This window comes from Sus scrofa, chromosome 18, assembly GCF_054392235.1.
Source record: "Sus scrofa isolate SSC_HxYL_T2T_F1_AM1 chromosome 18, Sscrofa_HxYL_maternal_Yorkshire_Landrace_v2.0, whole genome shotgun sequence".
Classification (NCBI taxonomy): Eukaryota; Metazoa; Chordata; class Mammalia; order Artiodactyla; family Suidae; genus Sus; species Sus scrofa.
In genome coordinates this window covers 9,288,675-9,431,428 of record NC_139400.1, presented here as the reverse complement: position 1 = coordinate 9,431,428, position 142,754 = coordinate 9,288,675, and the positions used below count along the sequence as shown (strand labels likewise).

Genomic DNA, 142,754 nt, shown 5'->3' with positions numbered 1-142,754 from the left:
TCCGGAGCCCTGAGGAGATGAGCCGGAGGGGCCCACGTTCCTTTGTGGTCAGGCAGGGCCCCCGCCCTCAGGCTTCTTGCCCTGCGCCCGCAGTAGGTGGGGTTCTGCTTCCCTTCCTGGGCTTGGAGTGGCTTCCCTCTTCGGTCCTTGCCTGTCGCCAATCATCACCATCACCAGCCACGATGTTAAGAGATGCAGATCTGCTCTCAAGCTTGAAAAGAACCTGGCGAGAACTCCAGTGTCACATCCTCATCTGAAAGAGCTGTGGCAGCATTGCAGTGTTTTCCGTTTGGCTCACATGTGACTTGTCTTCTTAAAAAATATGCACAGGAGTTCCCGTCGTGGCTCAGTGGTTCACGGATCTGACTAGGAACCTTGAGGTTGCGGGTTCGATCCCTGGCCTCGCTCCGTGGGTGAAGGATCTGGCGTGACCGTGAGCTGTGGAGTAGGTTGCAGACTCAGCTCGGATCCCGCATGGCTGTGGCTGTGGCGTAGGCTGGTGGCTACAGCTCTAATTGGACCCCTAGCCTGGGAACCTGCATATGCCGCGGGAGCGGCCCTAGAAAAGGCAAAAAGACAAAAAAAAGCACAACCTAAAAGGTGAGAGTTAAGTTTTATTTGGGTCAAAATGAGGACGGGAGCCTAGGAGGCATCACTCAGAGAGCTTCTGAAAAAGTCCAGTCCACGGCCATACCACCCTAAATGCACCCGATTGTATCTGAAAAACTGCTCCAGCGAGGTGGGGGGTGGTCAGCCTCTATGTGATTTTGATGAAGGGGGGTTACGTGCAACCAAGCTCGCATTTTACAGGAGGTCACTGCTAGTCGTGAGGAGCAGACATCACTGTGAAGGATTTTGGTGCTTTTCTAGATACAAAGAGGTGCAAGAATTGCCCTCGTAGGAGTTTCCCACAGCGGAAACGAATCCGAGTAGGAACCATGGGGTTGGGGGTTCGATCCCTGGCCTTGCTCCGTGGGTGAAGGATCCGGCGTTGCCATGAGCTGTCATGTAGGTCGCAGATGCGGCTCGGATCCCCCGTTGCTGTGGCTGTGGCTATGGTGTAGGCCAGCAGCTACAGCTCTGATTCGACCCCTAGCCTGGGAGCCTCCTTATGCCACAGGTGCAGCCGCAAAAAGACAAAAAAAAAAAAAAAAAAAAAAAGAATTGTGCTCATAAAATGTTCTCCTGAAAATATCTAACGACCTGAAGACCTGCTCTGCCCGTCTTCCCAGAGCACAGAGTGCTTCACTCCTGGTCTCCACCCTGAGCTCCTTTCAGGGGTGCTGTGGGCTGGCAGCTGCGGGCTCACGACTCAGTCGCGTACAGGCAGATCGCACGTGTCCATCTGCAGTTAGTTCACAGACAGGACTTTTTGATGGGCTGAGCCTGTTATTCGTGTGGTCTTTGACAATCAGACAACCCCCCAAATGTCAAATCTCTAAATGGCAGGTGAAGATGTGTCACACGGGGGACGTCTCAGGAGATGTGCGACTTTGTGGGAAAGGTTAGGCTTCATAGGAAAATAATAAGTTCCCAAAGGCCAAATATAGTTTTCAGAAGATGCCAGTTACTACTTGAAAATATCAAACCGATATTTCAGAAATAACTCGAGATGGAGCCAGGACCGATTATTTCCTGGCCAAGAAGGTGACCCTGGAAGCTTTTATGGGCAGAGATGCAGGGCATCTTTTATGCCACGGACCTTAGCGCTTGCATCTGGTCTAATGTGGGTGTCGTCCTGCCTCATTACAGAGAAAGCCGACATCCTCATCAGTACAGGATGGGCGCTAGAAAGCTGTCTGCTCACCAGTCTTCGGATTCTTTTTTTTTTTTTTTTTTTTTGGCTTTTTGCTATTTCTAGGGCCGCTCCCGCGGCATATGGAGGTTCCCAGGCTAGGGGTAGAATCGGAGCTGCAGCCACCTGCCTACGCCAGATCCACAGCAACGCAGGATCTGAGCCGCGTCTGCAACCTACACCACAGCTCACGGCAACGCCGGATCGTTAACCCACTGAGCGAGGGCAGGGCCCGAACCCGCACCCTCATGGTTCCTAATCGGATTCGTTAACCACTGAGCCACAACGGGAACTCCTGTGCATATTGGTGGGTGGTGAGGTCATGGACGCCACTGGGTGTCCGTGGCATCAAGCTTCCGGTTCCAACTGGTCTGGGGTCTCCATGCGGGTGGGCAGCACAGAGTTGACTTCATCCACGGGACGGTGAGGGCTTCCGCACCTGCCAAACAGTTCCAAGGACGTGGCTCAGAATATCACATATAGTCTTTGAAGACCTGAAGGTCCCTGACTTGATTGAATGACTAACTTATTTTTACTGGTTTCCCTTTTCTCCCTTCTCTGATGAAATTTGTTCTTTGACTAAAGTTTTTCTGTAGATTTAAAAAAAAAAATAGGTGGAGGACATGAGTGTGGGGGGGTCCACTCTGGAAGACCTCCTGGGGTCCCGCTCAGTTTTGCTTCCCCTGTGGCACGAGGCCACCTAAAGAGTGAGAGCCCTGCAGGCATTAGCTTTGTCTGTTGGACAGTCTTTGCTCTGGGGGCCCAGGGGGCCATCGGTCTGCTGTCCCTGCACTGTCCTTTCAGGACCCCCTCTGCTAGGGCCTCCTGCTGACCCCCCACCCACCCACTGTCCCCCTCTTTTCCCCAGTAGCCATGCCTGGGGAAGGAGCTCGGGGACAAGCTGGCCTCAGAGCTGGGTGCAGTGAGTTTCTGTGCTTCGTGGGGACTTGGGGATTTTGGGTGGCATCAAGGGCTGTGGCTTCAGTGATGGAATCCGCGTGGAGAGGGTGGACAGAGGTCAGCAGCCAGGGCAACGCTATGGCCCGGCCCTGGCCCGGCCTCCCTGGCCCTCCCCAGGTCCCTGCAGGGCCCACCGGCCATCAACCCTGCTTGCTTCCTAAGTCTTTTTCCAACAAACCTGCCAAGCATCTTGGGAGTGGAAGGTGGACAGTGTGTGCACAAGGCCCAGGTCGCAAAGGCCACGCAGCTGTCAGGTCTGAGTGTGGACGCGCGAGCCTGGACCCACGTGTGCGGGAGGGTGGCCGCAAGGGGTGGGGAGGCAGGCGGGACCGGCCACTTCCCGGGCACTGTCCAGGGCTGGATGTGGTTCCCAGTGGGACAGCGGGACCCAGATGTGATTTGAGTTGTGTTTGGGGGGGTCACATCCATGCTGGTGGGGAAGGGCTGACAAGAGGGAGAGCTGGGATGGGCGGGGGCTGGTGGCTCACGGGCAGGGGGAAGAGAGGTGCCACCAGGATAAGTCCGCGAGGTCTGGCATGGGCGGGGGGCCGTGCCGTTTGGCGTGATGGGGGCAGGTCGGGGACTTGAAGCCCCTCTGAGGCGGCCAAATGCAGACTTTGGTCAGCCCAGCACGTCTGGGTCCTGCGAGTCTGGCAGAGAGGGTAAGCGTTGGGACTCAACACAGAGGTGGAATTTCAAGCCACGGGTTCCCAGGAAGTCACGTTGGGGGGTGCGGTGGGGCGGTGGGTGGTGCAGGGTGAGAGTAGCCGAGGGGCCGAGGACACAAGGAGAAGCCGGGGCTGGATTCTCAGCTGCTTAGAACCTGGTTTCCGTTCACGCCGGGAAAAGGATGCTCCTGGCTCCATCCTGCACTTCCTGAGTCGGCAAAGGCTAAAACCGGAGAAGCATCCCTCATGGTGTCAGCTCCCTCCAGAGCCTCCGGGCAGCTGCTCCTTCCTGGGAGCAGACGGAGGCTGCCCAGGACCTGTGCTGTAGGGGACACTGGATGAGGCTTTTGACAAACCCTCATGATTTTCCTGGCCCCAGCCCCTGGCCACCCCTGCCACCCTCTCTGCCTCTGTGAGTTTGATGATTCCATCTCCTGTCGGTGGAATCCTGTTCTATTTCCTCTGTGATGGGCTTATTTCACTCAGCGTGACATCCTCCAGGGTCATCATGTTGTTACAGGTGGCACCATCTCCCTCTATTTTTACGGCTGAATGATCATCTGTTGTCTGTATATCCCACACTCTCTTTCTCTTTCTTTCTTTCTCTCTTTTTTTTTTTGTCTTTTGTCTTTTGTCTTTTTTTTGTTGTTGTTGTTGCTATTTCTTGAGCCGCTCCCGCGGCATATGGAGGTTCCCAGGCTAGGGGTTGAATCGGAGCTGCAGCCACCGGCCTATGCCAGAGCCACAGCAACGTGGGATCCGAGCCGCGTCTGCAACCTACACCACAGCTCACGGAAACGCTGGATCGTTAACCCACTGAGCAAGGGCAGGGACCGAACCCGCAACCTCATGGTTCCTAGTCGGATTCATTAACCACTGCGCCACGATGGGAACTCCTCTTTCTCTCTTTTTTGCTTTTTAGGGCCGCACCCTCGGCATATGGGGGTTCCCAGGCTAGGGTTCCAATTGGAGCTGTAGCCGCCCAGCCTACATCAGAGCCACAGCAACACGGGACCCAAGCCATGTCTGCGACCCACACCACAGCTCACGGCAATGCCGGATCCTCGATCCACTGATCGAGGCCAGGGATCGAACCCGCATCCTCATGGATCCTAGCTGGGTTTGTTAACCACTGAGCCACAACGGGGACTCCTGTCCAACACTTTCTTTATCCATTCGTCTGTGGACAGACACTCGGTTGTTTGTGTAGCTTGGCTGTCGTGGACACGGGGTTGTAGATACTTCTTGGGATCCTGATTTCGGTTCTTACGGATGCACAGCCAGAACTGGGGTTGTGCTCAGATGTGCAATTGCTGGATCACGTGGTGTTTACATTTTTAATTTATTGACTCTGTTTCCATGGCAGCTGTTCCCATGCACAGGCCCACCCGCAGCAGGGGCGTTCCCGTTTCTCCACTTTCTCGCCCAAACTTGTTATCTTTTGTTTTTTGATAATAGTTATGCTACAGGGATGAGGTGTATCTCCCTGTAGTTTTGTTTGCATTTTGATTTGTGTTTGATAATCAACGATGTTCAATATCTTTTCACGTACCCATCAGTCATTTGTATGTCTGTTCATGTTCTTTGCCCATTTAAAAATCAGGTGTTTAGGAGTTCCCGTCGTGGCGCAGTGGTTAACGAATCCGACTAGGAACCATGAGGTTGCGGGTTCGGTCCCTGCCCTTGCTCAGTGGGTTAACGATCCGGCGTTGCCGTGAGCTGTGGTGTAGGTTGCAGACGCGGCTCGGATCCCGCGTTGCTGTGGCTCTGGCGTAGGCCGGTGGCTACAGCTCCGATTCGACCCCTAGCCTGGGAACCTCCATATGCCGCGGGAGCGGCCCAAGAAATAGCAACAACAACAACAACAACAACAAAAAAGACAAAAGACAAAAAAAAAAAAATCAGGTGTTTAGAGGTTTTGTGGCTTTTGAAGAGTAGGGGTTTGTATACTTTGGGGGAATTAATCCCTTATCAGATACGTGGTTTGCAAACATTTTCGCTCATCCCATAGGTTCCCTTTTCATTCTAGTGACTGTTTCCTTTGAGGTGCAGAAGAATTTTAACTTGATACAGTCCCACTGGTTTATTTTTATTTTTTATTTATTTTTTATTTTTTGTCTTTTTGCTATTTCTTTGGGCTGCTCACATGGTATATGGAGGTTCCCAGGCTAGGGGTCCAATCAGAGCTGTAGCCACCAGCCTACGCCACGGCCACAGCAACTCGGGATCCGAGCCGCGTCTGCAACCTACACCACAGCTCACGGCAACGCCGGACCGTTAACCCACTGAGCAAGGCCAGGGATCGAACCCACAACCTCATGGTTCCCAGTCGGATTCGTTAACCACTGCGCCACGACGGGAACTCCTCCACTGGTTTATTTTTTGCTTTGGTTGCCTGTGCTTTGGTTGGCGTCATGGCCGAGAAATCACTGCTAAGACCAATGTCAAGAAGCGTTTCCCCACTGGAATTGTACAGTTTCAGGTCTTAGGTTTACGTCTTGAATCCATTTTGAGTTGACTTTGGCGTGTGGTGTAAGGTAGGGTCCAATTTCCTTCCTCTGCTTGTGGATATCTCATTTTCCCAAAGCATTTTATTAGAGAGACTCTCATTTCCCCGTGGTGTATGCTTGGCACTCCTGCCAGGAACCAGTTGGCTCTGTGTGTGTGTGTGTGTGTGTGTGTGTGTGTGTGTGTGTGTGTGTGTGGTTTATTTCTGGGCTTGCTATACTGTTCCATTGGCCTATATATGCATCTTTACACCTGCATCGAATGCATTTTACGAGGCCGGCGTTACCCTCAGGCTGCAGCCAAAGATGTTACGAGAAAAAAACGACAGAAAAATCTCCCTGGGGAACATGGGTACAAAAGTGTTCAGCAAAGAGCAAACCCAATTCAGGAGCACGTCAAACGGATCACACGCTCTGACTGAGTTGATTGCATCAACAGAATGACGTACAGGAATTACAGGATCGTCTCAATAGAGGTAAAAATCATTTGCCCAAACCGAACACTCTTTCACGATAAAAATGATCAACAAACTACCTACAGAAGGAATGTACTTTACCCTAAAAAAGGTATAACAAGCCAATAGCTAACATCATACTTCACGGTGAAAAATCAAAGCTTTGCCTCTCAGATCAAGAAACGAAACGAGTGTTCCCTTGCCAGAGCAATCAGGCAAGAAAGAAAGAGCGAGCTTCCAGATCGGAAAGGAAAAATAAAATTATATCTGTGTGTAGATGACATGAAGCTATATGCAGAAAACCCCAAAGACACGGCAAAGAACTGTTAGAAATAATAAATACAGCAAAGTTGCAGGGTACAAATGTAAGTTGCACTTCTACACGCTGGCATAAAGCATCTGAAAAGAGAGTTAATAACATATCATTTACAATAGCAATTTTTTTTGTCTTTTCTAGGGCCACACCCATGGCATATGGAGGTTCCCAGGCTAGGGGTCCAATCGGAGCTGTAGCCACCAGCCTATGCCAGAGCCACAGCAATGCGGGATCCGAGCTGAGTCTGCAACCTACACCACAGCTCACGGCAACGCCGGATTCTTAACCCACGGAGCGAGGCCAGGGATCGAACCCACAATCTCACCGTTCCTAGTAGGATTCGTTAACCACTGAGCCATGATGGGAACTCCCCTACAATAGCAATTAAAAATTTTTTTTTTATTTTTGTCTTTTTCTAGGGCTGCACCCACAGCATATGGAGGTTCCCAGGCTGGGGTCCAATCGGAGCTATTGCCACCAGCCTACGCCAGAGCCACAGCAACACCAGATCCCAGCCGCGTCTGCGACCTACACCACAGCTCATGACAACGCCAGATCCTCCACCCACTGAGCGAGGCCAGGGATCAAACCCGCAACCTCATGGTCCCTAGTCGGATTCGTCAACCACTGAGCCACGGCGGGAACTCAAGCGATTATTTTTATTATAAAAATAATAAAATACTTAGGGAGTTCCCTTGTGGCACAGCAGGTGAAGGATCCAGCATGGTCAGTACAGCGGCTCAGGTCGCTGCTGTGGCATGAGTTTGTTCCCTGGCCCGGGAACTTCCATATGCCATGGGCATGCCTCCTCACAGAAATCCTTAGGAATGAACCAAGGAGGCGAAAGACGGGTCCACTGAAAACTACAAAACAGGAATGAGAGAGGAGGCTTACATCCGTGGAAAAATAACCCATGTTCATGGATTGGAGGCTGTAACACTGTTAAAATGTCCACTCTACCCAAAGCGATCTACAGATTCCATATTTATCCCCTTCAAAACCCCAGTGGTGTTTTTATAGAAATTGAAAAAACTCCTAGCATTAACAGGGAACCACACATGACCCAGAAGAGCCGAAGCAATTTTGAGAGAGAGGAGCAATGCTGGAGGCGCTGCACTTGCTGATGGCAAATACATTGCGGAGCCACGTTGGTGGACAAGAGCCGAATCAAATGAGTTTTCAACTGCACGGGAGGGGCCCTCGGAAGGAAGTGCGGTGCCCCGGCATGCGACTCCCTGGTGGGCCATCAGACAGCCACCATCTTCCTCGAGGCCCCAGACCTTCCTACTGCTTGACGTGGGAACTGCTAATCTTCTGGATTTCCAAGAGTTTACATGCTCGAGAGCTGTTATAACTTCTGCAAGGGCTGATGCCTGGAGGACACGCTGGCTTTCCGCCTGTCACTGTGGCTGGGATGGCACCAGCGTTGCTTTTCTGAGGAGACACTGTCCAACCTGAAGGCTCTTTGAGAGGCCAGCCCCTCCCTTCACAGGGGCACCTGGCAACAGTGTCTTCCCAGCCACCCCACCCCTCTTTCCAAGGGGGGGGGTCCCAGGAACACAAATGTGCTGCTACTCCAGCTACCCATTGAGGACGACTGCCACGCTGGCATGTTTCTGGGCATCCGTGACAGGTGAACTCCCCGATGTGGCCGGCTCGGCCCCTTCCTGCCGCTCCTTTTGCAAACGCGCCTACCGCTGAGACTCAGGGAGGCAGCGGGAGCTGATTGCAGGGACAGGTACACGAGCTGGGCCTCCTGCCCTGGGTTCCCGCGTGGGCTGCTCTTCTCGTAGAAAGGGCTGTGACGTCCTGTACGATGAACCGCAGCAGAGCGTTAGCCACGGCAGCAGCCTGGCAAAGCTGTCTGCGCTAAGCCGACTCTCCTTCTAAACTCTTCCCATGTTCTTCCTTAGGCCTCTTGCAGCAGCTGAAGGATCTTGGGGATGGTTTTTGGTTTTCTCTGAAGTGCTTCTGTTGTCCCAAATGGCTGGCCCAGAATTTCCGATATTCCCCTCTGCTGAGGGAAGAATTGCCTTTTGATGGATTATAGAAGGCTTCCATCTTAGAAAATTCAGCAGCCCATTCATCCCAAATTCCGGCTCTGCAGGAACCAACAAGGCCAGAGAGGCACCGTAATGGGCTGACACAAGGCCTTTGGCGCCAGCTCCCTGGGGCTGAGAGCTGTGGACCGACAGCCAGGCTGGGGCACCCAGGTGTCCTGACTTCCAGCTTTGTGTCCTTGCTGCTGTGGCTCCTGGCGGGGGCAGCCCCGGCTTTGGGCAGCCCTCTGCCAGGTTTCTATCAGGACCCTGGGTGGTGGCATACCTCCGGCCCAGGACTAAAGCATAAGGAGACACGGTCATACCGAGATCCGAGATCTGTCAGCAACAAAAAGAGGAACCAGTAGAAACATCACCCATTTGTCACCCTAACTTCCCATATGCCAGGAATTCTCAAGGGTCATTGGTCAACTCTTTCCTAACTTTGGTGAGAAGCTTGGGAGCTCAGCTGGAGGGAGGGAGCCCCTGGAGGGGGGGGGGCGTGTCCACAGCTCCTGAGGGACCAGGATGACCTAGTGTGACAGGGGACCTGGGCTGGATGAGTCTGGCCGTGGTGGTATTTGCCAAGCCCCAGAGGAAGCAGTGGGGAGGGGGTGCTTCACAAGAGCCCCCAGTTTCCAGATGATTCCAAGACCTTGGAAAGGGCAGAACCTCCTGTGGGACTGGCCTAGCCAGGGCCTCTGGGCTGCCCCCTGCCCCCCCACCCCGAAGGGGTGCCGTGGGGGTGGTTCGTGCACACGGGGCAATCTCCATCCAGTCTCTGGTGCTGGACTCTCCTTGGCTGCAAGTAACAGAACAATTTTCCATAGTTTATTTATTTATTTTTTTAATTTTTTTGTCTTTTTGCCATTTCTTGGGCTGCTCCCGCGGCACATGGAGGTTCCCAGGCTAGGGGTCGAATCGGAGCTGTAGCCGCCAGCCTACACCACGGCCACAGCCGTGCGGGATCTGAGCCGCATCTGCACCCTACACCACAGCTCACAGCAATGCTGGATCCTTAAACCACAGAGCAAGGCCAGGGATCGAACCCACAACCTCATGGTTCTTAGTCGGATTCGTTAACCCCGAGCCACGACGGGAACTCCTCCATAGTTTAGAAAAGAGGGTGTAGTCGTCTCACATAAACAGTGGTCCCGGAGAGACGGCTGCTGACACTGAAATCATGCCATTGAGAGTTAACACCTAGGAAGAGCCCTGTGCACAGCGGGCTGCAGAGTGGAGGGTGGTATTTCCTGGTTGACCTGCGTTCTGCGGCTGTGCCCGGATGATTCACGTGTGTCTCATCTGTTTTGCCTTGATGCCAGCAGCCAGTAGCCCGCCCTCCAGGTGATACACCTGCAAAGAGGCGTGGCCGCTTTCCTGGAAATGCCAAACCAGCTTGGGCCTGGGGGCAACTTGCTCCCGTGCCCTGGGCCGCGCAGCCCTCCCTTGCTGGGGAGCGACCCCCGGTTCAGAAAGAACCGCTGCCCTGCAGAAACAAGATATCACCACCACTGCACGAAATGTGTGCCACCTCTGTACCCAGAGAAGCCAGATCTGTGAGGAAGGCACTGTGTTTTATAATTAATTAAATCAGCACGATCAAAACACCATCTATAAGCCTTAGAAAGGCCTTAGCACGCGAATCTGAAAATCGACACCACAGAATCCTAGGAATGTACTCAATATTTGAACAGAATAGAAATTAGTTACTTCTAATTCCTGCTTTCCTGAGATGCGAAGAGGGGGTGGAAGGAAGTGACAGTCGATGGGGGGGGGGTGTCGGGCAGACCCCTCCTTCCCCAGACCAGGAGCAGAGTAACTCGGATTCCTTTCTCTGGATTTGTTGGCCTCGAGACACCCTCTTGGCTGCAAGTCTGTGTGTTCAAGGTGAGAGGTGGGGGAGGAAGAGCCTGCAGGTGATTCTAGGGGGCCAGCGTGCAGGGCCCCCTCCAAGAAGATATGCAGACGGCCAAGAGGCGTATGAAAAAATGCTCACCATCACTCATAAGTAGAGAAATGCAAATCAAAACTGCTATGAGGTATCACCTCACACCTGTCCAGATGGCCGTGGTTAACAAGTCAACAAAAAGCAAATGCTGGAAAGGGTGTGGAGAAAAGGGAACCCTCCTCCACTGTTGGTGGGAATGCAAGTTGGTACAACCACTATGGGAAAGAGTATGGCGGCACCTCAGAAAACTGAATCTAGAACGACCATAGGATCCATCAATCCCGCTCCTGGGCATCCGGACAAAACTTTCCTTGAAAAAGACACATGCACCCGTATGTTCACTGCAGCTCTAATCACAACAGCCAAGACACAGAAACAACTTGTCCATCCCCAGATGAATGGGGAGTTCCCGTCGCGGCTCAGGGGTTAACGAATATGACTAGGAACCATGAGGTTGCGGGTTTGATCCCTGGCCTTGCTCCGTGGGTTAAGGATCCGGTGTTGCTGTGAGCTGTGGTGTAGGTTGCAGACGTGGCTCGGATCTGGTGCTGCTGTGGCTGTGGTGTAGGCCAGCGGCTATGGCTCTGATGAGACCCCTAGCCTGGGGACCTCCATATGCCTCAAGTGCATCCCTGGAAAAGACAAAAAAGACAACAAACAAACAAAAAACCAAACAGATGAATGGATTAAGAAGGTATGGTATATATACACAGTGGAATACTACTCAGCCATGAAAAGAACAAACAATGCCATTTGCAGTAACATGGATGCAACTAGAGACTCTCATACTAAGTGAAGTAAGTCATAAAGAGAAAGACAAATACCATATGATTTCATTTATATCTGGAGTCTAATAGATGGCACAAATGAACCTTTCTACAGAAAAGAAACAAAACTCACGGACTTGAAGAACAGACTTGTGGTTGCCAAGGGGAGTGGGATGAACTGGGAGTTTGGGGTTAATAGATGGAAACTGTAGCCTTTGGAGTGGATGAGCCATGAGATCCTGCTGTGTAGCACTGGACACTACATCCAGTCATTTGTGATGAAACATGATGGAAGATGATGGGAGAAAAAGAATATATGTGTGTGTGTGTGTGTGTGTGTGTGTGTGTGTGTGTGTGTGTGTGTGTGTGTGAGCGACTGGGTCACTTTGCTGTGCAGTAGAAATTGACAGAATACTAAACCAACTATAATGGAAAAAATAAAAATCATTAAAAAAATAAAAAATAAATTAATTTGGTTAGGCTTTTTTGGTTTTTGTTTTGTTTTGTTTTTTGTTTTTTTTGGCTGCCCTGCAGCATATTTCCGGAATCCCTGGGCCAGGGATCAGATCTAAGCTGTAGTTTCAACCTAAGCAGCAGCTGCAGCAATGCTGGATCCTTAACCCACTGTGCTGGTCCCGGGATCGAACCTGTGTCCCAGGGCTCCCAATACACCACAACTCCCGTTGTACCACAGCAGAACTCCTGTGGCTTTTTTCAATGGGCAGAACTTTAAAATGTTTCTTTGAGCTTCGGAAGAGCTTTCTGAACTAATGATAGAAAAAAATTCACTTAAATATCCTCGTAATGTTTCTGGTTTCGATTTTAATATATTATTAAGTTGTTAATCCATCTGAGTTTCATATTAACCCATAAGGTGAAGGACTAGCCTGTGTTTATTGTTTGCTTTTTTGGTTTAAAATGAACTGTTTCTTTTTTTTTTTTTTTCTGGAAAGGACCCCGAGGAAGCCCTGGTCTGGTGACACATCATTAGCCCCTGAGATGCTGGTGGGACCTTCTGTGGCTGCTGAGGAGCTGGGTGGGCCTGTGGCCTCTTGGGGCAGCACGGGTTCCCTCCTCACGCGGGGGGATGAGGGGTGGGACCCTGGCCAGCGCACGGCCACCCTGGATCTCCAGTCCCAGAGGCGCCCCCAATCCCTGGGGACAGCAAACGTGCGTTCTCACCAGCGGGGCGGCGGGGTTGCCGAGGCAGAAATGCTGTGGTCAGACTCTGCGGCTGGAAAATAGCTGCTTCCTTTGACCCTGGCACCAACCAGATCCGTGGGCTGTGTCAGAACAGAACCACCTTCGTGGAAAGATCTCATCGGAATGAAACCCAAAACATTTTTCTGAGGAAGAACCCTGAGATGTCTGGCCTGGTTGTTTCTCAGCCCACCCTGGTTGCTATGGCAACAGGTACCTGCGTGAGCAGCTGGCAGGAGCCAAGAGACCCGCGGGAGAGTGAGTCTCTGGACTTTAAATTGGGTTTTGGAGTTCCCGTCGTGGCGCAGTGGTTCATGAATCCAACTAGGTACCATGAGGTTGCAGGTTCGATCCCTGGCCTTGCTCTGTGGGTGAAGGATCCGGCCTTGCTGTGAGCTGTGGTGTAGGTCGCAGATGCAGCTTGGATCCCACGTTGCTGTGGCTGTGGCGTGGGCTGGTGGCTAGAGCTCCGATTCGACCCCTAGCCTGGGAACCTCCATATGCCTCCGGAGCAGCCCTAGAAAAGGCAAAAAAAAAAAAAAAAAAAAAAAAAAAAAATTGGGTTTTGTTTTTTTCTCAGAGAAATAAATACTTTCAAGTGTATTTCCAGGAAAATAAACCCAAGGCCTGTAGTCTTGGGCTAATTAAGCGTGGGCTGCCCACGTCGGCCAGACTTGCCAAACTGTGGGTCAGTTCATTGCTGATCCTCCAGGGGCCTGAGTCCTGCAGCCACTCGGCCAGCCCTCCTGTGCCTCCCTGTGCCTGTCCCATTGTTAGAGAAACTGTAACGAAATCCTCCCAGAGGCCTGTATGTCCTTTTTTTTTCCCTTTTTTTGCTTTTTAGGACTGCACTTGGGCAGATGGAGGTTCTCAGGCTAAGGGTCGAATCGGAGCTGCAGCTGTGGACCCTCGCCACAGCTCACGGCAACGCCAGATCCTTTTTTTTTTCCCCATTTCTTGGACCGCTCCCGCGGCATATGGAGGTTCCCAGGCTAGGGGTCTAATCAAAGCTGTAGCCGCCGGCCTACACCACAGCCACAGCAATGCCAGATCCAAGCCGCATCTGCAACCTACACCACAGCTCATGGCAATGCCAGATCCTTGACCCACTGAGCAAGGCCAGGGATCAAATCTGCAGCCTCATGGTTCTTAGTCGGATGCGTTAACCACTGCAGCCACAATGAGAACTCCCAACGCCAGATCCTTAATCCACTGATGAGGCTAGGGATTGAACCTGCATCCTCCTGGGTACTACACTGAGCTACAACGGGAATTCCTGTTCTTTCTTAAGGGCACAAGTGCATGTTAATTTATCTGTGATCGCTATTTCCGGCAGGTTGTCTTCTGTCTGCCTTGAGAAAGGACAGGTAATTTATGCAAGTTCCCAGGTGCCTGGTACTGGGCCGGCTGGCCTCTCCTACAGCCTTGATCTGCCTAAGTGGAGGCCGTCCTTTTATCTCAGGCACGGCTGCCCAGCCCCAGTCAGCTGTGCAGGGACCAATCCCGGGGCCCCGAGGGCACCCGGGCACCTGTCTCCTTCCATTCACGCTGTGTGCAGTCAGGCAGTGCCTGTGCGTGCTGAGACGCGACACGTTTGTAAGAAACTGTCTTAAGATTCACCTGGATCTTTATTCCCTGGAAAGGTCTAGTGAGTCAGTCTCTAGAAATTCTGTTAGTACGTTAAGTTTTCTACCTCTGAGCAGAAAGGAAAGCTAGAGGGGCAACGTCTAAGCATTGGAAATCGAGGGGCAGGAGACCCTTGCCCGCCTGTGTCTTTGTGTCCTGGAATACCCATCCCCTGAGTTTACAAGTCCCCTCGAGGTGGGCAGAGGGGGGTCCGATCCCTCTGCCTTGAGCTGGATCCCCACGTAATTCTGTGGGCAGCACCCCATCAGCAGGTGACATGGACCACACTGACAGGGACCTGCCTTTGGCAGTGATCTCTCAGTTCTTTTTTTTTTTTTTTTTTTTAATTTTCCCACTGTACAGCAAGGGGGTCAGGTTATCCTTACATGTATACATTACAATTACATTTTTTCCCCCACCCTTTCTTCTGTTGCAACATGAGTATCTAGACATTGTTCTCAGTGCTATTCAGCGGGATCTCCTTGTAAATCTATTCTAGGTTGTGTCTGATAAGCCCAAGCTCCCGATCCCTCCCACTCCCTCCCCCTCCCATCAGGCAACCACAAGTCTCTTCTCCAAGTCCATGATTTTCTTTTCTGAGGAGATGTTCATTTGTGCTGGATATTAGATTCCAGTTAGAAGTGATATCATATGGTATTTGTCTTTATCTTTCTGGCTCATTTCACTCAGGATGAGATTCTCTAGTTCCATCCATGTTGCTGCAAATGGCATTATGTCATCCTTTTTATGGCTGAGTAGTATTCCATTGTGTATATATACCACATCTTCCGAATCCAATCATCTGTCGATGGACATTTGGGTTGTTTCCATGTCCTGGCTATTGTGAATAGTGCTGCTATGAACATGCGGGTGCATGTGTCTCTTTTAAGTAGAGCTTTGTCCGGATAGATGCCCAAGAGTGGGATTGCAGGGTCATATGGAAGTTCTATGTATAGATTTCTAAGGTATCTCCAAACTGTTCTCCATAGTGGCTGTACCAGTTTACATTCCCACCAAAAGTGCAGGAGGGTTCCCTTTTCTCCACAGCCCCTCCAGCACTTGTTATTTGTGGATTTATTAATGATGGCCATTCTGACTGGTGTGAGGTGGTATCTCATGGTAGTTTTGATTTGCATTTCTCTTATAATCAGCAATGTTGAGCATTTTTTCATGTGTTTGTTGGCCATCTGTGTATCTTCTTTGGAGAAATGTCTATTCAGGTCTTTTGCCCATTTTTCCATTGATTGATTGGTTTTTTTGCTGTTGGGTTGTATAAGTTGCTTATATATTCTAGAGATTAAGCCCTTGTCGGTTGCATCATTTGAAACTATTTTCTCCCATTCTGTAAGTTGTCTTTTTGTTTTCTTTTTGGTTTCCTTTGCTGTGCAAAAGCTTTTCAGTTTGATGAGGTCCCATGGGTTTATTTTTGCTCTAATTTCTATTGTTTTGGGAGACTGACCTGAGAAAATATTCATGATGTTGATGTCAGAGAGTGTTTTGCCTATGTTTTCTTCTAGGAGTTTGATGGTGTCCTGTCGTATGTTTAAGTCTTTCAGCCATTTTGAGTTTATTTTTGTGCATGGTGTGAGGGTGTGTTCTAGTTTCATTGCTTTGCATGCAGCTGTCCAGGTTTCCCAGCAATGCTTGCTGAATAGACTTTCTTTTTCCCATTTTATGTTCTTGCCTCCCTTGTCAAAGATTAATTGACCATAGGTGTCAGGGTTTATTTCCAGATTCTCTATTCTGTTCCATTGGTCTGTCTGTCTGTTTTGATACCAGTACCACACTGTTTTGATGACTGTGGCTTTGTAGTATTTCTTGAAGTCTGGGAGAGTTATGCCTCCTGCTTGGTTTGTGTATCTCAGGATTGCTTTGGCGATTCTGGGTCTTTTGTTGTTCCATATAAATGTTTGGATTGTTTGTTCTAGTTCTGTGAAAAATGTCATGGGTAATTTGATAGGGATTGCATTGAATCTGTAGATTGCTTTGGGTAGTATGGCCATTTTCACAATATTGATTTTTCCAATCCAGTGATCTCTCAGTTCTGATGTCTCAGTTCTCAGGTCACCATTTGTCTCCAGAGACTTCGAGTCCAGCGGAAAAGAAGGGACAAGAGCATTGGCAATGAAACTCACTGCCAAGTACCAAGGCGGAGACCAGAGACGGTCAAGAGGAGGAAGGGAAGCCGGGCACAGGGCCTCAGCACCCTGGGGGCATGGTGGCAGGCTTCCCAGGAGGCTGACTCTTGACATAAAGTGTACCTTGTGGTTGCCCACCCGGATCAGGGGGAGACGGCGTGAATGCGGGGGGCTGGCGTGGTGGGAACAGGTGACGTGTGACGATTTGCGAAGGCTCGTGCGGGGAGCTCTGGGGTGTGACGGCGAGAGGCCTCTCGGGGACGCGAAGGCTCTGGAACATGCTCGGGTGGGCACCGAGTAAACCGAATTGCAACTCAGGAAGGTCGCGCTGGGTGATTTGGGAAGAATCCGAGGGCAGACGATTCACTAAGAGACCAACTCAGGAACTCCTGGTTAAATCCACAAAATGGGATTGTGACCAAGGGACGGGGGCGGAGGGGTGGCACAAGGGGCCCCAGAGTGGAAGATGGCGGGTGGAGCTGTGAGGACCGCAGGCTCTGGGGCTTCTGGCTTGAAGGTGCAGGAGGAAAGCAGCTTGGGGAGGAAGATGTTGGCCTAATCTTTTCATGAAGCTGAAGCTTCGGTCACTGATTTTTCTAATTTTCTCTTTTTTCGATCTGTATTTTAAGTTGTAAAAATTCCTCCAAGGACTGCTGCAGTTGCATTCTACAACTTTTTTTTTTTTTTTTTTTGTCTTTTTGCCATTTCTTGGGTCACTCCCATGGCATATGGAGATTCCCAGGCTAGGGGTCTCATCAGAGCTGTAGCCACTGGCCTACACCACAGCCATAGCAACGCAGGATCCGAGCCACGTCTGCAACCCACACCACAGCTCACGGCAATGCTGGATCCTTAACCCACGGAGCGAGGCCAGGGATCGAACCCGCAACCTCATGGTTCCTAGTCGGATTCGTTAACCACTGTGCCACAATGGGAACTCCTGGTTAATATTTTGTTCAAATTTTCTGCTCCTTAGTGGTTTTCTCATAGGCTTATTCTTTCCATGACAGAGGAGCGTGTTAGACTCTCCAGCTATGGCAGTATGCGTGTTGACTTCTTCTCTTAGTGGTGTCCCTTGCTTCCTGGTTCTAGGGGCGGGCAAACGTAGGACTGTTACGTCTTTCTGATAAATCAACCATTTATCATCATGAAGAGACGGAGAACGTGGGTTTGGGAAGGGGTAGAGGAGACAGTATCAGATGTGCAGTTTGGACCTCGGGAGGAGATGGCAAGCTGTAAGTGCCGACACACCGGTCGTCTTTATAAGTGGCCCCCCCATGTTAGATGAGCTTGCTGTTTCCTTCCCCTAGTGCATTTGATCAAAAAGCGGCTGTCCTAAATCTCATGCCTAAAGAGCCTTGTTGGTTGATTTTTTTTTTTTTTTTTTTTGTCTTTTGGCCTTTTCTAGGGCCGCTCCTGCAGCATATGGAGGTTCCCAGGCTAGGGGTCCAATTGGAGCTGCAGCCACCGGCCTATGGCGGAGCCACAGCAACGTGGGATCCAAACCGTGTCTGCAACCTCCACCACAGCTCACGACAACACCGGATCCTTAACCTACGGAGTGAGGCCATGGATCGAACCTGCAACCTCATGGTTCTTAGTCGGATTCGTTCACCGCTGCGCCATGACGGGAACTCCGCCTGGTTGGTTGATTAACCGGACCACATAATTTGTGTTGCCCTATTAATGGTTTCTTCGCAGAGATACTTCCTGCAGGGACGTGTGGCGGTGGGAGCTGCAGGCTGACCATCAGGAGAGCCACCTCCGGATGGCCTCTCTGATGGCACTGCTGTTTCTCCGTCCAAGGATTTGGGCCTCAGTCCCGTGCCCAGTGGTTTCTGGCTGACTTGGGGATGTGACAGTGATATTGTGTTATAATACAATGATGTGATAAAACCACTAACGTTTACAGTGTCATACCATGTAGTATAGCTGTAACCTCACCTCGTTAGCACAGAATCGTGCCGTTTTTATAGGCAACTACGGCATCCAGGTTTTTATTTTACTTATGGGGGGACTGTGACATTTTTCTCATTCTTTCTGTCTTTTATGATTTTTGTACCCTGATTATCTGTTTCTGCTGGTCAATTTTCTAAAAGTTGGTATTTTTCTTCCATAAGAAGAAATCAGCCTTGCCTGATTTCTTATGTAGCCAAGGGCCTTGCCGACACTCGTGTAGCAATTGCTGGGGCCTCGGGCTGCTTCTGGGGCATCCACAGTTGACCCATTCTGTCCCCGCGGACGTTGTGAGACTGGGAATGGGCTTGGGGTTTATGCCTGCTGGTCCGCACCCGGGCCGGGTACAGGGCCATCCTTGTCCCAAGTGGGAGCACTGTCTTCCGGGAAGTCAGCCCCTGGCTGGTCGGCACGAGGAAGTGGGCTCGGGCACCTGTGATATCTCGGCTCTTCTGAGGGCCATGGGCCAGAATGGGGCTGGGGGTGAACACAGACCCCCCCTTACTGCCTGGACACTTGCCCCATCCAGAGGGGTGAGGGCGGAGGCTTGGGTGAACCCAGCTCATCAGGAATTTGCTTGGACAAACTGACAGTCAGATGCCACGGGGATGTCATTATCTTATCTGTATATTTTGCCAACGAGCATCCTTCCAACTTGCTCTTAAAACATTATTTTCCTCAGAGATGCTTTCCTGGCCCCAGGTGGGCAGACAGAGGCATGTCGAGGTCACCTTCCCTCTCAGGCCCTCTGGCTCCTGGGGGACCTTGCTTGGGGTCATCCTGTGCTTCCATGGGAAAAAGGTGCCTCCAGACCTGGGGCTGAGCAGGTGCCATGGGGACCTTGCTTCCTTCCTGGTGGCCTCCAGAGAGTTCTCCTTGCTCCCACCCACGGTGGTGCTTTCAGGAGCAGTGGCGGGCACGGCACCCCTCCCTGCCATCACACGGACCCAGGTCCGAGGGTCCCAGGCAGCCTCGTGTGGTCACCTGCAGGACAGCCCGGGGCTCGGCCTTCCTCTCGTTGCGTCTGGTGGATAAGCCGCCCACTTGTCTCCATGGGGACTTCACGAGCGTGTGGACAGGGCCGGTCAGGAAATTCGCCCGAAATCAGAGGAGGGTGTCGTCCTGACCCCCGACACTGGCAGTTCTCGAGCAGCCGAGACATTTCAGAGGCTGCTCACATCACCTGCTTTCGGACCTGCCCAGAGGCGCCCTGCATGGACTCCTAAGGAGCCGAAGCCCCCCCGCTTGCCCTTCTCTCTCCCTCTGCGGGGTGTCGACCCTGGGTAGACAGGGGGAGCCAGTGCATTTATTTTCGGCTCTGCCAACAACGCACCCAGAGCACAGCAAGGCAGCTTGCAGTTACCTGTGGCTGGCGGGCTGCTGAGGCCCTCCCAGGCTCATGCCCACCCTCTGCTGCCACTGCAGGGCCACCATCAGTGTGGGATCTGCTGGCGGGTTGTGAGCCAAGGCCCAGGTGTGGCGTGGGGTGGGGCCACGTGGGGTGGTTTTCGGTGATGTCCTCTGTAATCTGCTTTGACCCCTGCCTGTGGCTGCAGGTGTACAGGCCAGCTGGGGACGCCCTGGGCAGAGGCAGCCCCAGGATGCACGTTTCTATTGCCCGGCTGGTGGACATGGAGGGGAACCCACTGTGGTTCTCGAGCCCGGAGCCTGGATGCAGCCTCATGGTGTTTCGTAACAGCAGCCTGTCTGGCCTATGGGTGCAGCTGCCGTGCCCACCACCCACCCTCACACCTGGGACCAGGCTGCCCTGTGTCAGGGGGCAGAGCCCTCCCCACCTGCAACCTTGAAGCCCCCTCACTGCCTCTGCCCTGGACTCTGCCCTTGCTGTTCGTGACGTCGGCCTGGCCATCTGACCTTAACCTCACTTACTGGCCCCGGTGGGTACCTGTCAGTGCCAGACCCCTCCCCTCACAGCCCTGCATGTCCCAGCAGTGCCCCAAAGGGGATTCCGTGGTTGGATTCACCTAAGAACCATTTTGACGTTGCTCGTGGCCCTCTTGTTTATCTGGGTTGGACAAGAATGCAGGGTACGGAGGGCGTTCACTCGCAGCCCAGCCTGAGCTGGGTCTGTCCTGGTGGCACCTGCTGCGGTGCCTCCCAGCAGCCCTCAGAGACCGTGCCTGCCAGTGGCGTTGGCTCAGATTCTCTGGATGCTTTGTCTTTGTTCTGGCCAGGATCAGGTTGACTAGATTTCATGCTTCAGTTTCTTTCTTTTCTTTTTTTTTTTGTCTTTTTGCCATTTCTTGAGTCACTCCCATGCCATATGGAGGTTCCCAGGCTAGGGGTCGAATCGGAGCTTTAGCCACCGGCCTATGCCAGAGCCACAGCAACGCAGGATCCAAGCTGCATCTGCAACCTACACCACAGCTCACGGCAACGCCGGATCCTTCACCCACTGAGCAAGGCCAGGGATCGAACCCGCAACCTCACGGTTCCTAGTCGGATTCGTTAACCACTGTGCCATGACGGGAACTCCCTCAATTTCTTTCTTTCTTGGTTTCAGAGGTCAGAGGAAAGAGCACTTGGAATTGCTCTGGTTGGAGGTTCTGCAAGGTCACGCAACCTGCTACGGGGTCCTTCCCCGCCTTCCTGTGCACGTGCAGGTGGAGACGCAGTTACGTCGAGACAGCCAAGTGGATGGCAGGGGACAGCTTTTGCTGAGGGGAAGCGCAGGCCCGGAAGGCCGTTAGCTCTTGACAGAAATCCCGTGAGTCAGACTCATGGTTTAAAAAGCAGTGACTCTGTTTTATTCTAGAAGCATCTGAACAAAAGGCAAAGGCTTTTGAGGTCTGCGGTGCTGCTCAGGGGTGTGGGCTCAGGCAGGCACAGCGGCATCATGTCCACGGCATCCGGGCTCCCCTGTCACCCTGATGTAACCTCCTTGCTAAACTGTCCAAGGAAGTGCATGGCTTCTCTTCTCTCTGGGCCCCTCTCAGCCTGGCCCTCCTCTCAGCCCACCAGCTCCAGATGCCTGTCCACCCCTCCTCCGACTTGCACCGCCATCTGTCACCTCCTGAAACACCTCCTCGGCCAAAGCTTCCCCCAGCTCCAAGGTCTGGCCTGACCTTGCATCTCTCATCTCTCGCAGGGTGGAGGCCAGGCCCCCATAAACCATGCTGACCACATCTTTGCTGCACTTAAACTTACTTCTAGGAGTTCCCGTCGTGGCGCAGTGGTGAACGAATCCGACTAGGAACCATGAGGTTGCGGGTTCGGTCCCTGCCTTTGCTCCATGGGTTAACGATCCGGCGTTGCTGTGAGCTGTGGTGTAGGCCGCAGATGTGGTTCGGATCTGGCGTTGCTGTGGCTGTGGTGTAGGCCGGCGGCTACAGCTCCTATTTGACCCCTAGTCTGGGAATCTCCATATGCCATGGGAGCGACTCAAGAAATGGCAAAAAGAAAAAAAAAAAAACACCCAAAACAAAAAACTTACTTCTAGGTCACCCTCTCTGTAGGTGCATGCACCCCACAGCCCTCATTCAAGGCCTGGCTCCCTTCTTCCCCTCCGGACCTGTGGGCATTCTCTTCTGCAAAGCCTTGCGTGGTCTTACACATAGACGGACAGACGGACAGATGGAGGGCTGGACAGGGAGGCACAAGGCAGACCAGGGGCAGATCCGTGAGCCATAGCGAAGTTCCTATGTCACGGGCGAAGTAGGACCTCAAGGCCTCTTGTAATTTCTGTGCAGCATGGGTGACTCGGGAGGTTGCTGACTCGTGGCCTCCCTTGCCCTTCGTCCCTGAGCTGCGCAGGACGTGCTGTCTCCTGTGCTGCTCTGTTGGGGCCCCATCGCCCCAAGAGGAAACCCTCTCGTCCACCTATGTCTTCAGCTTCTCAGTCTGACGAGGAGGGGCTCTCCTCGGGGGAAGCAGGGAGGGAGACCAGGAAGCCAGACAGGACCCTTTGCAGAGGCGCCGAGGGTGTGTGGGGGGTTCGTGCATCCACGGGTGTGTTTTGTGTTGAACCTGGGGCTGAACTCAGAGCCCAGAACACGTACTCCTTGGGCTTTCGCTGCAGGCGGACAGGTCTGGGAGAAGACGGGGAACTCACGCCCGAGAAGGTCTGCGGAATGATGGGCTTCTAGTGTATCCTGTGTCTTCAGATCCAAAAGGCTGCAAAGACTTAGGGTTTGAACATCCCAATGTTGCGTATTCTTGACTCGTAATAGCGTACTTAGTAAAACCACGAAAGCTTGTGTTTTTCAGGCACGTTGAGTTTATGCGCTGCTTCTTCTTCTTCTTCTTCTTCTTTTTTTTTTTTTTTTTTTTTTTTTTGGTCTTTCTGGGGCCGCTCCCGCGGCATATGGAGGTTCCCAGGCTAGGGGTCGAATCGGAGCTGTTGCCACAGCAACGCAGGATCCGAGCCTCGTCTGCAACCTACACCACAGCTCCCGGCATCACCAGATCCTTAACCCACAGAGCGAGGCCAGGGCTCGGACCCGCAACCTCGTGGTTCTTAGATTCATTAATCACTGAGCCACGACGGGAACTCCTATGTGCTGCTGCTTATGCTGCATCACCTACAGCATTCAGCACCCAAGGATTTATAAAACCCTCAATCTCCAAAAGACAGACTGGTGCCACCTGGTCTCATTATTTTGTAATTCTATTCTAATTTAGGTCCCCCTATGCTTTCTTCAGTGTCAGGGGTTGAATATGAATAGCTGTAACAAGGATCCCAGTGACAGCTCTGGGGACAGTGACACCCTGAGGCCTGCTGCCCGGGGGCTGGGTCCCAGACGCCTCTGGGCAGGAGGAGGTGGGACCGTTGTCAGGAGCGGGGACCACCTACTGCCTCCACCTGCCCCACTTTGCTCATTAAGCCTTTAGAGAAGATAAAGGAAGTGACAGGCCCATTTCTTTCCACCTTCCAAAGAATACGCCTCTGCATAAAAGATGCCCTAAATCCTTTGTGACGGCCACAGGCTAAGTGGGGCCTCTCCGAGGGCCTGGTGTGTGGCAGATGACAATGACATAAACTGCCTCCGGCCTCAGCCTCTGGTGAGTCTCGTCCCCATTTCCTAAGAATAAAGAAGCTAATCTGTAAACTTTCAGCAGGACTTGCATTCTGGTGGGGTAGCTTCCTGGGGGAGCAGGGCGTTAGGCTGAGATCTGAATCAGAATGAAAGAAAAAGCTCTCCTTAAAGGAGAGACTAAAGACAGGAGGCGGACTGGATGCAGCGAGGCGGAACCCCCGCCGTGCTCGTCCACGGCAGCCTCACCAAGGGGGCTCTGCGGCCCCTCTGCCAGGGCCAGATGTCCAGGCCCGGAACCCATTGCCCCTTCTGGGACCTTGTTCAGTGGGAACTCTTGAGCAGACCCATGTACCCCAACATTCCCTGATGGGGGTGGATGGAATACACCACGGATGTTGCTGCCGCCGAGTGTCACGCAGCTGTTAAATACAGAGCCACCTGTGTGCACACAGGCCAGAGCCACACAATCCGTCTGAACTGCAGAAGCAAAGCTGGAGCAACCTCTATGCAATACGATCTCCTTTCCAGGAAGAAGAAAGGGCGGGAGGGAGGGGGGAGAGAGGTTTGCGTAGACGTATAGGAAAATACTCAGAACCACATCATTCACTCATATTTACTTCAGGGGCAGTGAGAGGCAGATGGAGAATGGAATTCAGAGGTTTTGCACTTTCTAGATAATAGCTGCCTATCATATCTGAGGTTTGATAACTCCTCTGTGTAATTTCTGTAACTTGAAAACCTAAAGAAAAGCATCACTTAAAAACTGCCATTCTTGGAGTTCCCGTCATGGCGCAGTGGTTCACGAATCCAACTAGGAACCATGAGGTTGCGGGTTCAGTCCCTGACCTTGCTCTGTGGGTTAAGGATCCGGCATTGCTGGGAGCTGTGGTGTAGGTTGCAGATGCGGCTCGGATCCCGCGTAGCTGCGGTTCTGGTGTAGGCCAGCAGCTACAGATCCGATTTGACCCCTAGCCTGGGAACTTCCATATGCCACAGGAGCGGCCCAAGATAATGGCAAAAAGACAAAAACAAAAAAACAAACAAAACAAAACAAAACTGCCATTCTTTTTTTTTTTTTTCTCTTTTCTTTGTCTTTTTAGAGCTGTACCCGCGGCATATGGAAGTTCCCAGGCTAGGGGTCCAACTGGAGCTGCATCTGCGACCTACACCACAGCTCATGGCAACGCCGGATCCTTAACCCACTGATCGAGGCCGGGGATCACACCCGTGTCCTCACGGATCCTGGTCGGGTACATCACCCACTGCACCACCATGGGAACTCCAACAACTGCCATTCTTATTAAGAAAGCAAGCTCCTGCTACTTCCATCTGCAGAGAGGCAGCCTCTTGTCAATGCACACGGCGTCCCCTTCCCTGGAACATGATCTGTCGTAAGCAAGTCCGCACAAAGCCCTTTTCACCAGCAGACACCTGACAACCTGCCATCGCCTGGGGCCTGGGCTGCGCTCTTAGAACGCGCAGCATGTGTGTTCATCTGGCTCATTTTAACTCAGCCTCTCAAGACTCTGCCTTTTACAGTGCGCAGTATTCGTCTCGGAGCAGTTTCGCTGAGCCTGGAGTTGGACAGAAACAGATTCTGTCAGTGGCCAAATGAGGGTGGGGGTTGGTTCCCAGAATGCACACACACACGCGCATGTGTGCAAGGATGCATGTGCGCACATGTGCAAGGATGCACGTGCTTTGCTCTGGCTCTAGTTAGCAGGTTCTCGGGGTCTAAGGAGCTGGGGGGTGGGTGGGTCAGGAGCTGCAGCCCTACCCTGCCCTGGGGGCTGCTGGGAGCTGTGCCCTCGGGAAGGTGGCTTCTTCCAGAGGCCATGAGCTGCCACGCGCCCCCCTCCCCACCCCATCCTCCATCCAAGCTCCACTTTAGAAACAGGAGGACTTCCTCTGAATAGTCTCAGTGTGAGATCCTGGGGCCTCAGGATTTGCTGTTCAGAGTCACCCAGTGAACAGACATGAAATGCGTTTTATTCAAGGTCACGCAGGGTGGCTTGGGGACATTCCACACACGTTTACAGCATTTTAAAATGACATGTGTTGACTCTTTGGTCACCAGCTCCTCTTCTCAGACTGAGCGAAATTCCCTCTCCCCTCTGCTCTTGATCAGGCAAGTTCAGGCCTTGGTGCCCGCTGGCTGATGGACCTCTCGGGTGCACATCTGACACCTGAGCCCCCATGGCCCCAGGAAGCCGGGGGCTGGCTCTCCAGCTGGTCTCTGGACATGGCTGCGCTTTGGCCAGGCTCCTTTCACAGGGGTGCGGACGCCCACACCGAAAGGATGCTGCAGGGTGGCAAGCCTCGCAGCCTCTCGCTGGCCATCCAGCCTGCTTCCTCATCCTGGCCCTACCTCCATGCCCCACTCCCTGGTGCCAGCTGTCCCCGTCACTGGCACTGCCGCCCAGGTCTCTGATGACTCAGGACGAAGGCTCTGTGGCCTCATTGTTCAGGAGGGCCCAGTATCATCAAGGCTTGGAGAACTGGTGCAGCAGCAGAGAGGAGAGCTGGACGGTGGCTGAGCAGGACCGGGGCAGGTGGGGCACAGGGGGGGTGCTGGGGGGGCGAGGTCCACCTGGGCTTGCAGGAGAATTCCATGGCAGCTCTCAGTGGGCATGGACGTGTCCTGCACACAGGAGAGCGGCCCCTTTGGACCTGGGGGTGGGGGCCCGTTATGCAGGTCATGCAGAGGGAGGGGCAACCACATCACTCAGGGTTAGCACCCCAGTTCGGGCCTGTACCTTCTGAGAACAAGCACTGAGATTAGGAAATGCCCCATTTTCTCCTGCAGTTCCTGGACCCCAGTCCTGGGCTTTGGTCTTTCCTATCCTCTGTGAAAACAGGCCCATCCACACAACCAAACATTAGGAACAAAAGGGCCTAAATGCTGGAGTTTGACAATCATTAGCTTTGAATCCCAGGTGGTTACAAGGTCCCGCGGTTCCATGGCTGGGATGAGCCCAGACCAGCTCGGGGGTGGGGGTGGGGGTCAGCGCTGATTTGTCCTGGGCACTCCTGGCAAGGGGCTCAGGCTGCTGCTGCGAGGGGGGCCCCGCTAGATGACCGAGGTCTCCGTCTGCAGGAAGGATGGGGCGCGGGAGCCGCGGGGGACCTGCAGGGCGCCCTCCGAGCCGTTCCTTGAGATGGATGAACTGTGCAGCCTGTAGTCCCGGCCGGAGGGTCGGCTGGGGCACAGGCCTCGCCACCTCCTCCTCAGCTCGCTCTGCACCTGGGCCGATGGGAAATGCAAGGTGCCACGGGGGTCAGGGGCACGCTGGCAGCCAGGACCCCAGAGTCCCCCTGCAGCAGACTCGGTGAATGGCCTGCTTCCCCCCACCCTTCGCTGAGTGTGACATCCCAGCCCTGCTCATCAGATGGGCAGTAGGACAGGAGGGAAAGACCAGGGGACCAGAGAAAAGTGTTCAGACCACAGAACCCAAGGTCTGAGCTGCTGGTTTTTTAAGATCTGCAAAGGACAGCGGCTGATACTCCCGATCCCAAGAGGACTGATTCGAATTTTCAGAGAAGCCGAGCCCTGGTTCTGCTTCCTCCTGCCTGGTGAGGGAGTTTCAGGGAGTCCGGAGGAGGAGGAGCCCCTCAGCCCAATAGAGGACAGGGCAAGGGGCAGTGCTGGGATGGTCAGTGCTGAGAGGAGAGAAAGCTGGACACAGCAGGGGCGGGACAGCATCGGAGTGGCCTCGCGGCAGGGCAGTCAGCCCTCCCGGAGGGGCTGTGCAGTAGGAGGCCAGGGGTCGCCCCGGCTGCCTCGCGGCCGCCCTTGGCCCAGAAGAGGGGTTCTGGGCCCCGAGAGTCTCCAGGCGGACCGCTCCCCTAGCTGAATAACCTCTGCACAGATGGGCCGCTCAGGGACAAGAGCGGATGAAAGAGCAGAGCCTGCCTTTCTCCCAGGCGTGAGGTTCCTATGACCCCTACGGCTGATGCTTGGGGGGGTGGGTGGGGGGCTCCCGGCTGGGAGCCTGGCGAAAAGAGAGTAAAGTCCAACTTGGGAAAAACCTTCCCACTGAGGGCGGGGAGAGGAATCTACGGAGCTCGCGCGCTGTAGGAAAAGAAAGGCCTGCGAGGCTGCTTGGCACCTGCCTGAGCAGCTGAAAAAACAGCCACTGCCTGTTAGATGAGGGCCTGGGGGGCGTGGCGGAAGCAGGGGGCGTGGCAGGAGCAGGGGCATGGCAGGGGCGGGGCCTGGCGAAGCAGGGGCGGGGCGTGCGCGCAGGGCAGCGTTGGACAGCGGCGGGCAGGGTGGACGCAGGTGGGCTGGCCAGGGGGTTCCCAGGGGGCACCCTGGGCCGGAGCCAGGCTGGTCAGATGAGGTGGCTGGGATGCGCGGCAAACTGAGCACCGCGAGGGCCCCGGGAGGGCTGCGGGCGCTGGGCGGTGGCACTGACCCCTCAGGAGGGGTGGGGGGCGTTTTAGGGACTCCATCCCAAGCCAGAATCCAGGCTTCCCCAAAGCACTTACTTCACTGTTCAGAAAGCAGTAGAGAACAGCCACCACCAGGCCCTGCAAGCGAGAAGGGTGGTCAGAGGCCAGTCGTCCGCCTGGGGGACACACAGCCCCTTCCCGCCTCACCTGAAAGGATCCGATGCACAATTCGAAAAGTATCTGGTATTTGGAGGAGATTTTGATGGGAAACACGGCAAACACCATATAGTGGACTCCAAACAGCGGGATGAGCAGCAGGGTGGACTTGGTGAGCCTCCTGCATCCAAAACACAAAGGGCCCTGAGCTCCCGCGGTGCCTGGACGTGTCCTCCCTGGCCAGCCCAGAGCCCCTGTGTAAACCACCCCAGTCCATTATGGGCAGAATGTGCAAATGCGGTGACAAGCACCTCATCAAGCAGCACAGCTCCTAGAGGACATCTCCAGGAGTTGGCCAAAGCTGCCTTTGGTCCGAGGGGGTCTTACGGTTTCATTTTAATAGTGGAGACCCGGAGTGCCCATCGTGGCTCAGTGGTTAACGAATCCGACTAGGAACCATGAGGTGGCGGGTTCGATCCCTGGCCTTGCTCAGTGGGTGAAGGATCTGGTGTTGCCGTGAGCTGTGGTGTAGGTTGCAGATGCAGCTTGGATCCCACGCTGCTGTGACTCTGGTGTAGGCTGGTGGCTACAGCTCGGATTCGACCCGTAGCCTGGGAACCTCCATATGCCACGGGAGCGGCCCAAGAAATGGCAAAAAGACAAAAGACAAAAAAAAAAAAAAAAAAAAAAAAAAAGCGGGGGTTGGGGGGAGACCCAACCCCAGCCTTTGAAGGATGGGGAAAGTTGTACTTTCAGATCCAAAGAGCAGATGCTGCAGGGGTTGTCCCCTGGGCACAAGCAGGCAAGAGTGTTCCTACAGAGGGCTGTTTACAGGTCCCAGCAGGGGACCGGCTGTGGATCCCACAAAGTCTGAGGACTTGGGAACCTGGACTGGATCTAACGTCTCTTTCAAAGCGCTCTTACCCTACTCCGTCAAAAAGCAGATTTTCTTCTCGGTGCACTGGTGTTGAAAACAAAGCAGCAGAACTCAGTTGTACCCTCCTGGAAGCCTCACTCCTACGCCTGTGCCCCTCTTGCTCCCCAAGGAGTTACAGGTCAAGTTTCTCTAAGTCAGGCCTTCTCAGGCCCCAGCTGCACCAGAGCTACCTGGCAGGCATGTTAAAACACAGATGCTTCTGACTCTGAAAGTCTGGGCTGTGGCCTGAGAATTTGCTTTTCTATCAGGTTCCTAGAGAAGTGTGGCTGCTGCCTGGAACCCCACTTGAGAACCACTGCCTGAGCCAGGGACTGTCAGGGCTGCACAGAAAAATCACCTAGGGGGCTTTTTAACCTCTTTGAGTCCAGGCTGCTCCTCATCCAATTAGTTGGGTCTCTGCAGGTGGCCCAGCATCTTCCCAGGTGATTCAATGTGGCTGTATTTTTTTTTTTTGGGGGGGGGCGGGGGTCTTTTTTGCCTTTTCTAGGCCCGCTTCTCCCGGCTTATGGAGGTTCCCAGGCTAGGGGTCAAATCGGAGCTGTAGCCACCGCTTACGCCAGTGCCACAGCAACACGGGATCCTTAACCCACTGAGCAAGGCCAGGGATCGAACCCACAACCTCATGGTTCCCAGTCGGATTTGTTAACCACTGAGCCACGACAGGAACTCCCAATGTGGCCATATTTGATGCTGCAACCCCAGCATGGTCTGAGGAGCAGGAGTATTGAGGTCACCTGGGGAACAGTCAGGAAGGCAGGGGCTCGCCACGCCAGGTGATGCGTGGGCACACTGAAGCCTCCTAAATGGAAAACCGGCAGACACTCCAACAACCAGGCTCGTCCAGGATGCTGAGTTGAGGGAACTGAGTGCAAAGGGGCTCCTTGCTCTCCCCCACCTTCTCTGGCTCTGGGAGACATAGTTACCACTTTCTTTCCGTGTTTTTGAGGCACCTACCTCAAACCCAGCCCTCAGAGCCTCGGATATAAGTTCCAGAAGTGTGTTCATGTCTCTGTTTCCCTCAAACACACACAAACAAAACAAACTGCCTGTACCACGACCTGTGGCATGACAACCAGAAGAAAGTGTCCTGTGCTTCAGGCCACCTGCCCAACCTCTGAGACCAGCTCTTCTGCAGGAAAGGCTGTCACTGACTACGGAGCTGCCGTCATCTGCAGACCTGAATATTCGACTTTGTTTTTTTATTTCTTTATTTTTGTCTTTTTGCCTTTTCTAGGGCTGCTTCTCATGGCACATGGAGGTTCCCAGGCTAGGGGTCTCATCGGAGCTGTAGCTGCCGGCCTACACCACAGCCACAGCCACGCGAGATCCGAGCCGCGTCTGCAACCTACACCACAGCTCCCGGCAATGCCGGATCCTTCACCCACGGAGCGAGGCCAGGGATTGAACCCGCCACCTCGTGGTTCCTAGTCGGATTCATGAACCACTGTGCCACGACGGGAACTCCCTGAACGTTTGACTTTATAACATGCATGGTGCCCATGGCTGCCTTGGTTCAGTGTCAGCCGTGAATGAAGGCTGGGAGTCTGCAGGGACCTGCCCTTTGGTTAAATGCTAGTGAAAACCTGCTGGATTCCCATCAGTGATCCATCTGGAATCTGCTAGGGTACTAGGCTCTAGAAAAGGTTTTAGAGGCTGGACCCCTGGGGCCCTCTGCAGGGAGATCTGTCACTACTGTTCCGAGACAGAAAAGATGTCAGCATGTACCAGGCGAGCATCACAGATGTGCTCAGCCTTTCTGGTTATCCTGGAAAAGGAGAAGGTATATATATATATATATATATATATATATTTTTTTTTTTTGCTTTTTCTAGGGCCGCTCCCGCAGCATATGGAGGTTCCCAGGCTAGGGGTCCAATCGGAGCTGTAGCCACCGGCCTACGCCAGAGCCACAGCAACGCAGGATCTGAGCCTTGCCTGTGATGTACACCACAGCTCACGGCAACACCGGATCCTTCGCCCACGGAGTGAGGCCAGGGATCGAACCCACAACCTCATGGTTCCTAGGCGGATTTGTTAACCACTGCGCCACGACGGGAACTCCAAGAGAAGGTCTATGAACCCCGCTTCCTTTTGTTTCCGAAATAAAAGTATGCATCTCTTAGATCTACTTAACGACACTCCCAAAGGGCCCGAGGGCAAGGCCAGCACGGCTGCGAATGCAACGTGCAGAATCTAGAAGTTCGATCTGAAGGCAGCCTGAGCTGCAGGCGTGGGCTGGGTCCAGGAAGCCGCCCGGCTGTCCCCTGAGCTGTAGCAATGCTCCTTGGAAGGTCTGCACGACTTTGCCCTTTGTGGTCGGATGTGGAGCCCTGTCTCTTGGCCTGACCGTTTACACAGCTTCCTCTGAGGTGGGCTGGGCAGAGGGGCTCACACACCGGCACGAGCACAGGTGTACCACGATGCTTACGGGTGCCAGGCGCTAACTGTCCTTTGGGTGTTAACTCAACCAGTCCTCATAACCACAGGGGCCGTTATTATTATCTCCACTTTACAGGTGAGCAGCTTGGTTACCGGTCCCAGGCCTCCGGCTAGTTCGTACCTCAGCACTAGGCTGCTGACCAGGAGGCTGGCACCCGTCCGTCTCCCCAGGTCCCCCCTGCTGTCCAAAGGAGGGGAGGGGGGAGACAGCAGAGTCCCTCCCCCGCCCGGGGCGGGGCAGTCGTGTCACCCGCCCAGGGTAACACAGCATTCAGTGTAGCTGCAATTCCAACCCCGGTCTGTCTGAACCTAAGGCTCCTACCATCTGGACCAACCACACTAAACGAGTTTTATTTTATACTCTTTTATACTTTCATTTTATATATAAAATTGGGAGCTTTGTTTTTTCTTTATAAATTCTTGATAGAAATTTAGAGAATTTTCCAGTGCCTCTGCAGAGCTACAGAACCTCGGAGTTCCCGCTGTGGCGCAGTGGTTCACTCATCTGCCTAGGAACCATGAGGTTGTGGGTTCGATCCCTGGCCTTGCTCCATGGGTGAAGGATCCGGCGTTGCCGTGAGCTGTGGTGTAGGTCACAGGCGAGGCTCGGATCCCGTGTTGCTGTGGCTGTGGTGGGGGCTGATGGCTACAGCTCCGATGAGACCCCTGGCCTGGGAACCTCCATATGCCAAGGGTGCGACCCCTAGAAAAGACAAAAAAAAAAAAAAAAACAGGAGCATGGGCGGGTCTCAGTAAGCAGCCCCTCTGGGGAGGCCAGGGGCTCGGCTTGAGCAACAGCCATGGCCACACGGGCCCCTGGACGAGACACTCCATCTCCGGGGTCCCTGTCATTGGCCACGAGCACTCTCTGGAGACTAAAGGAGAAGAACGGGAGCCATGTGCAGGGTCCTTGGGCCCCGGTCCCTCTGTTCCACGCACACCTGCTTCATCCCCCTTCCGTGAGGTTTCTAGGCTGTGTGGGGTGGGTGAGGGCAGCTCAGAGCTGGATCCAAACACATACTCACTTGTACTGTGACTGGTCATTCCCGCCCACATCTGGGGATGTCAACTTCTGTAGTAAAATCCGTATAATACTAACAAAAAGGACAAAATTGACCTGCACAAAAAGAGATGATATGTTTGTGTGTGATGCTGGCGTGGCCGGATGTCTGCAGCTCAGCCCTGCCCCAGGTGGGGCTCCAGGCACCCTGTTTCAGAAGCACCCGGGCCACCCAGCCTGGGTTTGCACCCCCTGCCCCACAGCCCCAAGTCAGAATGGGACAGTGTCTGTCTGTGGCATCACACGCATTCTGACCCCAGGCTGTGCAGTCGAGAAAACCGATGGTGACAGGGGTGGCAGCCAGATGGCGAATGCAGGCGGGCATCTGCCCCATCCAGCTGTGAGGCCTCTGATGTTCCCTTGAAGGAGCGACTCCTTCTCGCCCGTCCCTGCCCTGCGACTTCGTCCCAAAGGTGGGCCCAGCCCCCCATGGAAGAGCTCAGCCTTAGGGGCCTTCGATCAGAAGACCCACTACAACGGGGCCGTCGAAGAGGACAGCGTGCTGGCTCTCCGCCCAAATGTGCAACCCGGGGGCGGGAGGGGGGCGCTCACGTTTCAATACGGATGTGACTTACTATGATAGAAATTAAAATTGGTGTGCGTATAACCCACCAGGGAACACTGTGGTCATTGGTATCCCAGCAGCTGTTGAAAAGAGAGGAGGAAAATCGTATCACCACGGGTTCCAGCGACAAGCCCCGCACACGCACCCGCCCACGGTCCTTGCAAAACACGCCGGCCCGCCCCGGAGACGGTCCCTCCGAGAGCTTAGCGCTCCACCCTAAAAGCACAGTGACTCTGTGGTTATCCATCCCGACCCGACCTGTCCTTTGGAGTGATTTTGTTTTGTTTTATTCTTTTTTTTTGATCTTTTTGCCTTTTCTAGGACCGCTTCTGCGGCACATGGAGGTTCCCAGGCTAGGGGTCCAATCAGAGCTGTAGCCACTGGCCTACGCCAGAGCCACAGCAACGTGGGATCCGAGGCGCGTCTGTGACCTTCACCACAGCTCATGGCAACGCCGGATCCTTAACCCACTGAGCAAGGCCAGGGATCGAACCCACAACCTCATGGTTCCTAGTTGGATTTGTGAACCACTGCGCCACGACGGGAACTCCAGTTTTGTTTTATTCTTGAGAGTCTACTCATGGAGAGGAAACCCCAATAGCCCGGAGAAGGGGCAGCGCGAGCCCCAGCAAAGTCTCCTAACTTGGGACGGGCGCAGGCTTGCTCCAGCTGACATCATAGAAAAAAAGGACGTTTTCCTTTGGAAAATCAGTTTCCCCTCACTTCCCAAATGCCTTGTCTTAGTTTCTTGAATGAAGGTTTTTAAATGTCTGCAGAATAACTGAGGCGCAGCTAGGGATGCCTGTCTAGCAATCTGCTTTCTTTTTTGATTTTTAGCCGAAGAGCTGTTCGCCGTAGGAAGCGAGGACACAGGAGGCTTGGAAAACGCCTCCCTCCTTCCCTCGGTCACCTGCACCCCTCCCAGGGGGCAGATCCCCGCCCTCGTCCTGGATCCTGTCTGGTTTGGACGGTGGGATGCGGACTCCTTGGAACCCACAGGGCAGAGAGGAGCCTTCTAGGATGTTCTGTCTAGACCGGCAGCCCTGGCCCACTGCAGGTGCCTACAGTGTGTGAACGGTCCAGGCTGACTGGGACAGCTGCCCAGAGTGCCAGTGACAGACACACCAGATAAACTGCGAGGATGTAAGCTCCAAGGTTTGGGTGGCTTGTTAGTGTGAACAACTGGTAGCGCCCGGGGGCTCGCCCGAGGCCCAGCGTCGTGCCTGCATCTGGGCCATCATCGGGCTCGGCACAAGCAGAGATGCTCTGGCCCTCATCCAGCTGCATGGCCTCGGACTGCTGTGCCCCAGCTGGCCGCTGCACCCAGGCTCCTCGCTGGGCTCCGGGCTCCCCACCCTTTGGTGACCACCGCTCCCCCTTCTAGGATGCTGCCCGTCTCTGCCTGGTTCATCCCAGTCTCATCTGTGCCACCAGATGCGGCTCAGTGCCATCTCTGCCCTGGCTCTTCGCCCAGGGCTCCAAGCCCACTGTTCCTCCCAGCCATGGTCAGCGTCCTCCCCGTCGGGCTGCCTCCCCGACCAGGTCCGAAGCCTCTCTCTGGTTTCCCAAGACAAGTGACACGGGACCCTGGTCAGTGTTACTGGATCTCCGCACAGGCTCAGCACTCACCCTGTGTCTTCTAACCAGAGCCGGGCTGCCGTCCACGCCCCCGTGCAGACAGTGGGGATCCCTGCAGGAAGACCCCAGGTTACCATGACCCCCTTCAGCTGCTTGGACCAGCCCGGGGTAGGGGGGGACTCAGTGGGGCCTTTGTTGGCCCAACAGTCAAGGGCAAGGGCTTTCTGATGAAAAGAGTAAGTGGAAATGCTTCATAATTACACACATCTGTCCTCATGTCTTCTAAGCAGTGGAGACAACTGGATATGAGTTTGAAAGCTGAAACTTCGTGGGCCTGGAAGGCATCACCATGTTTTGTGGGTGCTGGAGAGGCTGTGTTCAGACTCGATGACTGGAAGGGGTGCCCTGGTTGGGAAGGTGGGGGTCCCGCAGCTCCACCTCCTCCCCAGCTCTGGCTGAGGCACGATGGACAGCCCCCCAACTCCTTCTCCCCCCACGCCCCTTCTTCCCGACTCTCCCACCACTGGGGCGCAGCAGGATGAGAGTCAGGGCAGTTTTCACCCAGGTCCTGGTTTCCCAGAAATATGAACGCGTTGGCTCCAGGAACCCACAGCTGCTCTAGGAAAGCACTTACTTCTGGGGCATCACAGTATTTTTCTGAGCTGAAAGGACCTGCATTGATAGGCTGGAGGATGGGAATTGGGAACCCCGAGGGTTTGGGGGTGGCAGGGGCCGCCAGGGGGGTGGACTCACCCCATCCAATCAGGAGATAGGCCACGAAGCGCCGGCTGGGGGAGAAGATGGCCACCAGGAGGGTGTGCAGATACAGCCCCTCCACCAGGAGCCAGCAGAAGTTGGCCATGATGCAGTACTGGAAGAAGACCAGGCTCAGCTTGCAGCCCACCTGGAACGGCACAGAGGGCGGCTGTGTGGCGAGGCCAGCACCGCTCCAGGTCCCACCGAGTTTGTGCGCTGCACAAGGCGTGTGGACCCCAAGGCAGAGGTGGCCACCAGAGGAGGCTGGTGCGCGTTCAGGTGACGCCCCGGAAGTGGCCGGAGGGTAACCCAAGGCCCAGGCAGAGGTACACAGGATCCCTGAGGGTGATGCGTATCTTGGAGAGCGAACCTGTGGGGGTCTGGTGGGCTCGGCTGACCTCGCTCTCCCTCCTGGACCCCCTCTCCGTCCTGCACCCTCCCCCCCACTTGCACCCTCCCCCCCACTTGTACCCTCCCCCCACTTGCACCCTCCCCCCCACTTGTAACCTCCCCCCACCTGCACCCTCCCCCCACCTGCACCCTTCCCCCACCTGCACCCTCCACCTGCACCCTCCCCCCACCTGCACCTTCCTCCTGCACCCTCCCCCCACCTGCACCCTCCACCTGCACCCTCCCTCCCATCTGCACCCTCCACCTGCATCCTCTACCTGCACCCCCCCACCTGCACCCTCTCCCCACTTGCACCCCCCACCTGCACCCTCCCCTCACCCTGCATCCTCACCCTCTATCACTCCCCCTTTCTCCTCCTTCTGTTCTTCTTCACTGTGCTCTCTTAACAAGGGATGAGAAAATAAAAGGCAAAACAAGAGAAACCCACAAATAAATCATTTCCCCAGGAATTGTGAAAGGGAAACATTATGTATTACATAAAATAAATATATTTTAATCGCTCAGATCTTCATGTAAGGAAACACATCAGGTATTTCCATGTCATGAGAAAATATGAAATTGAGGCTTTTAATCACTGAGCTGAAATGTACTGAAAAAAGAACAGCACTTGTATTTCTATTCTTCTGTATCTTTGCAGCTTCCTCCCCTGCTACGTGCGGATGGATGGGGTATATACTTACTTGTGTGTGGATATACCTACACACGTGTGTGGCGGACGTGCACGTGTGTGTAGATACCCTTTCCTGTTACTCAGACACGTGCATGGGGTGGGGCGGGGGGGCGCACCTGTAGGAAATGCACGGCGGCCTTTCAGACTTTGACGTACAGCGGTTCCATCCTCTTGGGGATGCCTGATCCCCTTACCCTGCACTAGTTTCTCTCGTCTCAGTGGGGTGTGTGTGGTTCTGCTCCTTTATTTTTATTTATTTATTTATTTTTTACCATTTCTTGGGCTGCTCCTGTGGCATATGGAGGTTCCCAGGCTAGGAGTCTAATTGGAGCTGTAGCTGCCGGGTTACGCCAGAGCCACAGCAACAGGGGATCCGAGCCGCGTCTGCAACCTACACCACAGCTCAGGGCCACGCCGGATCCTTAACCCACTGAGCAAGGCCAGGGATCAAACCCGCCACCTCATGGTTGGTTCCTAGTTGGATTCATTAACCACTGCGCCACAACGGGAGCTCCTCTGCTCCTTTCTCAGGTGGTTACCGATTACGGATGCCAAGTGTGGGGAGGGGGTCTGGCATGAGAGGCGGCCCAGTGGACATTGAGGCAGGGCTCCCATAGGTGGAAAGACACCTTCCAGAACCAGCCGTGAAAACAGGCGAACGAACTGGTGTCCTTGGGGCTCAGCGGCTCTCGTTGGAACAGAGACGGAGGGCAGGTGGATGTCGGGGGGAGAAGCACTCTGGGCCCACCTGCGGAGGAAACCACTGAGGCACCTGTGGCGCCTCCGCCTTTGGGAAGCTCGTCCAGCGCTCTTTGCCGCAACTTAAATACACGTGCCTGGCCATCCCTGCAGTCTCCCAGTGCCCTCTGTCCAGGTAAGAGAGCGCGCCCAAAGGCGGCTGTGCAGAAAATACAAAATTCAAGCGCGCCTGTCAGTGTGGGATGGCCACGCAGATCACGTCCCACCTCCGCGATGTGTGCGGAGGCAGCCGCGGCCCCGGTGGACGCGGGGTTTCGGGCTGCGTGGGGAAAAGGGCCCAGAAAAGGTGTTTACGATGAGTCCAATTCCACTTTCCTGGTGAAAAGTTACGGTGCTGTGGCCGCACTGCCTCCTTTTGCTCGTGTGCTATCAACCTGCCGTGAGCACGGGAGGCTTGGGCTGCTGAGCTGTCCGCTGACCCCATCATCTTCACCGCTGGAGAGCCCAATGGCCACGCAGGGGGACAGCGCGCCACACAGAATGCAGGAGGCTGATCGAGGCCCGCGGTTCCCCCACCAGACCTGTTCCCTGCCTGGAGCCTCCCACCACTGTATGCGGCCCCACATCCAGGGGGCTGAGCCCGCGGGCCATGGGGGCTCCTGCTGAAGATCAGCTTCCATCTGGCTGCTCCTTTTCTCTGGACTAGAGCACCGGTGCCACAGGACTTAGGTGAAACCCAAACCAACCAGCCCAGCAAAGAGGCGCTGTGTGTGCAGGGTGGGGCCTGGAGGCGGGGGGTGGGCGGTGGATCTGCTTTCTGAGCCATTAAATGCATTGGCCTCTGTCAGACCTGATTCCCAGAAAAGGATGAGAAGGCTGCCCCCAGCCCCAAGGCTGTCGAAAGCAAAGTCACGTCTTATAGCTGGAAGCCTGTGTCCTTCGGGGGCCTGCAGGACCGAAGGCGTTTCCCCGGAGAGCCAGGAAGACTTAGAGCATCTGGAGGGGCGGATCGAGAGCGCGTACGCAGCAGAGTTGATTTAAATGTGTGGAAACAACAGCTGCAGGCCTGGGCACGGGGCACGAAGGGGGTCTCGGCGCCCATGTGGGTCCGATGCCTGGAGCCCTCACTGCGCAGCGAGCAGCCGAGGTGATGGCCATGGTGACGTCTGCTGTGTGGTTTCACTCGTCCCGTGTCCACAGCCAGTCCACACTCGAGGACACGGGCTCACCCAGCAGCCCACAAGCCCTGTCCTTTGGAGCCGTCCTTCCGGGATGGAGCCAAACTTGTGGTGGATCAGAGCCCGAAGGGGGCATGTGTGTGCCTGTTCCCCTCTGCGGGCACGCGTGCCCGTGCATGTTGCTTGCTTTCTCTCCTCCTGCCCCTCTGCCATTCAGATCCGCGCTGTGGGCTGAGGCGGCAGCTCAGGGGCCCAGGACACCCTGCAGGGCGCCGATTCCCCCCTCCGCCCCTAGCACCCCCGGGACAGCAAGCAGTACCCTGTCAGTGCTCGCTTGGGGCTGTGCAGCCCTGTCCAGATGTTCTGGCCTCACTGCCCAGCTCAGGCCTCCGACTCCCCAGGCCTCTGACTCCCCAGGCAGGTGGGGCTCAGGGCAGGGACATTCAGCTCCCTGAGTGGAGAGCAGGCCAGGTCCTCCGTCTACACAGCAGGAGCGAGTGGAGAGCACTACTCCAGTTTTGTGGGTCCATCAGGGTCACGATGTCTCGGATGGATGTCCTCTGGGAAGCTCTCAGCAAGGAGGCCCCTTCGAGCAGAGCTTTGAGACACGTGCAGAAGCGACAGAAGGGCTCTCAGCAGGAGAAACGGGGTCTGCCTGCTCCGGGCACCGGGTGCACAGTCTGGGCACAGGAGACTCCCCTGGGGGACAAGAGCCCAGTGTGCCTCCCCCCAGATCCCCTGCTTCCTCTGGGGGGGGGGCGGGATTTGCCAGGTAGGGGATCTCGTTGCTAAATTTATTATCACATTGAGTGCACACGTGTCCTGGGCAAGATTCTCCCCAGAAGTGTGTCCACCTGCAGGCCTCACAAGCAGCTTAAGTTCTCCGCTGTTATAAAGGCTTCATGCTCTTTCAAAGGACATGAACTCAGATCTCTTCAGCCCAGAGCAATGGTGCCCACAGCAGACAAATCCATCCGCCTGGAACCTGGTAGGAGAGCAGCCTTCTGGCTCCGTGGGGAAGCAGTGCCATCGGATCTGTGGTGACGTCCAGAACCAAGGTGCAGTGGCGGTGGAAGGTGGGGTAGAAGGCCTGTATCTCTGAGAAGCTCAATAAATGCACTAAACTGAACTATGTCCTAAAGGCTCATAGACATCCCCCACAAACCCAGCAGTCTCGCATGCACTTGGCAGTTAAGGCGATTGAGTCTCCTATAAAGAGCGGCCAGGCGGTCGGTCAGGACGTGCACTGCGCTCCTAGCGGGGGCCGTGGGGATGCGTCTACCACGCAGGTGACTTCCTCCCAGCCATCGAGGGAAGCACCTACTGCCCAGAATCTGGGTCATTGGGTGAGACCACAGCGCCATGTGTGTCCACCTGTGTCAGGGTTTTCCAGCCGGGGCTGCTGTGCTCCCTCCGGGCAGCACCCTTGCGGGAGTCCTGCTCTGCCTGGGGTCAGCACTCCTGGCCGTGAGCTCTCACCCAGGCAGCAGCCCTGTCCCTACCTTGTCACACCTGCCGTCCTGGACCTGCTCCGAGGTCTGGCCTCCATTTGCTCAGGCCTGACCCCTCGCCCGGCCCGGGACCTCGGTCCCCTGCGCCCTGGCCCTGGGACTGCATCCCGGTGGGAGATGCGAACAGAGAGGAGGGATGGTGGTGAGGAGGAGGGGGCGGGGCTCACCGGGCGCCTCCCCCAGCGAGAGGGCCCTGCCCACTGGGCAGCCTTACCCAGGAGGACGGCTGGTCAGGGCAGTGCAGCGTGCCCGAGCTGGAGTACAGAACGTCGTCCTTGACCAAGACGGAGACGGCGCGCAGGATGAAGGAGAGGAACAGGTTCAGGTGGATGTAGTTCCGGGTGCAGTGCAGCCTCCTGCGGGGGCGGGGCGGGGGCGGGGCGGGGCGAGGGGAGCGCGGGAGGGGGGAGAGGGGGAGGGGGGAGAGGGAGGTGGGGAGAGGGGGTGAGGGGGCAAGGATGGGGTGAGTGTGGGGATGTGTGGACAGGGGTTGGGGTGATGGGGAGAGGGTGGAGGGGGTTTGGGGTGATGGGGAGAGGGGGTTTGGGGTGATGGGGAGAGGGTCGGGGGTGGCAGATGGGTGTGGGGAAGTGTGGAGGGGGGTTGGGGTGATGGGAGAGGGGGTGGGGGTGATGGGGAGGGGGTGGGGAAGGGTGGACAGGGGTTGGGGTGATGGGAGAGGGGGTGGGGGTAATGGGAGAGGGGGTTGGGGTGATGGAGAGAGGGTGGGGGTGGTGGATGGGTGTGGGGAAGTGTGGACGGGGGTTGGGGTGATGGGAGAGGGGGTGGGGGTGATGGGAGAGGGGGTTGGGGTGATGGGGTGGACGGGGGGGTGGGGGTGATGGGGAGAGGGTGGGGGTGGTGGATGGGTGTGGGGAAGGGTGGACGGGGGTGGGGGTGATGGGGAGGGTGGGGGTGACGAGGGGGGTTGGTGGGAAGGTGGTGGGGACAGAGGGGATCGGGAGGAGGGAGAGGAGAGAGAGCATCACTGACTTTGTGCAGATTTTACTTTTATTTCTTTGTTTTCACATCTTTATCTTTTTCAGGTTCTTTTCCCTCATAGGTTGTTACAAAATACCAGGCATCGTTCCCTGTGCTATAAAGTTGTGCACACTTTAGTAGCTGCCTGTGTGGCTTTAATCTTAGGGTTTCTCCTTGATGGAAGTTCATCTTTTGTTAGCTATTTCTTATTATATAGCACAGATGTTTTCAGTTTTGGATTATGATAAATTTTTTTTTTTTTTTTGTCTTTTTGTTGTTGTTGTTGTTGTTGTTGTTGCTATTTCTTGGGCCGCTCCCGCGGCATATGGAGGTTCCCAGGCTAGGGGTCTAATCGGAGCTGTAGCCACTGGCCTACGCCAGAGCCACAGCAACGCGGGATCTGAGCTGCGTCTGCAACCTCCACCACAGCTCACGGCAACGCCGGATCGTTAACCCACTGAGCAAGGGCAGGGACCAAACCCGCAACCTCATGGTTCCTAGTCGGTTTTGTGAACCACTGCACCACGATGGGAACTCTGATAAATATTTTTGTACACACATATTTCCCCTTATTTCTGACTTATCTCCTTAGTTTATTTAAAGTCCTAGAAACAGGATTTCAGGGAGTTCCCGTCGTGGCGCAGTGGTTAACAAATCCGATGAGGAACCATGAGGTTGCGGGTTCGATCCCTGCCCTTGCTCAGTGGGTTAAGGATCCGACGTTGCCGTGAGCTGTGGTGTAGGTTGCAGACGTGGCTTGGATCCTGAGTTGCTGTGGCTCTGGTGTAGACCGGCGGCTACAGCTCTGGTGAGACCCCTAGACTGGGAACCTCCATATGCTGCAGGAGCGGCCCTAGGAAAGGCAAAAAGATAAAAAAAAAAAAAAAAAAAAAAAAAAAGGAAAAAAATAAGGCAGCCTTCACAGAGCCTGAAATAAGGCTGCCAACCACTGCCATCCCTGACTGGCTCAGGCTGGTCTGCCCACCAGGCTAGACACAGTGGAAGCCTCTCTGTAGTAAGATATCATACAATGCCTCTGCCATTTATTTTTTTATTTTTTTGCCTTTTTTTGCCTTTTCTAGGGCCCCTCCTGCACATGGAGGTTCCCAGGCTAGGGGTCTAAACGGAGCTGCAGCCACCAGCCTACACCACAGCCACAGCAACTCGGGACCCGAGCCACATCTGCGACCTACACCACAGCTCACGGCAACGCCGGATCCTTCACCCACGGAGCGAGGCCAGGGATCAAACCCGCACCCTCATGGTTCCTAGTCGGATTCGTTAACCATTGCGCCACAACGGGAACTCCTCAAGACTTTTTAAAAGTGAGAAAATACAAGAATAGCTGAAAGAAGTTCCCCCGACCCCAAGCAAGAGGATTACAAAGAAAAGCACATGAAGGCCCATGATAAGGTGACTGCTCAAATCCAAAGACAAAGCAAACAGTCCTCAAAGCACCCAGGGAAAGACTCATCCGTCAGTGGAACGATGGTGAGACTGGCAGCGGACTTTTGCAAAAGAAAAAATGATGTATATCTTTAACGTCCAGAAAGAAAACTGCCAACGAAGAATTGAACACTCTTAAAAATACCCCCAAGCATGCAGGCACAATCACGAGGATGTCAGGCAATCAAACGCCATGAGACTTCACGGCCAGGAGGCCTGTGCAGAAGGAGACACTAAAAGGAGAGCTTCAGGCAGGAGGAAAATGGTCCCAGATGGAAACACGAAAATACAGAAAGGAATGAAGAGCCAGGAAAGACAGGCGGGCAGCTCTAAATAAATACTGACTTCCAAACAACAGTGACAACAGCAATCACGCCTCATGGTATTTAAAATTCACGTGGATTTTTTTTTTTTTGTCTTTTTTGCCATTTCTTGGGCTGCTCCCATGGCGTATGGAGGTTCCCAGGCTAGGGGCCCAATCGGAGCTGTAGCCACCAGCCTATGCCAGAGCCACAGCAACACTGGATCCTTAACCCACTGAGCAAGGCCAGGGATCGAACCTGCAAACTCATGGTTCCTAGTCGGATTCGTGAACCACTGTGCCACGACGGGAACTCCTATACGTGGAATTAGAACACATAACAACGGCATTAAAGGGATGGGGGGGGACAGAACGAAGAGCTGAAACTGGGAACTGGAGGTTAAGGCCTGTGAGACAGGATGCAGGTTGTAAATACGGGGTGGAAACTAGAAGGAGAGTAGAATATATAACTAACAATCTAAACTGGAATAAGAACCCTTGATAACTGAGCAACACCAGCTGGTGCAGGAGCAACAAGACTGCTGAGACAATAGAAAGCGAAGAGACAGACGGTGGATTGAAACTCTAAGCTGTCCATACGTCTAAATGCGAGGGCACGTTACTGCCCATAAAAGAAAAATAGACTAGAAATAAAAAGCACATCTCGATGAAATGGAGCTTTCCAAATACTCAGATTAAATATAAAATAGGGAATTCAAAGTAAAAGCACAGAAAACAGCATACCTTGCAAATCGTAAATAAAAAAAAGTTAACACAACTACATTAACACAACAGGGTATTTATTTTGTCTTTCTGCCTTTTCTAGGGCCGCTTCTGCGGCATATGGAGGCTCCCAGGCTAGGGGTCTCATCAGAGCAAATCACCAGTTGCTGTGGCCTACACCACTGGAGCCACAGCAACGCGGGATCCAAGCCTTGTCTGCGACCTACACCACAGCTCACGGCCACGCCGCATCCTCAACCCACTGAGCAAGGGCAGGGGTCGAACCCACAACCTCATGGTTCCTAGTCGGATTCGTTAACCACTGCGCCACGACGGGAACTCCCATCCGTTTTTTTTTAAATGCAAGTGATGCTGAAGGCACCGATTTAATCCTAAAAACCTAAAGCTTTTCCTAGATAGAAATTTCTACCCCCATCCGTGAACCCTGTTCAACATCTCTCATCACAGAGAACCCCCCCCGCCGAGGGTCCAGAGGCAGGAAGGAGGGGCGGCATTCAAAGAGTGCTTACACTTGCCAGGTAGGCTCCCCAGCCTGCATGCTTTAGAGATGCACAGAGAACTTAAGCAATTTGTCCAAGGTCACACAGCGGCCGAGGGACTGACCCAGGATGTCAATCTGTCCTCATGCACCTGTACCCTTCACTGTATGTCATCAGAGCGCCACCATGAGGCCCAGATGTAGGTGCTTCTAAGTGGAAAGAGGAAGGCCAGGCTGCATTTTTTTTTCTTTTTTTTTTTTTTTAGGGCCAGGAATCGAACCCGCAACCTCATGGTTCCTAGTTGGTTTCCCAGCATATGGAAGTTTCCAGGCTAGGGGTGGAATCTGAGCTACAGCTGCTGGCCTACACCACAGCCAGAGCAGTGCCAGATCTGAGCTGGGTCTGCAACCTACACCACAGCTCACGGCAACACCAGATCCTTACCTTACGAAGCCCGGCCACGGATCGAACCCGCATCCTCATGGATACTGGTCGGGTTCACGACCCCTGAGCCACAAGGGCAGTACCCAGGATGCATCTTTATTTTCAAAGCATTTGCACACTGCCGAATGGAAATAATAGATGCACCGCATTTGGATCCAGTCCGTATTGTAGCCTCACAGAAGACGTGCAGAGAATTTAAATACACACATCAACCTTAACGTCATATTTCATGCTGCCATTTCCCAAGGGCATTTGATGGGCTTGGCACAGGGGGTGGCTTGGAGGCGGCAGTTTCTGCCCTCCTCTGATGGGCCGAGACGGCGTAAATGGATGGCGTCTCCTCCCATGTTTTTGGCAGAATGGCTTCTTTCTGCTACTTACCTGAAGAGGCAGAGAATGATGCTTCCTGTTGTCAGGGAAATCAGAGAGACACTGTAGCCCAGGGTATAAATGGTCTTTACGAGGACATAAAACGTGATCTGAAAGAGAGGGGAACGCCTCTGTAAGCCGCTGGTGGCCAGCTACGAACAAGGGGCCGGTTCCCACCTCCCCCCCATGCCCTCCCTTCAGGAAGGGCTACGGGCTGCAGAAGCTGGAGCTCCATCCTCAGCCAGAAAGGACACTTCTCTTTAAACACCCACCTGGAGTTCCCGTCGTGGCGCAGTGGTTAACGAATCTGACTAGGAACCATGAGGGTGCAGGTTCGATCCCTGGCCTTGCTCAGTGGGTGAAGGATCTGGCATTGCCATGAGCTGTGGTGTAGGTCGCAGACATGGCTCGGATCTGGCATTGCTGTGGCTGTGGCTGTGGCGTAGGCTGGTGGCTACAGCTTCGATGAGACCCCTAGCCCGGGAACCTCCACATGCCACAGGAGTGGCCCCAGAAAAGGCTAAATAAATAAATAAATAAACACCCACCTGTCCTCATAACTCCGTGTGAATGACCTGGGATCGTTTCCATAAAGCAAACATGTCTGGAGGGCGCGCAGGGCCAGCAAAGGAGAAAGTGCCCACCACTCACAGCCCCCGGGTGCCTCCCTGGGCAGCGGGCCGGAGGGTAAGCCAGAGAAAACCACCGAGCTGGGCCTCGCCTTCAAGACCAGGCTTTGTGGAGGCGTGCGCAGGGCACTGGGCGCTGCCCCTGCCATCGTCACTGAGTGCCACCCCCACAGAAATGGCCAGTTCCAGTTAGAACCAAGTGGCACTGGAGCCCAGGAAGACAGAGATCCTACAGAGATGCCCGCCGTCCCCGTGAACTCCTGGTGGCTTTGGGTCTTAGGTCTATGAACGGCTGAGCTAAGCATGAAAGGAACCTCGAATCCTGCCTTGGGGTGACCCCTTTCCAAAGCCTCCAGAGGTGTGCTGGGGGCGGGTGGGGTCCCTGTCACTCTTGGTGGCTTCGAGCCTGCAGGGAAGAAAGTAGGTGGCCAGCTGGGCTTCTGCAGTGGCCTGGAAAAGGCTGGTCTCAGGTCCTGTCCCTCCCCTGCGTCCCCTCCCGACAGGGGCGGACTGGCCTTCGCTGCCACCTCTGCTGCTTCACTGTGATGACAGTTCAGGCTTAACAGCTGCAAGTGTTTCAAATTACCGAATGCACGGAACACAGGGTCCTGACCCCACACGCCGCTGATCGATGCCAGAATCCAGCCCACAGGGAGCAAAACCTCCAGGCACTCCGGGGCCCACCTCCCTGAGGCTGGATCCCCCCTGCGGGTGCCCTTCTCAGACCCTCTTGCCTGTGTATGCGCTGCGGTCGTGACGGGTTGACGGGGTAGTTGCTTCTGCACATGTAACCCCCACCCACCGTCAGCTGTGCCCCTGACGGCCGGCGCTCTTTCACCCCGTTTTCAAGGTAACCCTCCCCCTCTATTGTGGCTCGAAATGATCTCTGCTGGGCTTTCCCATGTTTATCTTTTTTCCTTACATCCTTTCTTGATGCTCAGCTCTTCCGTCTGGTTTATTCTTTCCCCTGAAGCGCAGTTCAGGCATGTTTCACGAGGGTCTGCTGGGCGTGGATTCCGCCGTCTGTTGTTCTGACCCGTCTCTTTCCCTTCATCTCTGAGCAGCCGCTAGCAGGTGGATTCTGAGCGAGGCCAACTCCCCCACTCGGGAAGCGTGTGCGTCCGCTGCATCCTGGGTGGGCAATCGCCTCTTTCTCTGCGGGTTTTGAGTCTCACCAACTTGATATTTCCCAGTTTCATCCCCGCTGTCTGGCTGTGGAGTTCCTTTTTTTTTTTTTTTTTTTTTTTTTTTTTTTTTTTTTGTCTTTTTTTCTTTTTGCCTTTTCTAGGGCTGCACCCGGGGCATATGGAGGTTCCCAGGCTAGGGGTCCAATTGGAGCTGCAGCTGCTGGCCTACACCACAACCAGAACAACAGGGGATCCAAGCCGCGTCTGCAACCTACACCACAGCTCACAGCAACGCTGGATCCTCAACCCACTGAGCAAGGCCAGGGATCAAACCCGCAACCTCATGGTTCCTAGTCGGATTCGTTAACCCCTGAGCCACAGTGGGAACTCCTGTGGATTTTCTTTTATTTGCTGCACCTGGGGTGGTCAGGGTCTCCGTCTCGCCTGCTGAGACTGTGATCACATTGATGCTGGACCTGCAGGCAGACCCCAAACGCCTCCGTGTCCCTGTGCTGGGTTCCAGCAGTTTCTTCGAATCTATCTTCCCCATTACAGAATTCTCAGTCCATCTGTATCTGATTTGCTGTTTGATGTATCCAGTTGATTTACATTTTAAAAAAATCAGGAGTTCCCATCAAGGCTCAGTGGTTAACGAATCTGACTAGGAAGCATGAGGTTGAGGGTTCGATCCCTGGCCTTGCTCAGCGGGTTAAGGATCCGGTGTTGCCGTGAGCTGTGGTGTAGGTTGCAGACACGGCTCAGATCTGGCGTTGCTGTGGCTGTGGTGGAGGCCGGTGGCTCCAGCTCTGATTCAACCCCTAGCCTGGGAACCTCCATATGCCCTGGGTGTGGCCCTAGAAAAGGCAAAAAGACAAAAAAAAAAAAAAAAGAAAAGATCAAAGTGTAGCTGATTTACAATGTATTAGTTTCAGGTGTACAACCAGACGATTCAATTATATATACACATATACATTCTTTTCCATTACAGGTGATTCCAGATGCGGGATATAGTTCCTTGTGCTACACAGTAGGTCCTGTTGTTTAGCTATAGCTATTATATATTTAGTAGTATGTTTCTGCTAATCCCAAATCCCCAATTTATTCCTCCCCCACTTTCCACTTTGGGAACCATAAATTTATTCCCTATGTCTGTGAGTCTGTTTCTATTTTATAAATAAGTTCATTTGTATCGTTTTTTATGGTATTTGTCTTTCTCTGACTTCCTTCACTTAGTATGAGAATCTCTAGGTCCATCCATGTTGCTGCAAATGGCATTATTTCATTCTTTTTTATGGCTGAGTAGTATTCCACTGTATATTCCATTGTATATTCCATTGTATATATGTACCACATCTTCTTTTTTTTTTTTTTTTTTGTCTTTTGTCTTTTTAGGGCTGCACCTGCGGCATGTGGAGCTGTGGCCGCCAGCCTACACCACAGCTATAGCAACGCCAGATCCGAGCTGCATCTTTGACCTATGCCGCAGCTCACGGCAATGCCGGATCCCTCACACACTGAGCAAGGCCAGGGATCGAACCTGCAACCTCATGGTTCCTAGTCGGAGTCGTTAACCACTGCGCCACAACGGGAACTCCGGTACCACATCTTTATCCATTTCTCTGTCAATGGACATTAGGTTGCTTCCATGTCTTGACTATTGTAAACAGTGCTGCAGTGAACACTGGAGGGCATGTGTCTTCGAATTACAGTTTTCTCCAGATATATGCCCAGGAGTGGGATTGCTGGATCATATGATAGTTCTCTTTTCAGTCTTTTTTTTTTTTTTTTTTTTTTTGCTTTTTAGGGCCACACCTGCAGCATATGGAGGTTCCTGGGCTAGGAGTTGAATTGGAACTGTAGCCGCCGGCCTACACCAGAACCACAGCAACACGGGATCCAAGCCGAATCTGCGACCTACACCACAGCTCATGGCAACACCGGATCCTTAACCCACTAAGCAAGGCCAGGGATTGAACCCACACCTCATGGTTCCTAGTTGGATTCATTTCCGCTGAGCCGTGACAGAAACGGAACTCCTATTTTTAGTCTTTTAAGGAACCTCCATACTGTTCTCCATAGTGGGTGTATCAATTTACAGTCCCACCAACAGCGTAGCTCCCTTTTCTCCACACCCTCTCCAGCACTAATTATTTGTAGACTTTTTGATGATGGCCATTCTGACTGGTGTGAGCTGGTACGTCACCGTAATTTTGAATAGCATTTCTCTAATAATTAGTGATGTCGAGCATATTTTCATGTGCCTGTTGGACATCTGTAAGTGTTCTTTGGAGAAATGTCTATGCCGGTCTTCTGCCCACTTTTTTTTTTTTTTGGATTGTTCTTTTTTTTTTTTTGTTATTGAGTCATGTGCACTGTTTGTATATGTTGGAAATTTAGCCCTTGGCAGTTTCATAGTTTGTGAACATTTTCTCCCATTCTGTAGGTTGTTTGTTTTTTGTTTTCTTTATGGTTTCCTTTGCTGTGCAAAAGCAGTAAGTTTGACTAGGTCCCATTTACTTTTGCTTTTATTTCTATTGCCTTGGGAGGCTGATCTAAGAAAACGCTGGTACAATTTAAGTCAGAGAATGTTTTAACTATATTGTCTTCCAGGAGTTTTATGGGGTCATGTCTTATATTTGAGTCTTCAGGCCCTTTTGAGTTTGCTTTTGTGCATGACGGGAGGGTGTGTTCTAACTTCATTGATTTACGTGCAGTTGTCCAGCCTCCCTGGCACCACTTTCTGAAGAGACTGTCTTATTTCCATTGCATATCTCACCTTCTTTGCCAAAGATTAATTGACCATAGCTGTTTGCGTTTATTTCTGGGCTCTCTATTCTGCTCCATTGATCCATATGTCAGTTTTTGTGCCAATACCACTGATTGATTACTGTAGCTTTGCAGTATTTTCTTTTTTTTTTTTTTTTTGCCTTTTTGCCTTTTCTTGAGCCGCTCCCATGGCATATGGAGGTTCCCAGGCTAGGGGTCCAATCAGGGCTCTAGCCACCAGCCTACACCACAGCCACAGCAACACGGGATCCGAGCCTCGTCTGCAAGCTACACCACAGCTCACAGGAATGCCTGATCCTTAACCCACTGAGCAAGGCCAGGGATCGAACCCGCAACCTCATGGTTCCTAGTCGGATTCATGAACCACTGCGCCATTATGGGAACTCCTGCAGTATTTTCTGAAATCTGTGAGGATTATGCCACCAGCTTTGGTCTTTTGACTCAGGATGTCTCTGGAAATTCCGGGTATTTCATGGTTCCACATTATTTTAGGATTATTGGTTCCAGGTCTGTGAAAAATGTCATGGGTGTTTTGGTAGGATCACATTAAGTCTGTAGATTACTTCGTGTGGTGTGGCCATTTTAACAATATTAATCCTTCCGATCCAAGGGCATAGGATGTCTTTCCATTCCTTTAAACTTTATTCCATTTCCTTTATTAGCATGTTATAGTTTTCAGCACAGAAGTCTTTCACCTCCTTGGTCAGGTTTATTCTTAAGTATTTTATTCTTTTTTCTTTGGTGGCACTCTTGGCACATGGAAGTTCGTGAGCCAGGGACTGAATCCAAGCCACGTCGGTGACCTACATCACAGCTGTGGCCACACCGGATCCTTAACCCACTGCGCTGGGCCAGGGGCTGAACTCGACCCTCAGCAGCAACCCGAGCTGCCACGGAGATAACACCGGATCCTTAACCTGGTGGTGCCACAACAGGAATTCCAGTATTTTATTCTTTCTGATGCAATTTTAAAAGGGATTTAAAAAAAAAAAAAACCACTTTCCGATAGTTCATTGCTAGTGTAAAGAAATGCAACAGATTTCTGTCTGTTTAGATTTTCATTTTTTTAGGTCTATTTTCCCCCCAGATCAGGTCCTTTTTAGAGTATCTTGCTTTCGGTTATTTTCAATTTTCTTTTTTTAAAAAACAGTTAAAATGCACATATTTGTATTCTGTGCTGGTTGCATCCATTATCTCAGTTCTGGGGATGTAATTTCACTGTTTGTTATGTGCTCACTGGTTTACCATGGCTTCTTCCATGTGTAGTTGGTAGCTGTGTGTTCATCTTTGGAGTTGGCTGATGGGAATTTGTGAGGCCTCGGCAAAGAATTCCTCCAGGAGAACCTGTGTTTGTTCTGCCAAGTGCACCCTGTGCTACCAGCTCAGGAATGCTTTACCTGAATAGACGTCTCAGCTCAGAGTTTCTGTGCTGCTCAGCATGACAAGAAAACCCAACTTGCAGAAGGGTATACGGGGTGACAGCTTCTGGGGAAAGACTTAAAATTCCTTCATGGAAAGCAAAGATGAGTGAAAAAAACTGTCCCTGTCACTTCCACCGTCAGAGTCCATCCAGTCCTCCTCTCCAGCCGCCCACCTCTCCCCACTGCTCCGAAGGGACCCACTGTCCCTGCTGTCTGGCACCCTGGTCCTCAGCTCTTCCTTCCTTTTTTTTTTTTTGAGATTTCTGTACTTTCCTGAACTCTTAGCTATGCATTGAGAAGCTTCCTTGTTGTACTTTATTTAGCCTTTCGAGGCGGTTTGTTGTAGAATTTTCACCCCCAATTTCTCGGAAAATTCTTATTTCCCATGAACATGCTTGGTCGCATTGGTGAATGCATCGCCTTCTGTTCATCGCACATGAGAGAGTAATGGACTCGAACACGGTCCAGGTGCCTCGGAGGCAGGGTGAGTGAGGGGAGCCCACACCAGGGCTCCCAGACCTGCTCTTACCGTGGAATCTCTGTTTGGGGACTGACTGTCCAGGAGGCACCATGTGACTTAGGAACCAAGACTAGATGAATTTAGAGGTTTTTTTTTGTGTTTTTATTTTTTTTTCTGTGTTCAGCAGAAAGAACATTTCTGTTTATATCTAGTTTGCTTACACCCGAGTTAGATTTTACATGGCTTCCTCATTGAGGAAGCTTCGTTTGGGTACCTGCAAGTTGCCTCCCTAAGGCCTCAGTGGAGCAGAGCAGAGTCCAGAGTCCAGGGTGGTTGAGGGCCCCGAGGTCAAGCAGCCTCAGGAAGGTCTTTTCAGACCAGCGTGCACGACAGCCCACAGCAACCGTGGGCAACGCAGAACCCAGCCTGGCGAGCCCCTCAAAGAGCCACACGATGCCTGTAGAGCTTAGTGGACAAGACCTGTCCCTGCAAACAGCTCTTAGGAGAATGAGGCAACCACAAGAAAACAATCAGGGTCTCTGCTGGAGCAGGAAGGGTGGACAGCTTTTAGGGTTAAACAGAGCGGGGACTTGGCGAGCAGAGGGACGTGGCCTTGCGAAGACCCGTGGCTCCTGCACCATGACCTTGGCTTTCAGATCCATGGGGAAAGGATGGGCCATTCAGTGTGATCCTGGGAGAACAAAATACTTTCTTGGTGAAGAAGCCAGTCCTTACTTCCCAAAGTTGCTGCAAGTCAATTCCAAGTACGTTAGAGTCACTGCTAAAGACGCATGTTCTTCTTCTTCTTCTTTTTTTTTTTTTTTCTTTTTTTTAGGGCCACACTCGTGGCATATGGAAGTTCCCAGGCTAGGGGTCAAATCGGAACTGTAGCCGCTGGCCTATACACCACAGGTCACGGTGATGCTAGATCCTTAACCCACTGAGCAAGGCCAGGGATCGAACCTGCAACCTCATGGTTCCTAGTCGGATTCGTTTCCGCTGAGCCATGACGGGAACTCCCAAGATGCACATTCTAAGAAGAAACGATACAAGTGGCTGGGTGCTGCTGTTAGGGTGCAGATGCCTAAGTGGAAGAGGAAAGAGGTCAAGTCCCAGTGATCCCACATGAAATGTGAAGGATTTCCCAGCTGGTGAGAAACCTGGACTCCATCCTCGGTGGACCAGATGCTTTCTGGTGGATGGGAAGGAAGGTGCCCCAACGGGGAAGCTGGCAAAGCAAACGAGCTCCTGAACTTGGAAAGGCCTGAGCCCATTCGTAATCAATCAAGGGCAATTAAAATAACAAGATAGCTTTTTTTCTGGTTTAAAAAATTGGTGAGAATTGAAAAAAAATATGAAACTGCTGGTGAGGGCATCAGCTAGATGGGCATCACATCTCGTCTTGGGGAAAATACACATTGGCACATCTTTTTGGAGAGCCGTTTGACAACATAACTAAAAGCACTAGAAAAATCCTTTTCCTATTTCACATCCTCTGACCAGGAATTTGAGATCTGTGCTCAGGTGTGTTTATTTAGTAAAACAACGAAATAACAGAAACAATCCCAGAATAACAGAAACAACCTAAATTGTGAACGGTTGAGTCAATTCGGCATATTCATAAAAGAGAACATCCCGCTGCCCTTAAAAATTGCATTTTCAAGGCTACGGACTGATTTAAGGAAAGGTTCATGGTTAGAATCGTTTATAAAACAAAACAAGCCAGGTGTACAAATAGGTACCATGGTACTTTTGAAATGAATACGTAGGCACGGGGAAGAGATGGGGGTGCTACCCATCCGTCACCCATCATTCTCTCCTCCTGAGTCCCTCTCGGAAGCCTCCCCTCCCCCCTCCGCCGCCAACACACCAGTGCACACGTGTAATCAGAGCCGCAGAATCGGGGACAGGTAGGTAGCACAGGTGAGAACAGTGGCTGCGCGGAGGTGGGAGCAGGGCTTTCAGTCTCGAGCTCTCAGCAAAACTGCTGTTATGTTCCTACGGGAGAACCTGCCTCTTTTCTTTATCACCTGTAACATCTAGAATCTGCACCCCAACCTTCACAAAACAGACCTAAAGGGCACGTCCTTGGGGGCAAACCATCCGTCCTGGGGCGCCTCCCTCCTAACGTCTTTGACGTGAGAAGGCACAGCTACCCTTCAGGTGAGCGAGTTATTTAAAATGTTCCGTTTTCATCACTTTTGGATGCATACAAGATTTATTCGAAATGTCTGGCTGAACTTAATATGCAGTTTTGACCTGATCAGAATAATGGGATGGCCCCCTCCCCAAACTCACTCTTAATGAGTTTTAGGCGCTTATGGAAGACTTATAACCGGATATCAGTAAGGACTTGTTTTCCTTAAGCCAACAAGAGCAATCAAAGAACACGTAGGACCCTCTGTAATTCTTAACTCTTTTCTTTGTCATTACTTTGGGCACCCGTTATGCTTGAGGTCCATGAAAAGCTGGCTCAGGTGTTCCCGTCGTGTCGCAGCGGTTATCGCATCCGACTAGGAACCATGAGGTGGCGGGTTCGGTTCCTGGCCTTGTTCAGTGGATGAAGGATCTGGCGTTGCCATGAGCGGTGGTGTAGGTCACAGACATGGCCCGGATCTGGTGTGGCTGTGGCTGTGGTGTAGACTGGCAGCTACAGCTCCAATTGGACCCCTGGCCAGGGCACCTCCACATGCCGAGGGAGCGGCCTTAGAAAAGGCAAAAAGACAAAAAAAAAAAAAAAAAAAAAAGAAAAAAGAAAAAAGAAAAGCTGGTTCAGAGAATATATGACGTAGCTGAGGTTTTATTGGCCCGGCTTTTGCAGTCAGACAGCCTGCATCTGGCTACACCGCTGGCAAGCCACGTGGTTGCTGCCAGCCTCCGGTGACATGCCAATCTCTGTCTGAAGATCCTTTCAAATGTTGAGGGTTCTGTATCACCCCACCTGATTACTGAGAATGTCTGGAGCCTGGTGTGGTGGTGTGGGGTGAAATAATGGAGGAATCTATTACAGAACACAGAGTTTGCTTTTTTCCTGCAATCTGAATAACGTTCTCACTACCATCGAACAGAAAACCTCTAATTATACCCCCAGATTATATTGTGCTCAAGTTTATATAATTGGGTTTCAGATCCAATGTCCCTTCTCCCAGCAATGCCCAGGCACTTAACGGGTAGAAGGCCCTGACCTCTGGGGCTTTTCCCGAGGCTTCTCAGAGGGGTATCTGGGATTACGTTGGGGTGAACACAGAGAACTCAGGAAAAACAGTGGGTGAAGAGTTCCCGTCGTGGTGCAGTGGAAACGAATCTGACTGGCACCCATGAGGATTCGATCCCTGGCCTTGCTCAGTGGGTTAAGGATCCGGCGCTGCCGTGAGCTGTGGTGTAGGTCACAGACGTGGCTCAGATCCTGCGTTGCTGTGGCTGTGGTGTAGGCTGGCAGCTGTAGCTCCAATTCGACCCCTGGCCTGGGAACCTCCATATGCCGTGGGTGTGGCTCTAAAAAGACGAAAAGGAAAACCCAAAAAACAAAAAAACAGTGGGTGAGTGGGAGGCATCCAAGGGACAGGGACCCCCTTTGTCTGACGCGGCTGCCACCTCCCCAGAGGACAAAGGTCCATCATGCCTCGGGGCTTCCACGCCCCTCAGATCCTGACGCTCACCCATCTTCAGATGCTCTGAAGGCCAATGAGCGGGTCGAGCCAGCATGGCTGCAGTTCTGCTCTGAAGATGTCCATTGCTGGCGGAGGCCAAAGCCAGGGTGTTGGCTGTACTTCAGACAGCCAGAGCTGTTCTTCTGGGTTATCAAAGGCCTGTCATCCCCAAACAAAAGGGTGACAACCTAGAAACCCAGTCAGGCAGCTAATTCAGCCTCAGAGTTCCATCCAATGGCTAGAATGACCCGGCGACTGGTAAACCCCAGGGCACAACAGAAGGCCTGAGTTTGGGCTGCGTGTATGGCCCTGGAACAAAGCAGCCTTGCCTGGTGAGACCTGGGCTTCCCCATCGGGGACGTGATCGAGCCCAGGAAGCCGGGGAAGGCAGGGCCCAGGGTCCCTCCTGCAGCCCCATTTCCAGGTGAGGCGGTCTCTGGAAAGGTATGGATGCCTGGGGCTCCAGCAACCTGGGACCTCATCTCTGAGCCTGAACAAACATTTTGCACGTGACCTTGTATTTTCTTTCTTACAGAAAGGCCTCAAATTGTTTAAGCTCGAGGCTCACAGGACGATGCCCAGGCTGCACAGCCTCACGGGGTGTGGGGGGCACTTGCTCCTGAGGGGCCTCCGCTGCAGAGGTCATGCAATCACAGATGTCTCCTTACACGGGAAGATCAACACCGGTGGGGACCGGAGCGTGCCCTGGGGGGCGGGGACCGGGGTCAGGTCTCCAGTGCTTGGGCAGCAGCCCTCAGGGACACAGGTAGCAGGGGATCGCCTCGTGGTTTTACCAGGGGAGACGGTCTCAGGGTCACACGTTACCATCACAAGTGGGAGACCAATCTACTCGTAACAGCGCTTCAAAAGCTGCCGTCATCATCACACGATCACGTGCTTCAGGAAAACAGTGCAGAGATGCTTCTTTTTCTTCCCAAGGCTGAGCCGCTGCAGGGGCCCGCGCTGGACGGTAGGGACAGGGCCCCCTGCACGCCGAATCGCTTCTGAGTCCGCAGGCACGCCCCAGGCCAGCTTCGGCTGCAGGTCCCACCCTACTGGCTGTCCCCCAGGGTGACATGAGTGTGTGGGACCAGGTGACATCCAAGCCTCTTCCAGCTCCAAGGGCGCGTGCTCGAGAGTGGTCCAGAGCTTCACGGCAGAGTTCTGCTGAAGGGAGCCTGCAGACTCAGCGAGTGTTTCCAAACAGTGCGTCATAACCAGGCCAGCAAAGCCTCCAGTGGGCCTGGGCCGGGCCTGGTTTGCGTCTGCTGTCCCCGAGGGACTATTAATAGCTCCCCTTTCTCTCTGGAGAGGCCAGATTTGGCTGATATTTTATACAGCCGTCCTATTTATAACCCAGTAGTGGGTTATGCAATCACTTTTGTGGGTCGCAATCAAGGCGAAAGAAGGTAGCACAGAAAATGTGGCTGTGTGAACTGGTTGTGGGGAGGGGTCATAGGGCGACATGCATGTCTCCAGGAGGCAAGCGGAACCACTGTGGACACCAGCATCTAAGGATGGGCCTTGGAGTTCCCGTCATGGCTCAGGGGTTAACGAATCTGATTAGGAACATGAGGTTGCGGGTTCGATCCCAGGCCTCGCTCAGTGGGTCAAGGATCCGGCGTTGCCGTGAGCTGTGGTGTAGGTCGCAGACGTGGCTTGGATCCCACGTGGCTGTGGCTGTGGTGTAGGCCGGTGGCTGCAGTTTCAATTCGACCCCTAGCCTGGGAACCTCCATATGCTGCAGAAGTGGCCCTAGAAATGGCAAAAAGACAAAAAAAAAAAAGATGGGTCTTCTGGATTAGGAGGCATGGCCCGTCTCTGGGGTACAGAAGGGCTTGTGGGTTCAACGAGCTCCCCCTGCACCCCGAAAAAGGAATGAGAAAAGTGCTGCCCTGTGCTTCCAACTCTGCCCTCGGATCATGCAGCCGAGGCAGGAGCAGGAGCAGGAGAAGGCAGCTGAGGGAAGCGCAGGAGCGGGTGAGGTGCCCGGTGCTGGGGAGGCCCGGCATGTCGCCAGTCGGGTGGGGCTCCTGGGGGCCACAGTCGTCTCTGTGGTAATCACTCCACTTCTGGCAGCTCCCCGTCATCCCAGGGCAGCTCCTCATCCCCATTCCTCTGCCAGGGCTTCAGGCTCCTCTGAGAAGGTGCCACAAGAGGCTCACACACGTGTGTCCTGTGGGGCAGCAGGCAGTGCTTGTCTCACCGCAGGACAGGCTGAGCGAGTCTCCAGTTGGGGGCCTTTCCCTGGGGTGGCTCTGGAGAAGGGCTGAGGCAGGACTTGGGAGCCCGAGGGCCAGCAGTCCTTGCCAGAGGCCAAGAAGTAGCCTCTGTCTCAGGTTCAAGGAGATTCCTAGCCTCACCTCGAAAAAGCAAGGCAGAGGCTTCTTTGTCTTGTCTTTTTGGGGGGCCGCACCTATAGCATATGGAGGTTCCCAGGCTAGGGGTCAAATTGAAGCTGTAGCCACTGGCCCACGCCACAGCCACAGCCACGCGGGATCCGAGCCACGTCTGTGACCTACACCACAGCTCATGACAACACCAGATCCTTAACCCACTGAGAGAGGCCAGGGATCGAACCTGCGTCCTCATAAATCCTGGCTGAGTTCGTTACCGCTAAGCCATGACAGGAACCCCTGAAGCTTCTTTGTTTTAAAACAAATGTTTTAGAGGCTACCAGAAACACCAGTCTGTTTTCATGGGATCGTGGTCCAAAGTGCAGACATCAAGCCTCTCCCCAAGACTCACACACCAGCTCAGGATTCCTCACGAAGCTTGCCTCATGTGCTGTGAAGGTGTCGTGAGTTGAATTTCTTCCTGCATGTCTTCAAGACCCACCCGTTCTGCTTAGGAGACTGTACAATGACTGTAAGAGTGACGCATATTTTGCGATTGACAAAAGTTAATTCACTGACTTCCTCAACCGCCTGTGAAGGAGCAGAGGGAGTGTTAGCCACGCCCCTTTGTACGGATGAGGGGCCTGAGCCTGGGGTGCGCGGCTGGTTTAAGCACACGGGACCCCCAAGGAACAGAGCTAAGACCCCAGCCAAACCCCAGTGTCCTGCCTCCAAGAAGGCTCCCTCCACATGGAAAATTACTTGTCCATTTCAGTCCATTTCAGTTTTTTTCCTTTAAGAGGAATCCCTCAGTTTCGCGTGTCAGGAGCTTATAAATCACCACTCATCATAACAATGAGTAAAACACTAGACAGCCTGAAAGATCGAGCACTTTTCTTGGGTCCACAAGAGAGGAGGTAGGACACGGGACAAATAGCTGCCCCAAGACTGGAGAGAGACAGGCAGCGGCAGGAGCTGAGGGTTCCCCGAGCAGAGTCATGCGCTGATGGTGAAGCTCCAGGAATCAAGATACTGTGCAAAAAAACAAATGTATGCAGAAGACCTAAATAGACATTTCTCCAAAGAAGACAGACAGATGGCCAGCAGGCATGTGAAAATATGCTCCGCATCACAAATCATTAGAGAAATGCAAATCAAAACTGCCACGAGCTGTCTCCTCGCACCAGTCAGAATGGCCATCATTAATAAGACTATAAATAAAACATACTGGAGGGGGTGTGGAGAAAAAGGAACCCTCCTACACTGCTGGTGGGAAGGTACGTTGGTGCACCACTGTGGAAAACAGCATGGAGGTTCTTGAGAAAACTAACATAGGACTACCCTATGACCCAGCCATCCCGCTCCTGGGGATACATCCAGACATGATCTTCATTCAAAAAGATTCATGTTCCCCTATGTTCATAGCAGCATTCTTCACAACAACCAAGACACAGAAGCCACCTAAAAGTCCATCGACAGAGAAATGGGTAAAGAAGATGTCAGATGTATAGACAGTGGAATATTACTTAGGCATAAAAAAGAACAAAAGAAAGCCATTTGTAGCAACATGGATCCAACTAGAGATTCTCATACTAAGTGAAGTGAGTCAGAAAGAGAAAGACAAATATCACCTGATATCACTTAAATGGGGAATCTAAAATATGGCACCAATAAACTTGTTTACAAAACAGAAATAGACTCACAGACATAGAGAACAGGCTTGTGGTTGCTAAGCGGCGGGGGAGGGAGTGGGATGGAAGGGGAGTGTGGGGTTAGCAGATACAAACTTTTCCATTTAGAATGGAGAAGCAATGAGGTCCTGCTGTACAGCACAGGGAACTATATCCAGGCATTTGGGCTAGATCACGATGGAAGGTAATATGAGAAAGGGAATGTATATAAATATGTATTTGTGACCGGGCCACTTCGCTGTCACTTGGCACAACATTGTAAATCAACTATACAATCATACGATTTAAAAAAGAATGAATGTGGACACAAACCTTATGCTGTCATAAAATTTCACTCCATAAAATCTCACTCAAACTAGGTCATAGACCCAAGTATAAAATGCAAAACTATAAAACTCCTGGAAGGGAACAGAGAAAAAAGTCTTGGTGACCTTGGATATGGTGATGCTTTTTATTTTATTTATTTATTTATTTATTTATTTTGCCTTTTTGCCTTTTCTAGGGCCACTCCCTTGGCATATGGAGGTTCCCAGGCTAGGGGTCTAATCAGAGGTATAGCCCCCCGCCCACACCAGAGCCACAGCAACGCAGGATTCGAGCCGTGTCTGCGACCTACACCACAGCTCCTGGCAACGCCGGATCCTTAACCCACTGACCGCATGGTTCCTAGTCAGATTCGTTAACCTCTGTGCCAGGACGGGAACTCCTGGTGATGCTTTTTAAAATACAACACCTAAGGTGCCAATCATGAAAGAAATAACTGATCCGCCGGACATCACGAAAATCAAAACATTCTCAGCAGAAATTGACAGAACATTGTAAATCAACAGTAAGAGAAAAAAATAAAAATCTTACAAAACATTGAAAAATTCTGCTCTGCGAAGAACTTTCAGAGAAGGAGAAGACAAGCCGCCAAATGGGAGAGAGTATTTGCCACCTGGGACTGATGCTCAAAACAGAGAACCCTTAAAACGCAGCAAGAAGAGAACAAACCACCCCATTAAAAAGGGGCCAAAGACCTTAACAGATACCTCACCAAAGACAGGTCCAGGTGCAAGAAGGCTGGTGGAAAGATGTGGCACACCAAATCCTGGGTTGTGGGGTCAGGCTGGACCCCAGAGCCAAGAGGAACATCCAGCGCCCACACGAGGGTGGGGCCTGTCTGGGTTTGTGCTTTAAATTCCATTAACCCAAGAGACCGCGGGCTAGTTTCCCTTGACGGTAAAATGATGCTTAAGAAGAAGGCTGTACCTCGTGGGCTTGTTGGGGGCTTAAATGAGATAATCCCCGTAGAGAGCTTGAAGGTGCTCTTAGTAGATGCTCCACAAACGATTTATGTCCCTTGGTTGGATTTTATAACGAAAATATTTTTTATAATGAGAGAGATTTTTAAGGTTATTCATCCAGAGACCCAAGTCCTCCTCGGTCAGGTTAAGAAATACCTTCAAGTAGGAGGGCCTGTAGCGGCGCAGTGGAAACGAATCTGACTAGGAACCATGCGGTTGCGGGTTCGATCCCTGGCCTCGCTTAGTGGGTGAAGGAGCCGGTGTTGCCATGAGCTGTGGTGTAGGTTGCAGATGTGGCTCGGATCCTGAGTTGCTGTGGCTGTGATCTAGGTGGGCAGCAATAGCTCCGATGAGACCCCCAGCCTGGGAACTTCCATATGCCGCAGGCGCAGCCCTAAAAAGACAAAAGACAGAAAAAAAAAAAAAAGAAAAACAAAGAAATACCTTCAAGCTTCCTTTGTACACATCCCGGATCTCAAATTAAACCCCCAGCCCTGCGCTTGCTTGGGGTGGGTACCTTTTCCCCGCACCGGGCCCAGCCCTGCATCGGGGTGGAGGGCGAGGGATGCAGATGGTTCCTCCTTCGGTCTGTGGGTGGTCAGAGGCCCCACAGGTGCCCGCAGTGGGAAGCGCCCTGAACTTTGGGTTCCAGCATCTCTACCCTTCTTCGCTGCAGCCTTCGGGGACGCCTGGGAAAGTGGGACGGCTGCAGGTGGGCCGTGGACAGCACTGCCTGGGGCCAAGGTGACCAGGCGCCCTCACAGCAAGGCTGGGTCACCTGGGTGGTGTCACACGCCCTTGCCCCCGAGGTCACCGGGCACGGGGAAGGTGCCCCTTGAGTGTCTGATGCCTCGTGGAGAAGGTGAGGGGTCGGATGGTCACACCTGCCGCTCACTTGGAAGAGGGCCGATCCCTAGAAGCTGCACTGCTGTTCAGCTCGGAGCAGGGGTCTGGCAGCTTCTGGTAGCGTGGCCTGACGGTGACATCTCAGAGCAGGAGGCTCTGGGGCGGGGGCCGGGGCCTCGGGGCTGTTGGCAGAGGCCCCAGGACCGCGTGGCTGGCTTGCAAAACACCCCTGGTTCAGTCCTAACACAGAGCACTCCTTCGTGGGTGTGGACAGGGTGGAGGAGAAATGGGCTGCCTTTTAAAATCCAAATATGACGTTTCTGAGGTAGCGAAACAGCCCTGGCTATTTCGAAGCACTTTCTGCCACAGAGACCTATGCTGAGCAAGGATTTATGAGGACAATGCACGGACCCAGGGGTTGGGAGCTGGCCTGACCCCAGAAATATCAGACAGAGCCTGCAGAGACCCCTTCTGTGAGGTCAAGGCCAAAGTTCTTCACACATGATTCATGAAAGACAGAGAAGGACTGAGGGGTAGGAAGAGGCTGGGGTCACGGCCACCAGTGTCACACACAGGCTTGTCCCTGATGGGGATAGCAGATGAGGTAACAGCTTTGGAAAAATCCTAAATTTCCTAATTTACTAAAGGTGCCGAGGTTTTTCTTTCAGGAAATACACCCTTGAGCTTGACCCGCTAAGCAGGCAGGAGTGTGCCACCCAGCCCAGCGGGCGACTGTGTCCACATCTGCCCCCCCGCTGTCAGAGAGACAGTGGAGGTGGAGAGAGGGCCCCCGCCAGCCTGGTGCCCTGCACTGTTCCTGCAGGTGCATCTCTTTCGAAGAGGTTTCAGGAGACGCAAGACAGAGGGAAGGTGACAACTGAGACTCCTCATTGTCCCAACAGGGTCCAGGGTGGAGGGCCAATGTCACTGAGAAATGATCTGTTGAATGACATACACTTAGGTGTTCTGGGGGGACTTAAACTTTGATTTTATTTGACTACAAAAGTAGCAGAAGCTTATTTTGGAGAAAATAGGACATGGAACCAAACCGTAAAAAGGAACGTGCAGTTCCAAGGCCCCTGCTCCTGTCCTTATCAGCAGCCTCGCCATGCCCACCTCCAGCCACCCTAACTCCCTAATCACACGGATGTGACAGGTGGAGCCAACAAGCCAACAGCAGGTGAAACTTTCCAAAACTCTGTTGTCTCTTTTTAGCCTTTTTTTTTTGTCTTTTGTCTTTTTAGGGCCCCACCCGAGGCACATGGAGGTTCCCAGGCCAGGGGTCCAATCAGAGCCGCAGCCACCGGCCTACACCACAGCCACAGCCACGCGGGATCTGAACCGTGTCTGCCACCTACACTGCAGCTCATGGCAACGCCGGATCCTTAACCCACGGAACAAAGCCAGGGATCGAACCCACAACCTCATGGTTCCTAATTGGATTCGTTTCCACTGTGCCACGACGGGAACTCCTTTTTTTTTCAGGTTTTAACAGCAATCGTGGGTACCCAGTAAAACAAATATTACTCATTTCCATACTTGCTTCAATTATTTCTCAGGACCACAGGCTTGGAGTCCTGAAATTGTACACCACATGGAAACGAGCAGCATCACCCAGCGAACATCCTGGGGCCCCGCAAGTCTGCCCCAGAAGTGGAGCTTTCCACCTGCCCCTGCCTTGAGGGCCCGGCTGGGGCAGCCTGCATCCCCGAGACCTGTCCTGGGGCTGCCCGACCCTCTGCAGGGGCCCAGCCTGTAGCCCTGAGTCCCCCAACCGAGGCCTCAGCCCTGTGGACACACCTGGTCCCCACGGTTGTCTTAGAGAATCAGAGGCAACCACTCAGCAGCGCAGGGCTCTGGTGTCGCTGCGGTGGGTCCGCGGCTCCGCCTCCCCACCCCTGCCAGGCTGCGGTCACCTGCATCTCAGGCGCACTGGGTCTCCGTCCCTGGTGACGAGTTTTTCCTCTGCATTTCCCTCGACTCGCCTGCATTGCTTCCTGAGTGTTTCTTCTTCATTATTTGAGCCTCATTTCTGTACCCTTGTCTCCTTGCAGGAGAACCTTCTAGACCGGGGGATCCATCCTGGGACCCGAGTGTCTCTCTAGATTTCCTTGTTAACCTCCTCTTCGTCACTCTGTTTCTCCTTTGGCTTCTGGAAAGACTCATTCCTTTACTCAGCAAGCACTAAGCCTCATGCTCCCAGGCCCAGTAAAACCAGCATAAAAAGAGCTAATAATTGGGTCCGCTATGTGAATCTCCGGAATCACCTTTCTTTTGGGGGTCAGATTTCTACCTGGACCATCCGCACTTACGGATGCCCCTAGTCCTGCAGGTGCTGCCCATCCCCTGCGGGGTCCCCAGGTCTTGCCCTGCCTCCCTCATTGCCCCTGACCCCGTGTCACCCCATTATTTGATAAGCAGTCCATGAGGCAAGAATGGCCCACAAGTGCCCCCGAAAATTACGATGGGAAAAGCTTCCTTGCGCCATCAGATGCAAAATGAAGCCAAACACTGCCCCTCGTGCTTGTTCAGAAGCCGAACGGAATCGGCTTCTGGAACCGCTGGAGCGGAAGTGAGTATGGGATTTGCAGCCAGCCCCTTGGGTGGGTCCCACTCAGATCTCGACCTCGAGGCCCATGTTCTGGAGCCGCTTCAGGCTCCGGCCCTGGCCTCCAAGGCCCGCGGCTGCTCAGCACATCCCGGGCCGCCCCTTCCTCTGACATGGGGATGTTGGGGGGCCTGGGGGGCCTGGGAGGACCAAGTGAGAGGCCGAGGGTGCCCGATGGGGAGGGACCTCACACGCCAGGGCCGGGGACCCTTGGGGAGGTGGGAGGAGTTACCGCAGGGGTCAGAAAGCTGAGAGGAGACGCAGAAATATTTTTAGGAATACGGCATAACATGGAAGAAATGTGTCCACTTAAAGCTTGGGAGGCCGGAATGCCAAACAGTTCTCGTGGCTAAATTTAGCTGGAGTGTCTTTATTGAAGAATTATGGTCATAGGAGACTTATGGCTCACACGGCCTCGTGGGTCCACTCGCACAGAACACCAGCCTGTTGCAGGGGCTGCTGTCCTTTGGCAGAGGGACCGGGCCATGGGCCAAGGGTGGCATCACACGTGTGGCTGTGGCACACGTGGCAGCCGAGATCAGGGTACAGCCCTGGGGTCCTTTTGGATTCATCTGGAAGACTCCCACTAACAGGAGAAGGGAGACCACCCCGGGGCCCAAAGAGACGTAGGTGGGTAATCTCTAGCCATTTCTGTGCTTTGTCTGCTCTCAGCATCCCTGGGAGCTCAGGGAGGCAGGGACCACGGAAGCAGGTGGGAAACTGAGGCAGGGGCAGGGTAGGGGGGGCTGCCCCTGAGTGCTCTGACCCGAGCCTGCACACAGCCTTAGAGGAGGCGCAGAGTCCAGAGATGACGTGTTGGGGCAAGAGCCACGCCGGACAGTTCAGGGGCAAGACGGGTGGAGAGAGGGCACCAGACAGGTAACCTGGGGACGGGGGGGGGGGGGGGGGGGAGGGAACGACCAGCACTGGCTGGTCCTGCCTGAGGCTGAGACCATGATGGCAGGACAACCTCTGTGGCTCAGGAGACCCTCAGCTCCTGGTGGGGGTGGGGCAGTGAGAGGGCCTCGTGGTGTCGGGCTGCCTGAGCTCCCCGTGGGGTTTGGGAAAGAGGAAGAGGAGCTGCGGGTGTGAGCCCAGATCTGGGGTGGGTATGGGTGGGGGGTGAGAGAGTCCTTAAGTCCCCTCAATGAGAGTAAACCCTTTCTCCAATGATGAAGAGGCCTAAGATGAAGACACACAGGCCTGAGGCTGATTTTCCTGGGAAATTCACAGACTGGGAAGAGCCGTCTAATGGAAATTGGGGACACGGGGACAGGCCTGGCTGGCTTCAGGGTTTCACGGCACCAGAAAGCCTGGGTGCGACCACTGCCCGTCCCTGCCATCCGAGGGCCTCTCCCTCCATCCAAGGGGGGTAACAGCTCTTGCTGGTGTCAAGGGTCCTTGGGGGGGGTCTTCAAACTTCCTCCCTCACAACTCCCACTCCTGACCATTTTATCTCTGGATTCCTCCACCATGTGTGGTTTTTGTGGAGGCTAATGTTTCCTCTCGAATTTAATTAATTTTGAAACCAATAAAGCCTGCACACAGAGCACCCAGGGCAGAGTTTGGCTGCGCAAGAGCAGGGAATCCAATTAAAACTGCAAAACGGGGAAGCAAGAGCCCCTGATGAGATGAGGAATGACGGGGAGGCAGGAGCTGCTGAGGCGGGAGAATGGGGTTGATGCAGGGGCCGCTGGTCCCTCTATGGGGTGGGGATGGGGGGACGTCCTGGAGCCCCCCAACCCCCACCCCCATGCAGCCTAACGCCCTGCGGCTTTTATCTTCGGAGTGACCCCCCTAAAGCTGCAACCAGGAAGAAAAAGCATTCATTTTGATTTTGTGCCATTATTTTCTTTTGCTTTTCACATTGAAATATTTTGAGTTTCTAATCCGCTAGCAGGGACTATGCATTCAGGATTCGTGCAGAAGCTCTGAAATGTTTAATGGAGACCAAAAACAGCTCTTCACACTGGGCGGGAGAGCATCCCAAAACGACAGGCTCTGTGTCCTCACGGGGCCGTATCCCACACAGGCCCCACGGCAGCGCCCTCTCCAAGCACCTCGGGTTCTGTGTAACCCGAGCACAGTGTCAGAACATCGGGGGAAATGTTTTCCTGTGGAATGCATGAGGCCCAGGCTCGCAAATGAGGGCCCGGAATAAATGCTGCTGGTGAGTTGCACACAGCTCATCACCCCTTTGTGTGTCCTGAAGCCTCGGAGGGGACAAATTCGGGGCTGGCTGCTGACGGTGGGGGGTCAGCAGAGATGTGGGGGATCGAAGGCGGCGTCAGGACCCCACCCACCCACCCTGCTTGCGGGAGGCCGGACACTCTGCAGGCACTGAGGCCCGTCTTCCCTAAAATGATCCCCCCATGTCCTGCAGGGCCACGTGGAGGCGTGGAGGTAGGCGAGACGTGACAGGGTCCCTGGGAGCCACTGCTGGATGGCTCATCGTGGGGTATGTCCCCACGACTGGTCAGAATGCAGGGTCCTCTGAACAGGACCTGGGACGCATCTCTACAGAAACCGTCTGGAAACTGGGGTCCGATTCTACACAGTTGAAGGTCTTATTCCCAGGACTCCGGCAGGATGGCTTCCTGGTTTGGGCATTACTATTTTTTTTTTTTTTTTTTTTTTTTTGCATTTTCTAGGGCCGCTCCCGCGGCATATGGAGGTTCCCAGGCTAGGGATCGAGTTGGAGCTGTAGCCACCGGCCTACACCACAGCCACAGCAACGCAGGATTCAAGCCGCGTCTGCGACCTACACCCCAGCTCACAGCAATACCGGATCCTTAACCCACGGAGCGAGGCCAGGGATCAAACCCACAACCTCATGGTTCCTAGGCGGATTCGCTAACCACTGCGCCACGACGGGAACTCCTGGGCATCAGGATTAAACAGCTGAACAGAGGTTTGAAACGAGTCTGCAACTTGAGATTCGCTCCCACGCCCATGAAAATGTGTCGGCCTGGATCTCACGAGGCGTCTCCGCCCAGGCTGTGCACTGGGCCATGGACAGCACGTGGGGCAGTGGCTCTTCCCCTCACTCCGCAGATGGAGGGCTGGAGATCGGGGAGGCTAAATGCCGTCAGAGCTGTGGCGGGGGGGTGTGGATCTGCTCCCCTTTTGTGCTGCTGCCCAGGGGTCACGTGCAACCTGCCAGCTGGGCCTCCTTTGTCAGATCACATAGAATATTAGGTATTCGGGCCACACGCATCAGCAAGGACCCCGGACCAGAGCAGTGATGCGAAGAACAGGAGAGCTGGAACCAGGGGCCACGGCGAGCGGGGGCAGAAGGGGAGGAAGGGACAGGGCGCCGCCGGGAGGCCCTGGGGCTGCTCTCCTGTGTCTGCGAGCCTCTGGGCCATAAACCACCACCCGGTGCCTCTGGGACGTGGCTCTTCCGCTGGCCTCGGATGCCACTCAAGCGACCAAAGGGAGGTGAATACCCGCAACGTGGCAAAGCTGAGGCAGCACAGCAGGGAGCAGGGCCTCGCTCCTGGGATGCCCTTTCTGGAAGTTTAGCTGGGACCCCACTGCTGGCATCACCTGTCACACAGCAGAGCCCCATGTCTGGCGAGGGCATTCAGACGCTCTTCTCATCCCCCTGCCTGAGAGTCTGACCACATGTTCCCCCAAGAAGGACCCACACCCACTCCTCACCCCTTCCCAGGGCGCTCTGCACGCAGGACCCAAAGCCCCGATCCTGACACCGACCGTCTCCCCCGAGCCCCCAGGACGGCAGGCACCGAGGCATCTCTGCACTGGCTGGGAGGGTCCACCCCGTGGCTGCTGCCTCCACCTTATGGGGGGAGCGGTGCAATCGGGAGCGGCCCCCCCCCCCCCGGGGAGGGCTCTGTCTGGCTCTAGTCAGACAGACGGGGCCCCTGCCATGTCGCATCATTTCTCTCAACCTCTGTCTCTCCAACTACAAAGTAGGTTTTCACTAGGACTAAGTGAGCTGAGGGCTGGGGAGACAGGGGGCTGTTGCTGATGCGATGAGCACGTTCCGTGTGTCCCCAGAAACACAGGGAGCGTGTGGGGGGGCGGTGCTGGGGAGCCATTGCCCAGGGGACTCCGACGGAAACATCAGCAGCTCCCTGGGCAGCAAAGACACGTGAGCTAACACGCCGCTCACAGCAGCACCACCACGGCCAGTGTCACTGACCGCCCATCACAGGCCACGGATGTACCTTCCTACTAGGGGGATATTGGCTAAAATACAAGATACTTCCTCTCTAGCGTTTACTAATTTGCTAGGAAAAGAACTGGTCTCAAATGATAAATCTCGGTGAGGACAGCAAAGAGAGCCTCTATGACAAAGGACCACGAGAGGATCCAGGAAAAGCCATCTGACCTCGGCATGACATCCCAGGGACAGTGGGAATGGGACCTGTGTGGGGTGGGCCGGGGGCCCAGGGGCAGGTGAGAGGGGCGGGCATCGGTGACATAACTTTACCCGTTTCGTGGGCTTTGGGCATGAGCAGTGGGCTCCTTAAATGGGCACCACTCCTGACGCCTGCAGGGAGCACGTGTCTGCAACAGCCCAATTTCAGCTTCCCCAGGCTCTTAGCTGTCCACACAAGGTCACCGGGCCAATGACAGGGCGCAGGGGAGGCAGTGATCTGGTTATGAGGCATGGCCGGGTGGGTGTGCGGGGCCCAGAACATTCACAGGAGGTGGGGGCAGCGTTTGGCGGAGCTGGAGATGGCACATGCCCCTCCTTAAACTATGCTGGCCAGTGGGGGGCCCTGCGGGATGCCTGTCCCAGCCTGAGTCCCCATGACCTGAGGGGGGAACCCATCTCTAAGGCTGCCCAGGGCTCCGACCACATTGCTTCCACCACCTGCTGCTGGCTCGGGGCTAAGAGAACTACCGCAGGGCTTCTCCACAGCCTCTGGTGTTGTGGCAGAATCTTAAAGGCAACAAAGAAACCCTCAGGGCAGAAAGGGCAGCTCGTTAAAGCGCTCCTGGGGTCACCTTCCAGATATGCCCACAGCAGGCAAAGGCCAGCCTTTCTGCCTCCACGTGACTCCCAGCGCCCAGCGGCTGAACCGAACGGGGACCTGGCTGGATTGGGTCAGAACTGCAAGGAAATCCCTTTTTTTTTTTTTTTTTTTTTTTTTTTTTTTTTGTCTTTTTGCTATTTCTTGGGCCGCTCCCTCGGCATATAGAGGTTCCCAGGCTAGGGGTCCAATCGGAGCTGTAGTCTCCGGCCTACGCCAGAGCCACAGCAATGCGGGATCCGAGCCGCCCCTGCGACCTACACCACAGCTCAGGGCAACGCCGGATCGTTAACCCGCTGAGCAAGGGCAGGGACAGAACCCGCAACCTCATGGTTCCTAGTCGGATTCGTTAACCACTGCGCCACGACGGGAACTCCGTGCAAGGAAATCTCAAAGCATCACGGTTGAACCTGCACCTCTGGAAACACCGGAGGTGAGACGCACGCAGCCCTTACCTTGCTCTCGTCCTCCGGGTCGCTGTAGCCACAGGCGTCCATGAAATCTGGGAACATCTCCGACCACCCGTCACGGGTGCAATTCTTGCTTATGTTCCCTGGAAGTTAAAGGCCAGGTGTTGGCTCCGCGCGGCGGCTGCGCTCTCCTGGCTGTGCCCCCGCCACGTGGGCTTTGAGGCAGCCGCCTGGCATGAAGCTTTCTGGGCTCCCTCTGCCCAAGGCCAGCTCCGCACTCCATCAAGGAAGCAGACGCCCTGCTTCTTTGGCCCGAATGGGAAGCCGGGTCCTCTGATGAACACCTCCCCCACAAAAAAAAGCTCAGATATGGCCCCGTACCTGGTTTGCTGTAAAAATTGCTGAACAGTTTTGGGCAGGGCACGGTGACGGTCTCTCCGACATCTGCGGGGCGCCAGCATGTGATGTTGTCCCAGACACCGCTGCAGGCTGGAGGGGGAGATGGGGGGGTGGTGGTGAGAGAGGACCCCGGGCCACAGCGGGCGGGGACAGCACCCTCGGGCCACGCGTGGGGAGGCCCGGGGTGAGGGTACCTGATCTGCCCAGAAGCTTTGCAAAGAGGAAGCCTGTTCATTAGATGAGTTGCAGACTGCTTTTCTGTGAAACAAACTCGCACCGCAATGTTGCTGAGAATATACTTGGCATGTGTGCATTGCAATTACTTTTGGAGAAACGAGCAGATCCGTGGCAGAAAGTACTTGGGTAACCCAGTGTGCTCTGCGCACTTTTGAGTTTGAATAGTTCATGATTTTTTCCCGCTGGCGTGCATCCCCCAGTGTGCTAAGATGGGCACCACTGCGTATTTGCAGAGGTCCTGGAAATGAGAGCCCCCCCGGATGAACGTACACGTGCTTTTACGGAGTCTGGCTTCAAGGGTAATTTACAAATTTAAATATTTGATAAGAATTCGTTGATTTTATTTTTTTATCTTTTTGCCTTTTCTAGGGCTGCACCTGTGGCATATGGAGGTTCCCAGGCTAGGGGTCCAATAGGAGCCGCAGCCACTGACCTACACCACAGCCACAGCAACGCGGGATTCAAGACGCCTCTGCGATCAACACCACAGCTCACGGCAACGCCGGATCCTTAACCCACTGCTAGAGGCCAGGGATCAAACCCGCCACCTCATGGTTCCTAGTTGGATTCGTGAACCACTGAACCACAATGGGAACTCCAAGAATTAGTTGATTTTAGCAGTGACAAAATCTTAGGTTACCTTCATGGGGTTATCAAATAATTTAATTTGCATAATGTTAGAGCCTAAAACATTTTTCAGAACTCTTATTTGGTTTAATAACCACCCATGAGGGTAATTCATACAAATACACAGTAACTGCCTCACAAAGGGCACTAAGAGTCAGGTGGTTCAGGGACCTCTCAACAGCAAACGGAAAATGAATCCACATTTGTTGCCTTTTTTTTTTTTTTTTTTTGGTCTTTTTGCCTTTTCTAGGGCCACTCCCACGGCATATGGAGGTTCCCAGGCTAGGGGTCCAATCGGAGCTACAGCCGCCAGCCAGATCCGAGCTGCGTCTGCGACCTACACCACAGCTCATGGCAACACCAGATCCTTAACCCACTGAGCAAGGCCAGGGATCGAACCCGCAACCTCATGGTTCCCAGGCAGATTCGTGAACCACTGCGCCACAACAGGAACTCATGAATCCACATTTGAACCCAGGTTTTAACTACAAGCTCAAGATGTTCCTACTATATCTTGTAACCTATAAAATTTTATCTTTCATTTTAACTTCAGTATGGGAGAAGCAGTGGACTAGCCTCGGCAAAAACAAAGAAAGAAACAAGAGTTCTGCTCTCTGCTGTGCCATCTGTAAGGAAACCGCACGCACACACAGCAACAGAGCTGCACATTTTTGGTGCGAACGTGGGAATGTTTTATTTCTAAGAACACAGATCCTGAAAAGTTGGCTAAAAGCCAAGTTTTGCAGAAAAGAGGAAAATACGTTTTAAAGGCTTTTAAAATAAAAATTAAAATATAGTCATCCTAGAACTGAATTACATACCAAAGATTGAGTTCATACATTCATACTATATTAAGGTTCTTGTGTACCTTTTTTTTTTTTTTTTTTGTCTTTTTGCCTTTTCTAGAGCTGCTCCCTTGGCATACGGAGATTCCCAGGCTAGGGGTCTAATCGGAGCTGCAGCCACTGGCCTACGCCAAGGCCACAGCAACGTGGGATCCGAGCCGCCTCTGCAACCTACACCACAGCTCACGGCAACGCTGGATCCTTAACCCACTGCCAGAGGCCAGGGATCGAACCCGCCACCTCATGGTTCCTAGTCGGATTCGTTAACCACTGCGCCACGACGGGAACTCCCAAGGTTCTTGTGTATTTAAAGAAATGCTGCTCTTTGAAAAATGACTCAGAACAAGGCATCAAGTCCAAAAGCATCACTAGAAACACACCTGCTGTGGGGTGGGAAGCGCAGCCTGCAGGCTGGGGGGCCGTGTGGGTGACCAGGCGGCTGGGGGATCACTTATGTGGTGAGTCAGAGTCCCAAGAGAGCTGACTGGGAACAGGTGAGCTGCTCTCCACTTCCCAAAGAGCATGAAAATAAGAGCTGAGAAACTTGAAAGGGCAGGTGCACGAGATGAAGGCAGAGCATGGGTGTGTGAAATACCCAGGCAGAGCAGGGGGGACTGCAGCCCAGCCCGCAGGAGGTGAGAAGGGCCCCGGATGCCAGGCCACTGGGCACAGGCAGACTAGATTCGTGAGGTCACGGGGCATTTGAATGCTGAACGCTGAGAGCACCAGCCTTCCTGGCCCTGCTAGGATTTTCCAGAAGCTCCGCCTACGCCACCTGCTGGAGCAGCATCCATGGGAGGCCCTGGACCAGCCAGGCCAGCCAGGCCACGGGGACGGGGTGGACAGTGCGGCAGTGGGTCTGAGAACACATTCTGGCATCACGCGGTGCACTTGATCGTCGCAAGAGCATCTGTTGTTCCGGTACAAAGTTTGATGTTAATTATTGATAGAGACACAGAAAACCCACTTATTGTCCCAGGAAACACAGAGAGGTATAAAGAAAGGAGACCGTGCCTGCTACATGGTCAGCTGTGATCTTACTAACAAACCACACTTTTTAAAAAATTACTCAATGAATTTATTACATGTGTAGTAGTACAAGGATCATCACAATCCAATTTTATTGGATTTCCATCCCACACTCCCAGTGCATCCTCCCCCCACCCCCAACCTGTCTCCTTTGGAAACCAGAAGTTTTTCAAAGTCTGTGAGTCAGAATCTGTTCTGCAAAGAAGTTCATTCTGTCCTTTTTTTCAGATTCCACATGTCAGTGAAAGCATTTGATGTTGGTGTCTCATTGTCTGACAGACTTCACTTAGCATGATAATTTCTAGGTCCATCCATGTTGCTGAAAACGCCTGTGTTTTGTTCCTTTTAATGGCTGAGTAATATTCCACAGTATATATGTACCACAGCTTCTTGATCCACTCCTCTGTTGATGGACATTTAGGTTGTTTCCATGTCTTGGCTATTGCAAAGAGTGCTGCAGTGAACATGTATCTTTTTGAGTCATGGTTTTCTCTGGATAGATACCCAGGAGTGGAATTGCTGGATCAAATGGTAGCTCTAGTTTTAGTTTTCTGAGGCATCTCCATACTGTTTTCCAAGTGGTTGCACCAATTTACAATCCCACCAACAGTGTCATAGGATTCCTTTTTCTCCACACCTTCTCCAGCACTTATTGTTTGTAGGATTTTTGATGATGGCCATTCTGGCTGGTGTAAGGTGGTACCTCATAGTGATTTTGATGTGCATTTCTCTAATAATGAGTGATGTTGAACATCTTTTCATGTGTTTTTTTGGCCAACTGTATGTCTTCTTTGGAGAATTGTCTGTTTAGATCTTCTACCCACTTTTTGATGGGGTTGTTTGTTCTTTTGGTATTGAGCTGGGGGAGGTATTTATAAATTTTGGAGATGAATCCCTTGTCAGTTGATTCATTTGCAAAGATTTTCTCCCATTCTGTGGGTTGCTTTTCATTTTGTTTAGGGTTTCCTTTGCTGTGAAGAAACTTTTACGTTTAATTAAGTCCTATTTATTTATTTTTGTTTTTACTGTCATCACTCTAAGAGGTAGATCTGAGAAGATATTGCTGTCGTTTAAGTGTTTGGCCTATGTTTCCCTCTAAGACTTTTATAGTATCTGGTCTTATATCTAGGACTTTAATCCATTTGGAGTTTCTTTTTGTGTATGGTGTTAGGGAGTGTTCTAATTTCATTCTTTTACATGTGGCCATCCAGTTTTCCCAGCACCATTTATTGAACAGGATGTCTTTTCTCCATTGTATATTCTTGCCTCCTTTGTCATAGATGAGCTGGCTGTAGGTGCGTGGATTTAATTCTGGGCTTTCTCTCCTGTTCCACCGATCTCTATGTCTGACTTTGTGCCAGTACCATACAGTTTTGATGATTGTTGCTTTGTAGTATAGTCTGAAGTCCAGGAGCCTGATTCCTCCAGCTCCATTTTTCTTTTTCAGGATGTCTTTGGCTAGTCTGGGTCTCTTGTGCTTCCAAAGAAACTTTAAACTTTTTTGTTCAAGTTCTGTGGAAAATGTCCTTGGGAATTTGATAGGGATTGCATTGAATCTGTAGATTGCCTTGGGCAGTATAGTCATTTTGATAATATTAACTCTTCCAATCCAAGAGCATGGTATGTCTTTCCATCTATTTGTGTCATCTTTGATTTCTTTCATCAGTGTCTTACAGTTTTCAGAGGACAGGTCTTTTGTCTCTAGGTAGGTTTACTCCTCAGTATTTTATTCTTTTGGATGCGATGGTAAACAGGATGGCTTCCCTAATTTCTCTTTCTGCTCTTTCATTGCTAGTGTATAGAAACGCTGTCGATTTCTGCGTATTGATTTTGTATCCTGCGACTTTGCCAAATTCATGGATGAGCTCTGACAGTTTTGTGGAAGAGTCTTTAGGATTCTCTAGGTAGAGTATCATGTCATCTGCAAATAGGGATAGTTTTACTTCTTCCACAGCCATAACAACGTGGGATCAGAGCTTCATTTGCGACCTACTCCTGAGCTCACAAAAACGCTGGATCCTTAACCCACTAGTGAGGCCAGGGATTGAACTTGTGTCCTCCTGGATGCTAGTCAGATTCATTTCCACTAAGCCCCAACAGGAACTCCTTAGCAACCATTCCTAATGTTTAAAAGCTCTAAACAAAATAATGATGCAATGAAATTGTCCTAACATAGCGAAGACCATTTGTTGAAAGAAATAACTATCATTAGAAGTGGTTAAACAGTGTACAATGCAAATCAGGAATGTGACCAGACACTGGCTGTCACATTCAACAGGAGGTCAGAGCTTTCGCTAAAACAATAGATAAAATGAACCAAACAGATATGCTGATACAAGGAACAGAAAAACATCCTAGACACGCACTTTGCAATGTGGCCACCACCAGCCACAAGTGGCCGTTTGGGTTTCAATCTCCCTCCACTGAAATTAAGTGCAATTAAAAATTCAGCCCCTCAGCTGCAGTGGCCACGTGTGGCTTGTGGGTCTCACCTCACAGCTCAGGCATGGAATACTCCCATCATCACAGAAAGCTCTGCTGGACAGCACCGTGCTAGCTCTGTAGTTAAAACAAACAAGCACGGGAGTTCCCGTCGTGGCTCAGTGGTTAACATATCCGACTAGGAACCATGAGGTTGTGGGTTCCATCCGTGGCCTCGCTCAGTGGGTTAAGGATCCGGCATTGCCAGGAGCTGTGGTGTAGGTCGCAGATGCAGCTCAGATCCTGCGTTGCTGTGGCTCTGGCGTAGGCCAGCGACCATAACTCTGATTAGACCTGTAGTCTGGGGACCTCCATATGCCGCGGGTGCAGCCCTAGAAAAGGCAAAAAGAAAAAAAAAAAAAAACCCAAAAAACAAAAAACAAGCACAAAATAGTATTAAAAGCCAATCTCTCTCTCTCTCTTTTTTTTTTTTTTTTTTTTTTTTGTCTTTTTTTGCCTTTTCTAGGGCCACACCTGCGGCATGTGGAGCTTCCCAGGCTAGGGGTCCAGTCGGAACTGTAGCCACCGGCCTACACCACAGACACGGCAACGAGGGATCCGACCGTGTCTGCAGCCTACACCACAGCTCATGGCAACGCCAGATCCTTAACCTAAGGATCGAGGCCAGGGATCGAACCCGCCACCTCATGGTTCCTAGGCGAACTCGTTAACCCCTGCTCCACGACAGGAACTCCTAAAAGCCAATCTTAACAAGCTATCGAGAAACTTTAAGCAAAGAGAGAAGATAACAAACCCATCCTTACTGTACCTCAGCTATGGCTGAGGGTAAAGAAGCCCAGACAGACGAAACTTTCTACAGGTCATGATCTGTCAGATAACACGTTCATAGAAATCATCTGAAATAGTTCAGGAATAAATTGTAAAGGATAATTTTTTAGTAAACCATTTCCTTTCTACTTATCACACAAAGCTCTTCCCAACCCACCCACCAGGAGGAGGAGAAGGCCTCTTATCCAAAGAGGGGTCAGAGGCTTGAAGGGCACGGGAGAGAAGCAGAAACACGCCTCACGCATCTTCCATCCATTAAAGCACAGCACGTGGTTTTATCACTTAAACACAGAACATAGAGCCAAAGCCTTTCCTTTGTGCGTGGACTTGCTGACCCGCCTCCTCACTCCTTTCCCGTGCAAATCACACCCTGACCTGTCATCTGCATTTCCGGCTTCCAAGTACTGAAGCGGCTGACGTGGGCGCCTGCAAAGCTGCATTTTCAGAACGGTCCCGGCTGTCTCGCTCACCTGCCACTCACTGCTTTTGGTGTTGCAAAGCACACACATTGGTTTCCCCAAAAACCAGTGCTTTCTCTGTACTCCGGCAGCTCACATCCTGTCTCATCAAGCAGCTGGGTGAGCATCAGATTCAGGAGGCAGCGATGCACTGTAAGCGCGGCAACGTGTCCCCCCAGAGCCTGCGGGAGGTGCTGAAGGGTGGGCAGGGGAGCCCTGGCCCCGGGGGGCCTGGCCAGGGAGCCATCTCGAACTAGCCCGGCTTCATGGGAAAAGACAGGAGAGGAGCCTGGTGTAAAGCGATGCTGGGGGCTTCCTAAGTGCTTCCGGAGAAGGCAGTTTAGCCCCCTGAAGACGGTGTCCTGGACCAGGGATCTTACGCGCCGTGCAGGTTTCAGACGTCACACCTTGGACCGAACGTCCTCAGACCTGGATGGAAAGCGCTGCTCGTCCAACAGGCTCCCATCACTATTCTCAACACCGCAGAGACAGCTGCAACCCAGCCTCTCCGGGGGTGGGTGGGGGGGAGTCTTACGAGGGAGGGAGGGACCTACCGCAATGGAAAGAAATGGACCCCTTTACCCAAAAAGCCAACTTTCTCTCCAAAACATTGCCAGGCCAGCCACACGCTCACAGGTGATGGTACATGTGTTATTTTCATTTCTGGATTTACGTTCTCATTATTTCAATGATCTAAACACCAATTAATTTTCCAGATAATCACATGTCCTAGCTGCCAGCCTGCACCACAGCCACAGCCACGTGGGATCCGAGCCGCATCTGCAACCTACACCACAGCTCTTGGCAACGCCGGATCCTTCACCCGTGGAGCGAGGCCAGGGATCGAACCCACGTCCTCATGAAGGCTGGTCGGGTTTGTTAACCACTGAGCCATGATGAAAACTCCCATGGTGATTTTTATTTGCTTTCTATTTTTTAACCTTGCTCAGGAGAGACCAGAAAAACAGCACTCCTTGTTCCCCAGTCACTCCTTTTTTTTTTTTTTTTTTTTTTTTTTTTGGTCTTTTTGTCATTTCTTGAGCCGCTCCTGCAGCACATGGAGGTTCCCAGGCTAGGGATCGAATCGGAGTTGTAGCCACCGACCTACACCACAGCTCACGGCAATGCCGGATCCTTAACCCACTGAGCGAGGCCAGGGATTGAACCCGCAACCTCATGGTTCCTAGTTGGATTTGTTAACCACTGAGCCACGACGGGAACTCCCCCAGTCACTCCTTGTATAGAATTCGAAGTGGCCAGAACCACACGGGTCAGCTGTCTGGACGGGGAGGAGGCCAGGCTTGTGGCAGCACCACGTGTGCTCACACCACCGACCCCGTCACAGGTCATCCCACTCTGGGGCCAGGCTGCGGGCACAGACCTGGTGGGGGGCGGCCGAGGGGCAGTGGGGGAGGGGGGGTGTCCAGATGGCAGCCTGGGCCCTTCCCCCAAACCCCTGGGACCAGCTGTTAACACCCACATCCAGGGATTCCGGTCTGATCTTCTAGACAGTATTTCTCAACTTTTCAAATTCTTGGTGGTTCCACGTGCAGCGGGGCTGAGACCCACAGTCTGGGGGTGCCGGTGTGAGGCTGGACCTGGAGGATCATGAGTGTGGGTGCTGATGGGGGCCCAGAGCAGCCCTTAGAACCTGTTAGAAAGTTCCCGGTCCCACCCCAGGCCCCAAGCCTGCGCGGCTTAGGGTTCCACTGCACGCAAGAAGGAGGGTGGGCTCAGGGCCCCTGCAGCTCTGACTGAGAGGATGCACGGAGCCACCTCACTAAGCCTGGTTTCCTCCTGTGCAGACAGGAAGTGCATCCTGTGAGCCCCCCCCGGTGTCATCACAGGAGCCACTTGGCACAAGGAGTCCTGTGTGGCTGGCAGGACACCTCACAGTCTCATAATGACACTGGAGGGCCAGCGGTCCCTGGACTCTGTGCATGACCTGCCCCCAATGCAGGAGGCGGTGCAGACAACCACTGCTTTGCACCTGCTGAGGGAAATGCAGTTCTGGGGATGCGCTGGCAGCTGCAGCCACCGACAGAAATAACACCGGGGGCCGGGCTCTGCCCTCGTGAGCACCTGTGGCTGGGTGTCCTCTGCCCTCGTAAGTGCTTGTGGCCTGGGGTGTCCTCAGCATCATCTGACCTCACAGATGAGTGAACAGAGGCACAGAGAGCCTGACTGAACTGCCAGAGCACCACCGCAGCCCCTGACCGCCCTGCCCTCTGTGGTGACTGATTGGGGGTGGGTGGGGTATAGACAGGCCGCCAGGTACCCAGCCCAGGGGGCAGCACCAGGAAGGTAGGCTCAGTGGGGTGGGGGTAGGGGGTGGGCAGGATGGGACATTGCCGACCCCCCTGCACCTCCTGCATGGTGTGAGGCCCCCATGGGCCTGACCCTGGAGCCTCAGCAGGGCAGCCCCGGGAGGGCCATTCTCCATGCTGTGGGGTCCAAGAACCCCTTAGCAGGCCAAGGATGGGGAAGCCACACTGATTGCTGGACATCTCTGAACAGGAAGAAAGTCCTTTAAGAATGAGTGTTGCCAGTGGAATACTACTCAGCCATAAAAAAGAATGACATAATGCCATTTGCAGCAACATGGATGGAACTAGAGACTCTCATACTGAGTGAAAAGAGTGAGAAAGACAACAACAAATACCATATGATATCACTTATAACTGGAATCTAATATCCAGCACAAATGAATTATCTCCACAGAAAAGAAAATCTTGGACTTGGAAAATAGACTTGTGGCTGTCCGATGGGAGAGGGAGGGAGTGGGAGGGATCGGGAGCTTGGGTTATCAGATACAACTTAGAATAGATTTATAAGGAGATCCTGCTGAGTAGCATTGAGAACTATGTCTAGATACTCATATTGCAACAGAACAAAGGGTGGGAAAAAATGTAATTGTAATGTATACATGTAAGGATAACTTGATCCCCTTGCTGTACAGTGGGAAAAAAAATAAATAAACAAAACAAAACAAAACAAAACCAAAAAAAATCAAACAAAAAAAGAGTGAGTGTTGCGTTTTCTCCCTCCTGCCAGGAGAACACGGCTCTGGGCCCAGCTGAGGGGGTCACTGAAAGACCCACCTGCTGAGTCCGGAGGGGGGTCTGGCTCTTGGCAAACCCTTTCTTCACAGACTGGGGTCCAGACCTAAAGAGGCTCAGGGACCCTCCGAGGTCACGAGACCCTCAGACGCACGCACATCAGGGCCTTCGCCACGACCCGAGCACCGGCCCCTGGCACTTAGGATGTCTCGGCGTCTAAGGGGGATAATAGGAGCCCCTCACTGAGAAGCCTGGAGAAGTGTCCCGGCATCTCGGGGTGTGCGATCTTAAATCACCAAGGTGGCGCGCGCGCGCCCCACGCATGTGCACCCGGTGCCGCGGGCCGAGCAGAAGGACGTGTGACCTCTGCTGAGAGCGGGCGAGCACACACGCACACGTGCTGCTGCTACTGACACTACAGTCTGTGCTGCAGGGGGAGGCGGCCCCCTCCCCACCCCTCCCCCACTCAAGGGCACCCTGGGTCCCGGAGGAAACTCAGGCGGGGCCCCTCCTGCTTCAGGCCACTCTGGCCTCAGGCACAGTCTGGTTCTTTATTGAACCGCCTCCCCCAGCCAGGCTGGTTTCAGGTTGGTGGCCTGCCGTGGGGGACCGCAGGGCAGGCAAGCCTCGCCTGGCGGATTGGGGTCCAGAGCTGCTGGCGGTGGTCTCTGGGGCTCCAGGGGCTCCCCAGCTGACTGCAGAGGCACTTCGGGGTCTTGGCACAGGGGCTTTGAATGGAAGCCGGCACCTCCCCTTCCCACAGGCCCCGGGGATGTCACCCCCTGCCGCAGCCCTGTCCCTATTTGGCCCCTGCCCTGCCGGAGGTCCTCCTGGGCAGAGGCCCGTCACAGACCCTGGGGCTCTCACCCCGCTGCAACGACCTGTGCCTGGGTTTGGGGGAGCGGAAATCTCAGGATATCCCAAGGACTCTTCCCGAACAGCCCTGCCCCCTCGCCGCTCGTGCTGAGGATGCTGGGAGCAGCCCTCTGAGTCCTCCTGGCCCCTCACAGGGCATCTGCTTCCTGCCCCCTCCAGGGCCTGACGTCATTCCCCCCCCCCTTTTTGTCTTTTTGCCATTTCTAGGGCCACTCCAACGGCACATGGAGGTTCCCAGGCTAGGGGTCGAATCGGAGCTGTAGCAACCAGCCTACGCCAGAGCCACAGCAACACGGGATCCGAGCCGCGTCTGCGACCTACACCACAGCTCACGGCAACGCTGGATCCTTCACCCACTGAGCAAGGCCAGGGATCGAACCCGCAACCTCATGGTTCCTAGTCGGATTCGTTCACCACTGCGCCACGACGGGAACTCCTGACGTCATCCTATACGCCTGTCCTGGGTTCTGTTTACCAAACAGAATATCCCACCCACTGAAGTCTTCCTTGCTTTCTCGTTTAATATCTTCTCTTTTTCACGTTCTGGGTGTAACGTGCCATCAATTTTAACAGCCCTCCCACACTCCCCACCTCCACTTTCTTGTGATACAACCAAGCAGGGATGATGTAACTGTCTGATGGGAACTCTCGTAAGGACTCCACAGGTACCCCTGAAGCGCTCGAACTTTTATTCTGTCCTTTTGGAAGGAACTATGGTTCTTTGCCAAATGATGCGGAAAAGCCCTTCTCTACAGAGAATGCTAATGAAGAAATGTGTACAGAACGGTGAAGAATGGGAAAAGTCAGCCTCTTGGAGCCCAAAAGACAGGCTGATCCAGGCACGAATCCGGAGCCATGAGTGGGAAGGCTGGGGAAGGCCGGCAACCCCGCAGACCCCCTGCCAGGAGCGAAGGGAAAAGCCAGAATCTTTCTATTCAAGATTCTGGAGGTCACTGTTTTTTTTTTTTTTTTTTCCAGGGCTGCACCTGCAGCATATGGAGGTTCCCCGGCTGGGGGTCGAATCAGAGCTGGAGCCGCCGGTCTACACCACCGCCACAGCAACGCAGGATCGGAGCCGTGTCTGGGACCTACACCACAGCTCATGGCAACACCAGATCTCCGACCCACTGAGCGAGGTCAGGGAGCGAACCCGCGTCCTCATGGATACTAGTCGGATTCGTTTCCACTGCACCTCAGTGGGAACTCCAGGAGGTCGCTTTTTAACCTAGAGACCAAAGAGCATCAGGGAAGTGAAGGGACAGAGGGCACCAGTGTGGCGTGTGGTGACCCCACGGAGCACACACATCACCTGCACCCACTCTTCTCCAAGGGGCCACCTGGGTCGAGCCAAGCCTCCGCATCCAATGCAGCGTCACGGAAACATGGGTGAGGACACCCCACCCCGAGAGGACCACTGAGACACCCGGACTGTGCGACATTCTGCAGGGTAAGGACCTGTCTGCTGACACAGGCACAGGGGCCACGGCACTGCAGCGACAGGAAAACGGGCCACCGAATGTGTCCTGTACAAGCTGTCACAGCACGCGCTGGGCCTGGTGGTGGCACCGAGCACCTTCCTCCCAAGATTTTTTTTTTCTTTTTGCCTTTTCTTGGGCCACTCTAATGGCACATGGAGGTTCCCAGGCTAAGGGTCCAATCGGAGCTGTAGCCACCAGCCTACGCCAGAGCCACAGCAACACTGGATCCTTAACCCACTGAGCAAGGCCAGGGATCGAACCTGCAAACTCATGGTTCCTAGTTGGATTCGTGAACCACTGCGCACGACGGGAACTCCCCCTCCCAATACTTTGATTATACGGATGTTTGATCACACAGCAAAGAGCGAGCTTTCTGTCGGAAAACACTCACTGAGATCGTGATGGAAGCCATGGGTCCTCCACCTGCAGAGCCACGTCCAGCCTGGACTAGCCGCGTGCAACGTGGAATCCCGGCCTGGGTCAAAAGGGAGGTGGCCCAGGGTCCCCTGGTAGGGAAGGCTGCCCGGCCAGGCCTCAGGAGAGCACACGGAAGAGAGGGAAGCTGTGCCTGGTGGGGCAGGGACGAGGTAGCAGGGATGCACTGTGGGACCAGGCTCAGCCTGGCAAATGCTGCCCAGAGAGTTGCCTGCTTTCGCTTCCACGTAACTCACTCATGATCACTCCCCAAAGGCCAGGACTCTGCCCTGTGTTCTTGTAGGAAAAGACTAAGGCAAAGGAACACCGACAGGGCAGCAGAACAGCAATGCTTGGCACCGGGCTGGTCTGCAGGTATTAACTGCATTTGTGATGCTAACCCCCCGCCGCCCAGCATAGGCCCGGCTCTGCTGCCGTCACCTCCGCTACGAGGGGCTGTGCTAGTTGAGGCGATTCCCGTGGAGCCTCCGAGCCTGAAAACTCTGATGTCACAGTTTCAAAAGAAAGGCATTGTCTTCATTTGGCCATCAGAGCCATTGATCTGTCTCTTGTCCCCAGCTTCCTCCCAGGCCGAGTATCAGTGAAACGACTAAAAGCTTGATAGACGGGTTCATCAATTGAGTCGGGCAAATCCTGTTTAAAAAGTGCTCTCTCCTCTCCTGTGAACCCAGCTGTTCGTTTTTTTGGTGTGGTTTTTTTTTTTTTTTTTTTTTTTTTTTTGTCTTTTTGCCTTTTCTAGGGCTGCTCCTGCAGCATATGGAGGTTCCCAGGCTAGGGGTCCAATCGGAGCTGCAGCTGCCTACACCACAGTCACAGCAACTTGGGATCCACATCTGCGACCCACACCACAGCTCATGGCAACACCGGATCCTTCACCCACTGAGCAAGGCCAGGGATCGAACCCGCAACCTCATGGTTCCTAGTCGGATTTGTTAACCACTGAGCCCCGATGGGAACTCCCAGCCATTCGTTCTGACCTGAATCACCAGACTGGCTGCCTACCTGCCTGCCTGCCCACCAGGCCTCATGGAGCCCGTCCCAGGGCCCTGCTCAGGCTCACTGAGGACACAATTCACAGATTCTACAGGTAAACACACAAGCCATTCTTCAAGAACCCGGAGGCCGGGGGGAGCCTGACCAACGTGCTTCCCCGGACCCCTGAGCGCCCGGGGTTCAAAGCCTGCAGAGGCTCCCTGGACAGCACCAGCCCCCTCACTTCTCCCAGGGGCCAGAGGACCAAGCAGCTCGAAGCAGCCACACCACCTCGGGGCCTCCAGTCCCTGTAAGATGTATTCTATGCCCGTGGCTGAAAATGGGGCTACTTGGAATTCCCACCCTCAGCCCAGGGCCTGCTTTCGGGACCCTTCGAAGGGCGGCTGCAGCTACGCCTGGCAGAAGCCTTGAAATATGCTGCCACCTTGCTTTGACTTTCTGCTCAGAGGCCACCCCTCAGAAAGACCACCAGCTCCTTCTTGGACTTTCTGGCCATGCTTTCCGGCAGCCTGAGCTGGCCCCACAGCAGAGGAAGGACCCCAGGATCTGTCTCCTGGCCTCAGGGTGTGCAGGGTTGAGATGTGGAAGGTACCCCCCATGCCCGCTGCTCCCAGGTTATCTGTGAACAGGAAGCGGACAGGTGCTGGGTGTGTCCAGATCCCCCGCCCCACAGACAGGGACCCGATGGCTGGTGGACCCTCTGATGGACCTGGAGGCTCTGAAACACTGGCCTTTGCTCCCTGTCAGGCTGTCCCTCAGCTTTGGGTTTACTCCTTGGGCATTTTTTTTTTTTTTTGTCTTTTTGCCATTTCTAGGGCCACGCCTGTGGCATATGGAGGTTCCTAGGCTAGGGGTCGAATTGGAGCTGTAGCCGCCAGCCTACACCACAGCCACAGCAACGTGGGATCTGAGCTGCGTCTGCAACCCACACCACAGCTCACGGCAACGCCGGATCCTTCACCCACTGAGCAAGGCCAGGGATCGAACCCCGCAACCTCATGGTTCCCAGTCGGCTTCGTGAACCACTGCGCCATGATGGGAACTTCTCTTTGGGCATCTTTGATGCTGTCCGTCCAGGTGCCCAGTCACAAATATCCCGTTTCTCTGAGTCCTACGGAATGCAGTTCATCTGAACATTAAGACTGATGATCAGAATAGCAAATGGAAGATTCCTTCTTTCTGTTGTCCTCGGGATGCATGCTGACGTCGTTTGTTCTTAAAAGACTTGCAGTGAGCTAAGGAGAGCTGCATCCATGTCGGGCTGGGTACGGAGCCAGATGCCTTTTAGAAATGCTGCCATCAGGAGCGATGGCCGTTCTTGCGACGGGCAGAGCAGTGGAAGGAGACGTGGGAGGGGAACGCCCACAGCAACAACCCACTGCCACAGCCGGTGTCTGGGACGTGACCTTCTCAGACAGTCGGTGCAGGTGAAAGACAGTCTCACATTGGGAGAGGCGCTGCTGCTGCTGGAAGCTGCGGGAGGGATTTCAAAGGCAACCTAACTGAACAAGCTCAGGCGTGACAGCAGCCCTGTTGCTGGTGGGGCCAGGGACCAGCAATTCCCTGTCCGAGCAACAGACTATACTTTGCTCACGACGGCAAGGCTTTTGGACCAGCGCAGCCATGCCCTCTTAAAACCGGCAGCAACAAGCATTCATTTCCTCAACAGACATTCGCTGGGCATTCACAGGTCCAGAGGCTGCCCTGGATGGAGGTACTGGGCCGGGAGGGCTGTCGCCAAGTCTCCCTGCCGCAGGAACCCTGCAGATGCGCCAGCCGACAAAGGCCCCCACTTGGGGCAGGCTCAACATCCCCCTGGGCTTATTACTGAGTCCACAAGCAGGTCAAGCCTTCGATCCCAGAGAGAAACAGCCCAGCAGGTGTGGACCACAGCCCAGGCCACGCTGTGTCCGACACAGGCCACCTGTGCGAGAACACAGGACAAACCCAGGCCCCACAGCAGAGCTCCGACTCCCGCTGTGCTGAGGTGCTCCAAGGAGGGCGTCACAGGGAGCTCATTCTTCAGACGATTCTGTCTAATGAGGAGGCCACGGTCACCCCACCCTTGCTGGGCGGGAGGTGACCTATGATCGCAGGCCTGGGACGTGCCTCTGGGGGCCCCCGCCACTGGACGGCATATTGAAATCGGATCACTTTGGCATCCTGAGTACGGAAAAAGCAAAATTTAATTTCGGTTCAGGCGGATTCCATAGGTGGGGTCATATTCTCGCCCTTGACAGACGATTAAACTGAGACTCAAACCCCAAAACGCATCGATGCAGTTAACTGAACCAAGGGCTGTTTCAGACACAGAGAGAGCCAGTCTGAACCTCTTTAAAAAATACGCGGAGTCCAACAGACTCAGAACGTCCTCCTACTGAGCCGAGCAAATCCAGCGCCTGTGGTTGGGGTCTGGCCATCAGGGCCGCCCCGCGGCCGCACGACGGGACACCCCTCGAGGTCCTCAATGGGATCGATGTGGGAAAACCGCTGCAGGAGAGACGCCGTGGGCAGAACGCCGCCCTCTGGCCCACGGAGACGAACGATGTCGGTGCCCCCTTGGGACCTTGCTGGTGCCACTCGAGCGCCCGGGCGCGCAGAGCCGAGCCCTGTCCTCAGGAAGGCCAGGCTCCCGCTGAGATGCTGGGGAATCCTGCCAGGTTGTTCCTGGGATAATCTGCGGATTTATGATGAGGACTTGGGCGACTTCCCGGGCTCGTTCCAGGACATCCATCTCCCAGTGTTATGACAAAGCATCCTCGCACCCCACGGCAGGCACACAGCTGCGTGTGACCCCAAGGGCAGAAGGCCTGGCCATGCCGTCCACAACTCCCTGCCAAGATGGGCCTCACATGGAAATCTGTACCCCCCCCCCTTCCTCCCAGGCTGTGGGCAAGGTCTGCAGGATGAGAGAATGCCAGGGGTCCCTGGCCCGTCCAGTCCCGCTGACCTCTCCATCCCTGCCTCGCTCCCCTCCCTCCTCCTCCATCCAGGGCCAAGCCCTTCAGCTCTGCCCGGGTCACTCCTGCCTCCAGGACCTGCTGCCCCCAAATGGGCCCGCTTAGCCGGCTGCCTCCAGCCTCCGGCCTCCTCCTGGGCCTTGCTGGGGCCTCCGCTCAGGCTCCACGGCCTCCACTCTAAGGCACTCTCCCCAGACCCCAGCTCCTCCTGGGTGGTCTTCCTTGGCCTGATTTCCGGGGTGGCCTACTCCCACTGTGCGGCCACGGGTATGTCTCAGCCGCCGTCTCCCTGCAGCTTGGCCTGTGCTCCACGAGGCCTGTGCAGACGATGATAAGCACCTGAGGCACCTCCCACCTGCCCTGTGACGCGCTCACGAGCTTATCTCCCTCCAGGGTCCCTGTAATTCCTCTCAGATGCATCTGCTCCACGACCCTTCCTGAAACAGAGCTCCTTCCAGACTTTTCAGAATTCCGCAGCAGGCTCCTTGCACCCCAGCTCCAGGCTGTGGGTCAGCTGCTTCCTTCCTCCACCTTCTCATTCTGGGTCCGTGTCCCCAGGCCTCCCTGTGCCAAGCTGCTGTGTGCCCGCAGGTCCGGCCCCACCACCTCCCAGCACTGGAAGAAGTTAGCATGGGCCCCAGGAGGAAATACGGCCCGGCTCCTCCAAGCTTGTGCCCTGGAGCCTCACCCAGGGCGGGGTGGGGGTGTGTGGAGTGGGCACAGGCGGGTCGTATGTCCTCTCACCAGGGTCCAGAAGGCAGCCGGGCAGCCTGGCCGCACCCTCAGTGTCCACTCAAGAGACCTCAGCCCTTCCCCTGCAGGGGAGGAAGGAGCCGTAAGAAGTCACCAATCACCTCAAAAGCGGTAGGAACTTCCTGGGGTGGAGGGAGGGGCCCTGAAGGGGTCGGCTCTCTGCTGTGGGAGCCTGGCCCCGGGGGGCTCACAGTAAGGGGGGGTGTCTCAGGGTGCAGGTGTCTGGGGATGGATGCTCTGGTCCCCACCTGCAGGGGCCGATGGCCGCCTCCGATGGTCTCTCTTGATACGCAGAGAGCCAGGCATGTGGTGACAAAGATGACAGCCCGGAAATCAAGGCCCTCAGAGCCCTCGCTGTGGGGTGGAGAGAGAAGGCGCTGATTTCATGAAGTCAACTGCACGTCTGCTCCTCGCTCGGCAGGTGCCAGACGGAAGGGTCCCTCCGCGGGTGCCTTGGTCCCCAGGGGCCGCTGCCTGGAATACACCACCACCCACCACCGGGAGGGGAGGAGTGGGGAGGGGAGCGATACCAAGTGCAGAGGGCAGGGAAGCTGGGGGCCTGGCCTGGAGGGGCAGCAGTCAGCTGCAGGCACAACAGGGCGGGCTGGATGGAGCTGATCCGTTCCAGAGCTGAGCACAGGACAGGTGTGCCAACTGAGACCAGGGACCCAGAAGAAAACCCAATGCATGCCAAGGTGATAGGAAATTATGAAAGCACCGACCCCCGATAAGCTTAGGATGGAAGCGCTTCCCTTCCTCTGGGTGGCCTCCCCCCTCGCGTTCAGCTTTATTCTGTCTCATCTCCAAGGAAAGGGAGAACAAGCCCGCAGCCAGATTTCTACCGCTGTCCGATTCTGTTCCAGGTAGAATGCCGTTACTGCTGGCCGTGGAGCCCAAGTCCCCTTGGGCCTGCTCACCCCCAGGGACTTGGACTCCTGGTTCCCAGAGAGGACGGCGCGTCCCACCCAATTTCTCATCACCTTTCAGCCTGGCATAAACGCAAGAAACTCATGTAAGGAAAAGTCTGTGACCGGCAGAACCAGCCGATGCCGCAGCAGGGGCAGCTCGCCCCACCACCTCGAGAACAGGTCAAGGCCACGCAGGCTCCAAGGCAACCCCAGACCTAGTGCTGGACCCACAAAACTCTACAGAACCTCAAAAGCCAACAGGTTCAACTGCCCAAGTTGGCCAGAAAGGGCTGCAATTGGCCCAAACAATCAGAGCGGGCACCACCAAAGCACCAGGAACTGGAGGGAGGGCGCGCGCGCGGCAGATGCGTGGAACTCTGCCCCCTCGAGCAGCACCAGGGACTGTTGTGAGCCAGTGCCCTGGGGTCCCTGGAGGAAGCTCGGGCGCAGGGGTCCCTGTGCTTCCCCATCACGGGGAGATGGTACCCGAGGCCGGGCTGGGCCTTCCCCTGCAGCCCTGCCCAGAGGTGTGGCAGCTCAGAACCAGCCCCAGCAGCAGGAGGAGCGGCGGGACATTCTCAGGCCATGGCCTGTGTGACACCAAGTGGGACACAGAAGACAGAAGGGCACGCTCAGAGGAGAGCATGAGCAGCGGTGGATCCGCGTCCTGTGGTCACCAGCACCAGAGACTCAGCACAGCATAGAAAGGAGGGTGGGAGGAGTTCCCATCGTGGCGCGGTGGTTCACGAATCCGAGTAGGAACCATGAGGTTGCGGGTTCGATCCCTGCCCTTGCTCCGTGGGTTAAGGATCCGGCGTTGCCGTGAGCTGTGGTGTAGGTTGCAGACGCGGCTCAGATCCCGCGTTGCTGTGGCTGTGGTGTAGGCTGGTGGCTACAGCTCTGATGAGACCCCCAGCCTGGGAACCTCCATATGCTGTGGGAGCACCTCTAGAAAAGGTAAAAAGACAAAAAAAAAAAAAAAAAAAAGCAAACTCCAAAGAGCAGATCAGAGCTTTGCACAGTGAAAAGGGGAGGGGAACACACACACACATGCACACAGGACTCTAAGAGGGGGACACACCTGCCGTCATGTATGGCATCTTTTCTCTGTGCCTAGGTTGCTTTGATACCTGCTGTGACATCTTTCATTGATTTGTTTAGCCAAAGCGTCCTTGGTATGTGTTTTCATTGCCAAGTTCGGTGTAGGATGGCTCCAAGGACAGTGGACAATGGGGTAAAGGGACCAACAGCACACAACAGGGACTTGTGGCCCAGAGGCCACTGCAAGCCCTGGACAAGAGGAGAAGGATGTCCAATACTACTGAGAGTCACCCTCCCGGGGCTGGGGACACTGCACGGCCGTGTCGTGGGAAGAGGCACAGACTGCTTTGTTCAGATGCCTCTGGAGGATGTCTGTAGAGCCAACAGCCTGGCAGACAGGCAGTGAAGCCCTTGGGCTGACCTCGGGGACAGAGACAGCAACTTTCTCGGGACCCACGCTTGGGCAGGAGCACCGGCAGCCTCTGGTGACACTGGGATCTCCTCAGCTAGGACACAAATGCACAGTGGGTCTCTCTGCACAGCCCCTGTGGGACTCGGGGAAGGGAAGCCTGCAGCGCTTACTCTGCCAGGAGCAATAAAACTGACGGTCTCTAACCCAGGGTCTTGTGTCCTCTGCAGGCACCCGTGAAGCTGGGGCAGGTGAACTTGTCCCCTTGAGGGGGGCGCGTGCAAAATCCAAACGCATCACAGCTCTTGACAAGTGGATCAAAGTCAGCCCAGCACCCTTGGTTTAAAAAGTCAAAGCAGGAGTTCCCGTCGTGGTGCAGTCGTTCACGAATCCGACTAGGAACCACGAGGTTGCGGGTTCGATCCCTGCCCTTGCTCTGTGGGTGAAGGATCCGGGGTTGCCGTGAGCTGTGGTGTAGGTTGCAGACGCGGCTCGGATCCAGCGTGGCTGTGGCTGTGGTGTAGGCCGGTGGCTACAGCTCCGATTGGACCCCTAGCCTGGGAACCTCCATATGCTGTGGAAGCGGCCCAAGAAAAGCCGAAAAGCCAAAAAGCCAAAAAGCCAAAAAGCCAAAAAAAAAAAAAAAAAAAAGTCAAAGTAGAGGAAATTTGCAGTGTAGCCCTTCCCAGGGCTCTGGTCCTAAGCCAGCGTTCACTGTCAGGCCCACCTCGGCCACGCACCTCACCGCACGGCTCAGACTGCAGAACCATCGAGGAAACACAGACACTGCCCTGCCCCCCGGGGATGCGGGCCACCGTCCCTCGGATCTAGGTCAAAACGATGTCTTGTCCCAGGGCAGTTCCTGTGTGAGGCGGGAACACGGGGAAGGGCTGGAGAGCTGACTCACAGCCTCCCGCAAAGCCCCGGGAGGGACAGCCTGCCTTAGCTGTTCTCTTTGGCAGGATTAAGTCCGTTTTAGCAACGAATCAATACTAAGTCACAAAGTCCTAACTGCCTCCCAGGCTTTTCTTTTTTACGAAGTGAATCCCTTAAAGGGATTTAGAATTGAAATTGGGTGTTGGTTTGCATGTTTCTGTTTGTTTGTTTTGTCTTTTTGCCTTTTCTAGGGCTGCTCCCTTGGCCTATGGAAGTTACCAGGCTAGGGGGTCTCATCAGAGCTGTAGCCGCCGGTCTACACCACAGCCACAGCCACGTGGGATCCGAGCCGCATCTGCCACCTACACCACAGCTCACAGCAACGCCAGATCCTTCACCCACGGAGCGAGGCGAGGGATCGAACCCGCAACCTCGTGGTTCCTAGTCGGATTCGTGAACCACTGCGCCACGACGGGAACTCCTTCCGTTTGTTTTAGATTCAACGTGTAATAAAAAGAATTCCGTGTGAGACGCACACCTCACTAGAACTGAGAACCAGTTTTTCTGAGTTTCTGATGCTCTTTCACAGCAAATTCTTAATCCTATGGAATGTAAAAGTGGCTCCTACAGACCTGCAGAGGCTCATCTCGCTTTCAACATCGCGAAGCTAAGGGTACAGGGTGTGATCACTGGTCGCCTGGTCACTCGTCGCATCCAGCACCTGCCTCTGTGTGGCCAGTTTAGCTCCTCTGCAGGGTCTTCGCTCTGGGAACTCACGCCTATTTATATCCCTGGCATTTGAGCCGCGTGTATTTCAAAGAGCAAAAAGAAATAAAGGGAATTTAGGATCCAGGGTGCCTTTCTCTGCCGAGAGCTGAGGGTGGCCAGGCCAGGCTATGGTCCCTTGCCTCTTTCTTCTGAAGGGCTGCTGGCTGTCAGCCAGCTCTTCCTATGGGGCGAAGGTGACATGATTTGGGGGCAGGTATTTTAGCTGTAGCGTGGTACTAAGAAAGCCTTCACCATAAGAAAATGTCCAAGGACATGGAGTTCCCGTCGTGGCGCAATGGTTCACGAATCCAACTAGGAACCATGAGGTTGTGGGTTCGATCCCTGGCCTCGCTCAATGGGTTAAGGATCTGGCATTGCCATGAGCTGTGGTGTAGGTTGCAGATGCGACTCGGATCCCGCGTGGCTGTGGCTGTGGTGTAGGCTGGTGGCTACAGCTCCGATGAGACCCCTAGCCTGGGAACCTCCATATGCCGCAGGAGTGGCCCTAGAAATGGCAAAAAGGCAAAAAAAAGAAAAAAAAATGTCCAAGGACTAAACGTGTCATCGCAAAAAAGACTGGCACCTTTCTCCACGGCTCCAAGCAGGGCAGTCGTTGGGTGGCCTTTATCTAACCCCCCAAGTTCTTTCTGCTCAAGCTGATGCCAAGATCTTCACAGGCTGTGCCAGTCATGCTGCCGTCCTGTCATCTAGCACGTCAGCATGGGTCACACGCAGGTCACCCCGAGGAACGCCAACCAGGCAGAAGAGCCTGCGAGGAACCCCAGTGAGTGTCCGCAATGTCCCAGCCCATCCGGCAACTCGAGTGCTTCTCCACGGGGTGGGGGCAGCCTGGCGCAGCCCCCACGCGGAAAACAACCTGGCAGCTCCAGGCAGCACCCACATGGGAAGTCTGCCTGGCTCCCGCAGAACTTTGTAAAAAGCACTAGTTGCAGACTTTTAGGAAGTGGCATGTTTGATATAACGTTTGCATTTGTGTGTGTGTGTGTGTGTGTGTGTGTGTGTGTGTGTGTGTGTTTGGGGCCATACCCACAGCATGTGGAAGTTCCGAGGCTAGGGGTCGAATCGGAGCTGTAACTGCCGGCCTACACCCCAGCCACAGCAGCGCAGGATCCGAGCCGGCCGCGTCTACGACCTACACCACAGCCCACGGCAACGCCGGATCCTTAACCTGCGGAGCGAGGCTAGGGATCGAACCCATGTCCTAATGGATACTCTTCAGGTTCACTACTGCTGAGGCATGATGGGAACTCCTAAAATTTGCATTTCTTTCTTTCTTTTTTTTTTTTTTTTTAGGGCCACACACCTGCAGCATATGGATGTTGCCAGGATAGGGATTGAATTGGAGCTGTAGCTGCTGGCCTACACCTTAGCCACAGCAAGACTGGATCTGAGCTGCATCTGTGACCTACACTGCAGCTTGCAGCAGGACCGAATCCTTAACCCACTGAGCAAGGCAAAGGATCGAACCCACATCCTCATGGATATGAGTCACCAGGAGGAACTGCGAAGTCTGCGTTTCTAACGTTCTGTAAAAACAGGGAGCTGGGAGGTTCAGTGCCTGCATTTCCCCCACATCCCCACCCAAGTGTCATCCCTGTCCAGCCGCAGGGCAACAGCTTACACTCGTGAACAGCTGGCCAGGGACCAGGGACTGACTCATGCCTTTGGAACAAGTGGAACTAAAAGGCGTTGTTCTTTTCTTCTTTTTTGTCTTTTTGCCATTTCTAGGGCCGCTTCTGCGGCATATGGAGGTTCCCAGGCTAGGGGTCCAATCGGAGCTGTAGCCTCCAGCCTATACCACAGTCACAGCAACATGGGATCCGAGCCGCATGTGCAACCCACACCACAGGTCACGGCAACGCAGGATCCCCAACCCACTGAGCAAGGCCAGGGATCGAACCTGCAACTTCATGGCTCCTAGTCGAATTCGTTAACCACTGCGTCACGACGGGAACTCCTAAGAGGCATCGGTCTGAGCGAATTAAGGCCACAGTCCACCTCTGTGAGCTGACCAGCAGCAAGGAATCTGTTTACCAAAGGGACCTGGCCCAGGCCCTCCCGGGTCACAGGGAGAACTAGCCTCCCCTGGACCTGCTGTTTCTCCTGGTGCAGCAGGTGTCCAGGTGAGTCCTGGACACAAAAGTGCAGGTGCTCCATGTGCATCCAGTCAACCCTGACCAAGCACGAGGGCTCTCCTTGGAGGGAAAGTCAGGGCCAAACTCCGTTTTCAAGAAGTTAAGTGCTCCCTGCAGCCTGCTGTGCCAGTTTTCTATTTGTCAGCAAAATGCTCTTGATGAACAGGGGACAAGACAGACGCACCAGGACAATAAATAGTTCCGGATCGTTTCCCCAAAACACTAGTTACACGGGGGGGGGGGGGAGAGAAGAGGGAGCAGCTCCCCAGGGGAGGGCCAGGTGGGGGTGCGGGGGCATCACTAATAAAACTGCCCGCTTACAGTCTGAGGTCGGAATGTCAGTGGTACAATTCCCCTGCCTGGCATGGGGGTGTCCGCCTGCATCCAGAGCTTGGGGCAGAGGGCCTGGGACACCTGTCCTGAAGAGGGTGGCGGGAATTGGAAGTGCTGGGCCCTGGGGAGCAAAAGCGGAGCTGCCAATGCCCTCACGTGAGGTGGTTGTGTCCACCTTTTCTGCAAGTTCACGCCCCGAGCAGATGCCACTGGGGCAGAAGCCTGACGGCCCACGATGTGACTGCCCGATAGTGGTATGAGGCGGTCACCTACTGCGGGTCACCTACTGTGGATGTGGCGGGCAGCGTCCTGCCTTCCCTCTCCCTGCCCAGGCCTCGCGGGTGGTGCTACCGGCTGTGCTGACAGGACCCAGCTTCCTTGGCCACCGACCAGATGCTTCGAAGGGTTTCAGCCCGTCTCCTCTCAGCATCTGGCTCCCCTAAGCCTCTGAATGTTCTCTGAAGGGACCAGATCTCAGGGGCCATGCCAACTGTCTTGTCCTTGGCATGGCAAGATCCAGACCCGTCTATCCACGAGCAGCTGGCTAGGGGTCCCACGTGGCTTTGCACAGGATGGACGTCGGCCCGTGTTGGGGGTGCAGCTGAGCCACCTCGCTTGCCCTCCTCTGGACAGAGTCCCACCAGACCTTCTGGAAGACACGACTTTCAGGACACGTGTGCACAGCAGAACCACAGATCTTGAGGGCTGGAAGGAGCCCTAGGGCCCGAGGCTGCATTCTCAGCTGAGGGAGTGGAGGCTCCAGGGGGGATGAGGTTAAGGGACCCAGGTTGCCGATTTTAGGGCCGGTCTAGAGCTGCATCGAAAGACTTGAAACATGTGGTCCGAATGTGAGTGCAACACGCACACTGGCTTGGAGTTCCCGTCGTGGCGCAGTGGTTCACGAATCCAACTAGGAACCATGAGGTTGTGGGTTCGATCCCTGGCCTCGCTCAGTGGTTAAGGATCCGATGGTTGCAGACGTGGCTTGGATCCCGAGTTGCTGTGGCTCTGGCGTAGGCCGGTGGCTACAGCTCTGATTAGACCCCTAGCCTGGGAACCTCCATATGCCGTGGGAGTGGCCCAAGAAATGGCAAAAAAGACAAAAAAACAAAACAAAAAAACAAAAAGTGTACACTGGCTTTAACAGATGTGCAGTCAAAAAAGAGAAAATTTCTCATCAAAATGTTATATTGACTTCAAGGTGAAGGGGTAACAATTTGGCCGTATCTGGATAAATAAGATATACTTTTAAAATTGAAATCCCCTGTTTCTTTTCACCTGTTTCAATGTGGCTACTAGGAAAGTCAAGATTACCCTGGAGGGCTGCCTCGCCGAGGCCCTCTGCAGGACACCCCACTTCAAACACATGATCGGACTTGGACTCGAAATTTTTTTCTTGGCGAGAACCAAAAAAAAAAAAAAAAAAAAATGACACAGACCAGAGAAGAAAGCTAAAGGGCAAAAAGGTTTTGCTACTGTTTATAATCTGGGTGTTTTCCCAGAAACTTCAGCGTTTACAGCATGTGAAGGTGCCTAGGGTGAGGGCATGTTGTCCCAGCCCTGCTTCTGGGACCTGGAGAAATAAAATCAGCACCTGTCACTGAACTCAGATGAGGTCTGTTCTTCAGGAAAACAAAAGTCTCATGTTCTAATAAATTTCCACCCTGCTTAACTGGATCAAAATGATGTACAATGTAACTACGAATTGAAAATGCAAGAAATCACATCAATATTCACTGCGTGTACAAGGGAGTTGCTTTTGCAAACTATAGCAATGCCCATGAAATTATTTTAGTAACTGTTGCTATTATCTCAAAACACGGAAGCTAATTCTGTTCAGGATGAGGCTTTCTTTTAAAAGGTTTCTGTTACCCCCGGACCCCATCCCCACTCCTCCCGATGCTATTTGCCAGAAGTTCATTAAAAACAGTGGAAACAGATTTCCTTTTATAGACACGGGTGACCTTCCACGCCAGTTTCCCGAGGGAGGGGCAAGCTGCCTGCAGGTCAGCTTCTCTGTCCTGGGCCCAGGTCTCACATCACGTGTCTGCCTTACCTTTGTAGGTTTCTGTGGGAGCTCTTAGAAGCTCGGCACATCTTGTTTCTTCCTCCTGTATTTCCAGATGAAATCGGCATTCTGGATGAATGCTGTTCACCTGATCAAGGTTGAAAGAGAGAGGAATCCTGAAAAATGCCACTCTAAGAGGAAAGTCAAGCAAAAATTCTACATAAAAGCCCAACGAACCTCACCATCCCAAACTGCTTCCAAACTAACTCTCATTTAAAAGTAATCACCTTGGAGGTCCCGTCCTGGCTCAGTGGTTCACGAATCCGACTAGGAACCATGAGGTTGCGGGTTCGATCCCTGCCCTTGCTCCGTGGGTGAAGGATCCGGCGTTGCCGTGAGTTGGGGTATAGGTGGCAGACGTGGCTCGGATCCCACGTGGCTGTGGCTCTGGTGTAGGCTGACAGCTGTAGCTCCAATGAGACCCCTAGCCTGGGAAACTCCATATGCCACAGATGCGGTCCTAAAAAGCCAAAAAAAAAAAAAAAAAAAATTAAAAGTATCACCTTGATTTTTTGGCGTGGTGATTTAAAAAAAAAAAGCTTCACTACTTATTTTGTATAGAAATTACTAAACAAGTATGAAACCTGATAGACTCTTTTTGGGGGGCAGGAAAATAAACTTATTCACATAACACACGGTAGGCTGCGAGGACTAATTTGGCGGCCATAGAGGTCTTTAATCCAATAATCTTTCACTATTCGAGTCCTCCATTTCATAGCCCTTGATTTAATCAAAGTAAATACATGTTTAGTCCAGGACGGCCCTTAATGACCGCATACAAGCCCAGACGCCAGCATACTTTGTGGAAGAGCAGCCTCTGCCTTCGCTGGAAAGCCCTAATAGGATAACTTTATTTTTAGAGGCTGCAGGTCACATTCAAAACTGAACTTGAGAATCTGGTGGGAAGGAGCTTTTCAAAAAGCTTTGGGGGGTCTGTAGGGAGGGGCCTGGGGGAGAGCCCCAGCACTGGATGGGGGGGGACCTCATGTCAGGATGCATCACAGTAGTGGAAGAGGAGGGGACACGATCAGTAATATTGTTTATGAATGCCTGCAAGAGACAAAACTGCATGCTGTTTCCGTCTGAAAAGATAATATTCTCGGGTCTCTATTTTCACCAAAGTCTGACAGTCTCTCTTTTTATGGCCACCTCCCACCCCTAAGACACATGCACACTGGAGGCTGGAGCGATGCCCCCCACTGTCGTGTTTGAACAAAATATTACTGTTACTAAAGAAAAGCATACTCGTGCATATATCCTGGCCCTCTAGGTTGAGTTATCCTAGACTTATTAGAACTCTAACCGGGAATAACATTTCCTAACGGAATGAAGAGAAGAAACGTAATGCTGAAGACTTTTGCCACATTCCTCCTCCTTTTTAGAAAAGATCTGAAGCTCGGGTGCCCACACCGGGCTCATCCCCGGGCAACCAGCGGTGTACGCACTCACGTACGCACGCCTGGTTTTCAGGCAGGCCAGATTCTGCACACACGAAAAGGCAATAGCTTACATTTACAGAATTAGGGAAGTTATACAGACTTCTTAAAAAGAAAAATGGATTTTTGGTAAGGTATTGAGAGACACCGTAATACCTGACATTCTTGGAATATGATGTATTTGGGGGCCTCCTAGAAATTAGAGCAGCATGGACCATAATAATTCCCGATGCTGTTAAACTCGCTCTTTCAAAGCATGAGTTAGGCGGCACTAATGATTCCCGAGAGGAAGAAAGACCTGGCGGGCCTTCACAAGAGATAAAGAAGCTTGGCAGCCCTGGGGGTGGGCTAGGTCCCTGCTGCTGCTCCTAGAACCGAAATATCCCCATCAATTACAGCTTTCCCTAAATAGCTCCATCCTTGACTCGGCAACCTTACCCAGGCTATGAGTCAATAGAGGCAGTGATTTGGCCAAGACATAAAATGCGTGCGCCTACACACAGGCCAACACTGTCTCCAGTCCCTGAGAAAAGAAAGCAGGGAATAGGGTTGGTATTTTATTAAAGATCTTCAAATAAAAGGAAGAAGTCTTGAGATGAAGGCATCTATAAATGCAGTCATTCAACAATCTTCTGTTCCTCCAATGCTCTTAAACAATGATTAAAAACAAACAACAAAAAAAACCCCAAAACAACCACCCCCTAAAACCAAAGCAGACTATTTCCCCAAAAAACTTTCTTTAGTCACATCCCATCTCCCTGACACACGCGAAAACAAACAAAAAGCAGTAACAGTACTAGAAGGTGGAAGGGGACCGTATTTAAGGACCAAGCAACTCCAATTTGCCTCTGAAATGCGAAGCCTGCGCCGGTGACCACAGCCCTGTCCCCGACCCCTGGAGGAGTCCCATGACCCGTGAAGCGGCTTCGCGGGCCACAGCCTCCGGGAGGAGGCGACCTGACCGGCTCCACTTTAAAGGGCGTCGAGCAAGAAACTGGATCCCGTTCCCACCAAACCCAGGACGGCGGAGCGGAGGGGGCAGATGCATCTTTCCAACCCGTCTTAGACCCGGCCGGCCGAGAGAGCTCTGTTCTCTGCGCCCTGACGGCGAGGGTCCAGAGCTTCCGGAGGGCTCTGCCCCCTCTCCCCTGAGGCCAGCGGCAGGTGGGGATTCAGCGCCAGTCCCGCGCCCGGACTCGGGAGCGCACGCAGTCCGGCGCGGGGAGCGCTCCATTCTTGGGAGGGACGACGCGATGGGGCGCCACGAGGAGGGGGTCGGGGCGCACTCACGGGGGCGAGCAGCCAGCCGCAGCAGGTCAGCAGCGCAGGCGGCAGCAGCGCGGGCGCCCTCATCCCGGCTCAGCGGCACCACCATGGGCCTGGCTGCCGGTGCGCAGCGACGCGGCTCCCCGGCCAGCTCCCCGGCTCCCGAGGTCTGCGCGCGGCGCCCAGGAGCTACTGCCTGGTCCCCCGCCCGCCAGGCGGGGATGCACCCCGCGCCGGCTGCTCCGCCCCCTCCTCCTCCGCGGGGCCCCGTCCCCGCCCCTTCTCAGGCCCCTCCCCCGTCCCCGCCCCTTCCCAGGGCCCCCCACCCCAGTCCGCGCTCCTTCCCGGGCCTCCCCCGTCCCGCCCCTTCCCAGGCCCCGCCTCCGTCCCCGCCCCTTCCCAGGGCCCCCCACCCCAGTCCGCGCTCCTTTCCAGGTCCCCCCCGTCCCCGCCCCTTCCCAGGCCCCGCCTCCGTCCCCGCCCCTTCCCAGGCCCCCGGCCTCCCCATTTCGCCCCCTTCCCCTCGCGCTCCCTCCATCCGGAGTCTCTCTGCCACACGCTCCCTTCTCCCCCCCAACCTCCCCCATCCCGCTTCACTCTGGTTCCCCCTGCCCCCGCTCCTCCCGCAGCCCCCAACCCCGAAGCCGCCTCCCCACATCTCTTGGCCTCTCAGAGAGAGTGAGGGGATGGGCACAAGTGGGCTCCCAGGTCCAGAGGAGCGACTGACTCTGAAGTGACCCACTTTGGGATCAGAGACCCCGGTTTGCCGGTACCGTGTCCTCGTTAAACAACCTAAAGATCCCACGGGGGTGGCAGAAGGGCGGGGAGGCAGGGGGAGCCTTGGAAGCCAGTGGGATTTGTTGGGACGCGTGAAAATTTAGAAGATTGGCGTGCATCCTGGTGGGGGCAGCCCCAGCCTGTGTCAAACCCGCAGTTCATCTTTCCCCAGCTTCGGAAGTGGGAGGTGGGTGGGTGCGGGCTGCAGGAGCCCAGACCCTGCCTCATCCTGCACCTGCTTCAAAACATTTGGAAGACCCAGTGTAGCAGAGGGGGCTAAGTGTTACCTAACAAATGGAAAAGCACTGAAAATGAACAAACAGCACATTTTGTTGTGGTTTTAACTTTTTTTTTTGCTTTTTAGGGCTGCTCTCACGGCCTATGGAGGTTCCCAGGCTAGGGGTCGAATTGGAGCAGCAGCTTCTGGCCTATGCCACAGCCACAGCACCGCAGGATCTGAACCGCAGCTGCGACCTACACTACAGCACATGGCAACACCAGATCCTTAACCCATCAGGCTAGGCCAGGGATTGAACCCGCAACCTCATGGTTTCTAATTGGATTCGTTTCTTCGGTGCCACAATGCAAACTCCGGTTTTAACTTTGTATTTGGAAATAAGTTTAAACTAACATAAAAGTTAGAATAAGAATAGGATAGGAATAAGAATAGGAATAGATAGAAGAGGAATAAGAGTAAGGATAGGACAAAAGTTATTTAGATTCGGCTCTTAAAGTTTTACCTCCCTAGCTTTTTTTGTTGTTGTTGTTCTTTTCTAGGGCTGCTCCTGCGGCATATGGTTCCCAGGCTAAGGGTCGACTCAGAGCTGTAGCCACCGGCCTATGTCAGGGCCACAGCAACGCGGCATCCGAGCCGCATCTGCAACATACACCACAGCTCACGGCAAGGCCGGATCCCTCACCCACGGAGCAAGGCCAGGGCTCGAACCTGCAACTTCATGATTCCTAGTCGGATTCGTTAACCACTGCGCCACGACGGGAATTCCTACCTCCCTGGCTTTATCATTTGTATTCTCTCTGCCCAACCTCACCCCCCAAAAGATCCGTTAGTATCTTTCTATCAACCATCTATCATCTGTCCTTCATCCGTCTGTCTGTCTGTCTGTCTATCCATCAGTTATCACCTATTACTCGTTTGTCTATCATCAGTCTTTCTGGTGGGAACAGTAGTAGAGACAGGATCTAGCCCCTGAGTAAGATCTGGACCCTGGGTGAGATCAGGGCTCTGAGTATGCAGCTTGGGATCCAGAAGCTCACTGACTCTGAGTTCACCTTAACAAACAATTTCTTTGACTTACTCTTTGAAGCTGGACAAACAATGAACTTTGAGCCAAGGGCCTTGTAAATGAGAATTGCGATGCCAACCCTTCACCCGGAGGATCACCGTGGGACTCAAGATCATTTAGGCAAATCCTAGAGCTCCCCTTGTGGCTCCCCAGAAGCAAATCTGACTAGGAACCATGAGGTGGAGGGTTCGATCCCTGGCCTCGCTCAGGGGGTTAAGGATTCGGCGTTGCCGTGAGCTGTGGTGTAGGTTGCAGACGCAGCTCAGATCCTGCGTTACTGTGGCTGCGATGTAGGTCAGCAGCTGTAGCTCCGAGGTGACCTGGGAACCTCCATATGCCGTGGGAGCAGCCCTAAAAAAAAAAAAAAACAACCCAAAAGTAAAAGACCCCAAAGATCATTTCGGCAAATCCTATGTTCTCAACTTTAGCTTCATGGGAGCAGGCAAGACCCAGGGTCTCTCTCCCACGGTGGGAGTTCGTAGGCCAGCAGCTGGGGTCTGCCACGTGGAGGAAGAGCTAGGCAATAACAAGACACAGGCAAACGGGAGAAGGGGGAGCCCATTTTTCCTGGGACGATCGTGAAAGAGTGAATGTCCCCATGGGGCTGGAAAATGGTAGCAGTGACAAATCATGATGAAACTTGGGGGGGGTGTGTGTGAAAGCGTCTCAACCAGAGACAAGACCTTGGCAGAAGTGCCAAGGAATAGGACTGTCCTTAAAGCATCAGAGCAAGGAAGATGCCCAGTTTGGAGACCTGATGGCCTGACAAACGATCCGAACCCAGGGGAGGGCAGATTACACAAGGGTAAAAACGTCACACATCTCAGAGCTCCCGTTGTGGCTCCTTGGTAAATAACTCGACTAGTGTCCATGAGGTCTCAGGTTCAATCCCCGGCCTCGCTCGGTGGGTTATGGATCGGGCGTAGCTGTGGCATAGGCTGGCAGCTGCAGCTCCGATGGGACGCCTAGCCTGGGAACCTCTATGTGCACAGCCCTAAAAAAGACCAAAAAAAAATTTTTTTTTAATTTAACACGCTGTGGATGCACAGCACGAGGGTCTTGACATACTCACACGTCCTTCCTTTTTCACGTTTCCCACTCACGTTGCGGTGGGCAGGTCTTATATTGTCAATTAAGCTCCTCTGTGTCTTTTGATTAAATGCCCATTCTTCCAGGAATTTGTTCACTCCCCCTTGCAGGGAACGAACCTCTGTGTCCCCAGGGCTGGGGAGGGGGGGGCTCCTCTGCTGGTGCCAGATGCAGGAGGGCTGGTGGTCTTGTTTCTGCACCCCGGCACTGGCCCCCAAGCCGGGCTTCCCCCTGGCTTTGCTGGGCTCACCTCTGCAAGCAGCCTGGGTCCCTGTCCCGGGCTCTGGTCACGAGGACCCCACCTCTGTCTCCTGATCCTGGGGGCTCTTCTGCCCAGGACCACACAGCCATGGGCAAAGCTACCTCCCCATCCTCCCGCCTGGGCACCCACGAGTTCTCAGGTGCTCCCACACCTGTGGCCAACCTCTGAGAGGGGAGTGGGGGGAATCAGATCTCTGACGTGGAAGCTGATGGGCTCCTCCCCCGTCGGAAGCTGGGAAACCTGGTGATCCAGGAAGGGGAGCCTTGGGGCTTGGTGCTCAGTGGAGAGTGAAGTTGCTTCGGAGAGAAATGCCAGGCTGGTGCTTTATACTTTGCCCAGAAGAGGACACAAACTTCAGGTCCAGGACCCTCTGGGCTCATCTGTCTAGACGGGGGATGCTGGGACCATATCTGCTTGGCTGGAGGGGCCGTGCCCACAGCCCCCAAAGCCATTTAAAACCTGTGAAGCAATGCATAGATACAAACTCTTGCCTTTGGAATGGATGAGCAATGAGATCCTGCTGTGTAGCCCTGGGAACTATGTCTAGTCACTTATGATGGAGCAAGATCATGTGTGAAAATAGAACATGTACATGCATGTGTAACTGGGTCACCATGCTGCACAGTAGAAAAAAAAATTGTGGAGGTCCCGTCGTGGCGCAGTGGTTAACCAATCCAACTAGGAACCATGAGGTGGTGGGTTCGGTCCCTGGCCTTGCTCAGTGGGTTAAGGATCCGGCGTTGCCGTGAGCTGTGGTGTGGGTTGCAGACATGGCTTGGATCCTGCGTTGTTGTGGCTCTGGCATAGGCTGGTGGCTACAGCTCTGACTGGATCCCTAGCCTGGGAACCTCCATGTGCCATGTGAGCGGCCCTAGAAAAGGCAAAAAAAAAAAAAAAAAAAAAAAAAAAAAAAAAAGAAAAAGAAAAAAAACTGTTTTGGGGAAATAACTATTAAAAAATAATAATAAAAAATAAAATAAATAAAATATATAAAATAAAGAGAGGCGGCATTTGCCTGTGTCCCTCTTTTCATGTCTTTTGAAGGCATGGAGACTAGACTTCAATAAAAAAATTACTCCTCCCACTAACAAAGCCAGGCGTGTTGGCAGATGCTGTCAGGTTTCAGGCCTTCACCCACACATGGCTCTGGCTGGGGGAGCCGCAGGTGGCCAGGGGAGCACTCTCGGGAGCTTGGACCCCAGCCTTGTGCCTCGCGGGTTCTTGGAAGCAAACTCAGAGCACGTCTCCCGAGGTTGCGTCCCTGCGCCTATATGGGCACGTGGCCTCCTGGCCCCTGGGCGCCCCTGGCATAGAGCTGGTCACATAAGATTGAATTAGTTCCCTAGGCTGTGGTGTAGACTTCCTAATATGTGCTTGGCCTACTTCTCCAGCTGATTATGACGATAACACCAAACGCCAGCCACGGAAAGACTCCAGACACATTTTTAAAATACACAGATGCGAAGGGCTGCCTTGGGGAGGTGCCCCTTGCCGGGCAAACACAGGCAGAGCCCGGGCCCCGGTCCCACCGGCACACCCACTCTGGTGCTTTCCCATCCCTCCTGTTTTCAGCCACAACCTACCTGTCCAGGGAGATGGATTCACCAGGGCAAAGTTCTCTTGCGATTGTAACGCTGCAGGACCACCGTGGTCCTGGGCTCTTTCCTGGTGGTGGTCCTCTTGGGAGAAGACTTTTAGATGGTCAGCATCAGGCCCATGCGAGTAAAGATCCATCCTCTGCTTTGCCAGTTGGAGAAACAGGCGGCTGCCCGCACAGAGTCTCCAGACTCTGCAGGGGGGCAGCTGATCAGCGGCGGCCTCGCCTTCAGACCCCCAGCGAGAGGCAGAGCCCTTCCTGCCCTCCGAGGACCCAGCTTGAGCGCATCTCTGACCTTGGGGCAGCGTGGCTTGCTTCGGGGGAGGGAACCCCCCCAACCCTGCCCTGTGCCCTTCCTGCAGCCCTTTCTGCCTTGGCCAGGAGGTGGGTCACGCTCTGGGTGACAGTTTAGCTCATTCGGATGGCCTTTGGGCTTACGTGCTGACCTAACCAGCTGCGGTGCCTCCGTTGTCTGTGACACAGCTCTCAGTCTCGGGGCCGGAGGCCTTCGGAAACATCTGGAGGGAGACCTGTGTCTCCGGGGCTCCTGAGAGGTGGGGAAAGTAAGACACATCTGGAAAGCTGTGGTTTTCTAAGAGGACTTCACGGTTTAGAGCATTGCGTGTTCACTGAGTTCCCACGTCCCTCGTCCTGCCACACACATCACCCCTTTATTTATTTATTAAAAAAAATTTTTTTTGGTCTTTTGCCTTTTCTAGGGACACTCCCGCAGCATGTGGAGGGTCCTAGGTAGGGGTCCAATCGGAGCTGCAGCCGCTGGCCTACACCAGACACAGCGACACGGGATCCAACCATGTCTGCAACCTACACCACAGCTCACGGCAATGCCGGATCCTTAACCCATGGAGCAAGGCCAGGGATCGAACCCGCAACCTCATGGTTCCTAGTCGGATTCGTGAACCACTGCGCCACGTGAACCACTGCCTTTTCTAGGGCTGCTCCCATGGCATATGGAGGGTCCCAGGCTAGGGGTCTCACGGGAGCTGTAACTGCCAGCCTAAGCCAGAGCCACAGCAACGCGGGATCTGAGCCGCGTCTGCAACCTACTGGATCCATCACCCACTGAGCAAGGCCAGGGATTGAACCCAAAGCCTCCTGGTTCCTAGTGGGATGCGTTAACCACTGTGCCACAACGGGAACGCCCACACATTAGCCCTTTATTAACATCTTGATCTGCACAAGCACAAGGGAAAACCGAGGAGCCCGTGTTGGTAACTAACACCTGTGGTTTCCGGTCGCTGCAGTTTTGCCTCTTCCGCAGTGGCATGAAGTTGGACTTGGACAGTCCATAGCCTTTTCAGATTAGCTTCTTTCACATAATAATATGCATTTAAAGTTCCGTCCTGGCTTTTGGAGGCTTGACAGCTCATTTATTTTCAGCGCTGAGTAATACTGCAGTCTGTGGACGGACCACAGCTTCCGTATCCACGCACCCTCTGAGGGGCATCTGGGTTCCTTCCAATTACGCAGAAAGCTGCTAAGATAAAGGACAAAGATCTGCTGTCGGCACAGGGTCCATATCAACCTGGCGTAATTAACCGCAATGGGAAACATATGAAAAAGAATATACATATGTGTATACCGGAATCACTGCTGTACACCAGAAACCAACACATCCTTACAAAGTAACTGCACGGCTGGAGTTCCCGTCGTGGCGCAGTGGTTCACGAATCCAACTAAGAACCACGTGGTTGCAGGTTCGATCCCTGGCCTTGCTCAGTGGGTGAAGGACCCGGCGTTGCCATGAGCTGTGGTGCAGGTCGCAGATGTGGCTCGGATCCCGTGTTGCTGTGGCTGTGGTGTAGGCTGGTGGCTGCAGCTCTGATTCGACCCCTAGCCTGGAAACCTCCATGTGCCACAGGAGCGGCCCTAGAAAAGGCAAAAAGACAAAAAAAAAAAAAAAAAAAAAAAAAAAGTAACTGCATTGCTGCTAAAAACATGTGTGAGCATGTTTTTATATGAACATAAGTTTTCAATTCATTTGAGTAAATGCTTGGAGGTGTAGCTGCTGGGTTATACGGTAAGAGCATATTTAGTTTTATTAAAAAAAAAAGGTTCCAACTCTTCCAAAGAGCCTGTTCCATGTCCCATGCCCATCAGCCAGGAGTGCAGGTCTCCTACTGCTCCAGCCTCGCCAGCAGTTGCCGTTGTCTGTGTTCTGGATTTTGGATGTTCCAACGTTTGCATAGTACTATCTCACTCTTTCAACTTGAATTTCTCTGAGGACATTTGAGGTGGAACATTTTTCCATATGCTTATTTGCCATCTGCCTATCTAATTTGGCAGAGTGTCTATTCAGATATTCCACTGACCTTTTTTTTCTTTTTTCTTTTTTTTTGGTTCTTAGGGTTGCATGTGCAGCATATGGAAGTTCCCAGGCTAGGGGTGAAAGTGGAGCTGCAGCTGCTGGCCTCAGCCACAGCCACAGCAATGCAGGATCTGAGCCGTGTCTACGACCCACACCACAGCTCACGGCAATGCTGGATCCTTAACCCACTGAGCAAGGCCAGGGACCGAACTTATATCCTCGTGGATCCTAGTCAGGTTTGTTACTGCTGAGCCACAATAGGAATTCCCTTATTGACTTTTATTTTTTTTAAATTCTTTTTATTGTTACTTTTTTTTTTTTGTCTTTTTGTCTTTTGTCTTTTTGTTGTTGTTGTTGTTGTTGTTGTTGTTGTTTTTGCTATTTCTTGGGCTGCTCCCTCGGCATATGGAGGTTCCCAGGCCAGGGGTTGAATTGGAGCTGTAGCCACCGGCCTACGCCAGAGCCACAGCAACGTGGGATCCGAGCCGAGTCTGCAACCTACACCACAGCTCACGGCAACGCCGGATCGTTAACCCACTGAGCAAGGGCAGGGACCGAACCCGCAACCTCACGGTTCCTAGTCGGATTCGTTAACCACTGCGCCACAACGGGAACTCCTATTTTTACTTATTTTTTAATTTATTTTTATTTTTTTGCCTTTTTGCCTTTTCTAGGGCTGCTCCTGCGGCATGTGGAGATTCCCAGGCTAGGGATCTCATCAGATCTGTAGCCGCCAGCCTACACCAGAGCCACAGCAACGTGGGATCCGAGCCTCGTCTGCGACCTACACCACAGCTCATGGCAACGCTGGATCCTTAACCCACTGAGGGAGGCCAGGGATCGAACCTGCGTCCTCATGGGTGCTAGTCAGATTTGTTTCCATTGAGCCAAGATGGGAACTCCCACTGCTACCTTTCAGAATAGCTTGTTTTTGGTTTTTACGGAGAAGAAAAGCAAATGCACAAGTTTAAAGGCACACGAAACAAAGGACCCCTGTTTGTAACCGCATCATCAGCAGAAATGAGAATCGGAGGAGTAAATTGGCAAATGGGTCTTAGTTTAGAGGCTGGCTTCTCCAGCAAAGATGGGAGAATAATTAAGGACCCAAGAGCCGCTGGATAATTAACGCTGCTCTCTCAGGAGCAGCTGAAGGCCCCGTGCAGGGTTTTCTGTGTGGAGTTAGTCTCTATCCCTGGCGCCCTTTCTGCACAAAACCAGAGGTAGGAATAAAAGCATCAGAAAGGTTTGCCCTAGTTCCTTTCATGAAAAGATTGCTGGGTATTCTCTGTCCCTCGGTCCTTTTTCCTACCCTCGGATCTCCTTCATGAGGTCCTTCCAGGGCTCTTTGGGGATGTGGCGGGGGGGCCCTGCGAGTCTCGCGCTGAACCCAGAATATTTCGGTGTCATTCAGGGCTGACAGCCAGGTACGTCTCTTTGGAGACTTCGTACTGCCAGTGACTTCTTGGCGCTTCCTCCTCTGGCAAAGCTGCCCACTCCCTAAGTGGTCCGTGGGAGCTGAGAAAAGAGGGCCTTGGAATCTAGGCATTTGCAGGTCCTACCACGTGACCCTGGCATTATCATTTTACCTCTTGGATGCAAGCCTCCTCCTTTGTACAGTGAGCTGGCAGATAGGCTAACAGGTAATTCTGACCATCTGCGCCACTCTGGAAGCAAGCTAAACCTACATTTCGAGTTTGATGTAGCTGCATTTTCATATTTATTTGTTGTCTTTAGAAGAACAAAATGAAGCTTTTTATAAATGGCTAGACTGTCAAAGCTGGAAAAAATAGTTCCTTTATTATACTTTATTTTCCTATGCATCTTTAAAAGACAACAGCTTGGAACTGTTGTCACACCTGGAAGCAGAGAAAAAAGCCTGTCATCCAAGCAGGGTCATACCCTCAGGGTGTGATCTGACCCACAACCTGCGATCCAGGGTCAGCTCTTCACCTGAAAGAAGTCGTGTCTGGCCGTGGCCAGTCCCTTCCCGGGATGGGGGTGGGTGGGTGGCTCTTCCAGGACGGTGACCATGGGGAAAGCCAGTCATGGCCTCTGTGCAGCTCCACTGGCTCCATTCTACATGCTGCGACGCTGGATCACCTGATTTTCTGGTGGCTCGTTTGTAGGTTTCTTCTGTTTTTCTGCATTGGCTAAAATTTGCCGGCCATGACGTTATAAACAAGAAAGTCATTTTTTGGTTTTTAATGGAACGTCTGTTGAAATCCATCTTCTCCAGTTTAACTCTTTCCTATAGTTTCTGCTTGTGCTGAGCCTCAGAGGTACCCACACATCCACGGTGTCAGGTGTTGGGCCAGGTCCGAGCAGACAGGAATAACCCAGCAGCCTGGTGTGGCTGCGTCTTTAAGGAAAAGACACACACACACACACACACACGCACACACACACGCACACAACATACTCATTGAGAAGACAGACAATTTTCTCCCTCGTTTTTGTGCCAAGACTTTTGTAAGACTTCAGGGCATCCATTTTCAGCTATCGACACCCTGCTCTTCAGCCTCAAACGGTGTGAAACATGGGGGCGTGGATGCTTTTACTTGAAAAGGGTCGCAGAACAGTGCATGAGACCTCACCAGACTCATCTTTCAAGCATTTCATGACTGCATGCGTGACATGGTTTGAGGTTTAAAATATCAGAGGGAAAATTCACACCACAAAGAGGTGGACAGGAGAAAAACAAATGCAAGCTTTTCAGACAAGTAGCCTCTGGCCTGGCCGTGCATTGTCAAGGCTGGCCTCTATCCTCCCGTCTCCTCCAGCTCAGGATGCTGCTGCTGCTGGGGGGAGGATTTGGGTGCCAGGAAGACACAGCTTTCCAGATTCCACTAAAGGGTGCACGTGGCTGTGCTTTAAAAAACCTTTCTCTCTTCACGTTTTAATGTTGAGGCATAGGAGTTCCTGTCATGGCGCAGTGGTTCAAGAATCCGACTAGGAACCATGAGGTTGCAGGTTCGATCCCTGGCCTTGCTTAGTGGGTTGAGGATCTGATGTTGCCGTGAGCTGTGGTGTAGGTCGCAGACGTGGCTTGGATCCCGCGTGGCTGTGGCTCTGGCGTAGGCTGGTGGCTACAGCTCCGATTCAACCCCTAGCCTGGGAACCTCCATATGCCGCGGGAGCGGCGCAAGAAAAGGCAGAAAGATGAAAAAAAAAAAAAAGTTGAGGCATAAACCACACACAGCAAAGGCACAATGCACAAGCGTCCAGCTGCTGTGTTTTTCATACACAACCAGCTCTAGGGCACCTCCAGGGCCCGCGGGCTCTGTGGTCCCCTTCCATCCCTGTCCCATCTCACTGCCCCAGACCCCTGTGTCAAAGCCACACACCATGAAGAGACCAGAGTTAGGACCTGGTCTGACTGACCGGCCAGCAGAGGTGATGGCCGGTCCCTGGCTGTTTGGACAGTAAGGCGCATGCCGATCTGGGCAGCTGTCTGATTGGTCTATGTCTGCCCCTCTCAGCCGGGAAAAAGGTTGGCGGGCATATGGGGGTGACCCACATTTCTGCCATGCCCTGGGGTGAGGGTCAGGCCTGTGCAGTCTTTGCTGCGTATTGCTTTGCATCATTCCACCTGCAGCCCATCCTCAGAGCATCCTGCAATTTAGAAAACCGGAATGTTCAGCTGATGGTTAGGGACCCGTCAGCACCCAGTGCTTGCAGGGCAGGGTTGACCTGTGAGAAGAAACATCCCTGACACCTGGAGACATGTCATCAGCCTCACCGCGGGGAGGCGGCATCCGGGCATGATGGGAAAATCTATGTCTGGCTTTGCTCTCGTAAACTCAACCAGCCGATCACACAGAGCTTATACAGATGATCCCCCGTGAATACACCCGAGCTTTAACTCAAATGCCTGTGTGGGTCCATGTAGAGTAACCACATCAGATGGGACCTGGAGCGACAGCTGCCCGCGAGCCTCTGCAAAGCCGGCGCGCAGACCATGTTTCCTCCAGGGAGGCCGCCTTGCTGCCTTGTTGTGATTGAGGGTGCCTAGCTGACGGCTGCTGAAGTTTGTTTCTCCAATGTGCATATCCTGCTCTGATTCTTCAGGCCTGTGCTCTCCTTCCAGCGTGTCAAGTACGGGAACGTGGGACTGGAACAGGAAGTGGAAAGCGACACACGGTGGGGGGACATCGCCAGGGCCGTGGGAGGTGATGGGTTGGCACGGGTGTGGGCGGCGGACCGGGATTGCGTGAGATTCATGGGCTGTACGGTGTCGTCACCTGGGCACGGTTCCCCCCCTTCCCGGATTACCGCAGGCCTGGGGTGTTCTCTGCACCACCTCATCACTGTGCAGAGGGGACTGGGGTAGGGGGCTGCGCTGCCTCTCCCCACGGGCAGTGCTGCGGCCTCGTGCCCTCCCACCACAGGCCTGCCTCCTGCCCCGCTGTCTGTGTTGAAAGGATTTGGAGAGCAAGCCCAGGACAGCAGGACTGCTCTGGGTCACCCATCTTCATCTCCATCAGGGCCGGGAGCTTGGTCCAGTCCAGCTCCTGGTTCCGGGAGAGGCTAGAGCCCGGAGGGGCTGCAGCTTCCGAGACGGGACCCGTCCCTCCTGCACCAAGGCCCCTGCCTGGAGGCACAGCAGCTCCCGTCTCCTGGGAGCCCTTCCTTCCTTCCTCCTTCCTCTCCTTCCTTTTTTCTCTCTCCCTTTCTTTGTTTCTTTCAAGTCTAGTTGACTACAAGGCTGTGCCAATTTCCGAGGTTCACCAAAGTGACCCAGAAAAAATCTGCAATGTTTCACCAATTTGCATGGCAGCCTTGGGCAGGGGCCGTGCCACTCGTGTCTGTATTGCTTCTGTACATGTGCTGCCAACGTGAGCGCTGCCCTCAGGTACTTACCTGGTTATTTTATGAAACCCCTACCGAGGGATGTGACCACCGTTCCTGTTTCAGGAACAGACAAGGAACTGAGGAACCAGGTGGGGGCCATGGAATCCCAGTGGATTTTCGGGCCCGTAACTCAAGTCTGCCTCATGCTTCCTCCTGTTCCTTCTGAGGTGCCTCCTTTGTGGGGTTCAGCAAAGCAGGACCTAGCCGTCTCACGCTGCACCGACGGAGCCTCTGTCCGTGACCGTCCGGAGTGCGGTCCAGAAGTCCGGCCTGGGAGGAGCTGCCTGACTGGATGCAGTAATGCAACAGTTCTGCTCATTTAAGTGCATGTGAGTTTATCACCTTAAGAATTTTTAAGAATGATATTCTTTTTTTTTTTTTTTTTTTTTTTTTGTCTTTTTAGGGCCACGCCTGTGGCATATGGAGTTTCCCAGGCTAGGGGTCTAATTGGAGCTGCAGCCACCAGCCTACACCAGAGCCACAGCAACATGGGATCTGAGCCCCGTCTGCAACCTACACCACAGCTCATGGCAATGCCAGATCCTTAACCCACTGAGCGAGGCCAGGGATCAAACCTGCAACCTCATGGTTCCTAGTCAGATTCGTTAACCACTGAGCCATGATGGAAACTCCAAGAATGATATTCTTGAGCAATGAATTTCATGTTATTTTATTTTAATTTTTTTTGGTCTTTTGTCCTTTTTTTTAAGAGCCGCACCCGCGGCATATGGAGGTTCCCAGGCTAATAGGAATTTCATTTTAGAACCTTTGAGCTAGTTTTTGAAAAGGAGATATGCTTCACCGTTTATATTATTCTGGGACCATCTTTGTCTGCAGCATAATGTTATGTGATACTGTTTTGTTTAGCAAAAGAACCGTGTAGGGGAGTTCCTGTCATGGCTCAGTGGTTAACAAACCCAACTAGGAACCATGAGGTTGTAGGTTCGATCCCTGGCCTCGCTCTGTGGGTTAAGGATCTGGCGTTGCCAGGAGCTGTGGTGTAGGTCACAGACACAGCTCGGATCTGGCGTTGCTGTGGCTGTGGTGTAGGCTGGTGGCTACAGCTCCAATTAGACTCCTAGCCTGGGAACCTCCATATGCCGCAGGTGCTGCCCTAGAAAAGACAAAAAAAAAAAAAAAAAGAATAAGAACCGTGGGTTCTTTGGATCTGTCAGATCAGAGGATACCCCAATGGCTAATAATCATAGACAATTATAATTCTTATTTGTCAGAGAAATGGCCTATATATGCAAAGGAATGGCCGAATTGAAAAACCCTGGCAGCCCTGAGTCCTAGCAGGGGTTCGGAGGAAAGAGAACACACGTTCTCTGTTGGCGGGAGCCCAGGTGGGTACAGCCCCTCAGGAAAGCATTTGGCCAGGGTCACTGAAAGCTAAACCTGTTTCTGCTCCCTCCTGCATCTACACCCAAGAGGAAATTGTGCCGGTGTCCAATGAACACCCTAGGCAGTCTTATGCATAGGCACCCAAAATTAAAAGCCACCCTGATACTGATCAGCAAGAGAACGGAGAGGTACCCTGGGCTGGAGGCACGCCCTGGGACACTCGGTAGCAGTAAGTGGAGAACCACCGGCTGATACACAGGATGTGGCAAGAGTCCCAGACACAGTGAGGAGACCAGACCCAGAAGTCTGCAAAAGATGAGCCAGTCCGGCTACGGCGATGAAAGTCAGACTAGAGGTCACCTCCAAGGGCACTGTGGGGACAGAGGTCAGCTCGAGGTCACCTAGAGGCAGCTGGAAGAGACCCGGCTGCTCTTCTGGGGTCGGCAGTGCTCTCTGTTGACCTGGGGGGAGGGGATACGGGGGTGTGTGCACACGTCAGTAAGTTACATGCCCTAGATTTGTGTGCTGTGTGTATTCTGTATGTCAGTTTTTTCAGAAGTTTTAAGCAGTAATTTTATTGTCACCGGAAAGTGGCTTCATCACCCAGGTCATGGTGTATCCGTAAGTCCCTTTGGAGAAAGACGAGAACACTCATGCTTAACTTTTTGGATTTTTTGTGTTTGTTTTTTTGTCTTTTTGCCTTTTCTGGGGCTGCTCTCGCGGCATATGGAGGTTCCCAGACTAGGGGTCTAATTGGAACTGTAGCCACTGGCTTACACCAGAGCCACAGCAACACAGGATCCAAGCTGCGTCTGCGACCTACACCACAGCTCCCAGCAACGCCGGATCCTTAACCCACTGAGCAACACCAGGGATCGAACCCGCAACCTTGTGGTTCCTAGTCGGAGCCATTCACCACTGCGCCATGACGGGAACTCCAACTTTTTGGATTTTTTTTTTCTGCCAGTGTATTGATGGATTTGTAAAATATTTTTGTATTTCATAAATTTTTAGACATGTCACATGACTTTAAGGGAGAGTGAAAATGCTACAAAGCCAATCGAAAATACTCCTTGAAGAAAACAGCTGTTTTTTAGCGATACCAGTCTGGGCTCCATCAGTAGGAAAGCTTTCTTTCTGTGTCTTAAATCGCTATGCAGCTGATCCTGAGCAAGAGACTTATTTGGGAGGTGGCCCCTGCGTCGCTGATGGGGCCATGGGGAGGAGAGACGAGGAAGGGAATATCATTCATAAGCAGATTATCGCTGTGGATTGTTGGGAGGTGATACAGAACGTGCCCCAGAATTGTCCCATCTGAGGGGCTCAAATGCCAAAGCCTTCATTCTCCAGTGTCCATGGGACGGGGAGGCTCCTGGGGCCATAACTCCCCTGCAAGGTCCCAGGTGGAGGCGTGGCTGGAGTGGGCACGTCCTGGAGAGGGGGTGCCGAGGGGGTGCAGTGCGATGCAACAGCGGTCCCCAGGCCCCCTGTCCTCAGACTCCAGAAGTGGTCCCAAGTCACAGCTGAAAATCAAACTAGACTCCTTTCCCTTCAGCAGTTATTCTCGGGTCACACATGAGGTGTGTAAAATGGAGGGAGTCCCCTTCGTGACGCAGTGGTTAATGACCCCGACTAGGATCCATGAGGGTTCGGGTTCGATCCCTGGCCTCGCTCAGTGGGTGAAAGATCTGGGGTTGCCGTGGCTGTGGTGTAGGCTGGCGGCTACAGCTCTGATTCGACCCCGAGCCTGGGAACTCCCCTATGCCTCTGGTACGGCCCTAAAAAGCAACATTCCCCCCCAAAAAACCCGACTAAAATGGAGTCAGATAATTACTGAGGTTTTGCAGGCAATACTCCTGATGTGAAAAGGTAAGAGATTTTGGTGCAAAAATGAAGCCTTTCCTGAATTTCATAAATTTCCATTTATGGGGTGGGAGGGGATTGCTTTTCTCTCCCCTTTTTTTCAGGACAAGGGGAAACTCTTAGGACACAGGGGAGACCTCCTCCCAAGCTCAAGTTTTGTTTATTTCCAGGTTCGAGAAACTTTTTGAAAATTTAAAAAATGTTCCGATTTTATAAAACGCTCTTATAGCCAAGACTCGGTTCAGGCTGCCAACACACACGCTGTGTGGACTGGTGCCCTCCTTGCCGAAGGTCTGGCTGGGAGCCAGGCCAAGGGCAAAAGACCAGGAACGACAAGCAACTGATCTAAAATTTCCATCTTTCGGGCCAATTTCCAGAAGCTGTTTGGCTGGCTGGAAACTGTACAGGGGTGCAGTTTTTGGCTCTGGGAGATTTGCTGTCACTGATTCCCAAAGCGACCTTGTCATATCCTGGGATAAACTTTGAGGGAAGGATAAAGCTCCGTTCCATCTACTGAATGAAACCAGGGATCCGATGCTAAGCCTGGGTCTTAGTACAGTTTTCTAGTGGTGGTTGTGGATTTGCACACCATCAAACATGTTCCTTCACCTTGCCTTTCTTAGGCTATTGGCTCTAACTTGGAGGTGGGGGGTTTGAGAGTCCTTTATTTTTTTATTTTTAATTTTTTTTGTCTTTTTGCCTTTTCTAGGGCCGCACCCTCGGCACATGGAGGTTCCCAGGCTAGGGGTCGAATCGGAGCTGTAGCCACCAGCCTACACCACAGCCACAGCAACGCAGGAACCGAGCCGCGTCTGCGACCTACACCAGAGCTCACGGCAACACCGGATCCTTCACCCACAGAGCATGGCCAGGGATCGAACCCGCAACCTCATGGTTCCTAGTTGGATCCGTTAACCACTGAGCCACGATAGGAGCTCCACGAGAGTCCTTTATAAAGATCTTTCTCTGGGAGGTAATAATCCGTGCGGTTGCTCTTAGGGAAAATCGCCGTGTTTGCTTGGCTTTGGCTGCGGGGTGGAGCATAGCTTTTGACCCAGAATTTAATCTCAGTGTTTTCCCAATACTACCTGGCAGCGGAGGTCATGGGCTATAAAATATAGATAATAATAGTATCATTGACATAGGTTGCTGTGAAGATTAAAGAAGGTGAAACATAGATCATGCCGAATGGCTCCAGGCACAGCGTTGGCACTCGGCAGGTGCTAGTTGCTGGAGGTGGCCTTGCTTCTGTTCATGGCGCTGCTCCATCTCCCCGCCCCCCTGCATCCTCTTCACCTGCTCAGGGTCGTCCACATGGACCACCCAGCCTGGGGCTTCCTCCCACTGAGCCTTTTGTCGAATGTTCCTCAGCTAGGCAAGCTTCGATCCACTGAAGCATTAGACATCAAGCTGTTAACGGTGGCGGTCATGGGTGAATGTGGCAAGCCGCTCCGGTGACCTGACTTTTGGGCTTTTCACATCAGCTTCCAAGGGTTTAGGCCAAAGGCATGAGTGAAAAAAATAAAAATTCAACCTAAGGGGGGGAGAGTATGTGGCGACGTTGCTGATGTGTTATGCTTTGGAATTTTTTTTTTTTTTTTTTACTTTTAAAGTCTTATGAAAGCATAGTTGATGTACCATGTTGTGACAATTTCTGCTGTACAGCAAAGTGATTCAGCTGTACATGTACAACCTTCATAGTTTTTCAGATTCGTTTCCCACATAGATTATCAGAGAATATTGCATAGCGTTCCCTGTGCTATGGAACAAGTCCCCATTGGCCAGTCATTCCATAGACCTCGGTGTGCATATACCAGTCCCGCACACCCAGGCCATCGCCCACACCGATCTCTTTTGGTAACCACAAGTTCGTTTTCAAAGTCTGTGAGTCTGTTTCTGTTCTGAAACTAAGTTCATTCGTATCATATTGTATATTCCCCATATAAGTGGTATCATAGGATGTTTGTCTTTGTCTGACTTAACTGCACTTCGTATGATCATCTCCAGGTCCATTCATGTTGCTGCGAATGGCATGATTTCATTCTTTTTCATGGCTGAGTAATATTCCATTGTACATACGTACCACATCTTCATTCATTCCTTGGTGGATGGACATTTTGGTTGCTTCCATGTCTTGACTCTTGTAAATAGTGCTGTGGTGAACACTGGGGTGCCTTATGGTTTTCTTTAGACAGATGCCCAGGAGTGGGATTGCTGGATCATATGGTAGTTCTCTTTGATCTTGGAAAACTTCTCATACCAGCAAGCTCACCTGAGTTCAACACAGCCTCTGCTGGAGAGCAGACCTCTCAATGTTCAAGCCTCGTGGCCGCGTGCTGCTGGCAGGAGGCTGTGTCCTCCAGCTTCTGGTCTTAGAGGGGGCCAGAGCTGGAACTGTCCCTTGTGACTGGGGTGTGGTCAGCTAATCTCTTCACCTCTCTGGGCCCTGTTAATAAAACAAGAGGCCCAGGCATTGGTATTTTCCATCTTCCCTGAAAAGCAGTCTCTTCCTGGGCTTGAAGCTTCATCTAAGCGAGAAGCTCCCACACACCAAGCTGAGAGAGTGCTTCTGAATTTCCTGTGGGTGGACAGAGATACCTGACCAGGATTTATGATTTTATTTTCCAGACAGAGAAATTTTAGCTTCTTAACATTTGCAGGGTGTTTTGTTTTGTTTTGTTTTGTCTAAGAATGCAGGAGAAGCTTGATTTATAGGAGTCAAACCATAGGCACACTTTTGAAGAGGTCATTGGGACTTCTGGCTCTCTTGCCTTTCCTCTCTGAGTGTCTGGGACCCCTGCGCACACAGAGTCGCCTTGGGGGCCTCAGACTGTCTCCAAGGGAAGCCTGCCCTGCCCTGCATGTTCCCTCTTGCCTCTCTGGTGTTCTGTCAAAACTCTCATCTCCTTAGAAAATTGAGACTAGCTTGCTAAAGCTCTGCGAAAACACTGGTTGCTGAGGCGCAGCCATAGGGACTTAATAGCCATGACTTCTGATTGAGCCTCGTTTGGCGCTGGCCACGATGACTCAACCTTTCTCTGCCTTCTTCTTACCATGTTAATGCACAGGCACATGAGCCATGATCTGCTCCAGCTTCCACACAGGCAGGTGCATCCTGCCCTCTCCCCAGCTCCAGGCTGTGGCTCCATCCTAGGAAGGAGCAGCTGCTGGCATTTCTCATCCTCCCTCCTGCACCGTGTCGCAGAAGCAGGTGCAGCCAAGAGGACTTGGTCTCTCCTCCCCTCAGTGCCCATCTGTAGGAGGGCAGCTCCACCCAGGCACAGCAGGCTGACGGTGCCGGGCACCAGCTCACTCGAGGGCAGAGATGCCATGCTGAGAGGGCGAGCCAAGCAAGAAGACCAGGGGCTGCCTCCTCCCATCCTGCAGGCCCTTGTAAAGCCTGAGTATCACTCAGGAAAAGAGGGTCCCTGCCCCCCACCCTGCTCTGGTGAGATGGTGCAGGTGCTTTTCCTAGGAGGAGGGCAGGACACAGTGCCAGAGCTCTGCTGTCCTGCTGAGGGGCAGACCCTGTGACCAAGGGTGCTGTCGACGACACGGGACATCTTGGTAGAGAGAAAGGAAGACGTCTGCGGGGAGCTCCAGGACGTAAGCAAAGTGGCAGAGCAGCCAGATGTTTTGAGGGGAGAACCGGGAAGAGAACGGGCTCTGCTGGGGTCACACCAACGCTGGGTTGTCAAGGCTGCAACTCCTCGGGGTCAAGGGCAGCAGAAGAGCAGATGGGACAGCATTTCCCAGCCACACAGACCATTGACACAGGGAGGAAGTCACACAGGCTGGTGGGACTTGTGGCCCAAAGTGACAAAACAGCAAGCTGTCTGGCCCAGGGATAACTCCTAGGGATCCAGGCCTGTAAGTAATAGCAAGTCGATCCCAGCATCTGGAAGACTGCAATCATGCCCTGTGCCGTGTCTCTCAGACAGGATCAGAAGGGGATGTATAAGCTCTGCTCTCTGAATGAATGTGAGGCAAAAAGGTAAACTTACTGAACGTTCCTAGGTGCCTCCAAGCATCCCACACACAGCACGTTAAAGAGTAAAAAAATCTCAACTGACTAAGGGGCTTAAACACAGCCTTTGACAAAAAGTGACTTGTGAACTGACCCAGAGGTGGAACTTAGGAAGCCAGCATAGACGACAGAAATGAAACTAGGGACAATGTTGTATAGCGCTATCAGGGGTTGCATATGGGGGGCAAGCTGGAAGGGAGAGAGACTTTAGCCAAGGCACTAAACAAACAACCACCCAAGCAAGCAACCCCACGGAGGGGGAATCAGTATTCGGAGTTGCTGAAATATAGTATCTGAAATAGTCTCTTTAGAAAAATTATTAAAAAAATGTATGTCTGCACCCATGGCATATAGAAGTTCCCAGGCCTGGGGTTGAATCCAAGCCACAGCTTTGAGCTATGCAGCTGCAGCAATGCCAGATCCTTTAACCAACTGTGCTGGGCTAAGGATTGAACCCTCACCTCTGCAGTTGGATCCTTAACCCACTGAGTCACAGTGGAAACTCCAAAAATCCTCTTTTTTAACAAAAAATTCTAAGGTATGCAAATGTGATCCATACAGAGGGAAAACAGCAGGCAAGAGAACTGTCTTTGAAGGGTCTCAGATGGTAGACCTAGCAGAGACTTCAATGCAGCTGTTATAAAGATGTTGAAAGAACTAAATGAAACCATACCTAAAGAACTGAAGGCAAGTATGATGACAAGTCTCATTAAACAGAAAATATGAATAAAGAGAGAAATTACCGAAAAGAGTAAAGTAAAAACACTGGAGATGAAAATTACAACAACCAAAATGAAAACTTCACTAGAGAGGCGCAACAAGATCCAAGCTGGCAGAAGAAAGACTCGACACACTTGAAGAAAGCGCAATAGAGATCATACAACTGTAGGCCAGAGTGGGGGGAATGAAGAAAAATTTGAGGCTCCATTAGGTGCACAACATAGATGCAAGGGAAGTACCCAAGGAGAGGAGAAAAAGAATGGAAAAAATTTCAAAGGAATAATAACTGAAAACTTCCCAAACATGATGAAAAATATTCATCTACACATCAAAAAAAAAAAAAAAAAAGGAAAAGAAAGGACTGAAGCCAAGAAATCAATATAGATACATCATAGCCAAGCTGTTGACAGCCAAAGACAGCCAAAATGTTGAAAGCAGCAAGAGAGAGTCAACTCATCATAAAATATTAAGATTAACAGATGACTTCCCATCAGAAACAATCCAGGCCAGAGGAAGCGAAATGACATATTCAAAGAGTGAAAACTAAAAAATGTTTAGCAAAACTATCTTTCAAAATAAAGATTTGATAAAGATGTTGCATAAAGAAAAACTGAGAGAATTTTTTGCTAGAAGACCTGCCTATCTAGACATAAGTTCTTCAGGCTGAAAACAAATGACACCAGACAGCATTTCAAATCCATACACACATAAAAGGAGCACCCAAGATGATAAGTATGCAGTTAATTAAAAAATACAGTAACATTGCACACTTTATCCATTTTTCTTTTAATTGGCTAAAAAATAATTACATAAAACAATATGCATATAGTACATTTTGAGGCCAGTACGCACTGAAATGTGATATTTTGGACTATAACTACGTAATGGACTGGAGGGAGCATGTGGAACAAAAGGTACTAACTCTGCTCCTCAGAAAGAACCTAAGAAAACAAAAAGGAATTAATTAAAAGGTTAATGTGACCGACTCAACAAATGCACAAGTACATTCCTTTCTTTTCTCAGCTTTGATAAAAGACATAAAGCAATCATTATTCAAATGCATTGTGGGGCTTGTAATACCACAGAAAGGGGAGGGAAGGGAGCTATATAGGAATAAAGCTTCCATATGTCATTGGAATAAATGTTGTACAAATCTGAAGCAGATTTTGATGAGTAAAGATGTATAAATGCTAGAGCAAACACTAGGACAATAACAAAAATTATATGTAAAAAATAATTAAAAGAATTGAAAATATGTTACACTCTAAAGTATTCACTAATGCAAAAGAGAGCAGTAAGGGAGGAATACCTGAACAAAAAATATGGAACATATAAAAACAAAAAACGGGGAGTTCCCATTGTGGCACAGTGGAAACGAACCCGACTAGTATCCAATGAAGATGTGGTTCAAGCCCTGGCTTCGTTCAGTGGGTTGGGGATCCAGCGTTGGTGAGCTGTGGTGTATTTCACAGATTTGGCCCAGATCCTGTATTGCTGTGTCTGAGGTGTAGGCTGGCAGCCATGGCTCTGATTCGAACCCTAGCCTGGGAACTTCCATATGCCTCGGGTATGGCCCTAAAAAGCGAAACAAACAAACAAACAAACAAACCCCATAAAAACAAACAAAAGATTAAAAAAACCCAACACCGAAAAACAAAATGGCATATGTAAATTTAACAATATTAGTGACTGCACTCAAATTAAATAGATTAGATAATCCAGTTGGAAGGCAAAAATTATCAGATTGGATTTTAAAAAAAGATCCAATTATAAGCTGTCCATAAGAACACACATTAGATTGAAAAATACAGACTACAAGTAAAAGAATGGAAAAACTATGCCATGCAAAGAATAAACATAAAATAACCAGAGAAGTGATACTAATATTATACAAGATAAATTTTAAAACGAAGAGAAAAAGGTATTAGAGATAAAAGTTTCTAGAGGGATATTGCAAAATGATTCAGGTGTCAACCAGCCAGGAAGATATAACATATATGCACCTAGCAGAGTATCTCCAAATATACGTGAAATAAGAACTGAGAGAACTGAAGGGGGAAAGAGACAACTCAAAAATAATAGTTGGAACATCAGGGTGGAAGATGGACAAGGAATCAGAAGACTTGAACAGTTGTATAAATCAACTGGTCTTAACAGCATTTTTAGAACATACCACCTACCACAGCAGAACACACATTCTTCTCATGGAACATTCTCCAGGATAGACCACATGCTTGGCCCTAACCCAAGCCTCAACACATTTAAAAGCATTGACTTGTACAGAAAGTATCTTTTACAACCACAATGGAATAAAATTAGAAATCAGTGTAATAGAAGGAAATTTGGGAAACACACAAATGTGTAGAAATGAAATAGCACATATCGAAATAACCACTGGAATAGAGGTACCTTAGAAATCTGTACATAGAAGTATCATATGACCCAGCAATCCCACTCCTGGGCATATGTCCAGACAAAACTTTCCTTAAAAAAGACACATGCTCCCGCATGTGCATTGCAGCTCTATTCAAAATAGCCAAGACATGGAAACATCTCAAGTGTCCAGGACAGACGATTGGATTAGGAAGATGTGGTATACTACTCAGCCATAAAAAAGAATGACATAATGCCATTTGCAGCAACATGGATGGAACTAGAGACTCTCATACTGAGTGAAATAAGTCAGAAAGAGAAAAACAAATACCATATGATATCGCTTATATCTGGAATCTAATGTAAGGCACAAATGAACCTTTCCACAGAAAAGAAAATCATGGACTTGCAGAGTAGATTTATGGTTGCCAGGGAGGAGGGGGAAGGAGTGGGGTGGTTGGAAAGCTTGGGGTTAATAGATACATTGATACTATTCCCTTTGGAATGGATGAGCAATGAGATCCTGCTGTGTAGCCCTGGGAACTATGTCTAGTCACTTATGATGGAGCAAGTTCATGTGCGAAAATAGAACGTGTACATGCATGTGTAACTGGGTCACCATGCTGTACAGTAGAAAAAAAACTGTATTGGGGAAATAACTATTAAAAAATAAATAAATAACCACTGGATCAAGAAAGATGTTAGAGGGTAAATTAGGAAACACTTTTAGATGAAGAAAATGAAAACCCCAAATACCAAAACTTAGGCGATGCAGCTAAAAGTCTTCTTAAAGGGAAATTTACAGGTGTAAATGCCTACATTAACAAAGAAGGATCTTAGAACAATAACCTGGACTTTCACCTTCAGACACTGGGAAAAGACGAGAAAATAAACCCCAAGGAAGCAGAAGGAAGGAAATGACAAAGATGAGGGCGGTACCAGATGACATGGAAAACAGTGGAAACACTGATTCTTTGAAAATATCCATACGACCAGCCTTTAGCTAGACTGACCAAGGAAAAAAGACGATGCAAATTACTGACACCAAGAAGGAAAGAGAGGACAGCACTAGCGACTGTATGAAATGAAAGGTGCCAGGAGCAACTGATTGCTCAGGCGACATTACCAACTTCCTAGAAAGACTTAAAGTGTCAGAGACGACTCAAGGAGGATTCTGGGAAGAAGGCAGAACAGGAAGCACCAAGAAGCCCTTCCCACCTGGACCTCAGCTGCTCTGGCGAATCTGTCTAATGTAACTATTTTGGAGCTCTGGGGCCATTGAAGGTTCGAACATTTTTTTCTTTTTCCCTTTTTGGGAGACATATTAAAGACGAGGACATTCAAAACCAATTGCATATGTAGGGTAAGGTGGAAGGTGACCACAGGTGCCTAGGGAAAGGTACAGGCTCAGAAAAGATCTGAGAAGATCAACTTTTTTTTTTTTTTTTTTTTTTTTGGTCTCTTTGCCTTTTCTAGGGCTGCTCCCGCGGCACATGGAGATTCCCAGGCTAGGGGTCTAATCAGAGCTGCAGCCACTGGTCTACGCCAGAACCACAGCAACGCGGGATCCGAGCCGCATCTGCAACCCACACCACAGCTCACGGCAACGCCGGATCCTTAACCCACTGAGCGAGGCCAGGGATCCAACCTGCAACCTCATGGTTCCTAGTCGGATCCGTTAACCCCACGCACGACGGGAATGCCGAGAAGATCTTAAGTTTACATCTCAAGTTGATCTTTGGCACCGAGACAGCCTAGAACAACCCAAACAAACTAAACAAGTGCATTAAGTAAAAACGATTTAAAAAAAAAAAAAAAGAGCAAACCTTAGAGAAGGGGAAAGTCGGATTTTCAGAGTTACACGATTATGAGATTCAAATGTTGAGTTTTCAACAAAAAAAATCACAAGACGTACAAAGAAATAAGAAAGTATGGTATATTCAAATGGAAAAGCATCAACAGAAACCATCCCTGAATGGACCGTACTTTTACCTGAGGGCAGACACACCAAAGACCTTAAAATAATGGCCTTACAGGTGCTCAAAGAACTAAAAGAAGCTATGGAAAAAGTCAGGAGGAGTTCCCGTCGTGGCGCAGTGGTTAACGAATCCGACGAGGAACCATGAGGTTGCGGGTTCAGTCCCTGCCCTTGCTCAGTGGGTTAACAAACCGGCGTTGCCGTGAGCTGTGGTGTAGGTTGCAGACGCAGCTCGGATCCCGCGTTGCTGTGGCTCTGGCGTAGGCTGGTGGCTACAGCTCCGATTGGACCCCTAGCCTGGGAACCTCCATATGCTGCGGGAGCGGCCCAAGAAATAGCAACAACAACAACAACAACAAAAGACAAAAAAAAAAAAAAAAAAAAAGAAAGAAAAAGTCAGGAAAACAGTGTGTGAACAGCACAGTACTGGGAGTTCTAGCCCGAACAGTTATATAAGAAAAAACAATAGAAGGCCACCCAATTGGAAAGAAGAAGTAACATGATCTCTGTTTGCAGCTGACATGACATGATATGTAGAAAACCCTAAAGATTCCACCAAAAAACGCTCTTAGAACGAATTCCTGAACTCACTAAAGTAGCAGGATAAAAAAGCAACACACAAACATCAGCTGCATTTCTGTACACTAACAGAGAACAATTTGAAAAGGAAATTACCAAATAATCCATTACAATAACATCGAAAAGTATTAAATATGTAGAACCTGACTCGACTGAGGAGGTGAAGATTTGTATGACGAAACCTACAAAAGATAGTGATAGAAATTAAAGAAGGAATACATACATGGAATCATTATAATAAAAATTACATTTTCTGACGTCTGGTGTGTAGTTTGCATGTACATCACATTTGCATTTTCAAGTGCTCAGTCAGCTGCAAAATCTCACTGTCATGGGATAGAGTTCAAAATCTAGATCTGATTGTATTCCAAAAAAGCCAAAAGCCATTTATGTGTTGCTCCCGAGTTTACTCTGAGAAAATTTAAAGACAGAGAAGGGTAGACATTCCCATTGAGTTGAAAAAAAAATAACATTTAGAAAAATGTTGGAGTTCCCGTCATGGCTCAGTGGTTAACGAATCTAAGACCATGAGGTTGCAGGTTTGATCCCTGGCCCTGCTCCGTGGGTGAAGGATCTGGCATTGCTGTGAGCTGTGGTGTAGGTTGCAGACGCGGCTTGGATCCCACGTGGCTGTGGCTGTGGTGTAGGCCGGTGGCTGCAGCTCCAATTCGACCCCTCGCCTGGGAACCTCCATGTGCCGCAGAAGCGGCCCTAGAAAAGGCAAAAAGACAAAAAAAAAAAAAAAAAGAAAAAAAAGAAAGGAAAATGTTATTTTATTGTGATAAGAATACCTAACATGCGATCTACCCTTTTAATATGTTTTTAAGTCACAACACGTCACCATTAACTATATGTACAATATTGCACAGCAAGAAAAAAAAAAGCATTTTTGCCTAAAGGAAAACCGACTATGCTATTGAATCAGAAAACAGACATGGTTGTCATCAAGTCAAGGAAGTAAGTGGTCTGAACAGGATATTTTGTTTTGTTAACCCGGGACGACTTGTTCTCCAGTAGTTGAAAAGAAACAACCTACAAGATTTGACTGAAGCATTTGCCTGGGAAGGCTCAGGGACCCCGCAGGAAAACCCACCTCCACCCCACTTCCAGGCGAGACCACCTACGGCATCTCTGGGCAGGGAAGGTCATCTTTGGAACATCTGATCGCCAGGAAATGTTCACTTGAATAAAAGTGGAATTTCATTTAGACGGAACCGTAGAAGAGAAGCAGACCTCAAGCTCTATTTAAACCATATGGGCTGCAATCAAAGGAGACCAGACCGCCTGACAAATTTATGTTAGGAAAATGGCATGAGAGTCAAGGGCCTTTCAGCCAACCAGACTGAGAAGGCGGGTTAGCCAGGGTTGCACTTTGGGTCCTGATACTATTTTAATTTAATTTAACTTAATTTAATTTAAGATTATATTATATTTTATTTTATTTTTTTGTCTTTTTGCCATTTCTTAGCCACTCCCGCGGCATATGGAGGTTCCCAGGCTAGGGGTCTCATCAGAGCTGTAGCCACCGGCCTACACCACAGCCATTGCAACGTGGGATCCGAGCCTTGTCTGCCACCTACACCACAGATCACGGCAATGCCAGATCCTTCACCCATGGAGCAAGGCCAGGGATCGAACCCGCCACCTCATGGTTCCTAGTCGGATTCGTGAACCACTGTGCCACGACGGGAACTCCTTGATACTCTTTCAGCCCCACCACTAGCCGTCGGTTCCAACAGCATTGCCCCGTCCTCTGTTCTGGGATAGACGGTGTCTGAGCTGCTGTCCTCTAGACAGGGGTTGTCAGAGGAACCCACAGTGCAAGTGTGGATTTCTTTTGGAAGAGGGAGCTTTCCATAAAGGTCTCATTGCTGTTTGGATTTCCCAGCCAAACGGATTTATACACGAGCTGCCCCACATCATCAGGCTAAGCTCTTCCAGCTCAGGAGCAACGGCGAACAGTAAAGGGCTCACAGTTGCAAACTTGAAAAACTGGCATTTTTACCGTGCTTTTGTCTTTCCACAGTTCCCCAGCTTTGCAGTTCTCCTGCGGACCATGAGCTTGGAGGGCTTGGAGCTGGCTGGTAAACTGAGTCTCTGAGAGGCTGTGGAGCATGGCGGGAGCTCAGAGCTCCTTAGGCGTCCTCACCTTCTCCCTGGCTTCCCTCCCCACTGGCGTCCTGGTGTGGACTTTGCCCTCCTCTCTTGAGGCTCCGTTTCTTTCTCTGTTAGCGCTTTACCCCAGGCTGAAATTCTTTCCATAAAATAGACATATTTTATGTGGAGAGTTGGCTTTCTTATGGTCCCCTTTTTACAGTTATCATGAGTGATGGGAGATGATGCTTGGAGGAAAATTGATGAGCAGACCTGTCTCTCCTTGCTTCTCTTAAGCCAGGTTTCCACTCATGAAATTTCCTTTTTGGAAAAAAAGCAACATTTTGTGGTGAATACTTTTTCCATCTGGCAAAGTTAGGATAAAACCTGTTGCAGAGATAGAAAAAAAAAAAAAGGTTAAATAACCATAATTTTCCTCTGCATCAAAAATTTGGGGCAGAGCTTTGGTGCCTTCTGGCTTGCATCTCTCACAAGCGTCCTATCTTAATAAATCTATTTCTTGCCTATCAAAAAAAATTTTTTTTGGTTTGGTGTCTGACTCCCCCTAAGGCAAGAGTTTCCACTGACTGTTTTCCTCATCAATTTTCAGATTCCTATGAGCTATTTTCATATATCATGATCTGGAAACACTTTATCTTGGTTCTCAATTTTTTTTTAATTAATTTTTTTTTAAGGGCCACATCTGAGACATATGGAAGTTCCCAGGCTAGGGGTCTAATCGGAGCTACATCTGCCAGCCTACAACACAGCCACAGCAATGCCAGATCCAAGCTGTGTCTTCAACCTACACCACAGCTCATGGCAACGCCAGATCCTCAACCCACTGAGCGAGGCCAGGGATCGAACCTGCAACCTCATCATTCCTAGTCAGATTCGTTAACCACTGAGCCACGACGGGGTTGCACTTTGGGTCCTGATACTATTTTATTTTATTTAATTTTAATTTTATTTTATTAAATTATCAAACTCTTGACAGGTGTGTTAATACAGGGCACACTAGATTATGGTGACTCTGGTGGTGATTCCTGGCTTGGATGAGTCCCTGGGTGACTTCATTTCTCAGAACAATGAGTGGTTATGCGTTTTGCGCTTTGTCTCTACGTTGTCAGCAAATAGAGTCTGGTCGTTGTGGCTTCTTCTCAAGGGCCTGTCCAATCGCATAGCAAAGAATTCTTCCAGCCACATCTCCCCACTGTTCCCCAAATAGAATCCTGTGGTTTCTTCTGCCACCTCGGTTGGCTGCCTGATCATAAATGTGTCTCGAATCTGCGTATTGCTGCATTCATGCCTTTTTGTGTATATAACTCCCATCCGTCTTCCCAGGCGAAACTCAAATCCTTCCTCTCCTACTAGCCCTTCAGGGAACGTCCAGGACCCTAAATGTCTCCTTTTCACAGTATGTATGCTGTACTGTCACTCTCCTGTCACTTACCAAGTACCATCTTATTTGAGATGCCCTTTTAATCAACCACGTAGGCACGCTCCCCCCGGGCATGTTAGCCACGAGTTAAAGAAAACGGGTTTGATCACACAGAGTGGTTGGTACTTCGGTTGACTGCCCATCTGTTTGGGCATGTAGGGACTCTTGGCTGTCACCATCTCTCCCGACGCTCTCTGAGTCAGGCCCCTCCAGCCTCGTCACAGACTAAAAGAATGGCATTGAGCTCCGGGAGGTGAAGGGCAGCCGCCTGGTCCCCATCCATGGCTGTCAGAGAGCCCAGTGCCCGCACAGAAGCCCACCACTGTTCCTTCCACCAGCAAATCCCCTTTGCTTTGGGCAGCGCTGTGCCCGGGGCCTCCTGAGGACAAAGCCCCCTGTGCCTTCCCGCACTGGCGAGCCAGCCTCTCTGGGCCCCTCTATCCCTTTCTTCCTTGTCCATGGCAACTCTGGCACTTTGACCTCCCTTCCCTCTGTCCGTGCTCCTAGGAGCCAGCGCCGTCAGCATCCGACCATCTCCCGGAGGTTCTTGACTCCATGAGCGCACCTGCCAATCGAAAAACTCTCCCTAATCCCACCCTGGCTTTGACGAAGCAAACCTGGCGAGGGTGAGAATGAAACTTCTCGGGAGTCCACTGCTTTGGGGACTGAGTCCTGGGCTGGGTCATCTCTCCCTGCTCTCCGCCTGCAGGAGATGAGAGCAATTTCTGTGCCACCGGGAGCCTCCTGGAGTAAAAAGCCTCAGTCAGCTTTGAGGGACTGACGGCTCACTCCCTTTTGTTACCTTCCTCAAACCAGGCATTGAAGGCAGACGTTACCCCCTGGTTCCACTGTCCTACTTCTCATTACTCTCTAGAGAATTCTCAGCTCTGTCATCTGCCCTGTGTACCAGGCACGTGATCCCTGGTCCAGGCTTTCACCAGGGCACAGATCCCCGGGGACGGGGCATTCTCTGCCTCACCTCAAATTAAGACCCTGTCCCTAGGGGTAGGTCCCTCAGCTCCAAAATTTTACCCCAGGATCTGTGGTCTTTCAGCACGACTGGCATGAACAGTATGGATTGGGCTCCAGGGTGGCCCATGAGATGGAAAGGGTCATGCTGGAGCCTTATTGGGAGTGGTCTGGGGTCTGCACCTGCAGAAAGGAAGGAGGCAGGATTAGGCAAGGAAGAATCTGAGCTGGGGGGACTGTCTCCACAGAGGCCTCAGCTGACCCCGGGAAGACACTGAGGCTGGAAGAACGCTTTGCAGTAGCTCTTTTTTTTTTTTTTTTTTGGTCTTTTTGCCTTTCCTAGGGCCGTTCCTGTGGCGTATGGAGGTCCCCAGGCTAGGGGTCCAATCGGAGCTGTAGCCACCAGCCTACACCACAGCAACGCGGGATCCAAGCCGCGTCTGCGACCTACACCACAGCTCACGGCAATGCCGGATCGTTAACCCACTGAGCGAGGCCAGGGACCGAACCAGCAACCTCATGGTTCCGAGTCGGCTTTGCTAACCACTGTGCCACAATGGGAACTCCTGCAGCAGCTCTTCAGATGGGACTTTTACCCCCACCTGGATGCTCGGGTCATCGAAGCAGGAACACATGAGACCAAGTCAATAAAGCAAGAGAGATTTGCTGAGGCATCCGAAACGGATGGGCTGAGCTCCAAGGGGCATTAGCCCCGGCTGCGAGGAGAAGTTAGTCTTAGAAAGGGCCCTATGGTAATTTGTGGCCAGGACAACGCAAGGCAGGTCCCACAATGTGGGGAAGGATTGTGGCAAGGAAAATTATCGGGGAAGGGAAAAGCTTGATCAGTGAGAGGAGATGGGGTGGGTCTGAGTCTCATGACCCTGTAAGCGTAGCAGCAGGAACCCATGTACCGGGGTGGGTAATCCGTACAGGGGGTTAATTGTTGCAGGCAGTTGTTTCCCACAGACCATTTTGTCTTGCTGTCTAGCTCCTAAAGGCTGTATCCCCGTGTGTGGGGGGGCTTTTCCATTCTCCTAACCCATCCCTGGGTCCATCCACAGCTGGGAGGTGCCCTGGGGAAAAGCTGTGACCTCCAGCTTGCCAAGCAATCCCTGAGTGGAGCTGATAGTTGTGGGTCCTCCCTGGGCTCCGCACGTCCAGCAGCTGGAAGACTCTGGAAAGATCTGAGCTGATGGTCACAGCAGACAGCCCTTTGGCCGAAAGAAAGCCAGACCCCAAAGCATGCAGGCTGGTCCATCCCACAGAGGTCGAAGGCAGGCAAAGCTGGACCAGTGAGCTGGCTTAGGGAGGGGTGTCCTTTGAGGAATGGCGCAAGCTGAGGACCCCGGGCTTTCAGGATGCGGGCGATGTCCTGTGTGGGTGGGATTGTGTGTGGGTGGGTGGCTGGGGGGGTGTTTGCTTTGGGATCATTCTTTGGACGGCATGTCTGTGTTTTGTGCCCTTTCTCCATTTGTGTTATACTTCGGAAAATGTGAAATACTTTGGCAGAGGACACGTGCGTTGAGATCTGGGAAGCCTGGTTGTCTGAACCTTTGCTTACCTCTTGTGGATATGGACGCAGCCTGGAATGTCCTGGTTTGCTGGATGAGGCATGCTTTGGCCAGGTGCAACCCATCCGCTTTCATTTTCCAGCCATTGAATTTTGGAAGATTCAGATGCTAAGTTGGACTCCTTTTTCTTTCTTTCTTTCTTTTTTTTTTTTTTTTCTGGTTGAAATGAGTAAAGCAATGTGTTGTTTTTAGAATGGAAAGCTTGGGCTAACTGAAACTGAAATTCTTTCTTTCAAATCACCGTGTGAGCATTGCTCTGCATTTTTGTAATATATTTACTCTTCAAGTTAGAGCGTGCATCTACTGTAGAGCGATTTTGCTTTTAGGATGAATCACGATAATGCCTAGTTTCTAATATTTTCTTTTATTTTATTTTTGCTTTTTTTTTTTTTTTTTTAAGGCAGCACCTTCGGCATATGGCAGTTCCCAGGCTAGGGGTCAAATTGAAGCTGCAGCGGCCAGCCTACACCACAGCTCATGGCAACACTGGATCCTTAACCCACTGAGTGAGGCCAGGGATCGAACCCACATCCTTGTGGATACCAGTCGGGTTCGTCACTGCTGGACCATGATGGGAACGCCTCTATTATTTTAAAAGTTCTTCAGGAGTTCCCTGGTGGCCTAGCCGTTGGGGACCCAGCGTTGTTACTGCTGTGGCACAGGTTCCATCCCTGGCCTGGGAACTTCAGCATGCCATAGGCAAAAATAAATAAATGAAATTTTAAAAATTTAAAAAATAAAGGAAAGAGCTCTTCACAGCAAGGCGGCATTTTGCTGATTTTGGAACATGAGTAGTCAAGGCAGAATGATTGAAAATCCTTCAGTTTTGGTTATTTTAAGAAAAAAGGTTCTAGTGAGAGGGAACTAAAACCTTTCCAAGACACACATGAGCGCCATCGTGCCCTGTGCATTTTGAAGAATCAGCCTCTTTCCCCAGGAAGACAGACGGGCTTTGCCAGGAGTCTGTGACACCCGGATCCACTTGCCATCCTTGCTCAAATCGAGAGATTCCTCAAATGACGCAATGACACGTTTCGGACAAATGCTTGGAAGGCAAGTGACCTTCGTAAAGCTGCTGCTGTGCACCCTCGAGAACACAGCCAAAACCACAGCCCATGGCATGGCTTAGCTCTGCTATAAAATAAAAAACAGGGGTGTTCCTGCTGTGCCTCAGCCGTGATAACTCTGACTAGTATCCAGGAGGACTCCGGTTCCATCTCTGGCCTCGATCAGCAGGTTAAAGATCTGGTGTTGCCGAGAGCTGTGGTCTATGTCGCAGGTGGCACGAATCTCGCTTTGCTGTGGCTGTGGTGTAGGCGGGCCGCGGCAGCTCAGATGCGACCCCTCGCCTGGGAACTTCCATGTGCCGCGGTGTGGCCCTAAAATAACAAAGCAAAACCCGCCAACCCAACAGGTAGACACCTGGACAATGTCAGTGAGCGTCCGCCAGACCTGGAAGCAGAGTGGTTTCTTTGATGAGCCCTGCGGTGCTGTTGGGAACAGAAACCCAGGTCCCCGTGCATAAACCGCAAATGCATCACCAAATGGGAGGTGTAGGCAGCCTGTAACTGACAAAGGATTCGTATCCGTAATTCCAAGAACTGCTATAAATCAATAAGCAGAAGTCCAATAACAACATGCAAAATGTCCAAAAGCAGCCGCACAGACTTCACAGAGAATGAAACACAGAACCAACAGCTCCGTGACCAGGGGCTCAAGATTGCTAGTGATCAGGAGAGAGCACAGCCCAATGCGTGGCGATGACTTCCGTCCCTTCAGGCGGTGAAGGTGACGGGTCTGACGAGGCTGCGGGTGGCGGATGTGGCTGGACAGGGTCTGCGCGCGCGGCTGGCAAGGGTGCCAATGGGAATTCAGGCTTCGGAAAGCAGCTTGTCTTGGGGGGGAGTTTGGACAGTTGTAGTTTCTTGCATGTGTACACAAAAGACATGCATGAGAATGTGTCACGGGGCAGCAAAAACCTGGAAGCAGCCCAAATGACCATCAATGGGAAAACGGATACAGCATCATGGGTTCAAACAGGAATTCCTTTTCACACCCCAAAGTAGCAACCACAGCTACATGCAACCAGAGGGGTGGGTTTTAATGATTGGATTTTGACTGCTAAATCGAAGTCCCCGAAGAATGAAAAACAACTAAAATGGAAGCCACATGATTTTTTTTTTTTTTTGTCTTTTTGCCATTTCTTGGGCCGCTCTCACGGCATATGGAGGTTCCCAGGCTAGGGGTCGAATCGGAGCTGTAGCTGCCGGCCTAGGCCAGAGCCACAGCAACGCCAGATCTGGGCTGCGACTGTGACCTACACCACAGCTCATGGCAACACTGGATCCTTAACCCACTGAGCAAGGCCAGGGACCGAACCCGCAACCTTATGGTTCCTAGTCAGATTCGTTAACCACTGCACCATGACGGGAACTCCTGAAGCCACATGATGTTTTAGGAACAAGGGTACAGGCTAGAAATACATGCATAGAAAGGCAAGTGGCACAAGGTAACAGCCATCTAAGGAGGGGAGTGGACTGGGGGATATTTAAGCAGAGGTAACAGTTTTACAATGTCCTAATTTTTATTTGGGGTAGTGCTAAACTATTTACGTAAAATAATTTTTAAAAGCAGGCTTTGCATGAACAATAATGTGAGTACATTAAAAACTAAAGTTACAGGAGTTCCCGTCTTGGCTCAGGGGTTAACGAATCTGACTAGGAACGATGAGGTTGCAGGTTCAATCCCTGGCCTCGCTCAGTGGGTTAAGGATCTGGTGTTGCTGTGGCTGTGGTGTAGGCTGGCAGCTACAGCTCTGATTGGACCCCTAGCCTGGGAACCTCCATATGCTGTGGGTGCGGCCCTAGAAAAGACAAAAATAAATAAAAAAATAAAATAAAAAAATAAAGTGAGCATTAAAAAAGAAAAAAAAAAAAAGGAAAAAACTAAAGTTACAAAGAGAAGAAAATAAACAGCAAAAGATGACCTTGGGATTGAAGTCATTAAGCGAGGACAGTTCATCAGAAAGTGGGAAAACAGAGAAACAGAGAAGTCTACATTGGACCGTGAGAGGAATAAAATGTGGCTGTTGTTTTGCCGAGGATCAGCCCTGATAAGGATGCTTAGTCTGGTCCAATTCCAGAGAAGCTGTCTTTTTCTGAAACAACTTCGTCTCCCCTTGGGGGGAATTAAGGCTGCAGGTTCCACCTGCCAGGATGTGTGTTCTCTGCCTCCCAGCTGCGGGGTGGGGTGGGGGGGGGATAGGTTGCGAAACTCTCCAAGACCTGAAGTATTTGCCTCCTGGCTGCTTGCCCAGGATACACTTTAAAGGGACCAGGAAATGGTATTTTTCACCATGCCTTTCCTGGAAATTTTTATAAGGTAATAAATCACAAGAAAAGCTCACACAGCCTCCTCCTTCATAGCACTTCTGTCATAAACATGAGTTTCCACTGATATTCCCCGGGAACGTTTTAGCCTAAACCCGACACTATCAATTTTCTGACAGAGAAAAATGACTGATGTCACTAAGAAGAAGCATCCTCATATTAATTTTGCGGCTTCTGCACCGGCTTGCGGTAGAAACTCAATGCATCTGCGTTGGAGACCTGAATGGTCCTTAAAGGATGAGATGTGGAGGAGGTCCCGTCGTGGCGCAGTGGTTCATGAATCCGACTAGGAACCATGAGGCTGCGGGTTCGATCCCTGGCCTCGCTCCGTGGGTTAAGGTTTTGGCGATGCCGTGAGCTGTGGTGTAGGTTGCAGATGCGGCTGGGATCCTGCGTTGCTGTGGCTCCGGGTGGCTACAACTCTGATTTGACCCCTAGCCAGGGAACCCCCATATGCTGCAGGAGCAGCCCTAGAAAAGGCAAAAAGCCAAAAAAAAAAAAAAAAAAATGATAGGCTGTCAGGTTGGGCTCTGCTCACAGGATGTGTCGCTGGACAAGGCATGTGACCTATCAGGGGACAAACGTCACTTCGTGCACAGGTAACGTTCTTCTCTCCTTCTCTCCTTTCCCCTTTCTTCCTTCCCAATCATTTTCAGCTCCTGTCATCTCTGTGCAGAGGAAGAGCCAGGCCCCTAGGGATGCCGCCTGTGCCGTCCTGCCCTGGGGCTGAGAGTCCACGAGGCTTGACGGCAGCCAGAGGGCAGTTCCTTCACCCCCTCTCAGAACTGATCCCCGGGCCCCTACATGCGCCAGTAAATTTAAGCCACTTCTTTTTCATCATTTAGGTCTAAGAGCAAATGGATCTCTCCCTTGGGTAAAGTTCAGGGCCCCGGGTTGGGCCAGTGGGGGGGACACCCTTGAGTAAAGTGTGGTGATTGGAATGCTACGACTCTTTTCCAGAATAAACTACACCCATGATACACACACTATCCTTTTTTTTTTTTTTTTTTTTGGTCTTTTTGCCATTTCTTGGGCCACCTCACGGTGTATGGAGGTTCCCAGGCTAGGGGTCCAATCGGAGCTGCAGCTGCCGGCCTGTGCCACAGCCACAGCAACGTGGGATCCGAGTCGTGTCTGCAACCTACACCACAGCTCACAGCAACGCTGGATCCTTCACCCATGGAGCAAGGCCAGGGATCGAACCTGCAACCCCACAGTTCCTAGTAGGATTCGTTAACCACTGCGCCACGACGGGAACTCCACGCTGTCCTTTTTGTGTGTGTGAGTAAAAATAAAAAAGAACTTAAGGATGCTAAGGTAGCATCATCTGAGAATATCAGCTCTTTTTATGAGATCTGTAAAAATATTTCACAGGATTTTTTCCATACCAGTGTCAACAAACTATATACATATTAGCAATTTGCTTTTATCGATACTTTCCAAAGTTCAAATTAGTTATCATAGAGCAAAGCCCTATTTTTACTTTTGGGTTCATATTTCTTCAGATTACATGCTGTCGGGTGGCGTTTAGTCAGGGTCCCACTAACTAACTAGGAGCGGGAGCAGTAACTAAGGGAGGATTTGGGCAGCCGAGGCCCCTGGTGGCCACTGGCTGTGGGCATCCGTTAGTCTGAGCTTAGCGCAATGACAGGTTCCATGGGTTTTGCAAAGAAATGTGTCATAAGATTGGTTCTAGTGGGAGCAGGAATGAGGAAGAGGGCAACTCCCTTTGTTTGGGGGACCTTCGAACTGGACCTGTCAGGAGCAGGAGGTATCCTCTAGCCGGTGGGCAGGAGTCCCGGGCAGAGTCCAGCCTGAGGGTCTGCTGAGGGGGCGGTAGAGGCCGGTGTTCAGGGCAGGAGCTGCCCAGGGGAGCTGGTGCAGGAGCCAGAGGGGGAGGGAGGCTCTTCCCCCCACAGGGATGGGGTCACGGGAGGGGCCACGATCAGATTCCACTCACAAAAACAACGCCAGGAGCCGGGTGGAGGTGGAGATGAAGTCCCTGCCAGAGATGACAAGAGGTGACACGCAAACAGCAGCCACGGCAGGGTTGGAGAGGAAGGGACAGACTCCCCTGGCAGGAAGGGAGTGACATACGCCAGCTCTGGAGGCGGGAGGGACTGTGGCCCATGGGATGTCATTACAAGGGGGAGTGGGGGCTGGGCCCAGGGCTGAGCTGCATCCCAGGAGGTGCGGGTTCAGGCCTCTCTGCAGTTTCATTAAAGCCCTTTACAATACATTGACTGACAGGTCAGAGGTCGGGAAACATGCCCAGGATGGCACAGGCTCCATCAAGGTCGCCCCAGGAGCCTGTCTGGAAGCAGTGGTATCAGGAACGTGCCCTGCGGTCACAGCACTCAGGTCTGGAGGGGGACAGGTGGCAGGATGAAGGCAGTGCCAGGGGACACAGGGTGGCTGGAGAGACAGCCGCAGAGGAGCTGGCCGGGGCAGAGCAGCCTGGAGAGACCCTTGAAAGAAAAAGACCTCTCTTAGCCTAAATTCTACAACAAATTGTGTGTTCTACAAACATTTCAAGTTCACGCCACTGTGTCCATTGTACAAGCATTAAACACCTTTAGTCATAAATCTGACTTTTGAAAGGATTGGCAAGCCTGTCGCCCTGCAAACAAGCCCATCAAGGGCAATGGGAGAGGAACACAGAAGCATCTATGCTGAAGCAGGAGGCAGCCACAACCCCACAGAGGTGAGAATTCCTGCAGCTCCCCATCATGGCCTGGACCCCAGCTCCTCTCCTGACTCTGTAACCCTCCTGGCAACACGCCCCCGGAGCAGTCCTGGGAGACCGGAGGAGCTGTGATGGACTGAGGGTATTTTATCCCTCTTAAATGCTTGCTTTGCAGCAAATGCTTGCTTCACTTGCAGTGAAGCACAAAATTGGCAAGAAAGATCTGTAATTAGAATTTCAGTGATGGCAGGACTTGGGGTTGGCTTTTATACGTGCTCAGAGGTACCAGGCCAGGTGGGCTCTTGAGAAGCGCTTGTGAGATAAGACTGAAAGGAATGGGTCTAGAATTCCAGCCTGTTGGAGGCAGAAAAGCCTGTCTTATCTTTTAGAGCCGGGAGGTGCTCTAGCAAGAGCAAGCCTCCTCACTGCACAGGTGAGGGTTTGGGGCACAGAGAGGTTTAGGAACTTTCTAATGTCACATAGCTTGTGTCAGAGTAGAAACCAGGAGCCAGACCAGTGCTTTCTCTGTCGAACTGCATCCGTTTGGGCAATCTGCTTTTTTTTTTTTGGTCTTTTTTTGTCTTTTCTAGGGTTGCACCTGTGGCATATGGAGGTTCCCAGACTAGGGGTCTAATTGGAGCTGTAGCCGCCAGCCTACACCAGAGCCACAGCAAGGCAGGATCCGAGCCTCATTTGCAAACTACACCACAGCTCAAGGCAAGGCTGGATCCTTAACCCACGGAGCGAGGCCAGGGATCAAACCCACAACCTCATGGTTCCTAGTCGGATTCGTGAACCCCTGCGCCACGACGGGAACTCTGCAATCTGCTTTTTAAAAATGGTCTTTAGCAGTGCTCTCCCACAGCCATTCCAGTGGGTCCCCTTTCTCTGAGTGGCTTTCCTCGTCATGTGCTCACATAGCAGCACCGTTCTCCCTTGGGTGCCCTCAGAAACAGAGGGTGCAGGGAGCAAATTGTGTATTCTTCATCCTCAGTCACCCACAGGAAAGCTCCAGGCCATGACCTGGGTGCTGTGCTTACACCCCCTAATGGGATCCCAACTTTGGGGCCAAGGACGAGCTGAGCAGCCAGGCCCCATTTATACGGAGACGGCCTCTGGGCGCTTGCATAGTGTCACCTGCCTTGCCAGTCCTTCTGGAGCCTTTGGCAGGGCCACCAACCTGGGCAGGGTCCCAGTGACGCTCTACGGAAATGTGACATGATGTGTAGGCGCCAGGGAGATGGGCAGGGCTGACACCCCCCCCCATTGGTTTGTGATAAATTTTCTTTTTTTTTAAGGGACGTCTGGCCAAGCCATCCTATTGGAAGGCCCACAGTACCCAAGACTTTGGGTTCAGTTCCAAGGTCTTTCTTCTTGCTAATATCTCTCTTTGAGCTTTCCAGGGATCTTGACATGGGGTGAATTGAGGGAAATCTAGAGTAAAAGATATTTTTCCCCAGGTCTCCCGATGTTCCCCAGAGTCCTGGGTGCAAGAACTGACTATTTAGACTTAATTATCTGTTTATCTGGGAGATGCTCAGATAGGGAGCCACTGAAACTTTCAGCTCAAGGGTGTTAGACTCTGCAAAACTCAGATCCTGGAGTTCTCATCGTGGCTCAGTGGTTCACGAATCTGACTCGGAACCATGAGGTTGTGGGTTCGATCCCTGGCCTTGCTCAGTGGGTTAAGGATCCAACGTTGCCGTGAGCTATGGTGTAGGTCGCAGATGAGGCTCGGATCCCGTGTTGCTGTGGCTCTGGCGTAGGTGGGCGGCTACAGCTCCGATTGGACCCCTAGTCTGGGAACCTCCATATGCCAAAGGCAAAAAGGCAAAAAGCCAAAACAAACAAACAAAAAGACTCAGATCCTAAATTTCTCAGCTCCTGTGGCCCTTTACAAAGCTCTGGCAAGTTTATCGGGGAAGACTTGGGCTGTGAAGGAAAGAAGGATGGGAAGCAGAAAGTCACAGAACTGCATGCAAGGTGCCTGAAGATCCTCTAATCCAGATGCTCAGATGGTCACATGTCAGCCCAGAGAGGAGACCTGCCCTGCATGGAATGAGGACAAAGCCAGGGGAAGTTCTCCTGAGCAGGAAGAGCAGGCAGGGTGGCAGGGCCATCCAGCCAGCCTGTGAGAGAGCTCAGGGTGTGTGCCCGAGGGTGCAGGCCTCCACACGGCCCCCCTCACTCTGCTGGGCTCAGACAGAAGGGCACTTGCCCAAGACCCCAATAGACAGTTATGGACATTTGTATATTTTCTGTATGTGATCCCCAGAGAGCCTCTGAAACGTGAATCTACCCTCCAAAGTCTGCAGAGGGTCTGGAGACACGGACTGCATCCTCAGAGACCTTGCAGTTACCAGGGAGAGCAAAGAGTAAACTTGGGAACTGGGGTTCAGGAAAGGCCTTCTAGAGGAGCCCGCATTTATGCTGAGATGCAAGTGATGAGAGGGACACAGTCAAAGATCATTCCAGGAGTTCCTGTCGTGGCGCAGTGGTTAACGAATCTGACTAGGAACCATGAGGTTGTGGGTTCAATCCCTGGCCTTGCTCAGTGGGTTAAGGATCTGGTGTTGCCGGGAGCTGGGGTATGGGTCACAGACGCGGCTCGGATCCTGCGTTGCTGTGGCTCTGGCGTAGGCCGGTGCCTAGAGCTCCGATTCAACCTCTAACCTGGGAACCTCCATATGCCGCAGGAGTGGCTCAAGAAAAAAGGCAAAAAGACCAAAAAAAAAAAAAAAAAGATAGTTCCAGACAGAGGAACCGTTCGATGTGTGCCGAAGCCTGTGGATGAAGGAGGCGCATCTGAGGACAGGAAGGAAGCCACCGTGCTGGGCCCTGGGGCGAGGACCAGAGGGACAGGAGGGCTTCGGGGGCCACCATCAGGCACATGGGTTCTGTCCAAAGGGCAACGGGAGCCCTGGAGCAGGCGTCCCACGCAGGAGGGTGCAGTGGTCCAGGCGAGAAGGCGGTATCTGGGCCACCGGGCCGTCACGGGAAGAAAGGAATCGGCTGGATGAGAGGAGCCTTTGGGGTGGACTCGGCAGAGCTTGGTGATTGAGGGCATTTCTGGGGGTAGATGGGGGTCTATCAAGGTTGTTTCTAGGTTCCCAGTGTGAACAGCTAGAGGGAGGGCCGGTCCCGCTCGTTACCCTCTCTTCCCCTCCCGCACCCTGCTCTGCTCTGCTCCCCTAGGGCATGGCCTGAGGCAGAGAATCAGGACCACGAGTGTTGCGAGACATGTTTTTATAATATTTTCTTAGCCTCTTTGCTGAAAGCTCCATCTCGTCCTTCCTTACTTTGTCCTGTCTTCTTGCTTGAGAAACAGTCCCGGTGATGGTAAATGATTTAAGCTTAAGAACAAAGACCTAAAAGCAAGCTGAATGAGAACATAATACAAGGGTCTAGGCACACCGGACCTGTGCAGATGGGCACGCCATTTGCACAAGCATGATGTGTCCTCCAAAAAATAAGAGAAAGAGGAACCTCATGGCCAAGTGGTTTATGAGCGGTTGTTAGCAGAATATGCATCAGCAAAGAGAACCAAGGTGCAAACCTAGGCACACCAGGTTGCTGCAAATAGGCATGCCCTTTGCAGAAGCACAGGGAGGATTCTCTGAAAGGCTCTGCAGAGATCGTTCACTCCGATGCTAATGATTCTTAAATGCCTAAAGTTTAGAGTAAAAGTTTAACCATCTACCAGCTAAGTGATTTTTAAAATAAAAGAACTTATAAAATAATAAAAAAAAAAAACCCTATATCCTGCACCTACCACCCCCTTTCCACTTGACGTCATCCTCAAGAGCACAATAAAAGCAGTGTGGTTTCTTGAGGCAGAGCTCTTGGTCCCTGAGACCTTGAGTCCCCCGGCTCCCACCTTTACTTAAGATAAAAGTCTCTGTGTCTTGTTTCATGTTAACTTTTTTCTTGAAGTTTCACAGCACCCGTTCTCCGGCCCCATCCTGCTGAGCTGGTCTCGGCACACGAGGAGGCTGGGAGACGATGAAGAGGAAGCTTTGCAGATGTTAAGGTGAAGCCCGAGTGAGGATGCTGAGAAGGAAGTCGTATTTACAGTTCAAGAGCCCAGGGAAGAGTCCCGTGGGAATAATTACCTTCCTTGGTAACTGACGTCAACGGGGGAGGCGGGGGGGGGGGTGTTGGAGAGGAAGCAGGATCCGGAAAGAAGCCTGGGGGACGGATTTCAAGTGTGGTCCAAGTGTGGTCCACTCATCCCGGACTGCAGCATCCCCAGGGATGCTTGTGAAGATGCGGATACTGTGCCTCTTCTGCTCAGTGGTCAGGGAGGTGCAAAGAATCACAGCCACGGAAGCAAAAAGAAAGCAGACGTTTCAAAGCACACACGTCATGCTTGGTGTGTCTGAGAGATCATCCAGCTTGAGGACCGAGGGGCATCCCGTGGATGTGCTGCTGTGGAAACCATCCACGACCCTGGCGAGGTCAGAGGAGCGCTGCACACCCAGGTGGGCTGATGGGTCTGGGAAGAGCATTCAAGGTGAAGGACTGCAGACCCAGCCTCGACGATGCCTTCCAAGGAGCTTGCTGGAAGACCAGCTCTAAGAGGAAGCTCAGCAGCTGGCAGAAACAGGAGCCATCTTGGGTCTGGGTTTGTGTTTGCTTTTAGGATGAGCGAAACTTAAATCCCAGTGGGAAGGCGCTGATGGAGAGATAGAGGGGGAGGTTGGTTGGCCAATCAAAGCCCTTTAGAAGGACAGCCCCCCCAGCCCCCTGACACCCCAGTAGAGAAACTCCCCTTACACCTTAATATCAGAATTGTATCGTGCTCATCCACATTCCTCTCGAACCCTTCGAGGCTAAAAATACCCAATGCCTCCAACCAAAGGCAACCCGGCTAACTGAGGGTACCTTTAGGTGAGCCCAAATCCCTTCCTGAATTTTCTCTCCCTGGTCCTAATTTCATCCTGGGGCTTCTAGAATAGACACAGTCCTGCCGAGACCAGCTCAGCAGGATGGGGCCGGAGAACGGGTGCTGGAAAAAAGTTAACATGAAACAAGACACAGAGACTTTTATCTTAAGTAAAGGTGGGAGCCGGGGGACTCAAGGTCTCAGGGACCAAGAGCCCTGCCTCAAGAAACCACACTGCTTTGATTGTGCTCTGGAGGATGACGTCAAGTGGAAAGGGGGTGGTAGGTGCAGGATATAGGGGTTTTTAAAAGTTATTTTAAAAGTCACATAGCCGGTTGCTGATTAAGCTTTTACTCTGACCTTTAGGCATTTACCAATCATTAGGATTTAAGGAAGCTTGGCGTCAGCTGTCTATGCACAGCATCTAGAGAATCGCGGTTGTGCTTCTGCAGACAGTGTGCCTATCTGCAGCAACCAGGGGTGCCTAGGTTTGCAGGTCGGGTCGGTTCTCATTTGCTAATGCATATCCTGTTAACGACCCCTCATAAATCCCTTGGGGCTATGAGGCTCCTTTTTTATTCTTATGAGGAAGTATCTTGCTGTGCAAACGGGGTGCCAATCTGCACAGGTCAGGCGTGCCTAGACCCACGCATTAAGTCCTCTATTCAGCCGACTCTATGAATAGCCTATGCCTTTAGGTCTTTGTTCTTAAGCTTAAATCATTTACCAGCACTGTGACTGTTTTCCAAGCAGGAAGATGGGTAAAGGAAAGCAGGACAAGATGGAGTTTTCAGCAAAGAGGCTCAGAAAATACTGTAGAACCATGTCTCGCGACAAAATCCGTCTTCCACAGGACAGAACTGCAAATGACATAGGTTCCTGCATCTTCTCTTGAAGTAAACCCTTTACTGCTGGCAGTTCTGTGCCCTCACTCGGCCTCTTCACTCAAGGCACCCTGTGCCCAGGGTCTCTCTCTATCCGTGGCGGAGGCGTCTCCACAAGGGAGCTCACTCTCGTGCCCTCTGATATGAGAGATGTGTCATTTCTGCTTTTCTATGCGCAACTCCTAATGTAGTTTAATATTGGACTGGTAAAAAATAACAAAGAAAAGGAAGGAAAAATCTGGCCTATGCTCCAAAAGTCAAATGGTATTATGAGAATTCAGTGACTCTGGATTCACTCAGAATCAATTTTTTTCCAAGCTAGTTTACTTATTTCTTTTTCAGATGTATGAAAATATACCCCTTGCCAATATTAGTTGTTACACAAACTCAGTTTGTTTTTTTTTTTTGTTTTTGTTTTTGTTTTTTTGTCTTTTTGCCATTTCTTGGGCCTGGAGGTTCCCAGGCTAGGGGTCTAATCGGAGCTGTAACCACCAGCCTACGCCAGAGCCACAGCAACGCGGGGATCCGAGCCGTGTCTGCAACCTACACCACAGCTCACGGCAACGCCGGATCCCTAACCCAATAATCAAGGCCAGGGATCGAACCTGCAACCTCGTGGTTTCTAGTTGGATTCGTTAACCACTGTGCCACGATGGGGACTCGCACAAACTCAGCTTTTAAAAAAATTCACCTACTGTATAAACCAGTATTAAAAGTCATTATGTCATTAGGTTTGTGTATAATCCTGGATTATATGATTTGGCCAGCAAAGCGTTGCTGGTAGAGAAGCTTGACCGTAACTACGTGTTTTGAAAAATTCCACAGGGCAGATGATCCAGAGGAAAATTAAGTCTTTCCAGGATGTGAGATTTTTCCAAATGTTAACCCCAGAAGAAATGGTTAATTAATTTGGCCCATAGAAAGTATAATTATCTTGGTTTAAATCAGACTGGTTAACAGATGGCCAGCGTAGAAAAATCAGGGGCTGGGAGTTCCCGTGGTGGCTCAGTGGTTAACGAATCCGACTAGGAACCATGAGGTCTCATGAGCTGTGGTGTAGGTCGCATGTAGCTCTCATGCTGCCAGATGTCTCATTTCTGGGAGTCACACATTCAGCTTTTGCCAGTCGGGTGTAGTTGACGCTACCATCTGCCCCAGCCAGTCTTGACGACATAACCTGCTTTGCATTCTTGCTGCAGTTCCTGGCCTTCGGTCTCACCTACTTGCAGCTTCTCAGGCTAGGGGGCTCATCGGAGCTCTAGCCGCCGGCCTATGCCAGAGCCACAGCAAAGCGGGATCCAAGCCGCGTCTGCAACCTACACCACAGCTCACGGTAATACCAGATCGTTAACCCACTGAGCAAGGGCAGGGATCGAACCTGCAACCTCATGGTTCCTCGTCGGATGCGTGAACCACTGCGCCACGACGGGGACTCCTGGCCATGCTCTTCTGAGATCAGCCTCGGCGACTCCTCTGGCTACAGCTTGTTCTCTGCCTTGGCCTCTGCTTATTCTGGCTGCTCTGGGTACCCACCAGCGTTTGATCCAAGTTTGGCTGGTGTTACTGCTGTGTTGCCGAGGGAACCACAGGCAGACGGGGAACGTTCACAGCCGCCTGGAGTAGTCTCACGTCTCTTAGGACCAACAGAAACCTGGTTTCTAATTTCTTGACTAAATTAGTCATATGGAGGGAGACATGCAAACATCAGTTAAAGGCACCTACGTCTCAACACTTTTTCCTAACGTACCATGCGGGCCGCTTTCTCATCGTTGATTAGCCCTCCTAATTCTGGTTTCTTCTGTATCTTCCACCCCTGGTCTCCTGGTCTAGTTGAGTTTCAGTGCTGCACCGTGTCCGGTTGGGAAATCAAGAATTCTTTTGTCTGGTCTACATGCCGCATCTCTGCTCAAGAGGTCCAAATGCTCCCCCAAAACCACCAAATCAGGCCGAGGTTCTGCCTGGATTCCAAGGTCTCTGAAACAGGCTTCATTCCCACTTCTCATCTGTTTGTCGCTGGGTGCTCTCTCTTGTAGTCCCCCCACTTGGCCAGTGGCTATAGCTCTGATTGGACCCCTAGCCTGGGAGCCTCCACATGCAGTGGGTATGTGGAGGCTTTAAAGAGACCAAAAAAAAAAAAAAAAAAAAAAAAAAAGTACACTTAGCAGTGGAAACGATAAAATACATAACAAGGGTCTGTGCAAAATGCGTTTGGAGCAGAGGTGAGGGACTGCATCCTGGACCTGGGACAGTGGACTGGCATGGGGTGATGGTGGAAGTGGGGTTCAGGGGCTCTCTGTACTTCCAAATACAG

At 52.3% G+C, this 142,754-nt stretch overlaps 1 protein-coding gene and 1 pseudogene across 1 annotated transcript; both read right to left on the bottom strand.

Moving 5' to 3' along the window:
* Positions 1-26,331: 26,331 nt before the first annotated feature.
* Positions 26,332-97,556, bottom strand: VIPR2 (vasoactive intestinal peptide receptor 2). The gene is given in 13 exon segments (NM_001195117.1): positions 26,332-26,619; positions 27,867-27,908; positions 27,978-28,107; positions 32,328-32,419; positions 32,938-33,007; positions 34,557-34,617; positions 35,259-35,409; positions 39,945-40,086; positions 44,507-44,604; positions 68,797-68,894; positions 69,133-69,240; positions 94,718-94,817; positions 97,456-97,556. Coding segments are annotated over 13 exon segments (1,329 nt in total). The 5' UTR covers positions 97,519-97,556; the 3' UTR covers positions 26,332-26,445.
* Positions 97,557-109,531: 11,975 nt separating this feature from the next.
* LOC146394847 (U6 spliceosomal RNA) lies at positions 109,532-109,632 on the bottom strand (annotated as a pseudogene).
* Between the last annotated feature and the right edge of the window lie 33,122 nt (positions 109,633-142,754).